The 144,179-nt window shown below is 38.4% G+C and overlaps 3 protein-coding genes across 5 annotated transcripts in view; all 3 read right to left on the reverse strand.

Moving 5' to 3' along the window:
• Positions 1-15,595: 15,595 nt before the first annotated feature.
• NIT2 (nitrilase family member 2) lies at positions 15,596-32,959 on the reverse strand. The gene is made up of 10 exons (XM_045785355.2): positions 32,832-32,959; positions 29,113-29,231; positions 27,417-27,537; positions 26,119-26,207; positions 22,540-22,633; positions 21,968-22,042; positions 20,796-20,874; positions 19,268-19,366; positions 17,656-17,711; positions 15,596-17,310 (listed from the first exon to the last, which is right to left on the reverse strand). The coding sequence occupies exons 1-10, from the start codon at positions 32,857-32,859 to the stop codon at positions 17,219-17,221; spliced, it is 852 nt and encodes a 283-aa protein (XP_045641311.1). The 5' UTR covers positions 32,860-32,959; the 3' UTR covers positions 15,596-17,218.
• A 4,828-nt stretch (positions 32,960-37,787) lies between these two features.
• On the reverse strand, positions 37,788-92,842 carry TBC1D23 (TBC1 domain family member 23). 3 transcript variants are annotated; one of them, XM_045785356.2, is made up of 19 exons: positions 92,597-92,834; positions 72,721-72,832; positions 71,268-71,373; positions 70,064-70,268; positions 65,686-65,809; positions 62,490-62,614; positions 62,352-62,398; positions 61,307-61,410; positions 60,044-60,166; positions 58,595-58,687; positions 56,221-56,391; positions 54,847-54,889; positions 53,013-53,122; positions 49,267-49,406; positions 47,791-47,835; positions 44,272-44,360; positions 41,986-42,121; positions 40,294-40,488; positions 37,788-39,461 (listed from the first exon to the last, which is right to left on the reverse strand). In XM_045785356.2, the coding sequence occupies exons 1-19, from the start codon at positions 92,647-92,649 to the stop codon at positions 39,380-39,382; spliced, it is 2,103 nt and encodes a 700-aa protein (XP_045641312.1). In that variant the 5' UTR covers positions 92,650-92,834; the 3' UTR covers positions 37,788-39,379. The 3 variants fall into 3 exon arrangements, with proteins under 3 accessions (XP_045641312.1, XP_045641313.1, XP_045641314.1); XM_045785357.2 differs by lacking the exon at positions 47,791-47,835 and having other exon boundaries at positions 92,597-92,842; XM_045785358.2 differs by lacking the exon at positions 92,597-92,834 and having other exon boundaries at positions 70,064-70,263.
• Positions 92,843-131,339: 38,497 nt separating this feature from the next.
• Positions 131,340-144,179, reverse strand: part of LOC123784114 (cell cycle control protein 50C-like) — a 23,562-nt gene continuing 10,722 nt past the window's right edge. The window contains exons 3-7 of the mRNA XM_045785359.2: positions 143,624-143,725; positions 142,519-142,606; positions 141,978-142,118; positions 136,746-136,955; positions 131,340-134,022 (exon numbers count right to left, since the gene is read on the reverse strand). Of these exons, the coding sequence (XP_045641315.1) occupies positions 133,832-134,022; positions 136,746-136,955; positions 141,978-142,118; positions 142,519-142,606; positions 143,624-143,725 (732 nt within the window). The 3' untranslated portion in view covers positions 131,340-133,831. The remainder of the gene's footprint in view (positions 134,023-136,745; positions 136,956-141,977; positions 142,119-142,518; positions 142,607-143,623; positions 143,726-144,179) is intronic.

Genomic DNA, 144,179 nt, shown 5'->3' on the forward strand with positions numbered 1-144,179 from the left:
CGAAAATGACACAAATGCAAAGATATTCCATGCTCATGACTGGAAGAACCAATCTTGTTAATATGTCCATACTACCCAAAGCAATCTACAGATTCAGTGCAATCCCTATTAAAATACCAACAGCATTTTTCACAGAACTAGAATACTAAAATTTATATGGAGCCAAAAAACACCCTGAATAGCCAAAGTAACCTTGTAAAAGAACAACAAAGCTGAAGGTATTAAAATCCCAGATCTCAAAATATATTACAAAGTTGTAGTAATCAAAACAATATGGTACTGGCACCAAAAAAGACATTGATCAATGGAACAGAACAAACATCCCAGAAATAAAACCATGCTTATATGGTCAATTAATCTATGACAAAGGAAGCAAGAATATGCAATGGAGAAAGATAGTCTCTCCAATAAATGGTGCTGGGAAAACTGGACGGCTACATGCAAAAGAATGAAACTGGACCACTTTCTTAAACCATACACAAAAGTAAAACTCAAAATGGATTAAAGTCCTAAATGTGAGACCTGAAAGCACAAAGTCCTAGAAGAAAACACTGGCAGTAATTTCTCTGACATCAGCCATAGCAACATTTTCCTAGCTGTCTCCTCAGTCAAGGGAAACAAAAGCAAAATTAAACTACTGAGACTACATCAAAGTAAAAAGCTTTTGCACAATGAAGGATACCACCACCAGAACAAAAGAACCTACTGAATGGAAGAAGATATTCACAAATGATGTATCTGATAATGGGTAATATCCAAAATATATAAAGAACTTCTACAACTCAGGGGAGGAGGGAAGATGGTGGAGGGATGGTGAAGGAGTAGGGTACCCTATTTCAACCAGTCCCCTGAATTTAGCTGGGTATCTACCAAACCATTCTGAACACCCACAAAATCAGCCTGAGATGTAAGAATATATATCTGGATCTATACAAGCAGGAAATCTTCAACAGTCTCGAGGTATGAAGGGCAGAGCCGTGATTCTGCGCACAGATATCAGAAGAGAAACAGAAGGGAGAGGGAGCTGCCATAAGCTGGCGCCAGGAAGGTGATGTAACACCAGAGAGCAAAAGCGACCCACGCTGGGGACCAGGTACAGACTCGCAGACCAGTAGTGGCAGTAAAAAGACTTCAGTCCAGCCCCCAGACAGGATCCAGGAGCTGTGGGTGCATGCACATGACCCACGGGTGGCTCGCCGTTTCAGAAGCACAAAGGGCAGACATGTGCCCGGCCCTGGGATCAACCTCTGGGAGTGTTGCTGTGGGGCGCACAACCGGGAGGCTGAGGTTTTTAGCAGCGCAGATGGAAACAGAGACTGTCATAGAGAGCTCAGTGAAGAGCAGACTGCGATTTCTCTGCTCTGGGACAGAGGTTTGGGTACAGTCACTTCTGCTCTGACTCTCGGAAGAGACTCGGAAAGCTGCCAGATAACAAAAGCTCAAAAAACCGGTTTCCACTGAGCCCACCTCTCCAACAGCGGGCAGGGCAACTCTGCCCAAGCAGGGTTGCATGAGTAACAGCATGACAGGCCCCTCCCTCAGAAGACTGCTGGAAGAACAAGAGGACGGCATTCACAGGGTTGCTATAAAACAGGTGTATCTTGCTTGGGTCGTGGTTAATACTTTGGACTCTGTACATTCCCTCAACCACCCCCCAAAAGAATGACTAAGAGGAGGAACCCTAACAAAGAAAAGAATCAGAGACTATGGCCTCTGCCACAGACCTAATGGATATGGATGTAAGCAAGATGTCAGAGACAGACTTCAGAAGAGCAATTATGAAGTCAATATCTAGGCTTGAGAAAAATATTAGCAACAATATAGAATCTCTAAGGGCAGAAATGAGATCTCGTCAGGATGAACTTAAAAATGCTATGAATAAAATGCAGTCTAAACCGGATACTCTGTCTGCTAAGGTAAACAAGGCAGAGGAACAAATTAGTGAGCTGGTAGATAAGATGACAGAAAAGAAGGAAACCGAGGAGGCCTGGTTTAAAGGCCAGGAGATCAGACTGAGAGAGATTAAAGACACCATGAAACATTCCAATGTCAGAATTACTGGATCCCTTGGCGGGGGGGGGGGGGGGCTAGAAGATATATTTGAGCAAATCGTAGCTGAGAAGTTCCCTAATCTCGGAAGGAAACAAGCATTCCCGTCCAAGAGGAAGACAGGATCCCTCCCATGATCAATGTGAACAGATCAACACCCTGACATATAATAGTACAACTCACAAATCTTAGATCCAAGAAAACAATCCTGAAAGCAGCTAGGGAGAAGAGCTTTCTTACATACAGAGGAAGGAACATCAGAGTAAAGTCAGACCTGTCCACAGAGACCTGGCAAGCCTGAAAGGGCTGGCAAGACATTTCAGGGTACTAAATGAGAACAACAGGCAGCCAGAAAGGCTGCCATTCAGAATGGATGGAGAAACAAGGAGCTTCCAAGACTGGCAGAAACTGAAAGAATATGTGACCACCAAGCCAGCCCAATAAGAAATATTAAGGGGGGGGGGGTGTTCTATAAAAGAAGAAAGACCCCAAGAGTAGTACAGACCAGAAATTTACAGAGACAATCCACAGAAACAGGGACTTCACAGGCAACATGATGGCACTAAAATCGTATCTTCGAATAGTCACTCTCAACGTGAACGGCCTATGGCACAGGGTTGCAGACTGGATAAAAAGACATGACCCATCCACATGCTGTCTACAAGAGACTCATTTTGACCCTAAAGATACATCCAGACTGAAAGTGAGGGGATGAAGAACCATTTTTCATGCCAACAGACCTCAAGAAAAAGCTGGGGTGGCAATTCTTACATCAGACAAATTAGATTTTAAGCTAAAGATTTTATTAAGAGGGGCGCCTGGGTGGCACAGTGGTTAAGCGTCTGCCTTCGGCTCAGGGCGTGATCCCAGCGTTATGGGATCGAGCCCCACATCAGGCTCCTCTGCTGTGAGCCTGCTTCTTCCTCTCCCACTCCCCCTGCTTGTGTTCCCTCTCTCGCTGGCTGTCTCTGTCTCTGTCGCATAAATAAATAAAATCTTTAAAAAAAAAAAAAAAGATTTTATTAAGAGATCCAGAGGGACACTATATCATTCTTAAAGGGTCTATCCAACAAGCAAATATAACAATTGTAAATAGCTATGCCCCCAACATGGAAGCAGCAAACTACGTAAGCCAAATATTATCCAAAATAAAGAATTCTATTGATAATACTTTAATAGGAGGAGACCTCAATACTCCACTCTCAGCAACAGACAGATCATCTAAGCAGAAGATCAACAAAGAAACAAGAGCTTTGAATGACACACTGGACCAGATGGACTTCATAGATATATACAGAACCGTCCACCCTAAAACAACAGAATACTATTCTTCTCGAACACACACAGAACTTTCCCCAGAACAGACCACAGAAAGGGTCACAAATCAGGTCTCAACTGATACCAAACGACTGAGATTATTCCCTGCATATTTTCAGACCACAATGCTTTGAAACTGAACTCAAGCATGAGAAAAAAATTTGGAAAGAATCCAAACACTTGGAAGCTAAAGACCATCCTGCTAAAGAAAGTTTGGCTCATCCAGGAAATTAAAGAACTTAAACAATTCATGGAAACCAATGAGTACGAAAACACATTGGTCCAAAACCTATGGAATACTGCAAAGGCGGTCCTAAGGGGGAAATACATAGCCACCCAAGACTCACTCAAAAAAAGTAGAAAAATCCCAAAAGCACAAGCTAGCCTTATACCTAAAGGAACTGGAGAAAGAACAGCAAATAAAACCTACACCAAGCAGGAGAATAGGAATAATAAAGATTAGGGACGCCTGGGTGGCACAGCGGTTAAGCGTCTGCCTGCGGCTCAGGGCGTGATCCCGGCGTTCTGGGATCGAGCCCCACATCAGGCTCCTCCGCTATGAGCCTGCTTCTTCCTCTCCCACTCCCCCTGCTTGTGTTCCCTCTCTCGCTGGCTGTCTCTATCTCTGTCAAATAAATAAAATAAAATCTTAAAAAAAAAAAAAAAGGAATAATAAAGATTAGAGCAGAGATCAATGATACAGAAACCAGAAAAACAGTTGAGCAGATCAACAAAACTAGAAGCTGGTTCTTTGAAAGAATTAATAAGACTGATAAACCTCTAGCCAGACTTACGCAAAAGAAAAGAGAAAGGACCCAAATTAATAAAATCATGAATGAAAGGGGAGAGATCATGACTAACACGAAGGAAATAGAAACAATTATTAGTAATTATTATCAGCAACTATATGCCAATAAATTAAGCAACCTGGAAGAAATGGATGCCTTCCTGGAAACTTATGAACTGCCAAGACTGAAACAGGAAGAAACTGACAATCTGAATAGACCAATAACCAGTAACAAAATTGAAGCAGTAATCAAAAACATCCCCAAAAATAGGAGTCCAGGGCCAGATGAATTCCCAGGGGAATTCTACCAAACATTGAAAAAAGAAATAATATCTATTCTCCTGAAGCTGTTTCAAAAAATAGAAATGGAAGGAAAACTTCCAAACTCATTCTATGAGGCCAGCATTACCCTGATCCCACAACCAGGCAAAGACCAATTACACACCAATATCCCTGATGAATATGGACGCCAAAATTCTCAACAAGATCCTTGCCAACAGAATCCAACAGTACATTAAAAGGATTATCCATCACGACCAGGTGGCATTTATTCCTGGGATGCAAGGGTGGTTCAACATTTGAAAATCAATCAAAACGTGATAGAGCACATTAATAAAAGAAAAGAACCACATGATCCTCTCAATTGATGCAGAAAAATCATTTGACAAAATACAGCATCCTTTCCTGATTAAAACTCTTCAGAGTGTAGGGATAGAGGGAACAAAATTCAATTCATAAAAACCGTCTATGAAAAGCCCACAGCAAATATCATTATCAATGGCGAAAAGCCGAGAGCTTTTCCCTTAAGATCAGGAACACGACAAGGATACCCACTCTCACCACTATTGTTCAACATAGTGCTAGAAGTCCTAGCCTCAGCAATCAGACAACAAAAAGAAATAAAAGGCATCCGAATTGGCAAAGAAGAAGTCAAACTCTCTCTCTTTGCAGATGACATGACCGTTTATGTCGAAAACCCAAAAGACTCCACCCCCAAATTACTAGAACTCATGCAGCAATTTAGCAATGTGGCAGGATACAAAATCAATGCACAGAAATCAGTTGCTTTTCTGTACACTAACAATGTAACTGTAGAAAGAGAAATTAAGGAATTGATTCCATTTACAATAGCAACTAAAACCACAAGATACCCAGGAATAAACCTAACAAAAGAGGTAAAGGATCTATACTCTAGAAACTACATAACACTTATGAAAGAAATTGAGGAAGACACAAAAAAATGGAAAAACATTCCATGCTCATGGATCGGAAGAAAAAACATTGTTAAAATGTCTATCCTGCCCAGAGCAATTTACACTTTCAATGCCATCCCGATGGAAATACCATTGGCATTTTTTAAGGAGCTGGAACAAACAACCCTAAAATTTGTATGGAACCAGAAAAGACCCAGAATCGCCAAGGGAATGATGAAAAAGAAAAAGCTGGGGGCATGACATTGCCTAACTTCAAGCTATATTACAAAGCTGTGATGACCAAGACAGCATGGTACTGGCAGAAAAACAGACACATAGATCAATGGAACAGAAAAGAGGGCCCAGAAATGGACCCTCAAATCTATGGTCAACTAACCTTCAACAAATCAGGAAAAAATATCCAATGGAAAAAAGACGGTGTCTTCAATAAATGGTGCTGGGAAAATTGGACAGCTACACACAGGAATAGATTCAGATCAGTGATTAAACCTACATGAACAGATATTTCTCCAAAGAAGACACAGAAATGGCTAACAGATACATGAAAAAATGTTCATCATTAGCCATCAGGGAAATTCAAATCAAAACCACACTGAGATACCACCTTACACCAGTTAGAATGGCTAAAATTAACAAGGCAGGAAACAACAAATGTTGGAGAGGATGTGGAGAAAGGGGAACCCTCTTACACTGGTGGTGGGAATGCAAGCTGGTACAGCCACTTTGGAAAACAGTATGGAGGTTCCTCAAGAAGTTAAAAATAGAACTACCCTATGACCCAGCAATTGTACTACTGGGTATTTACCCCAAAGATACAGATGTTGTGAAAAGAAGGGGCACATGCACCCCAATGTTCATAGCAGCAATGTCCACAATAGCCAAACTTGTGGAAGGAGCTGAGATGCCCTTCAAAACCGATGACTGGATAAAAAAGATGTGGTCCATATATACAATGGAATATTTCTCAGCCATCAGAAAGGATGAATACCTATCATTTGCATCGACATGGATGGAACAGGAGGGGATTATGCTAAGTGAAAGAAGTCAAGCAGAGAAACACAACTATCACGTGGTTTCACTCATATGTGGAACATAAGGACTAGCACGGAGGACATTAGGGGAAGGAAGGGAAAACTGAAGGGGGGCGGGAATTGAGGGGGAGATGAACCATGAGAGACTATGGACTCCAGGAAACAATCTGAGGGTTTCAGAGGGGAGGATGTTGGGGGATAGGTTAGCCCGATGATGGGTATTAAGGAGGGCACATACTGCAATGAGCGCTAGGTGTTATACGCAAACAATGAATCATGGAACACTACATCAAAAACTAATGACGTACTGTATGGTGACTAACAAAAAACAAACAAAAAAAACACCTTATATAACTCAACCCCAAAAAAACAAATAACCTAATTAAAAAATGGGCAAAGGACCTGAAGAGACACTTTTCCAAAGACAAACAGATGGCCAACAGACACATGAAAATATGTTCAACATCACTAATCATCAGGAAAATGCAAACTGAAACCACAAATGATATATTGTCTTATACCTGTCAGATTGGTAGAATTAAGAAGACAAATAACAACAAGTGTTGGTGAGGATGTGGAGAAAAAGGGACACGTGTGTGTTCTTGATGAGAATGCAAATTAGTACAGCCATTGTGAAAAACAGTACGGAGGCTCCTCAAAAAAATTAAAAATACAAAGCCCTTATAATCCAGGAATTCCACTATTGTGTACTTACCTCCCCCCCCCAAAACCATGAAAACACAAATTCAAAGTTACATGCACCTCTATGTTTACTGCAGCTTTTACAATAACCAAAACAATGGGAGCAATCCAAGTGTCCGTCCACAGAGGAATGCATAAAGATGTGACCTATATATACAACGGAACACTAGCCATAAAATGGATGAGAGCTTACCATTTGTGACAACATGGATGGACCTAGAGGGTATCATATTAAGTAAATCAGAGAAAGGCAAATACCATGTGATTTCACTTATAAATTGAGCCCAAAACACAAATGAATAAAACAAAGACAAAGCAGAAAGAAACCCATAAATACAGAGAACTGATGCTTGTGGGAGTGCGGGGGGGCAAAATGGGTGAAAGAGTAGGAGACACAGACTTGCACTTATCAAATGAGTAAATCACGAGGATGAAAGGTACGGTGTAGGGAATAGTCACTGATATTATATCAGCATTGTACAGCGACAGACGGTGGCCACACTTGTGGTGAGCACAGCACAACGTACAGACTTACTGAATCACTACGTTGTACACTTCAACTAACGTAGTATTTAGATAGACAATAATAAAAAGAAATGTGAAAAAATAGGAATATTTTACAGGATGGTATGGTTTTAAGGGAGAAACTTTGAGAATGAATCTACAGACACAACTGTACTAACACGAACACAAAGGAACACATTCATGGGGTTTTAAGTATTTCCGGAAGAGCTAGGAATCACAACACTCAGAGCATTGCTACACCTTGTCCACCATGCTCCACTCTTCCAGATTCTTGTTCACTTGGTGAATTATGAACCAGCTACGAAGTAATTACTGAACAAGAAGTAATGTCCTCGCCTGTTTGAGTTTTGGTTATTTGATGGTAGATCTGGAGCTTGAGTTGTTTGCTGTTGTTGTTGTTGTTTTAAGTAATCTCTACACCCAAAGTGGGGCTTGAACTCACAACCCCAAGATCAAGAGTTTTACATTTCACTGACCAAGCCAGCCAGGCGCCCCCAGAGCTTAACTTTTTAACTCTTGATTTTAACAAACCACTTTATTCTAAAGTGTATTCTCTCTTCCAATAACTAGCTTTTACTTATTCTTCAATCTTCGCTCAAGAAGAAATAGAGCTGAATGAAGATAATAATTTAACAAGAAATACATAACTACAACACAAAAGTGGTTGTAAGGCATAACGGAGAAAAGCCCAGATGAAACCTGCTGCACTGGCAATATGTTTGGCCAGTGCACACATCACAGAACACACAGCTTTTCCCTTGCCATCCCCTGGATTCATGACCCACTCACCATCAAAACACACCACACACCGTTTAGGAGGTGGCATAAAAGACTTAAAACTACTGCCAGTAGGGGCGCCTGGGTGGCTCAGTCGTTAAGTGTCGGCTTCGGCTCAGGGCATGATTCCAGGGTCCTGGGATCAAGCCCCACATCAGGCTCCCTGCTCTGCTGGGAGCCTGCTTCTTCCTCTCCCACTCCCCCTGCTTGTGTTTCCTCTCTCACTGGCTTTGTCTCTCTCTCTCTCAAATAAATAAATAAAATCTTAAAAAAACAAACAACAACAAAAAAAAAACCTACTGCCAGTAGAGCAGAACTTTGATCCTGAAACCTAAACTCTTGTCTAAGCCCTTTTTCACTTGGTAGACTTTGCAGAGACCTAACTTTTGGTGGCGGCAAGAAGTACTTCCTGAAACAACCACCTGATGTCACAATCTAACAGTTTAAACTCTGTAATGTTAGTAAGTTACTCATTGCAACCAGTGCAAAACCCATTATTGTCTGTTAGCTCTCAACTTTAAATAGCTAGGCCAATGATGAGTGGCACTTTCATAACTACTGGCATATCCTGACTTATTTCAACAAAGGACACCATTACTGTAAGGGAGTCACTTCAATTAGTTAAATGTGCGGCCTTATGTGAATTGCAGGAGAAAGATTGAGACATGTAATAGCAAACTTCAAAGTATTATGCAAAAAATATCACTGCCTAAGTCAACAAAACGTGAGGGATTACAGGGGAATGACCTTTAATCAAAACATTTTCATGGCCTTGAACGCAGTATTCTACTGTTACAAGTGGACCAAATCCACGGTTCACTTTGATCAGGTATCACTTCCTTAAAAGTGGAATCAGGTGGCATGTTACCACAAGCTGCATGAGAATAAAATGTTACCTACGAATGGAGATGCCTACTTCGTTCATTCATTTTACAGTCTCTGAATGCACCAGAGGCAAGACCACCCAATACAACACCAAAAGGACAAGAAGACATGCATTTAATGACAAGTTTTGGCATCCATGTGCTTATCTGTTATAGGAATGCTGCATAAAGGTAAAGTATCTTTCCTTCTACAGCAAGGATGGCTTGTCCACTGATTTTCAAGCTATTCTGAGCTGTTCTTTGAAGAAAATACTATAAAGCGTTCTCGGGGGACGAAGAGGGAATCCAAGGCAGAGGGCTCCTAGGCTTACCACACCCACATCAGTCGGATCATTCTTACAGATATAGGGTTTACTGCAAGATTATCTACCAAAAAATAGTTTCACGCTAAAATTATGAAGTTTAAATATTTATCTGTGGATCGCTTCTCGGCCTTTTGGCTAAGATCAAGGGTAAATATTTATCTGTGGGACTACTAGGATACAGAGCAATGATTCTCAAAATACAGTCCATGGTAACCTGAAAGTTCTGACATCTTTTAAAAGGATCTGTGAGGTTTAAAGTATTTTTATAAAATACTAAGAAGTCATTTGGGAACTTCCAGTTGTGGCCAAGATGGAGTTATAGGGATCAGATTTACCCTCCCATCTGAAATAACTAAAAAAGGGACCACATATGAAATAGTATTTTTCAGACATCAGACCTCAGGACAGTGATCCAAGAGAAGGTAAACAAACGAGGCGAACCCTCTAATTGCTCCAGCTTGAGTTTCCAGTTTGCAGCACAGGGAGCAGGAGCACAGCTGGAGGTTAACAGTCTCCCTGAGTTGAGGAGGCTAAGTTGGAAGCCCCGGGAAGCCAAGAAGGTAAGAGTTCACAGGGCAGAGGTATCGGAGAGGAGAGAGTTGCATACAGAGGAATCTCAAGAGATCTGCAAAGGGCGGTGCTCACATCTTCAGCTGAGTATCGATCAGCACATGGATATAAAGAAACTACCGGAATCATGGGCAGGAGCCACCTGACAGTGACAAAGAAAAGACAGCCACTGATACATCAGACAATGATAAAGAAAAAAATACACCAAATCACAGAAACTAGCCAAAAGGAAATACACAGAAGAGACATGAGGGCGGTGTGTGGGGGGGGGAGGACAACAATATCATTGTCGGGACAATTTCAAGCAGCCTGATGTACATGTAATCAGGAAAGGGTTCAAAACACTTTAAGAAATCCTAGTGGATAATGTTCTAAATTTGATGAAAATTATAAAATCAAGGATGCACAAATCACAAAGAACTCCTAAGCACAAGACACATGGGGAAAAAAATGCACTAAAGCACATCATAATCAAGTTCTATAAAATTAATGATGAAGAGAAAAATCTTAAAAGCACACAGAGCAAAAACAAACATTACAGAGAGGGACAAAGGATAATAATGACAGTACACTTTGCCTCTAGAATGCAAGCCAGAATACGGCGTAGCAACATATTTAAAGTATTCAAAGGAAAGAGGTGAATTCTATAATCAATAAAAATATATTTTAAAAAAATGAAAGTAAAATAAAAACTTTTCAGATACACAAAAACTGAAAGAATAAATCACCAGCAGACCTACACTACCTGAAATGTTAAAAGAAGTGCTTTAAACAGAAACACAAAGGATCTACTCTAATGAAGAGTACCAGAGAGGGTAAATATGTTGGTTATAAAAGATGTTGCCTTTTTTTTTTTTCACTTGTTTTTTAAGTATCTTTAAATGATTACTGGGTGTTTAAAACAAAATTAGCAATGTATTGTGGGGTTCATCCACATGCTGACGTACAGTGTATGACAATACAAAGGAAGGGATAAAATGAAGTATACCACTTTAAGATTCTTACATGTCAACGGGCATAATACTTGAAGGTTGACTGTGACGTTAAGAATATATACTATAAGCCATAAAGCAACAAGTAAAATAACACAATAAAGAATTATAATTTATAATCCAACTTAGGAGATAAAGATCACAGAACAATAATTAATCCAAGAGAAAGAATAGGAAGAAAAAGGAAACAAAGAACAAATGGGATAAATACAAAATAAAAAGATGGTAGATTTTTTTTTTTTAAGATTTTTATTTATTTATTTGACATAGAGACAGCCAGCGAGAGAGGGAACACAAGCAGGGGGAGTAGGAGAGAAAGAAGCAGGCTCCCAGCAGAGGAGCATGACCAGGGGCTCGATCCCAGAACGCTGGGATCACGCCCTGAGCCGAAGGCAGACACTTAATGACTGTGCTACCCAGGCGCCCCAAAAGATGGTAGATTTAAATCCAGCTGTATCAATAATCACAGTAAACATAAATGGCCTAAACACCCCAATTAAAAGACAGATTGTCAAACTAGATAAAAGTGCATGACCCAGCTATATGCTGCATAACAGAAACCCACTTTAAACATGAAGACACATGGGACACCTGAGTGGCTCAGTTGGTAAGCAACCAACTCTTGATTTCAGCTCAGGTCATAATCTCAGGGTTGTGCAATCAAGCCCCACACTGGGCTCTGTGCTGGGTATGGAGCCTGCTTGAGATTCTTTCTCTCCCTCTGCCCCTCCTCACCCCATTAGCTTGTTTTCTCTAAAATAAACTAATGAACCAACAAGCATGAAGACACAAAGAGGTTAAAATTAAAAGGATAAATGAAAAAAGATAAATCATGTTAATACTAATCTAAAGAAAGACTGGCATTGTTAATATCAGACAGAGTCACTTTAGGGCAATAAACAGATACTTGCTTCATAATGGAAAAAGGGTCAATTCAGGAAGATGATGTAACAGCTCTAAATATTTATGCACCTAATAAGAGAGCTTCAAAAAACATGAAGCAAAAATTAATACAAGTATAATGATAGACAAATCCAAAATCCATAATTATAATCAGAGATATCAACACCCCTGTTAATTGATCAAAAAATTAGAAAATCAATACAGATATAAAAGACTAAAAACATTATCACCCAATGTGACCTAACTGACATTTATAGAATACCTACCAGCAAAATACACATTCTTTTTTTTTTTTTTTAAAGATTTTATTTATTCATTTGACAGAGAGAGAGACAGCCAGCGAGAGAGGGAACACAAGCAGGGGGAGTGGGAGAGGAAGAAGCAGGCTCCCAGCAGAGCAGGGAGCCCGATGTGGGGCTTGATCCCAGAACGCCAGGATCACGCCCTGAGCCGAAGGCAGAGGCTTAACGACTGAGCCACCCAGGCGCCCCAAAATATACATTCTTTTCAACTGCACATGGAACATTTACTAAGACAGAGCATACTCTGGCCCATAAACAATCTCAAAAAATTCAATACGATTCAAATTATACAAGGTATGTTATTTGGCCACAGTGGAATCAAATTAGAAATCAGTAACAGAAAGATTTGGAAAATATCCAAATATTTAGAAACTAAATAACATAAATAACTCGGGTCACAGAAGATGACAAAGAGAAGTTAGGATTTTAAATTGAATGACAATGAAAACACAACACAACAAAGGCTGGGGATGCAATTAAAGCAATCCTGGGCCATTTACAGCACTAAACACCTATACTGCAAAGAAGGAAAAGTCTCCAAAGTACTCAGTACGCACCTTAAGAAACTAGAAAAAAAAAAAAAAAAAAAGCAAATGAAACCCAAATAAGCAGAAGAAAATAAATGAGCAGAAATCAATGAAATCAAATCTAAAAAAGAGATTTAAAAAAAAAAAAATCAATGGAATCAAAAAATGGTTCTATGAAAGGATCAATAAAATTGATAAACCTCCAACCAGAATAATCAAAATCAAGAGACTAGATGCAAATTACCATGCAATTCTCTCAGACCACTGAAGAGCAGGAAATACTTTCCAAGTCATTTTTTAAAAATGTTTTAAAGATTTATTTATTTATTTGAGAGAGAGTATAAGCAGAAGGGACAGAGGGAGAGGAAAAGAGAGTCCCAAGCAAACTCCCTGCCACACGTAGAGCTCCATGTGTGGCCTGATCTCCTGACCCTGAGATCACGACCTGAGCCGAAACCAAGAGTCAGACACCCAGCCAACTGCGCTACCAAGCGCCTCACTTTCCAAGTCACTTTGGGAGGCCAGCAAACCCTGATACCTAAATCAGAAAGAGGCTCTACAAGGAAAGCACAGCCCAAACTCCTTTATGAACACAGATGCAAAAATTCTTCAAATGTTAGCAAATCAAATCCGACACTAATTCATTATGGTCAAGTGAAGTTGACCCCAAGAAAGGAAGGTTGGTTTTACAACTCCAAAATCAACGTACTTCACCATATAAACAGCCTAAAGAAGAAAAAAGACATGGTTGTCTCAGTAAAGACTGAGAAGGAATCTAAAAAAAAAAATCTATTTTTATCCTATTTTATCCTGTTCTGATAAAAACTCTCACCAGACTAGGAATGAAAAGGCATTTCCCTAACCTGATAGAGGGCATCTAGGAAGGGCTAAATTCTTCTCTAAGATCAGGCCCAAGACAACTTACATCCACTCACTACTTCCATTCAACACTGTTCTGGAACTTCTAGCCAATGCCACAGGCCAAAAATGAATGAATCAATGAAACAATGAATGAATAAACAGAACCAGATTGGGAAGGAAAAAGCCTATTTATTTTACGAAATGTCTTTATTTGCAGACACGATCATCTATGTAAAAAATCATATGGAATCTACCCCAAAAAAGCTGCTAGAACAAGTGAGTTTAGTGAGGTTGCAAGATAAAAGACCAAATACAGGAATAAATGTTATTTTTACTAGCAGTGAAAAACTGGAAATTAAAGTTTACAAAACAATACTACAGCATCAAAAAATCTGTACTTTTTACAGATAAATCTGACAAAAGATATGTATTACCTTTACAGAAGCAAACAAACATTGTTAAGAGAAATTAAAGGCCTACATGACTGAGGACATATCTCGTGTTTACAGGTTTGATATTAAGATGTCAATTTTCCACCAAACTGCTCTATAGATTCAATGCAATCCCAACCAAGATCCCAGCAGGCGTTTTTTCTGTAGAAATTTACAACCTGATTCTGAAATTTATATGGAAATACAAAGGACTCTGAATAGTCAAAACAATTTTGAAAAAAGTTGGAGGACTAATACCATCAGACTTTAGTATTTGTTATAAAGCTACAATAATCAACACAGTAAGTTACTGTGTAAAAATAGATGAATAGACTGATGAAACAGGAGAACACAGAGGTAAACTGAGATATATACAGCTAATTCATTTTTCTTAAAGGTGCCAAGGCAATTCAATGGGACTAGGGTAATCTTTTCAACAAATGGTGCTGGAACAAATAGATAGCCATAGGCAAAAAAAAAAAAAAATTAATAAAAAAATAAAGAAAAGAAAAAGAAAGAAAAGAATCTCGACTTATTTTTAAGATTTTATTTATTTATTTATTTTAGAAAGAGAAAGAGACAGCATCAGTGGGAGGGGCAGAGGGAGAGAATCTCAAGCAGACTCCATGCTGAGTGCAGAGTCTGACATGGGGCTCGACCCCAGGACCCTGAGATCATGACCTGAGCCAAACCCTAGAGTTGGACCCTCAACCAACTGCGCCACCAGGTGCCCTGAAAAGCATCTTGACTCTTACCTCACACCATATTTAGAAAATTGACCATTCAAAATGGATCCAGGACCTCAATATAAGAGCTAAAACTTCCAAAAGAACACACAGGATAGTTAGTGACATCAGGTTTGGCAATTTCTTAAACACAACATAAAAAAGACAAACTTTTTAAAAGAAGATAAAGCAATTAACTGGCTTTCATGGTAATTAAAAACCACTGCTTTAAACAATATTTTTTAAAAAATGAAGACTTTTTTTTTCTCAGACTTGGAAAATTTATCCGCAACACATAGTATCTGACAGAGGATTTTTATCGTGAGTACAGAAAGAACTCTTACTAATCAATAAGAGGATAAATAACCCAACAAAAATATGGGGAAAAGACATGAAGAGACATTTCACCAAAAGGGTTACTCAGCAAAGCCATGAAAAGTTGCTCAGCGTTAGTCATTAGGGGAATACAAAGTAAAAACCACAATGAAATAACCTTACACACACATCAAAATGGCTAAACTTAAACAGTCGTCATACCAAGTACTGGTGAGGCTGTGGGGCAGCTGGGACACTGACAGACCGATGGCGATGAAGTAAAATGGCACAGTCACTTTGGAGAACAGTTTGGCAGTGAAATACACGTGGGACCCCTCCATGCCACTCCTAGATATTTACTCAAGAAAAAGGAACAACTTGTACAAAACGTTTTTAGCAGCTTTATTTCTAATCGCCAAAAACTGGAAACTCAAATGTCTATCGAATTATGGTTTATCCATACAGTGGACTGCCACTCAGCAATAAAAAGAAATGAGTGATACACACAGGGATGGGTCTCCCAATAATCATGATGAGTGGAAGAACACAAAAAAGTAGACACATGGTATGATTCCACTTTTAGGTAATCACAGAAAATTCAAACTCATCTACAGTGACAAAGCTGTTCAGCGACTGCCTGGGGATGAGAAGAGTAGACAGAGGGGACTGATTATACAAGAGCTCAAGAGAGCTGCGGGCGGTGGGGGGAAGGGGGGAGGGAGGGCTGCTCCTTATCTTGATTAGGGTGGTTTCATGGATGTATACATGAGCCAAATTTTACCAAATTGTACTCTTGATTTTAAAATGTCGTTTACCTTTTTCATTCTTATATTTCCCTGAGCATACATGCTGGTTTCCAAAGATTAAATGACACATGACGTCATCGCTCTTATAGCTAACAGAATGTGTGTGCATGCCTTGTTTTGTTTTAAAATGTTTTACTTCCCAGGATGGTAAATATATACGTAAACAGTGCTGTGCTAGAGCAGGACTGCACCAGCTCAAAGTGCCAATTGTGTTTTTATTTCCAACTCTGTGTTCAGAGGTGTCATACTGACGGTTTGAACCTTAGCCACGGTGAAAGTATTTGCACCATGGAAACTGGCAAATGCTACTGCAAAACCTGGGCTTTCTGGAGGACAGCTGGTTATTAAACGTTTACCAGCCCAACATAGAACATACATAAAAATAAAGTTCATTGGAATTCTTAATTTTTAATTGTGCAAAGGGATTCTGAAAACCACTAGGCTAAAAATTTGCCTTTATCAAGCTAGAAAATGTTACTAGGCAGAAAAACAAAAAGATTTTCAGACATTCACCCCCATCAAGAAAATCTTTTGCCGAGACTCCTCTTTAGTTGCCTTGACTAAATGCCACCACCGCCATTCTCCCACGGGACTCACTGCTGACACAGCCTCTCCCCTGAGATCAGGAGGGTCTGGGCTTGACCCCTTAGCTCCTTCTTGAATCTGAAGACTCCCCAGGCTGCTAGGAAAGACTGGGGCTGCCATCTCCTCTAGCAAACACCAGCGGTCCATCACCCTACTTCCCACAGCTACCACAGACGAAAACTCTAACATCCTGCTCGAAAAAGTGCAGCATCGGACCAAGTTGTCTACATAATGGATTCCAACTCCAGCAATGAGATAAGAGGCGTGTAGTGACACAAATCTGTACCAGGTGAATCACCCTGGATACCAAGGTCTGATACCTTCACCAACTACTATGAGGCAACTTAGCAAGGAAAGTACCTAGTCTTCCCCTCTTCCTCCTGCTCTCAATGCCAGCCTGAGTCCTTCTTAACTATTTAATAAGGTGTGAAAAATACCACCTGCTGCTTGATGCTCCATCGTCTCATTAGAGAGTTCCCAGGAAGGGAAAAAGCTGAATTGGGAAAAAAAAAAAAAAAAAAAAAAAGATCTCTTTAAAGAATTCAGCAGGGAGTAGATTACGTTGCAGAAACATATCAGGCTGTTTCATGACATGTTAGAAACATAAACCTTAGGGCTTTTTCTCCACCACTGCATAGAGATCTGATCGCTTCTGGCTAAAAATGGGGATTTGCTGGCGTATTTCAGCCAACTTCTTCAGGTCTGCAAAAACAGGAAAGTGTACCATTAATAAGATGTAACTCCTCGCTAACCAATGAGAATTTCTTCCCAAACAGGATAAAAACCACCAGAATCTCAGCAAGTAACTCGGTAATATCAGCCTTGTCCAGAGGCACAGGTGGCCTGGCACTGCCCCTGGGGTCATTTCAAACCAAACCAAGAAAACTCAAGCTGAGCTATAGCCCCCAGGGTTTGCCCAAAGAACCAAGGATAAATGAGAAGGGGGCCCAAGGGAGCCCCTCCAGGTGACAGCAGCTTCAGAGCTATGGAATCACCTCAGACCGATGGGGACACCACGGACCTAAACTGTGCCACGGCAAATCTTACCTATGTCTGAACACACGACTGTCTCTTCGGTGCCCGCTGTGGCAAGGACCTCCCCCCTGAAAGAGATTCAGGAGGGAGTGAGTGCGTTGCTCATGCTTGCGGGCATCAAGATCCCTGTTCTCTTCCCACCTCACAGGCCCCAGGGGAAGGAACCAGGGGATTAAAGACAAGGAGGGAGGGGCATGAATTCCTGCTCTACCATTTAAGCAGCCGTGTGGCCTTGTATCAAGTCACTCCTTCCTAAATCTGGGGAAAGGCTGACCTGGAAAACCTTCCAGTCCTGAGTGTCTTGGCCCAAAGCAGAACTTCAAAGACATCTAGCGAAATGAAATTTCTCCAAAGCACAAAATAATCTGACTTGACAAACAATCTGACATAGTAACTGGTTCCATTTCCCAGATGGCCAAAAACACATTTCTGGCACGGATGAGCTATAAACATCATCATTAATGCCATTTAACTGAATTCTTTTTTATTCTTTTCTATTTCCTCCCCATCTGCCCTGGTATTCAAAAATCTCTCTCTGGGGTAATCCCAGGCACCCATCCTGATGTCAATATAAGCCAGAAGGCCCCCCAAATCCACAGAATTTTGAAAAGGAAAAATAAAGATAAATCTCGTACAACTATTTCGTGTCAGAGCAGTGATCAGGAACAAAGTTCCTCGGGAGAACCAGCAGGGGAGCAGAGCTGCCCAAGAGTCCAGGAAGCCTAGCACTAATATCTGGACAGCGGAACTTGCACTAAGGTGGAGAAAATCTTCAAGCCAAGTCAATCCTTCCAGGCTGCGGGTGCCTCCCGAGTCCTAATGTGCAGGAGGCTCCCTGGGCATAACTTCCACAGCCTTCCCCTATCACACACTTTAATCTGTGGGGCCTATAAAATCAGAAGAGAGAACTGCAGGGACCCCACAGTGGTACAGAACCCTTCTCAGCCTTGTTACTGGTATATTTACCCTGAAGTTATAGAAATACACATCAGTGTGTCTATAAACTGAGCTTAATACAGGCAGTCTCTGTGAGTTCACATGGGGACCACGTGTGTGAAAGTGCTATGAAAACCACACAACTACAGACCTTAGGTGCGTACAGTAACAAATGACAGCGTGTGTAGCTGGACAGACTTTCGTGCTGGCTTCACTGGGACGATGCTTTTCACTCTCACAGAGATCAAGGTCAGAGTTTCCCTTAATTGAACTCATCCTCCCCCATCCTCTATTCACTAGGCGGGGAGCGAAATCTTCACCCTGTAACTAATCCCTGCTCTAGAACCAGTCACCCAGCCTCAATTTTAACCAAAAACCAAGAGTCTGGAAGCCCTTTTTACTAAAATCATCACTGCTGCCTTGTTTCCCCCATGTGATCCAAGTCTGACAAAAGCCACTCAGAAACCCGGAAGAGAACTAAGGCCAAACACTCCATCGGGACAGCAGGACCGTTCCTTTCTCACACGGTTTTCAAGCAGAAGCGTCTCTCGCGGACGAGGCACAGACCTGGCAGGCATGTGAGAATATGGGGGCTGGGGGCAGGGCTGGTCAGGAATCCGCAAACCCACCCACCATGTGCCCTCTCTCTCAAGCTCCTGGTGAGCCTGTCCCCACTCAGCCCACTCACCAAGGATTCACAATAGTGCTGTGTCCCCAGGCAACGTACGAGGCCTGATCGTTCCGGGCGGGAGACGCTGTGGCCACATACACCTGATTATCAACAGCCCTGTTGTCAACAGACAAAAAAGAGATAATTCATACGTTACAGATTGGCAACATTTTTCTATTCCAAATGTACAGATCCTTCGTTCGAAAACTGGCACAGGATAGGCTGGCCCAGAAGTGGAAGGAAATACCCAAAGCCATGAAACCCTCTCTTCAAAAAGTATGTTAATGCATAAACCAGTTCTCAACTGGGGGTGATTCTGCCCGGTGGGGACATCCGCCAACCTCCGAAGACACTGACTTTGACTCGGACTTTCGTGATGGGGGCTGCTGTCGGGCCCTAGTAGCCGGAGGCCAGGGCTGCTGCCGAACACCCTACAGTGTGCAGGACGCACCCGCAACAAAGAATGCTCGAGTCCGAAGTTCAGTGCCGGCGCAGCGGAGACCCTCGCCTGAGCCAACCTGTTCACCTAAAAAAGAGCAAGTCAAGACAGCCAGAGGGAAGGGCCTGGCCTTGCTGGGGCCGCACGCCTTGCGGGGCCGCATGGCACTTCCATGCCCCCGGAGGCCGAAGTCCCATCAGCCCAAATTAGGTAAGAACTTCAGGTGGCAGCCTAGGTGCATCAAGCCACCTCACCTGGGAGCTCTCCGGGCTCAATCCGCAGATCACGCCGGGCCACTCCAATGCCTCCCAAGCTTTTCCGGCGTTCTACAAAACTGCATGAATTAACATACATGGTATCGGACATCCCTACCCCACCTTCCACCAAGCAAGCAGCCGGACACCTCTGCTGCCTCCTCCAGTAAAAATCACCAGTAACTTCAGAAGTGAGAATAGCAGCTACATCTGGGCCAACAAGGAGAGGGTCGCTGGGAGGAACGAGAGAGAGCATTCTAGAGATCTGGAAGTGTTCCATGTTGACCTTGGTCGCAGGTGAATACACGTGTAAAAATTCACTGACCTACAGATTTAAAATCAGTTTACTTTTCTATCAGTATACTATACCTCAATGAACAGAATGACGAAAACCAGCATTTCTGACCCATATTTCATGGTTTTCAGCACACTTTACACAAACACACATGGTCACACTCCTCCTCCCTTCCACGTTACACCCATCTCCGCTATCTGCCCTTCACTGCTCACTCCCCAACCTTAGGGGACTCAGGACATGGCTACTGTCACATGCCAAAGACACTACGCAACACCTCGGACTTCAGATTAGAAAAACAAGAGCTTATGACAAGTGTCTAGGCAGAGTATTCCAGGACTAGCAAAATGGCGTAAAGGATGGGGTGGGAGAAGCACCCCAATCTGAACGGCACAGTCAACGGGGTGATTCATCTTTCCCGACTGCATTTGAATGTCAAGGCACACTGGGTCAGGGGCAGCATTCTGAATCAGGAAGGTCGGTACTGCCACCAAACTGGAAATCTTCGCACAAAGCTACACTGAGACACTTGAAGGTACGACTGAGGCTCTTTCTTACCGGCCTCGTTGAAGCAACTCCCAGTGGGCTGGTCCAGTGGTCATGTTAAAAGCTCCAGGATATACCAACAGCTGGCAGCCTTGGGAGAGAAAGGCCAGAGAAGAGTGGATGCAGGTTAACACCCCACCGCACTAGCTCCCCATTTTGTCCCTTACCCAGTGGGGACCAAGCATAAAAAGATGTCAGCCAAGCCGGACAGTGTCAGGAATATTAAGCTATGGCTCTGAATTCCTTCAGAGACACGCACATGCTACAGACATACAGAAACAGTGGTACTGATGACCAAAAGCACGGTATGTGACTTCACTTAAAAAAAAGATAAAATCATTCAAGTTTCTCTCAGCACCATATGGTCAGCTCCGCACCGCCAAGGACACTTTGTAATGCTTTTCAAATGAAATGGGGGGCAGAGTAGGTGTTCTAACGCTTATTGAGAGAATTCAATAGGGTCTGCCAACCCAGAGCCCCCGCACCTCCACCATTTTTGCTGAGCAGGCCGTCAAAATGTTCACACCCACTCCACTTTGTTAGGTCAGAGTCAAGTCCGGATCAGAGTAGCTTGGACAGTCTAGAAGGGATGCTCACATTTGCTGAGTACCATACGAGGAGCTAAGTTCTCCCCCCTTAATCTCCACACCATGCCTATGGAAAAACTGAGATCCACACTACTCTAAAAATTAAATAATTTACTCAAAGTATCACATCAGTTAAGGAGGAGAGCTTGAACCAGAACCCAGATCTTCTGACTTGGCTCAGTGTTCTTCCAGGGCAGTAGGACACTTCTTCTCTGGACCAAAAGGTCCAGACGACATTTCTACTGGACCCAACATCGAGGACAACTGAGTGTGAAATCCACGACAGACACCAGACACCACATCTTCATTTCTAGTGGGCTCCAAGGGAGCCTTTCCAAACATGGGGACAAGAAAGGCTCAGAGACTAGAGCCAATTTAGGGGTATGCTTCCTGCCTTAGCTGCATGGGGTGTTGAAATACAACCTCGGAAAAACCATACTGTCCACAGGCAGCAAAAGTCTTAAGCAACCAGATGGGGGTGGAGAGATTAAGACCTCTTCTCCAGTTCTTCTGCCTAAGGGCTCCCTCGACCCACAAAGACCAAGGCAGAATCAAGTCTCTAAGCACCTACGCCACACAGCCGTGGTGCTGTCTCACCTCTCTGTGCGTAGATCTGCGCGAGCTCTGCAAAGCGCATGTCGTAGCAAATGCCCAGGCCCACTCTGCAGTACGCTGTTTTTCAAACAGAAAATGCACAAATGAAAAGTTAACCTCTTGCAACGTGGTGTGGCAGAGAAAAGCCTCCAAGATCACAAAACACTGATGGCAATACATTACCCCAGGGCCATGGACGGAGAAAATGTATAAACTTAATCCTGCTTGGACTTTACCTCATAAAGACATCATTTATCGCAGATTAGAAATGAGAAATTCATTCTAACTGAACGCTTATTATCTCTGGGGGAGGTGTTCAATCACAGCCTAAGAGGTAAACTCCGGAGGCAAACATACTACTAGCATGCTGTGACCAAATGGTAGAGCAAAACCCTTCGTTCTCTATTCAGCCCGCCCTTTCTAGATCTCTGACCATTCTCTGCCCGTCTCACTTCTGGTCTTGCAGTCAGGATATATAAAGAAGTGGGGGAGGGACATAAGAAGAAAAAAAGGAAGGAATACCTGATTCTCTTCTCCTGATACTACTAAAACAGGTGAACGGGTCTGGTACTTACGAGTATCAAATGTGGAGAAACTATCACCAGGACTCAGTATTTTAGATTCTTGAAATGTGATTTTCCCAGGCACATCGATGTCAAACAAATGGAGCTGCACCACAAGTAATGAGTTGGTTACCTCTTCTCCAGCAGGGTTCATGGCAGTCATAACAAAGATCTTTCCATGGCCAGAAACGGGATGCTCTGTGATCAACTACACAAACAGCAACCCCGCCTGCCCACAACCCACCCCACACACTGACATCTTATCAAAATGAGTTCTAAGGAGCAGAACGGAAAAATCATGCTGGAGGGTTTATGACACTTCTTTCCTAGGTGGTGTGCAAGCTGATGTCTAGCTTTCTTTTGGGAAGCAATTAACATGTTATTCTTTTACTCAGTATAAATGCTAAATGAAGTCTTCACAGAATCATCATCAGCCTGACAATCTGGCACGAGAGGTGGAAAGTGGGAGAGCAATTAAAAATAGGTAAAATTTTCCAAACTAAATACAGCAGTATATAAAGAGTAACACATCACTTTGAAATTGGATTTATTCAAGGAAACCAATGTTTAACAATTGGAAATCAATCAACGTAATTTACCATGCTAACAAAATAAAGGAGAAAAGTCATATGATCATCTTAAGAGGTGCACGGTAAGCATTTGGTAAACTTCTACATTCATTCTTATTTTTTTCCTTTTTTTTTTTTTTTTAAGATTTTATTTATTTATTTGAGAGAGAGAGAGACAGCCAGCGAGAGAGGGAACACAAGCAGTGGGAGAGGAAGAAGCAGGCTCCCAGCGGAAGAGCCTGACGTGGGGCTCGATCCCAGGACCCTGGGATCACGCCCTGAGCCAAAGGCAGACGCTTAACGACTGAGCCACACAGGCGCCCCAGTTCATTCTTATTTTAAAAACAAAACAAAAAAACTCTTCAAGAAAGGAAACTCCCTTAACCTGACAGAGTATCTGTGGGGAGGTAAGGGTAAAAAGGGAAGGAACGTCATACTTAATGGTGGAATATTAACAGCCTTTTCATACTGAGATCAGGAACAAAACAAGGACACTGGGTGAGTTTCCTGTTTATACCTTTTAGTTGGAAGCAAGGTCCCAATTGTTGCTAGGAGTGGTGGTGAAAATCACCTATAATCATATTGGCCCAAGGAACCAGAGGACAGAGTTTCACAGCAGCTGGAAAGTGAGGGAGAAATCCTGAAAAGGAGAAAGCCAAAGAGGAAGAGCCCTAAATTCTACATATAAAAATCTGTCCAAGTCTCTGGCTAAGTACTGAATTAAAGATGTGTAGAGCAGACTCCAAGCAGCCCAGCTAAAGCTAAACAACTTAGAACAGAGCAGCTGGTGTTGCTGCCTGCCTCCCAAAGGAAAAAGAGTAGGGTGTTTGCGTATGACCAAGTTAACTACTTATTAAAACAAAAAAGTACAATATTTTTCAGAGTAATAGAAGCCAGAATCTCAACAACATATAATCCAATATGCAATCCAAAATTACTAGACAAAGAAAACAAGAAAATGTTACCCAACTTTAAAGAAAAGGCAATCAATGAAGCAGACTCCAGCAAAACCCAGATGTGATAATTACCAAAAAGTGGCTATTGATGGGGCGCCTGGGTGGCACAGCGGTTAAGCGTCTGCCTTCAGCTCAGGGGATGATCCCAGCGTTATGGGATCGAGCCCCGCATCAGGCTCCTCCGCTATGAGCCTGCTTCTTCCTCTCCCACTCCCCCTGCTTGTGTTCCCTCTCTCACTGGCTGTCTCTATCTGTGTTAAATAAATAAATAAAATCTTTAAAAAAAAAAAAAAGCGGCTATTGAAACTAAGCTCAAAGATCTAAAGAAAAACACACTCTTAATGAATGGACATATAGGAAATATCAGTAGAAAAATAAAAGTTTACATGAAATTTTAAAAGATTTCACTGGATTGGCATACAGGAAACTGGGGTTTACAGAAGAAAGATGCTGTGAACTTGAAAACAGATCAATGGAAAGTGTCCACACTGAAGAAGATTGAAGGAGAGAGAGAGAAAAGCTGGGAAAAACAAAAAACCAGAGTCTTGGTGACCTAGTTTGGTGGAACAGTATCAAAACTGAAGTCCAATAAGAAGAGAATGGAACGGAAAAGTATTTACCAAAGTAATGCCCCAATATAACGAAAGAGCGAAATTTACAGATTAAAGAAGCACGAAGCAAGACAAATACAAAGAAAACTGTGTCCAGGCAGGCACACCACCATCAAAACACTAAGACCTAAAGATTATGAAAAAAATTTTGAAGGCAGACAGAGAAAAACATGAATTACATACAGGAGAACAATACGAATCACCACTGACTTCTTATCAGAAAAATTTTTAAACAGAGCTAGAAGATACCTGAAAAACATCACTCAGATTGCTAGGAGACAAGAGAAAACTGTCAACCCAGAATTCTATTCCACCAAAAGTATCTTTCAAGAATGAAGACAAAACAAAGATATATTCATAAACAAAAACTAAGAGAATTCCTATCTGGCACATCCTCACTACAAAAATTCTAAAGAAGGTCTTTTTGTTTGAAGGCAAAGACACCAGATAGAACTATACTCTTTAGAAAGAAAAATACCAAAAAGGTAAACATTCCAGTAAACAAAAATGTTTTTATATTTCTTTAAAATACACACAATTACTTAAAAACTTAGTGCTTTGTGGGATTTACAACCTATATAATGCAACATGTACATCAACAGAGAAAATGGGGTGGGGAAGGAAATGACCTATACAACTGGGAAGCTCTTAAATTTCATATGAAACAGATTAATATTAATTCTAAGGAGACCGAAAAGATAGGGTGCATGTTGTAATCCCGAGGGCAACAACTTAAAAAAAAGCAAAGAGGTGCAACTAAAAGCCAATAGATAAATTAAAATGGAATTCTAAAAAATACTCAACTAAGCCAAAAGAATGCAAGGAAGGAAAAAAAAAAAAAGTCAACCCGATATCTACTGCCTAAGTCCAACCACATCAATAATTAAATATAAGTGGAGTAAGCACTGCAGCTAAAAAGGCAGAGACCGTCAGAACGAAGACGTTCACGAGACCCAACTGCACGCTACAGGAGAATCGTTTTAAAAATAAAGACACATACAGGTTGAAAATAAGGAACTAGAAAAAGATGTATCATACGACACTAAGTATAAGAAGCCTAGAGTGGCCACAGCAATATCAGAGATTAAATAAACTTTAAGACAAAGAGTATTATGAGGAAAAAAAAGGATTTCATAATGCCAAAAGGACCAATTTCTCAGGAATATTTTCAATCCTCAATGTGTACGCATTTACTACAGCAAAGATGTCAACTCTCCCCAAAGTGATCTCTCTGTATTCAATGCAATTTTAATCAAAATTCCTGTAGGTTTTTCCTTTGCTGAAATTGACAGGCTAAGTCTAAAATTTATATCAAAATGTTAACAGCCAATATTCGACAAGTTGACTGTACCAGTTAGTCTAATGCCCCGTGTGTGTACAATATGATGGAAGGGACTAGGGGGTTTTACAGCAAATTCTCAAGAGGTAATGAGACTTGCCACACACCATGCTTACCTTTCTGTACTTTACCAGTAAAGTTCCGTCAGGCCCAAACACGGTACAGGTGTTATATAATTTCCCAGCATCTTCTTCAGGAATGGAGCCTTTCATTGAGAGGAGAAACACACAAAGAAAATATTCTGAAAAAAGCATTCTTTTATGATCACTGGACAAACACGTGATAAACTGTCACTTGGGTCCAACAATAAAGTATACTGTCTTCTAAGGGTTATTAATGGTTTTCTTGTCTTCTTGAGGATGATCTTTCAGAGATAAACTCCAGAGTATAGATGAAATATAATCAAGTCAGATGCCAAAGACAGGTTTCAAAAATAACCAAACTGTTTCTGAATTCTTTGATCTGGAGCTGCACTTAATCTGTAACGTGGGGGGTCACTGTTGCTCAGCTCAAAGTCGGGAAGCCCTGCAACATAACTGTATCCAGAACGGCCTCAGGAAGGGAATGGAAGCCAGTCCTGCCGTCACGGAATGTAGTTCCTGCAATTCTCTCTTTCCTTGCTTTGTCTTTTCTTCACCTCTCATGCATTTCTAATTCTTAATATAACAGAATAATTTTGCTATATTTATTAAACAGTTTTACAGTATTTTTTCTTTAAGCAAATAGAACATTTTAAAATGTATTTCAAAACCACATTTATTTCAAAACCACATAAAGTTACCTCGATGTATATGGCCTCTTTGTGAAAAAACAAATTTCTTAACGTTGTATTAGTATAATGAAAGACACTCCCATACAGTTTTCCTTTCCACATTTCTACTTGCCCCTGTATTCCCGCTGCTTCTCCAGCGAAAATCATCATTATCAGTTCGGTGTGTCCTTACACAATATTTACTATGTGCTACATATATAAAGACAAACGAAAATACACAACCTCTTGTGTGAGGGACTAATCTGAATGGGAGTACCTGTTCATGTCATGCTGAACTTGCTTCTTCCAAGTAAGAGTGTGTCCTGAACATTTTTCCACATTATTACATAAGATCCACTTTGTTCTTTTTTCTTTTTGGCTTAAACATTTATTTATTTGAGAGAGAGAGAGAGAGACAGAGAGAGAGCAAGCAAGCAGAGAGGGAGAAGCGGACTTCCCACGGTAGCAGAGAGCCTGATGCGGGGCTCAATCCCAGGACCCCGAGATCATGACTTAAGCAGAAGGAGCCACCCAGGTGCCCCCACCTCATTCTTTTCAATCCCTAATTTACATGGCTTGTATTCCACGGTTTAAATGTAACAACAGAAATTATTCAGATGTTTTTAATGTTTAGGCCATTATACCTTGGGGGTAGGAAGTTACCTCCAATGAGATATATGCCGCACTCCTTTGCTACTTCAGAAAGCTTCTCTGTGGATTCACCAGGAATTTTCTCAGCATACTCAGGAAAATATTTTGTGCCATATGGAGAATTAAAACATTCCTAGAATAATGTTGGCAGAGAAAAGGGGGGGTAGACACGAAAATATCCAACTGATTTTAAAGTTCTGCTTTAAGAAGGCATAGCTGCCTCTCATAAGCTCCGCTCTCGAAGGGGTAAAACACAGCTGATGAGAAAAACAACAGAATCCCAGAGCTAAAGAGCCTGCAGCCATAAGAAGAACACCTGGGCTGGCTCCGGTGGCGCTAGGGGCCACGAGCCCCGTGTGCTCTCCCAGATCCTCGTCCACCCAGATCTGCCTCTTCCTCACTGTCTGCAGGAGAACTACAAGCTCCCAACCTTGGGCACCCAGGCCCCGCTACAACTCGGCTTCATCATAGGACCTTGGGTGTTAGAAATTTGGGTGTCAGGCTCAAAATTATTAACTATGGAAACCAATAAAGCCTGTACTTGAGAAAAATACAGAAGCTTCAAAAGCCACAGATGTTTCCTCATCTGTAAAATGAGCTGTTTCTAAGCTCCCTTCCAGCACTATCATTCTGATCCTGCCCAATCTCTCATTCCCCAGAATATGTCTGTCTTCCGCAGCTGTGATAGTAGAAAAGCAAAAACTAGATTTTGACTCGAATTCATTTATTTGTATCCACTGAGATTGTGCACCGGGCCCTGTGCTAGGAAACTCAAACCCGAGCACGGCCAGCTTGTACAAGCCACACGTTAGAGAGGGCACAGGCAGAATCTACGTGCTTTCACTCTGGCCCCTGGCAACGGAAATCAACAGGAGACCACGTCAGGGTACAGATACAGGTGAGCCCCATAACTGTGCTGTAAGGAAGGCTGTATTCACATTAAGACCTCGAGTTCCTCTGTTAAAGATTCCTACTCACTGGCCACATCTGTGATGGACTGGAGCCCGGAAAATTCTCTAGTCAATAGAAGCAGGGTTTACAAAGGGCTACCTCCGCCCGAGAGTGGGAGAGGGAGAGCGAAGGAAGGGGCGGTTGGAAGTAGTTCTGCTGCAGATCCCAGCGGTGCTTGGCCACAGATGCAGTACTCGCTGGTCCCAACATGTGCGAGCCCCTTGTCTGGGGCTCACCCTACATCTGCTGACAAACAAATGGGGTGCAATCTTTACCTGGCTCCGTTCTAAAAGCCATCACCTAGGAAACACACACAGAGTCCCACCAGCTTGCTACAGCCTGCCACATTTAGGAAGGTACCGCAGGCTTCCTCAAGGTCTCTAACAAGTTCCAATTTCCTAACGATGCCGGAGGCTTAGCATTAAAATCAGTCACTGTGTGACTGTGTCCCGTAAAGACTTCATTACACAAGGAAAGAAGGTAAGTATCCAAGGCACTGACCTTTAAGTAGGTCTCACAACCTACCAGGATTCTGAGCAGAGTAAACGCTGCTAACGTTAAAGACCTGTAACCATGTTGGCACATCGTATCACAAAGACCACTGCTAGGGCCACCTTCCAGACACACGCGGAACGATCCTGGGGCCCCACAGACCTGCTGGGCCCCTGGACACAGGAGGACCCCCCGCGCGAGCAGGCAGTACTCCATTCGGTCAGAGTTCCCGGACGGAGGTGGCCACCTCCGCCTCCATACTCACCGGCAGAGAAACGATTTTCGCTCCTCGTGTTGCTGCCTCCCGGACCAGGCTGCAGGCTCGAGCGAGGTTATCTGATTTGATGGAAGAAACCTGAAGCTGGATGAGGGCCAAGCGGAAAGCTGAGGATGAAGAGAAAACCGTCAGATCTGACTGCTGACGCAGAGCAATTCTCAACCACAGGGCAAGTCCGACCCCCAGGGACATGCGACAACAGAGACATTTTTGATGGTCACAACTGTTGGGGTGCTACTAGCATCTAGTGGGCGGAAGTCAGGGACGATGCTCAACGTGCTACAGGCTGCAGACAGTCCACCGTAAAGATACGTGGACTGTCTGCGTGATGTGACTGAGGCTGAGACACCCTGGCACAGAGGACCGGCCGTGCCCCCGCCGGCTCGAGCGTCTCAAGGCGGGCAGGCGGGCCAGCTTCTTATGTGCTAATGAGAACACGGCTTGAAGGAAGGAGATGGAGTCTGAACATGGAATTATCCCTTACTCTTTGATCTTGGGACTCAACCTACCCCTGATCCGGGTATTGAGCACATCTCAGTGCAGGTGAAATCGCTCGGAAATCACCCACTCCCCGTGAAGTGGGGCAGCGGGGCCACGGGAGGGGGAGATGCCTGCCTCTGCTTCCCCACCACCAGCTGGGACCTGGTGTCACGGGCCAGCTGATGGGGGTGGGGGGGGGGGTCTGGCAGCCAATGAGCTGCACCTGTGCTTAGTCACGGGCCAGAGCCCCCGGGTGCCTGCGAGATTTTGCACTCACCCCATGAATATTCCTGTGCCCCAAAGAGCACAACAGTAAGCAGCAAATAAAAAGCACCAGGGGAGCTTGAGAGAGAGACTGTGGAAGGAAAAGCTAGCAGTGCTTTTTCCTGCTACCTGAGTAAGGGGCTCCACATTTCCATCAGAGACTGAGTCCCACAGATTATGTGGCCAAGAAGAAATGCTGTCAGCCAAGGAGGTCAGGGGCTCCTCCAGGCTTCTTCCCTGCTTAACAGCTACACCCTACATGTGCTTTTCCTATATTCTTTAGAGTTCTCTTGTAGCTCTTCGAGTCATCACCTACCGGTTAATCATTCTTTATATACAATTTTCCCTGTTCCAGTGACTGGTGTGGTTTGTGTCCTGTCTGCACGCTAACTGCTGCGCAGTTTTCGCTCAGGGTGTGAGGAAGGGCACATTAAGGGATCCAAAGCACATGGTAACCCATGGAGCTCGGCAAAACTTCAGGAATTATCAGTAATAGCCTCCCCTGGCTTCCCTACCCCACCTGTGCTCTGGAAATCTGAAAAGCTCTAGAACCTGAAAACCAATAGAGACTTCTCCCCTGAGGGTCTCCTACAATGGTGCAAATGTCCCCAGAAGAAGCAACACCGACAGACCCTTACCTGTGAAGGCCTTTTTGGCTAAGTGGTAACCCTAAAAGTAGGAAAACTCAGACGTTCCATTCCTTGGTTTGTCCTAAATACAGTGAGAAGAGCTCAGTTTAACCCTGAATGCAGTTTCTTGAGTTGTTTCAGAATCTGAGTGAAGGGGGCCTGGGTGGCACAGCAGTTAAGCGTCTGCCTCCGGCTCAGGGCGTGATCCCAGCATTATGGGATCGAGCCCCACATCAGGCTCCTCCGCTATGAGCCTGCTTCTTCCTCTCCCACTCCCCCTGCTGTGTTCCCTCTCTCGCTGGCTGTCTCTCTCTCTGTCGAATAAATAAATAAAATCTTTTAAAAAAAAAAAAGAATCTGAGTGAAAATGAAGGAAACTAAAACAGGAAAAACCAAAGCTGGGATTACTCTGGAGCAAACAGATCCCTTTAGGTATCTTTTACATATACCTTTAGACCATCCCACAGACCCACTGGAAGTCACCGCTGTAACTCTGTCAGAAGCTGGGCTTCACCTCTGAGGGATTAAAAGCTGAAATTCACCACGGCTCTGCTGACGGTTTCCCCTCCCCCTCATCCTACCAGAGAGGCAGCTGTCCTGATCCAGGCTTGGGACTGCCTGACATTCTGCACGCCACCCCCTCCACAGAGGGGCTGAGGCAAGGAAAGTTTCTTGATGCTGAAAACAATACTAGTCACTTCATCTCCTCAGCTGGAAAATGAAAATACAATGACTTTGAAGGTCCCTGGCCGTTCTAATATTTACCATAATCTAATAATGAAATACTGACCAAAGGATAAAAAAATATCGTAAGTAAAGGGACCAACATGGGAAAAAGCATAAGTAATGTGCCAGGCCCTCTAGGCACCCGAGCATCTGTGAGTGTCCTTAACACTATTTGGCAGATGAGGGAACAGAATTGCAGGGGGGCACAGAATCAGTGAACAAAGTCAGTGGCACAATCCAAGCCAAAATCTGGAACTGCAAAGCAGGACGGGAACTTCATCTGTTTTTGGGTGGGCTGGGGGGAGGTCATGTAACTTGAAAACACTCCGCAAAGAAATCAGACACCACCCTCAACCCTATCAGGAATCACAGCTCTCAAGTCCACCAGCCTCTGTCATGCACTGTGTCTTCAAAGGTAGTGGTCACACCCAGCGGGAGGGGTGTACAAGGACTTCCAAACCCCGATCCTGAACATTGATTCAGCTCTGGAAGTTTAAGATGAAAAACAGCACTTCCACAAACCTTACCATCTCCTGGGAGCCTCACAAGACTCAGCAAGGGCAGTTTATGTCCATTCTACAGGTCAAGAAACTGAGGTTCAGAGAGATTAAATGACTTGTTGACATGGGCTGAGGCAAAACTGTAACAATCCAGGTCTCCGGACTATGAGTCCAGAGCACTCCAAAGCCTTCTGTAAAAGAACCTGGCAGAGGCCTGGGGGCAGAGAGAGCTAGAAACGTGCCCCTGGGGACAATCCAGGGTAGGGATGTGTAACATGTAATACCTAACTTGAAAGCTCAATGTCCAGATGCAGAAACAGTTTGTCCAGTTTTCTTGTTCAGAAGATTGCAATCTCCACTGGGTGGGGGGTGGGGTGCAACATGGGGCAAGTTAACCTGTCCCCTTATCACACAGACCAAATGAAAGAAAACAGATGCTTCATTTTCACATGACCGGGTTCCAACCACAAATAATTAGGGTTGATGCCTTTGCAAAACCCAAGTCCAAAAATCAATCTGCGGTGAAGAGAGTGAAAGCGACCCCACTGGATAGTCGCGCTTTCCAACGCAAAACCTAAGAGCCTCCAAGAATCCCACCAGGCAGAGGCTGCCACACTCGGAGAGGTAACATAATCACTGAAGGCTTTACTGAAAGTGCAGTCTTCGAGTTGGGGCAGGGGAAAGGGGGTGCGGAACTTGGATTTTAAGTGAGCACCCGGAAACCCGCCTCTTCCCGCGCAGGTGAACTTGCAGAGGGCGGCCCCCGAACGCACCGAGAAGCACGGGACGCAGGAGCCCAGCGAGGAGCAAGCCGTGGGCACTTCTGGCCGGGAGGCCCCGCGCTCCCGCGGCCGCGTCGGCCCTCCCGGAAGCCGGGAATCCCCGGGAGTGCGCCGGGCCGCGCTCCACCGCCGCACCCTGCCCACCTCCGCCGCCAAGCCGCCCGAGCCCCCAGCCCCCAGCCCCGCGAACGCCGGGCCGGGGAAGACCTGGGGCGCGGCGAGGACACGAAGCGGAGGCGACGCGCTGAGCCGGGGAGACCCGCCGCCGGTTCCGCAACCTAAGCCTCCCTTCCGTATGGCGGAGCTCGGGCCACTGCGCTACTTACTAGCCATTGCTCTCCCAGGTAGCACCATCGGCGGCGAGGCCCGAGCGGAGGTCTCTGGATCGAGAAGGGCGACTCGGCACGGGGCGGGGCAGAGCCGCGGCAGAGCCGCGCGCAGGAGGGGACGGTGCCCTAGGCTCCGCCCACACCCCGCCTCCCGGCTCCGCCCAGAGAATGTCTGCTTTCCCGCAAGCCTCAAACACCTGTTAGTCCTCCGCTGTTTGCACTAGGAATAACAACACAATCCAGAAAAAGGAATGCCTTAAAAGGCAAAGGGACCAAGGGGGGCGACCTAAATTGGGGTGGTAGTTAACAATCAGCCTCTCCGATTCTCAGCAAAAGGACTGAACCTCTTGCTGTTTAGATCACCCCTGGCCGGGATTAATACCATATATGCTGATCGCCTTCTGCTCCTTGAACAAGTCTCTGTGACGGGGATAGACTTACCTAGGTTCCTTTAGTCACTCAAGACTTATCAGTGGGCTCTGACCACAAGGCTGCTGCGTCATGGGGGAGCGGAGAAAAGAAACAGTTCAAACACAGTATCCTCAAATGTTCAGTACTCTAGAAGAGGGGAAGATAGGTTCTTGTCTCACGGAGTCGGGGAATAAATCTAGTCGACAAACGAGAGTGAGTACAGCGATGCAAGGATACAGGAAAAAAGCTTTTAGGGGTGAGAGTGGTCCCAACAGGGCTGCCAAGGAGGGCCTCCACTGACAGTCTTATTTAGAACTGACCAGGGAGCTTGTGGCCTTATCATTCTTGCGACATCTTGACTTGAGTAAGGACTGGTGGTATCTTTAATGGCTTACTTCTTTTTTAGGGTCTGGTTATTCTTTGTTGGTCACAGGTGACTATCATAAAAAAGAACTCCCACCACACGCCTAGGGCAGAGTGGTCTGGTTTGTTCCCTTATCTCTGGTTTCCTTATACTTCAGAATTTTTTGGATTCCTGTGAACCTGATAACCCCTACCTATCTCTCCCTGCATAGGCCCGCCTGTCCCTTACTCATGATTACTGAAATACACTAATATTGTTAGGACTTTTGCATTTATACTTACTAGGATTGCTTTTTGATACTTTTTAGATTTTATTATTTGAGAGAGTGAGCGCTGGGGGAAGGGGGGGGGGAAAAGCACAGGGAGAGGGAGAAGCAGACTCCTTGCTGAGCAGGATTCCTGAGATCACGACCTGAACCAAAGGCAGACACTTAATCAAGCCACCCACTCGCCCCAGATCGCTTTTTGATTTTTGTGTTTCGTGTGTTTGTGCTTTTTGTAATGTTTGGGGATCAAAAATCATAAAACGAATAAAAGCTTAGCCTTTTCTCTTCTTGCTACCTTTTCAATGCTCTGGAGTAGTTTATTGAAGTGGATCCTAGTTTTTAAAAGGATAATCTAAAAACACTTTTGGAATTGAGACATTTAAGTATGAACTGGGTATTTGATGCTTTAATGAATTTTGTGATTATGCCAATGTCTTTACTCTGAGAAGATGCATGCTGAAGTATTTAGGGGTAAAGTGTCAGAATGTCTGACTTGAAAATGGTAGGCAAAAAGGAAATATGTGCTTATAGAACAAAAGTGGCCAATTTATTAAATCTAAGAGGAGAATATATAGCTGTTCATGGTACTATTTTAAGACTCTCTAAAGGTTTTAAACTATTAAACTTCAAATTATAAAGCATTCATAATAAAAAGTTGGGGAGAAATACATAGCAATTATGGTTTTTTTGAAGGTTTAACAGATTAGCTGGACCTGGCTTTGTAGCAGGAAGATAATAACCTTTTAATTTCTGCTATGCTTATTAGCCTATTAAGGTTCCTAAGTCAGTACTGGCCACTTATAATCTGCCAAAAAAAGTCACCCAGTTCATTTAGATTTGCAAGTTCATTGGCATAAAGTTGTATCTAACAGCGGTACCACACATGGCTGGACATGTTATTAGAACATTCAGGTGGAGATGCCCACTGGGCAGCTGGTCATAAGCCTCCAACTTAGATGTTCAGGTTGGAGACTGATTTAGGAATCATCAGCAATTTAAACTAGGACAAAGTTCTGAGTATGGATGAGAACTCGCGAGTGGACTGTGAAACCCAGTAAGGAGCCACCTGAGAGGTAGGAGAACCAGGAGAGGGACGTCAAAACCAAGAGTCTGTGGGCGCTGTGTTCCCTACATTGCTTGCAGGGAAGCTAGTGACTACGGTTCTAGAGAAGGGAACAGTAAGGAATAGGAAAACTGTCTTTGAGCTTTCCTTTAGGAATTTCTGGGCATAAGGGCAAAGCTAGTCGCTGGGTTCCAGTTCTGGCTCTGCCACGGATACGATGCTAAGGCAAATCACCTCCTTCTCAGGACCTTCTCATCATCTGTTGCACAAAAGGATGGAGGGGCAAAAGGAGAGGCTGGAGGACTGAGTTTCTGCAGTCCTTCCTGTCACCTCTTCACTCCCCGTGAACCACAGCAGCTCTGCCTTCTTGCGGCCATGTTCCCTTTCATCTAACATGTGAAAAATAGCCAAAGAATCCAAGCACTACGCTAAATGGATCTCTGAAGCCCGGCTCACAATCTGGTATTGCCGATCAAGTCTCACAGCTTCAATGACCATGTCTAGGCCGGTACTGGTCAGCTTTCTATTTTTACTCCAGAGGAGCTTTGCCAGCATCCCCAGCTGCCTGTAATCATCTCTATTTACATGTCTTGACATCCGTTTTAAACTCAACCATCCAAAACTAATTTTATCATCTCTAGAAGAGCTTCTCCCAGCTTTGTTCTTACAGACAGGCACCGCACCCCCATCTGTGCTGCTTCCCAATTCTCCTAGCTCCCCATGCCCTCTCCTCAAAAATCCAAATCAGTTCATATCTTTCTTTCGTCGTACACTTCTGGGGAAGGACTGGGCCCTTCTGATTCTCCTAAAATACCCCTTGATTGCTGCCTTCTTTTCTGTCCCTGTGACCGCCATTCATGGCTAGGCTTTCCCCATTTGGGGAAGACTACTTCAGGCAACTTAACTGATCTCCTTTCCCGCAGCATCTTATCCTCCAATCACTCTTCATAGTATTAGGGAAGTTAGTCTGGGGGGACATAAAGTTCAATTTTGGGGGGTGAGGTCAATATACAAATAACTAATAGCAGTCAGAGACAAAGGGCTAAAAATCAGAATTCGAATCATCACCACCATAATAAGAACAGGAACTCTAAGAGCAGATGAGATCTTAGGAGAATGTATGATACTACAAAATGAAAGATCCAATTTGGGAATTATCATACTGGATTTAGAGCTTTGCACAAATGTCCATCAAGTGATGAATGGATAGGGGTGCCTGGGTGGCTCAGTCAGTTAAATGTCTGCCTTCACCTCAGGTCATGATCTCAGGTCCTGGGATGGAGTCCTGCATCAGGCTCCCTGCTCCGCAGGGAGTCTGCCTCTCCCTCTCCCTCTGCCCCTCCCCCGGCTCATACTCTCTCTCTCAAATAAATAAAACCCTTTTTAAAAAGTGATGAATGGATAAATAAAATGTGATATATCCATACAATGGAATATTCTTGAGACATAAAAAGGAATAAAATTCTGATACATACTACAACACAGATGAAGCTTGAAAATATTATGCTAAGTGAAAGCAGCCAGACACAAAAGACACTTACTGTATGATTCCTTTTATCATGAAATGTCCAGAATAGGCAAATCCATAGAGATAGAAAGGAAATTAGCGGCTGCCAAAGGCTAGAGGGAGAAAGGGGAAAGGGGCTAATGTGTATGGATTTTTTTTTTAAGATTTTATTTATTTGAGAGAGAGCGAGCGCATTAAAGAGCACAAGGGGGGAGGGCAGGGAAGAGGGGCAGAGCGAGAGGGAGAAGCAGACTCCCCCCCCAACCCCGACCCCACTGAGCAGGGGGCCAACGGAGGCTGGATCCCAGGACTCTGGGATCATGACCTGAGCCAAAGGCAGACACTTAACCACTTAAATGACTGAGCCACCCAGGCACCCTGGGTATGGGTCTTTTTTGAGCAATGAATGTTCTGAAATAGTTGTGATGGTTGCACAAGTCTGTGAATATACTAAAAACCACTTTGTTGACCTTCGAAAAGGTGAACCTTATGGTATGAGGATTATAGTTCAATAAAATTTTAAATTCAAAATGTTAAGGGTAAAGTTGAAACATTACTGTCAATTTAAATAGAAGTGCCAAACTATGGCTGGTTAGTTTAGTATGTTATAATATCATGCTAAGGAGTTAAAGGTCCTGTGTGAAACATACTGGCAGCAAAAATGGTTGAGGATGTATCAGCACAAATTTTATCATCCCTACTAGAAAACCTGCTTCATTAATGGTTGGCTATTAGCATCAAATCTATGTAAGAGAACTGATTTTCTACCTTAATAAGCAATAAGGATTCTCAGGGAGCAGGCAGGGAAGAGGGAATACCTTCCCTTTTCACTCACTTTATTTCTTTCAGCCTTCGTTTTCTAATCTTGAAATACAGAAAATATTAACCACCTCATAATGTTGCAAACTCTGCAATCCTTGAGAGTCCATAAGAGGTGGATATCCCAGAGTGAATTCTAGCTCTGTACTTAGTGGGCCCATTAAGGAAAGATGACCTACATAAGTGCCTAATACAATCAGTGACATGTATTTTCATTTAATATTTATGACTAGTAACTGTGGTGTTATTGCAGATGAGAAAACTAAAGTTCAGGGAAGTTAAGCAGGTCAAGGTAGAAATTTATTACACGTGGAATTTAATGTCATTAGTTTTAAACTACCTCTTCCCCCCTCCCCATACAGATGAGCAGAAATAGGAATCTAATACTTTCAATCCTAAAACCTGAACATTAAATTCCCCTGAAAGGATAGCCATCAATTTTCTAATTTTGTGTTATTGACAGAGATTTACAAATGGGGGGGGGGGGAGGAAGAGAGCAGGAGAGAGAGTCATTAAGAAAAAAATTATGAGCAAATTGTACGGGTTTATTTACAACTGTAATTTATAAACAGTAACACAAACATCTTTACATTGATATTATGAAAAAAGTCCCATGGCTGAAATGGGCAAAAAATGGAGACTTCAGGGCATTTCTAAAGGGGGAGCCAAAGAAAGAAAAAAAGAAAAATGCAATACAACCGTTGTGGGTAGAGTTATAAATATCAAGTACTGCACCAGGTGCAATTTCATGCAAATGTCTTCAACCACTCAAGTAAACGGTTTTTATTTAGATATTAGAATAAAATATCTTGAACTATGTTGCCTGTTATTCACTTGATTTCCATTAAGTAAATTAAAATAACTGGCTATAAATAGGGTACATCTAAATATTTCTCCTATCAACCCCTTAGAGATAATCCATTACATTTTAGGACACGGCAGATTGTTAGGATTTGCTAGTTCCCAAAAAGATTTTATAAGGAGTCATTCCATAGCCACAAACATGTTCCCAGATTTCTCTCACCAAATGTGTCTAATATAGACCTCAATAAATTAAATTCAGAAAGCCGCAAAATGAAGCAGATCACCTTTTAGTTTTGTCATATTAAAAGATAAAAATAGTTTCAAACCACTGGAACTTTAGCAAGAGAAGACAAAAACCAAAGAAGAGAAAGAAATTTCAGAAACAGATGATAAAACAACTGTACTTAATACAACTCTTATTATGTGGCTTTTTTTTAAGTGGCTACTAGTGTGGTCACAGACCATAATCTCAGTAAGGGTAAATCAATGCGTGTATAACACCTGTTCTGAAATATCCTAAATCAAATATTCCACTTGTAATAAAGACCAATGACATTTTTAAAGGTACACTTCTGTCCCCAAAATGTTTATTTTAATCTTAATACGCCTACCTATTTGTAATGCTTTTAACTGCTCCTTAGAAACCATTAGGATGAAGTTTAGTATGAGAAGCACCCAGCGTTCAAATCATTAGCTAATGGCACAAAAAATGATTTAGGAATTGATGCTTCAACATTTCACTAGCTGGACTGCATTTCCGGGTTAGCTAGAATCTTCATCCACTTCATTAAAAAGATCTCACATTTTTTAAAAAACAGAAACAGCAAGCTATTAATCTATGTAATACTTTCAGCTTCTGATACTGCTCAGTGGATAAAACTAAACGTAGCAATTAAAGGGGTCTCTTCAACTAATTCTATCTCTAATTTTCAGTGAAGACATTGCAAGTATATATGTGTACGGGTGTTTTTAAATCCGAAAGTGATGCATGTTCCCTTTTAAAACACAGCTCTTCAAAACAGAACTGCATTCTGCACCCTTAGTTCATAAGGGCATAGGGTCAGTTACTTCAAAGTCATTCAATAACTGACCTTTATAAATCATTTTACAAAACCAAAAACGCAAAAGAAAATTTAAGAAAAATTTTAACTGTCCAGAAATTGATTATAATAATTTACACATTCTTAAACCTGCAATTCAAGCACCCCCATGAGCAAATGAAAGGTCCTCAGTTAGTATTCAATCAGGAAAATGTGTCCATGTTTCTTTCTCTTGGTTGCCTTAATTTCTTTTGAAATAATTCTCCTTTATATTAACTTTCCAAAGCATCCAAAACTTTCATGATCTGTTGTTTTATGGCTTTGGTAGCATCTCCGGCATTCGGAATCAAATACCTGGGGGGGGAAATGCACGTATATATTAATAACAATTGCTTTCACTCCAGGACTCAGCTTAGATGTCACTTCCAGTGGGAAGCTTCCCCTAACCTATAAAGCGAGCAGACACCCTTATATTTACTCCCCATAACTTATCTCAAAACACATTCAAAAGCATATTTTGAAAGAAAGAAAATCTAAATGTAAAAGCAAGGTGAGTTTTCATACAGTGTATGTACAGCCAGATGGAATGAATCGTAGATCAGGAGTCAGAAGGGCTATATTTGGTCCAATCATAAGCTAGGTGTGAAGACCTGGAAGTCATTCAACTCTGCTGGGCTTCACATTTTTATAGGATTATAAGGATGGTTTAATTTTGAGATCATGTGGTCCTATGGCCCTTGGTGCTGTCCATGAACCGTTTGTCACTGGTCCACAATAAGACAAGGAGGAGCTTGTACCAGACTGTAAGTTAAACCTACAACTCAGCACACTGCTTACTTCACTGACACTTTTTCAAAACAAGAATTTTTTTAATGAAGGAAAACAGAAACACTGACATATTCTGAAACAAGCTTCCTATCTGATTGCAAACCAGCATTTAGTACAGCAATGGTACAGATTACTTAAAGACCCTTCTGTCAAAACGTTTATGAAATTAACTATGGCACTCACTGGAACCATGTGCTGCTAACCACATATGATGAAGCATACGGAAGAAAAAGATCAGCAAAGAATACTAATGAATAAGGCTCAAGTATCCTATTCCACCATCTATTCCCCTAAGAGAGAAAATGTGTTTAATAATGAACTAATTCATGCAGATAATATCATCCTAAGAAAATCTTACCTTTCGATTGCCAAGATTTCTATTCCTGAAGCACTGCTGTTTCCATACTTGAAGGTAATTAGCTCAGGGTGTTTTTTTTTAGATGTAATTTTAACTACAGAATTTAGTGCTTGTCGAGACTGTATATAAGCCAATCCTTTCCGTGAAAGAATCTCCCTTAAACAGTACATGTGTGTTGCAGTAACCAACAGATGACTTGAGAGGGGGAAAAAAACATTAAAAAACAAAAAAGAATTTTAAAGAAATGTCATGCAAAACAGCTGTTACCTCAACAATAAAAAATACTCAACTCCAGATGAAATTACTTTTGAATTAAAGAATACAGACAAAAGATCACCTAAAAACAAAAAAGCTAACCAATAATAGTTTATTTCCCTTTAATTGTATGCAAAATTAATACAGAAAATCCTGTAACTGTTTAAGAGCAAGTTTTATATTTTATATAATAAAAAGTACAATACAATTAAAAATCATTAAAATAATATTTTTAGAATCTACTCTGTATGATATACAGAATACAGTACTTTTCAAACTTTTCCACAGTTATCGTCTATATTCATAAACTACTCTCATTCACTATACTATAGTGTATACTTTACATTGAAGACCACTAAGCAGTAGTTGGGCTGCCTTACATATTTTATAATATCCTGTAACTGGATCTTGAACGTAGAATGGGCACAGAATTATTAACACACCTCCTCCTTGTGTCTCAGCTCACGTAATATAGGGATATACTCATACACTTTTATTTAATGCAATAAGAATAATATCAGAAAAGTCCAGAATGCAGGACATTCTTCAGAATAAATGGCCTAGTCTCAGAGGATTCATTCATCATGGAGAAAAGGGGAGATGGTGGTGAGGGCAGTGGTACTGTTGTACACTGCGTGAGACTAAATAGATTAACAGGTAAATGCATTATGTGAACTATGACTAGATCCTGGATCAGGAAGAAAAAAAAAGAGACTATAAAAGATACTTTGGGGACACTATGAAAAATCTGAGTGTGAACTGTATGTTGAATGATGTTCATTTTAAGGTTATTAAAGAGTGATAATGTTACTGAAGTTGTGTAAGAGAATGCTCATATTCTTGGGTGATTTATGCTGAAGCATTTAGGGGTAAAGTGTCATATCTGTAAGATTCCTCTGAATGGCTTGACAAAAGAGAACTGTGTATGTATGTATGTCTATATATACATACATAAATGGAGAGACAGGGCAATACAAAAAGAAATTAAAATGTGACGAACCTAAGAGAGGCTTATAAAGATGTTCAATGTACTGTTTCTTCAACTTTTCTGGTTAAATTTTTCAGAATAAAAAATTATATAAGAAATATTTTTAAAAATCAAGACATTCAGAGGCGCCTGGGTGGCTCAGTTGGTTAAGTGTCTGTCTTTGGCTCAGGTCATGATCTTGGGGTCCTGGGATCGAGCCCCGTGGTGGACTCCCTGCTCGGTGGGGAGCCTGCTTTTCCCTCTCCCTCTGCCCCCTGCTTGTGCACACACACACTCTCTCTCTCTCTCAAATAAATAAAATTAAAAAAAAGAAAAAGAAAAACATATAATACAAGTTGACAAAGTGAAATTATATCTTATACTTGAATAAAGAAAATTTCTTCTGCAGTTTTTTTTATTAATGTCCCTAAATTTAATTTTACTTCAGCAGAAGGCATTTTAAAAAGTACCTAGGAAACATGTGTCCACTTTCTTTAACTTCTTTACAAGGAAAATGATGCTTGACGTCTGGCTTGTTTATCCAAGTCTGGATGTTTACAACCTCTTTTCTGTCATCATCTGACATTGAAGAGCTGTCAATTTCATCTACGAAGCGTTGAAAGTATTAAAAGTGGGAATTATCAACTTTAAAAATGAGACATTTCTTAACAGCCTGAAAAAATTTTGAATATTTTAAACATATAGTTTGAAAAACAAATCAAAACAATTCTAATCCTGCTACTATATTTCCTTATGCCACTGGCATAATACAGAAATATTATGAAACATCAGACCACATGGTAAGAAAGTCAGGTGAAAATACTGAGAATACACTTGTAATACTGTGTGTCAACTATACTTCAGTAAAAAATAAATAATGTAAATGAATTTTTAAAAGACTGAACTATCTGAGGAATTTCAATACTTTTGCTTTCTGTCACATGACTCTAATCTATGTCTAAACTCTAGAGAGATGGCTGAATTGTCCAACAATAAACATATATCTTGAGGGCAAAAATGGCATAGTTCTTCTTCTCTTGCTGGTTTTTGATTTTAAGAAAAACAACAAAAAAAAATCCATCCTGGGATAAATGAGTAAAAATCTCTTTACTGTTTTTTCTTTTTCATGAGAGAACTGTAAGACACTCTAATTATTTTGTTTTTCTAATTTAAGAAAGGGGAATTACAGTTGCTAGGTTAGTAATTACAAATGTTCCTTCCTTTTTAAGAAATACTTCAAAATATAAAGAGACATAATAAAAAAGGAAATCTCATACATCTATACACCTTCAGCCTAAATAAAAAGTGAAACACTCGTTATATATCTCTCCCCAATCACAATCCTCTCCCTTGTCCACTAAGAAACAGTGACAATCTGTTACGGTTCCATCCTTTCCTTTAATCATATACGAATATCCCTAAACAATATACAGTAGTGTTTTGCATTTTAAGTAACATCTATATAACAGAATGTTCAATTGTATTCTTCCACAACTGCTTCTTCACTTCCAACACTGTAAAATTTATCCACGTCGATACACACAACTCTAGTTTTCTCATTTTCATTACTGTGCAATTTTCCATAATATAAATATAGGTGTAAATATATGACACGTGAAAATATACCATAATTTATTCATCCATATGCCTCTCAGAGGAATGAAAACAGTTGAAATGAAAACTGTTAACGAAAGAAGTTGAAATATTCAGGGAGAGCTAGAAACTTATAAATAACAGGAAGATAGCAACAAACAGAGAGGGGGAAGGACAAAAAGATGTAATCAGAAATAGCACACAAAAAATTTCATTTACCTCAATATAGGTTTCTGGGAAGGTGAATTTGTAATATTTATTAAACTGTCAAATGTGGTTCCCTATAATCTAACAATCTTACTGCTAAGAATATACCCTCTGTATATACTTACAAATGTTCATATAGATATGTGTAAAAATATCCATTGTCATTTGAGACAAAAAACTAAAAAACTACCAGTGTGAATTGTGAGAAAAATGATTACATAAATTATGGTATGCTTTAACGATAGAAAGAGAACAATGGTGGGATATGGGCTGAGATGGAAAATATGCAACATGTATTATAAATAGAAAAGGCAAGGTAAAATTTGGGAGGTTTTTCCCCTCTTATTTTGTACATTTATTTACTGTTTTATTTTTTCTAACCCAATATGCATATTAATTATGATTACTTAACCAAAGTAATCTCGGCAGCACCATTATGAACCAAAGTAATAAATTATTTTGAAAAATATGAAGACAACCACAGAGAATGACAAATTTCCCTGGCACAACATCCCCATCTTGTGGCCCTTCAGCATATTGCCTCCAATTCAAAAAGGCTCTTTCCAGACGTCTCCATTTTGGAATTCCCTGACTTTAGTCCCACAACTCTCAATCTTCTAGGTGGATGGATCAAGGGGATTTAAATAAAATCCCATGGACTTAAGTACGATTTCAACACCGATAATTCCCAGATCATCACCAGTTTATCAGACCTTCTCTCTTTGGCTGAAGACCCCTATAATCAACTGCCTACGCAGCATTTCTGCTTGAACTCTAATGGGCGTAACTTGAGGTGTCTAAACCCAAACCCTGAGCAGAAAAACTACAGATTCTCCAATCTACAAAATCTGTGTCTTTTTTTTTTTTTAAGCCGTTGTTGGCTAGTCCCAGAATGCTTTCTCTAATCACTGCTGGTGCCTGAGGAAAGCATCTACAGATAAATGTTATTACTACACCTGTGTCGTATTCTTCTTCATCCCCAATGCTGAAAACAGGCTTTACACCACGGTAAGGCTTGCCCACTCTGTCACTGCTGCTCACATGCCTATATTCAAAGAATTTTAGAGGGGAAATCATCACTTAGGAAGTTACCAAAGATTTTCACCAAGTATCATATGAATATTTAAACAAAATGTACATATTCTTTGTCTCTAGCCCCCATATCGCCCAGTTTAGAACAGTTATGTTAGGGAAACTGTAACAAGATAAGGAAATTATGTTAGCAAAAGTGGCATTATGTCTTGATAGGCTGAATACTTTCAATCTGTAAAAACTAAAAAAAAATTTTAGTATTTATATTAAAACCAGTGCTTAGATCTGTGTAGCCTTAGGGAGGAAGTCATTTAACCTCTGTGTGATTCTGTTTCTATATCTGTAAAACAGTAGTAACGACAATATCTACCCTTCAAGGTTACTGTGAGAATTAAATCAGTATTTTGTAAAGCTCTTAGAACAATGCCTGGCATACAGCAAGTGCTATGCATATCTGTTAGATAAAATAGATTATGGAACCAAATATTCAAATTCCAGGAGAAGTGTTAAGGCTTTCTCATATGGGAGCAAACACCTAAAGGTTTTCTCCTCCTATTTTTTTTTATCACAGTTTCAGTTGAACAACACTGTGATTCAACAATTCTATATATTATCTAATGCTCACATTATAATCCTCCCATTTTTTATTAGTTACTTTTGTTTTAATAGAAACATGCTACCTCTTTTAAATGTAAATAAATCATGAAAAATTAATCTGCCTTTCTTTTTCAAGTGGCAGAAGTATAAACAACATCAAACTCAAACTTGATTAGTTCTGTAGAAGTATGACCTCTCTCTTTTTAATATAAAAATCTATACCTTAGTACTTTTTAGGTAATCTCAAACCAAGGAGAAAAATGAAAATATTTCAACAAAATACATGTTTCTGGGGAAAAAGCACTGTATTATTTGTAAGATAAATGTTCCATCAAGATTATCTACAATGAAGAAAAACTGACCTTTTTTGGGTCATATATCAAGAGATAGTCCAATATGGAAAAAATTCAAGTTACAAGTCTTTACTTAATCTTAAAATTCAATTTTTTCCAGAATATGGAGATCAAATCTGTATTTTAAATAATTTCTTAATACATATCAATAAAAATCTTATGACCCAATTTTGTTGAAATAGGCTTAAATCTTTACTTCTCCCAAAACAACATTCCTCAACAGAAACCTCACTAGAAAAATCAATTGAGAGCTGAATGTATAACATTCTTTGGGAATTATAAATTAATCAAATATAGTATACAGTTAAAATTAAATAATAAAATCATTTGATTTTATGTTAAAACTTAATACCTAATATAAAATTATCCAATAAATTATCAAATTATACTCATTAGAGAGAAAATGAAATAAATAATTCAAACACCTATGAAACTCAGACTGAGTTTTCTTATAAAAGACAAAGATAATATAGCTTTGTCTGAAAATACTTCAGTGCCTATATGATAAAATTATATGAGATTATTGGTTTTCTCCTGAGAGTAAAGCATAATTAAACAGACATAACATAGAAACAAAGATGTTTACAGTAGATGCTTGAACCAGAAGGCAAGTATAAATAAAGCGAAAATTTAAAAAAAAAAAGGGGGGGGGAGCCTGGCTAGCCAGCTCAGTTGGTAGATGTGACTGGTTCTCAGGTTTGTGAGTTTAGGCCCTACCCTGGGAGTGCAGCCTACTTAAACTTTAAAAATATATATATTTTTAAAGCTATTCATTATTGATCTAGATTTATAATACAACGCATGCACTTTTTAAACAAGATTTCTAAAGATTACTGAAATAGTTCTTAAAACACTGGCTAAAAATTAATGAAATTCAATGGCTGGACTCTTTTTAAAAAGCAGTATATTTATATTTTTTTAGCTGAAGTAATAACAAAAACAGCTATAACATAGTTTGACCAGCTTTTAATTTATTTACCGTGCTCAGAAAGAAACCCGGTTCTTTCTAACTTTTCACTAAATTCTATTTTCAAAATAGATATTTGCCTATAGACCAAAGAAGATAATTTAAATTTTTAAAAACTTCAGAATTTGGGAGAAAACTTGGGATTTAAAATTAGACTAATTCAATGGTCCTATAACAAGAGAAGGTAGAAAGATGATTCACAAATAGATTATAATTTTAAAAGAAGCAACTACCCTTAAAATAGTCTCAGATTAAATTATAATAGAAGCTCTATAATTGGCATAGTCACAGTAAATAAAATAAAAATAAAATAAATAAATAAATAAATAAAATAAAATAAAATAAAATAAAATAAAATAAAATAAAATAAAAACTCTTACCAATAAGTTAGGGGTAAACTACTGCTTTTAAAAATGCTACTTCTAGTCACTGAAAATACTGAAATGACCAAAAAAAAGTAAACTCCATTATTCCAAAGCTTAACTTATATTTAAAATACAACTAGAGGGGTGCCTGGGTGGGCTCAGTCAGTTGGGCCGCCAACTCTTGATTTCAGCTCAGGCCATGGTCTCAGGGTCCTGGGATCGAGCCTGGGTTGGGCTCTGCGCTCAGTGGGGAGTCTGCTTGAGGATTCTCTTTCCCTCTCCCCCTTCCCCTCACTCACACGCTCTCTCTAAAATAAATAAATAAATCTTAAAATAAAACTAGAATTTCTTTTAAAATGTCCATAGATATTGCTGTAATTGATACTCTAAACTGCAGAAAAATTCTGTGCGTATAAAAACTGTAAAGCCATATAAAATTATTAAGTTAGTAAAGTTCTTCTGTGTATCCTAATTGAAGATCCAGTAGATTTTTAAACTTTAGACTTACAGAATCTAATGACAAGTACCCCATCTTACTGGGGCAGAGAAGAGATGGATTATACATTAACATGTCCCCCATGACCTAATTTCTTTCATGGAAAACCAAAGAACTGTGGTTCTTTGGAACTGATTTATATTTGTTTATTCACCAACCTAAATATGTACATCTAATTAAGAAAAATCTTTTTAAAAAGACTGTAAAATTACATAACATACTTGAATTAACAATTTTGAACCATGACGTGTGTGCCTTCTCTCAGTAATAGTCTCTAGTGTTAGGGCAGGAGATAGAAGCAAATTATCTCCAAAGCTACCACCCTGCCAACTCTGAGACTAAGTATTTTCTTTGCTTCACTTTCCTCTCTTTCAGAATAAAACCTGCAGGTTTTATGAAGTTCTTGGATTTGAATGTATTTGATTTTTATCTGAGGAATGGGACATACAAAGAAGCATGCAAGGAAAAACAATTAAAATGATCAAGCGAAAAACAAATACAGCTTAATCAGTATCACACACTTCGAAAAGCAGAATAAGAAAGGTTTAGCATCTGAAACAGCTGCATGAAGTTTTAGCTGAGACAGTGTGAGGCTTATAGAGAGCATGAGGCATGCTAAAAAGGAAAAGGATGGTCCCAGAAAGCTGCTCTCCTCATTGGCTTACCGCTCTGTACATGCTCTGTCTGGCCAAGGAAGATTGAAAGACATTCTATGGCAAATTGAGGCAGAGGACAGAACAAAATGATTATTAAAAACACAAAGGCTTTAAAACAAAAATATAGTATAATCACTTTTTCTAACCCTGAGTGTGCATTATAAAGAAAATGTTTTGATCATCCCAAGTACAAAGAAAAATGAAGAAAAACTAGTTCTGACAGATTTTTTTAAACACACACAATAGTCTTTTCAAGTTACAGTTATCACTAGTTCATTTTAAAATAAAATTTTAATAAAATTTTAAATGTTCATGCTACAAAATCTAGCAATAGTACTCTAGTTCAGAATGCACTAACTTTAAAGTAAAAAAATTATAGGTTTTTGAGAACAATTTTAATGAGCAAAAAAGACTCTCAGGCTTGATAAAATACTTTAGTATTATTTATCAGTGGACCATTTTAGACAGGCAGAATTTTTTTTGGATTTGTGAAATAACCTATTATTTACTAAATAAGGGGAAAATGTACTTTTGTATGAATATGTGCTATAATTAAAAAGTGACAAATAATAAATTTCTGACATTCAATCCTTAAAGTCAAATATTTCAACTTTCCCAGGATACTGCAAGGAAGACATGAGAGTGAAATGAAATAATGCACTTTCAAGATCAGGCTTGCTTAGCAACAAATTCTGTGTTGGAATTATTAGGTTAGCTTCAAACTGTAGGAACAAGAAAGATCAACAAGACTACTACGTGGAGGAAAAAACACTGTGGACTCTACAGTTCCAGTAAGAAACATTATTAACACAATTCCTAAACCTATCATTTGTTAGCTAAACCCTTTATTTGTAATTCATGGGAAAACAGGGGTCACTTAGATTCTGTGAACACAATTCTATGAAGAGCTAAACTCTTAAACTTAAGAAAATGGGTTTCTGGGGTGCTTGGCTGGCTCAGTTGGTGGAGCATCCGACTCTTGACATGGGCTGTTGAGTCTGAACCCCATGTTGGGTGTAGAGATTACTTAAAAAATAATTAATTAAAAAAAAGAAAGAAAGAAAATGGGTTTTTGCTTTATTTAGCATGATCAAATTTTCTAGGTTATAAATTCCTAGAGGAGAAGAGGAGGTTCCTGCTTTGTGATTACTGCATTTAATAGACAGTTCCCATCCATCTGACATGTGGGAAACCGCTACCATATGAAGTGTAATACATATAATAGCATCTTAGTATTTTTTTAATGAACCGCATAAAGAGGCAGTACCATTATTTGAGTTTTATTCTGAGCAGAAGAAAGAAATCTTTACAGTCAAATTTTATAGCAATAAAGGACATCTCTGCAATTATGATGAAAACTGAAATTACCTAATTAAAAAATGGACTTTATGATTTTTCTAGAACACATTCAATTCAACTAGCATTTACCGTAAGACACGTTTCTTTAGTTACCCATCATAAACTCATACCATATAAGCAACTCACCGGTCCACAGGAGTTGATGTATTCTCAATAAAACTGATAACTTTTTCCCTGACATTAACAGATTTCGTCTTCAAAGCAACAGTCATTTTATTTACTAGTGATTTCATTCCTCTATCATTTGAGCCATTAGAAGATTCACCCTGGGGGGAAAAAAAAAGAACTTACTGATAAATTAACTGCTCTCCTAATGATTAGCAGACACACTACTGCTAAAGGTTATCTAGATGTTATGGACTGAATTGTGTCCACATGTTAAAGTTCATTCTTCTAGTACACCTCAGAAAATGACTGTATGCAGAGATAGGGCTTTAATGAGTAAATTAAGGGTAAATGAGGTCCACACAGGTGGGCCTTAATTCAATATGACTAGAGTCCTTATAGGAAGAGGGGGAGACATCAGGGATGCACACACATAGAAAAAAAGCCACGTGCGTGTAGACAGACAAGAAGGTATATATCATGTGCAACCCAAAGAGAGGCCTGAGAAGTAATCAAACCTACCAACCCTTTGATCCCAGACCTGCAGCCTCCAAAACTCTAAGAAAATAAACTTCTGTTGTTTAAGCCAACTACTTGGTTGTATTTTGTTATGACAGCCCTAGCAGACCGAAACACTAGGTAAAACCATTTTAGGGATGGGAATTAGAAATGAAAAATGACGCTATCTGTTGCATATATAAATGTATAAAGTCTGAAACTACCTTCTTTATTTGATAAGAAATAAAGTTATTGACCTTTTCTTAACTTCAATTACTCCATAAAAATAATCATAAGTATCAGAATATCGTTCATGTGGCCAAATTTTTAAGCATTTATTCCTCATAAATTTTTGCTGTTTAAATATTTTCACTTAGGCTTTTAATTTCTCAAGAAAAATTATTTTTTTTTTATTTTTTTTTTAAAGATTTTTTTTTTATTTATTTATGTGACAGAGAGACAGCCAGCGAGAGAGGGAACACAGCAGGGGGAGTGGGAGAGGAAGAAGCAGGCTCACAGCGGAAGAGCCTGACGTGGGGCTCGATCCCAGAATGCCGGGATCACGCCCTGAGCCAAAGGCAGACGCTTAACCGCTGTGCCACCCAGGCGCCCCAAGAAAAATTATTTTTATGTACCTAATGTAATAGGTGTGAGTATAATTCTTAAACTGTTTCACGAAATTGCGCCATATTCCCTAAAAGGCAAGTTGGCAAGAGGTGTCAGAAGTTTAAAAGTGTGCCCATCTTTTGCCCATTAATTCCTCTTTAGAACTTAAGAGAAGGAAATAATTAGAAAGTGCCCTAGGATTCAGGTATTATTAGATGGAAAATTATAAAGATTTTAAAAAAAAAGAAATGCTTTTAAATAAGCACTTTGTTTTTTTAAAATTTTTGTTTTAATTACAGTTAGTTAACATATAGTATAACATAAGATTCTGGTGGTGGGATGCCTGGGCAGCAGAGTCCGTTACGTGTCTGCCTTCAGCTCAGGTCATGATCCCAGCGTCCTGGGATGAGCCCTGAGTCATCAGGCTCCCTGCTGAGCAAGGAGCCTGTTTCTACCTCTCCTCTGCCCTTCCCATCCTTCTCTAAATTTTATATTTATATGTGTGTGTGTGTATATATATATATAATATATTTGAAGGAAATATTTCAAAATATGAAAATATGAATAGCAGTTATTTTTCTTTATATTTTTCACATTTATGTATGTTGCTAAAATGAACATGTGTCATTTTTAAAGAGAAATAAGTTATTAAATAACACAAAACCATATTTCTATTTCCATATCCAAATTTGAAACCAAATTATATTAACTATGGAAATTAAATCCTTTGGTACTTTTTAATATAATATATAACACATCTTTAAGACAGTTTCTTTAAAGGCCTCACTCATTATTTTTCAAATCTGAAGATAGGAACTTGAACAGAATTACTATCCAACACTGTGGGTGGCAATATAAATTAGAATAATGTTTTTTTAGGATAATGCCTTAGCCAATTAAGTGTTTGCCTTCAGCTCAGGTTGTGATCTCGGGGTCCTGGGATCCAGCCCCGAATTGGGCTCCCTGCTCAGAGGGGAGTCTGCGTCTCCCTCTCCCTCTGCCCCTCCCCCCACTTGTGCTAGTGCTCACTCTCTCTCAAATAACTAGATAAAATCTTCAAAAAAAAATGTTTTTTAAAGGCCAGTTTGATGATACTGTAGAATTCTAAGAATTCTGATATGCAATCTTTTGATCAAGTTATTCTCCTAGCGCTAAATAATCATGGCATATGTAAATATATTACTACAAAAATTAATTATAGTAGTGCTTATAACACGAAAAGACTAAAAGCAATATAAATATTCAAAAATTGGGGCTAACAATAAATTATAATATATCCATACAGTGGAATACTACTTAGTCATTCAAAATAAAAACAGCAAATGTTTATTAAATAAATGGTGATCTCACATGAAGAGTTTTTTTTTTTAAAGATTTTATTTATTTATTTGACAGAGAGCACAGCAGGGGGGCAGCAGGCATATTGAGAGGGAGAAACAGGCTCACAGAGCAGAGAGCCCAATATGGGGCTCAATCCCAGGACCGTGGGATCATGACCCAAGCCGAAGGCAGATGCCTAACTACTGAGCCACCCAGACACCCCTCACATGAAGAGCTCTTAGATACCTAGAAGATTAAGTTGAAAACAAATTCCAGAGGTTTATCTCCTGATAATTTGACAATAATATGATCTGACTTATATGGCTGAAGATAAACAGTAATTAATCATCCAGTGAGTTATAATTTTGTAATAACTGCTATCAAATATGTGACACGTACAACACTATACATACACTTGCACATTTAATCCTCACATCACCATGAAGAAAGTTCTGTTATTATAATCTCAATTGCCCAGGTGGAAAACCAGAGCTGAAAAGATCCTGCTGGAGATCATGAAGAATATAAATTGTGGAGATAAAACCCGAACATCAAGGTAAGTCAGACTGGTAAACCTAAGCTAGTAATAACCATGATCCGTATTGCAGTTTCCTTCTATTTCTGTTTTAAAGAATGATCATTAGGTAGGTGTGAACTACTACTTGTTAAGAAAATGACTTAATGACACCTAATTCAACTGACGTAAAATATTTTTGAAAGAGCACAAAAGACTTATTGCCCAAATATTTCCAAAGAAGCACAGGAAAGTGAAAAGTAAATTTACCCACTATAGCAAAACCCTGCAGTAGTAACATACAGCTCTATAACTAAAAATCAAATATAATGGTATTGACAATCAGTTCCTGTCTTCTTCTGCCTAGCCCATTCTCAAATATGGGTGGACTGAAGTTATAATCATGTAAATTTGTGGTGGGGAGAGGTACAGACATGGTCTGCAGGAAATGTGATCACAAGTCTCACTATTCTTTTGGTTCGTACTAATTGGGAGATTTCTAGAACCAGATCACTTGGGAATCCCAGCTAGTCATAGGGCTCAGTATTATCTCCACTGATATTTAAGCTGAAGCAAAAAATTGTCACTAGATGATACCAAACTGCAGCTGGACAGGGAGAAATCTGAATTCAGCAGGTGGCTCTCCAGAACTCCTGGCTAGTATAGATGTGCAGGCCTATTCCATCATTACATTAACCTTGCAATAATATGACTCCTCACTATCAGTGTTTGAAATATTCTGGCTCCATTTCTGTTACGGTGAGGGTTTAACAGTCACCTTTTCTGGGCATTTATCCAAATCTGGTGACGTACTGACACATACACTTACATCAACAGAAGAATTGATACTGCTCCTTGAGCCTGAGGTACTAGCAATCCAATGGCCATATCCATTTTCTGGTCCATCCACATTAATGTCTGCCAGGTGCTGCTGCAGCGCTTAAGATAAACAAGAAGGAAAAAAAACAACAGTTCACATACCAACCCCCTTTGGAAAGATTTGTTACCAGAGAAATGTAATAAACATGTCCTAGCTGAATGAAAAGAGTATCTGAAGATGATTACTGTTATTTTTTTCTGTACCTCTGTAAAGGAATGAAGGACTGTAAGCTACAGAAAGCCTTCCTCTTCTCCTTCTTCTAAAACCCTCTGTACAACTACAATTTTCCATAACTGACCTTAAAGACGACAATAACTATATGTAGGCTTGATTTTTTTCCTCTTTGAAAGGGAATCTTTGAAGTATTAAGAGATAATCTCAGCAACATTTTTATGACATAAAAGATGAAAAGAAAACCTATGGTGACTTTTTTTTTACCACACACATCTAATTAATCTTCCCCATAGTAAAGGAGGTATTAACTGCTATGGAGAGATTATTCTTGAAAAAGAAATAATCCATAATTAGAAAAAAGCTTCTAAAACCCAGACTATAAAAGACTGTTTTTCAGATACTTTTGATAATAAGCTTAATAACCAAGTTCTGTATCATGCTGTCAAAATTCCTAATAAATCACACTGGGGCTTAAGGCTTAATACTACTTACTAAAATAACCCCTTTTGTAGATATCTCTGGGTATGAGCCCCAAAGGTTGTTAGTTATCAGGCCATGATATGTAGGAAATCATCATAATCCTTGCTAATATCAACAGAGACCAAGAGGAAATGGATCCTAATCTATCAAAAATTCTAAGTTATAACACAAGATTATATTAGGTCAGAACTTAATCTTTATGAGACTCCCATGATTCAGACTCATGATTCTACTACTCAACAAATATTAATTTAATTTTACTATTTCTTAATTGAAATATATTTGACCTATAACACTGTATAAATTTAAGGCATACAACATGTTTGGTTCATATATTGTAATATGATTTCCAATTCAGCAACAGTACCTCTATCACATCACATAATTACCATTTCTTTTTTATGGTGGCAATAATTAAGATTTAGTCTCTTCGCAAGTTTGACTATTATAATACAATATTGTTATCTATGTTCACTATACTTACAGTACTCCAGGACTTATTTATCTACTAGTCACAAGTTTGTACCCTTAATAACATCATGCGTAAAAAAGACAGGCTCTTTTTAATCTTTTTACCCTGACCTAATCCTTCATAAATTCTCAAATCTCTGCCTGCAGAGATTTTGGCAATTGTTTTACTATCCTCGATTACCAAATATTAGTTTGAAGATTTGAAAACATCAGCTTATTTGTTTTATTCCATTCCATCCCACATTTTTTTAGCAGCTAATACTTTCAAGTAGCTCAAAAATAAAATAAAAACATAACAAAAAAGGAAAGAGTATGAAAAGTATTCCTCCTACCCTTGTTTCCAGTCCTATCTATTCCACCTTCTCCATAAAAACAAATCTTGTACACAGTTTTTCATGCATCTTCATAAAACGACTTTTTACAAATATAAGCTCATTAAACATATCTACTAAAATAATCTTCCATCAAATATTTGCTCATTTCAATTGTCTATTATGTTTGTTATCTATATGTCCTGCTTGCCCTGCCTTTTCTGAAAATATAGAATGACTGAAGAGGGTGTTTATCCATTAACTAATTTGGTCACTCCAAATCAGGTCTGATGATATAATTTCCTCTGAAAAGTAGAGGCAAAGCAATTAATAAATTAAAACGTTACCCATAAATCCTCCACTGGCAATGCTCACATATTCTTTGTTTTTCTGTAACAAAAAACAGAATTTAAATTATTCCAAAATGTAATTTAATTAAAACCTCTCATAGTTCTATAAACATTGACAAATGTAATATAAAGTTATACATTAGATTTCTGGACCTTTTCTTTTCTTTGACATTTTGGAAGCTGACAAAAAGATATACATATATTTACCTTGTATATTGTAAGGCCTGGTGTTTGTGTGGAAAGAAGGGGACAACTTCATAGCTACTAACAAGACTATGATTTTATTTGTATTATAGTTCCAATAATGTAATAAAGAGTCAAGCCAAAACCAGTTAAATTATACTTTTGGATATAATTAGAGTGGTTTTTAAAAGCTTTCAAAATATGTTGTGTCCTTCATAAAAAAGAAATATAAAAACAAATATTAGAGCTAATTATGAATAAGAAATAACAGAATGTTACCATTTTACAAACTATTATAAAAATTAATAGATCTAATAAACAATGGCAAAGAAAGAATGAGATATAAAGAAGAGAGATATCAGGGCATCTGGATGGCTGAGTTAGTTAAGCGTCTGCCTTCGGCTCAGGTCACGATCCCAGGGTCCTGGGATAGAGCCCCATATGTCAGGCTCCCCGCTCAGCAGGGAGTCGGCTTCTCGCTCTCTCTCTGCTCTTCCCCCTGCTGGTGCTCTCTCTCAAATAAATAAGATCTTAAAAAAGAGAGAGAGAGATCTGGGCAATATGTACTTCCTGATGAAAGCTCACAACACCCAGGACTTCCTGTCCCCCACCAAGTCTCTAGATCTAAATATCAATTTAGAGGAAATACCAGGGACAGAACCTGATAAACAACACCATGTGAATGCAATCAGCAAAATCTACAACATGGGAAACTCTCTATAAGACAAAGTAACCAGTTTTTTCCAACTAATTTGCAAGGAAAAAATTAGGAAAGGGATACTATAAACTAAAAGAGACTTAAAAGATGTCAACCAAATGCAACATCTTGTTTTGGGTCCTGGGAACATCAGGGAAACCTGAAAATGGTTAGATTTTTTATAATAAAGTTTAATAATGATAATGTGGTTATGTCATTATAAAGAGTTTTCAGGGTTCAATTCTACCTACTTTTGTATTTGTTTAAAATTTTCCATGATAAAAGTTAGGGAAAACATTTCTAAAACCTCACCAAGAACTTGAGTTATAAAAAAGAAGTTCACAGTATTTCAAATTCTTGCCATGTGATGGCCTTACAATATATAGTTTATACCAGAGCATTTTTTAAGTAGGCCAATTAAATTTATTAACTTCTTAAAGGTGATAGCAATAAATTATTTCAGCAATAGCTGAAATAATTTGTCAGCATACCTGTAAAAAGTGTGCCAGGACCATGTTCATGTACATGTCTTCTTCCTCTCTACCGCTGCCCATAAAACAGAGGTGCTCCCCACCAGCGATGGAGCCGGACTCGATGGACTGCTTTTGTGCTTCCAGCAAAGATTTTACTGACTGTGCGAACTCAGATGGATTCTGGAGCATCTAGACAATTTTTTAAAAACTAAAAATGTGGCAAAATGGTATCTGACATACATTTCCAAATTTGAAATATTCTCCCACGGAAAAAAAAATTTAAATAGCTACCATAAGAACAAAGGAATAAAGGCTCTTATAAATAAAATTTCTGGGATAAGAGAAAAGAAATGTATATAAATGTACCTATAATACACTAGAACAAAAGTTGAAGATTCACAGAAAGATTAAATATGCAAAGAAAATATTCTAAGAGAAAAATGTCTTTTGTTGTTTTTTAAACGAGCTATGGTGTCATTAGGTATCATGACAAGAAAAGTTCAACACTGAGTGGAAGGGTCCATAACTAAAAACAATACATTAAAACATGGTATATTTTTTTAGTTTCCACTTATATGGCAAATGATATATTTCTTAGAAGACAGAAATAGAAGCCATTTTTTATCAGCACTACTCTAGGTACTAGAGATAAAAGGATGAAAAATGTTAATTTCTTTCCCTCAATGAAAGATATGCCAATAACTACAAAAATCTGTTAAAACTGTTTAATAGGGCTACATAAAAAGCACAGTGAAAATCCAACAGAAAAATGGATAAACCAAAGAAAAGCAATTTGTAAAACAAAATACAAATAACAGATGCTCAGTATCACTTACAATTACCACTGTTTTTCACCCATCATTCTTGTAAAATAAAAAACAATTGGTAATATTCTACAATGTAATGGTATGAAAATTACTCACATCTATAGCTATAAAGTGTAAGCTGGTTCAGTCTCTTTAAATAGTGATAAGGCATTTCTAGTAATGTTTTACATACTCACACCCCTCAAACCAATGGTTCTACTTTCAGAAGCCTATTTTACAGAAATATTTGTGCAAGTTCAAAAACATGTATAAGGCTCAACTGCAGCATTGTTTACTACAAGAAAACTGAAAATAACCCAAATGTACATCAACTGGGCAATAAATTACAGTATATCTGTACCATGGTTCACAATATAGTCATTAAAAAGAATGTACTTAGGGTGTAACTCTTGATCGTGGGGTCATGAGTTTGAGCTCCATGTTGGCCGTAGAACTTACTTAAAGATAAGTAAATAAATACATAGATAAAATGTGGGGATATTAAAAAAAAAGAATGTACTTAAGTGGAAAAATCTCTAAGAAACAGTTTGCTGAAAAAGCAAGTGAACGGTTAAGTGAATAAAGTAAACAAGAAATATATAAATACACATTAAAAGGTCTGGAAGATTAAACAAGTTGGTAATAATTAACTATGGAGATATTCTTTTGAGTTTTTGAAGAAAGAAATCAAATATTCATGAATCACTTGAGCAAATTTTTAAATAAGCATAAAAGAAGAACCATCTAACCCCTCCTAGGCAAATCAAGGATGAGAAAGGCTCAGGGTTCACTTTCAGGATGCAAACAAGTTTGATCACCTTCCTTACTTAAAGCACGCAAAACCGTCCGATTTGTTTTATCTCTATTTTCCATTAAGCTTCCTCTCAACACCACCTAAACCTCTCACTGTCACCTTTTCAGGCCTCAGCATCACCTTTTTCAGATGAGATGGGAAGAAGGGCAGATTGCATAGTCAGCAAAAAGGGTTACCTTTGTCTTCCCCATCCCTGAGGCTCTTATAACCCAAAATGGTTTATATGATGACTATCCCACTCTAAATATTTCTGACAATATTTCATTATTTACTTCACATCTACTCTTTTAATTAAAGTGACTCCTGGATAGCAATTTTAACAAGCAAGCACTACTTGTGTTGTGACAGATACTACTTACTAAATATTAGTTTATTATATGCATAAGTGCTCATGATGGAAAAAAAGGCTTATACTAAAAAGTTTTAAAACAATTACCCAATTATAATAAGAGCTTATATTTATAGAGTACTTACCAGATGCAAGGCACTATGCTAAGTGCTACATCAGACAACTCACAGTAAGTAGCTTAGAATTTACTGACATAACAATGGTAGGCAATAGTAAGCCACAGTTAACTGTTTGCATCTATCCTTTATCATACCCAAAGAGTGTCCTGGTGAAAAGGAAACCTGTTTTAAGTTCAGAGACCCCTCCTTAAGCAGAAAGAAAATGTCCCCAGTCTAGTACATGTATATTTATTTATGAACTAAAGAAAAAAAAACCATTTATTCTCTTACTTTATAAAAAATTTTAACTAGCATTTATACTAACCAGATCTGAATCTAAGTGGAAAGCAGTTGATAAATGCCCAGCATTATACTGTTCCGCAGGACGGCAATCCACCACAAAGAACCGGACTCCTTCCTAAGAGGAAAACAACATTTGACTTACTGGAATTTGCCGTGAGGGTCACATTTTACACAATATAATGTTACAATTAGCCAAAGGAGAGGGAACAGATCTATTAAAAACAAAACTAAACTAAACTAAACACGGCTCTCACAGAATTACGAGGACCCAATTAGAAGAGACCAAGAAAATCTCAAAATTTCAAATAACTATATTCATTTTCAACAGTTGAAACACTTTATATATACTGTTCTTGACTAGAAAGTCCTAAAATATGTAGCAGCAGAATATCAGTTTGGGCTATAAAACTGTATTAGAATTTAAAATTTTCATGTGTATCATGTTAAATATATATTTAAAAACTACATAGTTATAAACACAGATCCAGATACAGTTACTATTTCTGCAAATAGGTGCCCAAGTTGCTAGCAATTCAATTCACGTAAGAACTAAACATCTTGGGGATGAGAGGAAGTTCTGCAATGCTAGTTTGAATTGAAGAAATTCACAAGAGGTCTTTAAACTGGATTACAGGTCATTTGTTTTTTAATACTAGTTCTAATAAGGGGCACCTGGGTGGCTCAGTCAGTTAAGCGTCTGCCTTCAGTACAGGTCAAGATCTTGGGGTTCTGGGATTGGGCTCCATATCAGGCTCCTTGCTCAGCGGGGGGAGTCTGATTCTCCCTCTCTCCCTCCCCCGCTTGGGCTCCCTCTCCCTCTCTCTCAAATAAATAAATAAAATCTTTAAAAAAAAATACTAGTTCTAATAAGAAAAACATGAGAAATGTTTGTTTTAAAAAGATCTATTATAAAACTCCTGTCTTTCCATGCCCATTCTTCTTCCTTCCATCTTGGAAATATACCCAACCTTCCAAATACACATACCCATGGTTAACTGTTGCACTACCAACAATTAAGAACATATACTGAAAAAAACTGGCTCGTTAGACTTTTTATGAAGATAGCAGTAGACAGAAAATTATGGTGTATCCTCAATTCTCCTTTGTTATATGCTCCATGGCATTAGACCATGTAATTCAATTAGCTGTCTAATTACCCAGAACTTAACTATTAAATGCCAAATTCACCTTTTTAAGTACTTTATACAATACTGAGTTGCTTTGTTAAAATATAAAAAAAGATTTGGCAATTTAAAAAAATAATCATCAAGAATAATTATTGACAAACACACAAGCTGGCAGTTTAAAAATGAGCACATAGATTAAACACATTAATCATTCAAAAAAAGCAAAACAGCTACATTGTTGCAGGAAATTAATTTTGTGGGAACTGACAAACAAGGAGGACATGTCGGTTCCCTGCATTTAAAAGGGACATTCCTCTGACAAACTGTGGGCTTTCTTTATTTACCCCTTGAAGCTGATTTGCTTGAAGGATCTCTGACACCGAGATAGCCAGGCAAAGAGCCTGACTCAGATCTGCATCATCATCCTTAATTCCCAACAAAGTACTACCAAATAGATGGTGATTATCCTGTTTGAAAAGAAATTTTTAAAACACCACAAAGAAAAACAAAATTAATCTTTCTTCCAAAAAATATTCTTAATAAACCATGATGAAAGGTAAAATGGTTACAACTTTTCACATTTTAACATTATATAATAAAAACAAAAATAAGGCAAAAATTATGTTATACACTGATCTACAGCCTGATTTAATTAGCAACTGCTAGTGCATATTATTTACTATGTCTGAAGAATAAAACTGTTCCTCTTAAAAGACTGAAAAGAATATGACTTCTTTTTCATCCAGCATCCTAAACCACTACCCATCATCTGACTTGTTTGACATTGTTAGGAACTGAGATGGTCTACATAAGGCAATTATTAAGATAGCTAAAATGAATCCCTAGAAACAAATCTCTTTTTTAATTAATTAGTTTCAGGGGAAATGTTTTTAAAAGGTTTCTCTTGTCTCTCTTCTGAAACGTCTTACACTGAACATAATTTAACCTCATCTTGATATTTCAGTGACATGACAACCAAATAGCAATCATTATTGTAGAATGCCTAAAAAAAAGAAAGAAAAGACAATAATGCTCTCACAAGCACCTGAGGTCACAGATGAACCCATTTACTTTATAAATGGTACTTCTGTGCCTCCTCCACTATTAACTTTTTGCTCTTGGAGTTTTACTTTCTAGGAGCTCACAGCACTCATGTTTCTAATCTGGTGTCCTTCACTTGAAAGCACCTAAGAAAGGTTCTAAGTCTCTATGCAGCTCAGGGACCCTTTTTCGTTCATGAGACAGCTCTGCACCATTAAAACTGCACAAAGCTGAACTCCAGATAAAGGAGGCATAATTATACATCCTCCATCAGATTTTTGAAACTTTTAAAGAAAGCACTAACTTAAGAAATATCTCAATTTTCTCATGATCAAAAGTAACCAATAATCAGAGTAGAAATGAAATAATTCCTAGCGTATCTGTATACTATCTTTTTAAATTTGTTCCTCTACTATGGAGAGTATTTACAGTGAAAAATCACACAAAACTGCAACACATGAAAAGAGTGACAACCTAGAGCATTTTAACTAAAGTGGACACAACATAAACAATAAAACAATGTACAAAATGTGAAATACTGAAGCTGGCAATTTCTTGTCTTCTACCTTCCTAAAAGAAGCTGGTGTTTTACTGCAATAATACTGAGCCAGAGAGAAAAGATCTTCTATATCTTCTAGATTCAAACTGGATGGAGTATTTTCCAAGAACTCTGAAAAAGGATTACAGATAACGAGAACATTTAAAAAATTGTGATGAATACAATCATGAACATTTACGTATCAAAGAGAGACTATCTTCAACATAATAAAAACTACATAAATGGAATCTTAACAGCAATGCTTTGAAACTGTTTGAAAAGAGGGCAACCCTCTTGGATCCCCCCCCTCCTTGGGAACTTTGTACTATGACTTTGGTATTGCTCAATAAACCTTGCTTTGCTGTCCCCCCCCCCCAAAAAAAAACCTGAGGAGAAGCAGAGCTCCTTCAAAGAGCTGAAACTATTAATGTAATTCTGCTGTTAGTGAAAGATCGGCTCAGGTAATCCAATCAAATTCATTAGCCTTGATGGCAGTACTGTGATTTATTTAACAAACACATGCTAAGTGCCAGGGCCCCTGGAAACAAAAAATGACTAGGAAATAGTTCCTGATCTAAGGAACTCTGTTTTATGTGAGAAATGTAAAAATAAATCATTATAATGTAGCAAGATAAACACTATAATATAAAAAGTACAAAGTGGCAGGCAATATAGAGAGGAAGCAACTTAATCTGTGTGAGTGCTAGAATGGGGAGAACCCCAAAGAACCAAATTTCCACAATGGAAATAATTATGAAATCTCAGTACTCAAAGGTAAATTAAGGAAGAAGGAAGGGAAGAGGGGAGAGAGAGGAGGGAATGTGATATGAACAATGACACCAAAGTAACAGTATATGAAAAGGAATTGAAAGAGTGAAAAAACATGGAAGAAATGAATGAGGATGGCAAAACTGAAGGAAAACAGTCCTTAAGGTTTGCACCTGCAGAGTGTGTCTGAGTTGAATGAAACCTCAGAGTTCTATAGACTAATCTCTTAAATTTATAGATGAAGAACATGAGTTTTAGAAAATAAAGTGACTTGAAATATTTTCTCTACAGTAAGTGATACTTACGGATAACTTCTTCTTTGCTGTCTGACTCCTGTGCTAAAATAACTTCTCTGTAAAAGAGAAACACATGAATTTGAGTTAAATATTAACAAAGCATCCTGAGAATACAAAGGCAAAGAATCTAAGCAACTTGATACTTACTTTGCATTAACAAGGATTATTAACATTAAGAAATAAATAAAAAATGGATCTGCTTGTTGTAGATATCCATCCCACATTGCCTGAGTGACTTCAATGGAACAGTAACATGCAAAAAGGCTTCCAAGCTGTAATCAGGAAATGAAATGAGACATAAACCACTGGAAATGACCTGTTCTTTTAAAAGTATGAAAGCATATGTGTAAGTAACATTACATCAAATTATCTGCACCTGATACCTAATGTGTAGCTTAATTTTACTGCATGTAATGCAAAGGCAGAATACATGGATTCAAGGCACAATGAAGCCACTTATTCGCTGTGTGACTTAAGGCAGATTACTTAACCTCTAAAGTTCCAGTTCTACTTCTTAAAAAAAAAAAAAAAAGGAATACTGCTACCCTTCTTCTACCATTGTTGGGAAGAGAGAGAGAATTAACCTAGAGTATCTAAAGTAACTAGCACTTATCTGCCATAGCATAATAACCAGCATAACTACCACTAAAAGGGTAACTAGCATAATTATTATGGTACTTATAAGGTAACTATAAAGGATCAAACATGGTAATTTAAGAACACAGAGAAAAGTTTTAATGACAGTATAATGGTGAACTGCTGCCAAAGCTTACTTGTCCATCATTTGAAATAGATGAGACAAATTTATATCCCTCAATGTTTCAGGAGCCCTATGGTTTTCTATTTCAAATAAAAGAGTTGTTTAAGCTTCTCTAGAGCCTGTGTTTTAAATTGCATAAACGCAGTGATATTTTTGAAGTATTCAATTTTCATTAGATACAGAAACAATTCCATCTAGAGGTTTAAATTTAAAACATTTTTAAAGGCTAATGGAAACATATACATTAGTGCACATTTCAATACTAAACTACTGTCTCATATTCTTTATTAGCTATCACTTATTTTAAATATTCTCATAACAGGTCTTCAAAGTTGACATTTTTCTCCCCAGTTTATAGGTGAGGAAACAGACTGGTATTAAATAATCTTCCCAAGCTCACAGAGATGGTGAGTGGTGGTATTTGCACTAGAAAAATGACCTGATATTATTCCACAGCCAGCTAACTGCCGTTACACTTGACCACAAAGTTTTTAAAGTATATAACCGTACTAATGTTTTTTATTGTTTTTAAAATTACTATTACAAATAAGAATACCATTACAAATACCAAAGATGTAAATACAAACAGAATCACAATATATGGTCCTCATTAAACTCGTGTAGCCAAACTACAACTATCACTGCATTGCTCACAGTTACAGGTTCTCAAGGTTCAGGAATTAGCTTTAACTGCTTCATCTCATGATTTAAAAAAAAAAAAAAAAGACTCCATTCCATAGACAAGATACTAGTAGCAAGAACAAACTATTTGGGGCACTGAAGACAGAACAGTTGTTTTAGTACTTAGTTAAAATCTGCTACCAGCACTGAGGACTGAATCAGAGATCTGGCAACAGAAATGGCAGAAGTGACAGGAGAGACCTCCATTAGATATCAGAATGCATAAAAGAAATAGTTTTTTACTTTAACACAAATAAGTACATTGAATGGCAACATATGTATCTCAGAGAAACCATAATTTTACAGGTAGGGGCTCCTAGGTGGCTTAGTCGGTTCAGTGTCTGACTCTTGATTTAAGCTCAAGTCATGATCTAAGGATTGTGAGATTGAGCCAGCCCCACATTGGGCTCCAAACTGGGCACAGAGCCTGCTTAAGATTCTCTCCTTGTCCCTCTGCCTTTCCTGCCCCTGCCGGCACACACACAAGCCCACTAACTCTCTCTTAAAAAAAAAAAAGAGAGAGCAAGAGATAAGTATAATTTTACAGGTATTTTATTATTTTAATTCAAAGTGACAAGATTGTGGCTGAGAACTAAAAAGTAGGCTACTCCAGTTTGAGATTTAATATGCCAGAGCCGAAACCAGTTAGAATTCTCTAAGTACCATTTCTTGATTGTTTACTTATCCCATCACCCTCTGAGATAGGTATTATTATTATTATTATTCCCATTTTACAGATAAAGAAATTGATGCTCAGTGGCTAAGTGTCTTAAATCACATAGTTAATAAGTGGCAGAAAGGAATCCTTTCTGAAGAAAATTTCGGTTAAGACATGATCAAGGAAAATGTTTAATTTCTGAATATACATTCTTCTAGCACCCAATCACTGTTTTAGAAAAATCTTCAAGTTAATCTAGAAGAGAAGTTCTCAAAGCGTAGTCTAAGGAGCCCTAGAAGTCCCCAAGAGTATTTACAGGGGAGTCCATGAGGTCAAAACTATTTTCATAATGATATGTAAACTTTAATTGCCTTTTTCATACTCATTCTCTCACAAATGAACAGTACTTTCCCAAAGGCTACATGAACTGTAGTATCATAACAGACTAAATAAAGAAGCAGATATGAGAATCCACCTATCTGTGATCTAGCCAAATAGATTCACAAAAATATAAAACAATGTCACTATTCTCTAATTTTCTTTTGGAAAATAGTTATTTTGCATTAGAAAAATAAGGTATTTAAATGAATTGGGCTGTGCATTAGAAAAATAGGCTTCTAAATGAATTATTAAATTTCTTAGTTTCAATTTCTAACCAACATAATCCATATAAACTGTGGATCCTCAATAGATACTGAGTATAAGAGGTCCTGACACCAAAAGGTCTGAAAACCACCGACCTAGAATAATAAAACTTTCCACTGAAAATATAAATATAGAATAACAGAGCTGAGATGTACTTTATATTCTTTTCTACTGATCATTTGACAATCTTGAGATGTTCTCCTTATGATTAGATATCAATTCTTATACACACCATCAACAATTTAATCAAAGTTTTAAAGTGAACCGATACATATCACGTATTTACATATATTACATGCATATATTTGCACATATTATATACAGATATCTCACATATATTATATATATAGCACATACATATGTAATATATATGAGATATATATAAAACAACAAATGTCTAAACTTCATTTTAAATAATGTGAACAGTCAAGAGCTAAAAAACCAATTTTTGAAGTTCCCCAAATTTTATTCCTTTGGTTTAAGTAGTAATGGTCTATAATTTAGTACTTTTCTTTCTCTTCCTTGGGAAAAGAAAAAACCTAACTAAAGTTTTATAGAAAGCTATTTTTCATTAAGTGTTCCTACTTTCACTTTATTACCCAGTTGAGTGCATAGGAGTCTGGAGTAATTTTCTTTGTATCAAGAAAAGAACAAAGCTCAGGCTCATGGTATTGGATGAGTAATCGGAAAAGATGAAATGGTCTTCCCTTCAGAGAACAATCCCTAAAAGACAAGAGAAGCAAGGTTTTTGCATTAATGGGTCAGAAATGGTCATATTAGTAACCAGTCCCCCTGGAATACTTACCTTCCCCCGCCACAAAACACCTGAACACCACAGCATTCATAACAAGCCTATCTGATACAACCAGGTTCACAACACCTAATACACCTGTCTGACAAAAAGTTTGTAGAAAACAGCAGGTCTACAGCCAACTCTAGGGAGATTCTCTCCAGGTAAACCCAGGTAGCACTCAAATGAAAGGACTGCAGGGACCACTGAAAACAGCAGGACCATTTAGGTTACTGACAAGTTCTGGATCCCAAAAGGATATCTATAGAGTTCCAAAGAAGTCCAGCCCTCTTTTTCCCTACCAAATAAGAAGAAACTCCTAGAAAGGCTTCAGGTTAGCTCCACAGTTAACATACTCAAGTAGGGATGTCCTTTAACAAAGGTAAAAGTGTGAAAGGGCCACAGATGAACAAAATACTGGACCAGAGCCTTAGAAGCTGTTGAAGTGGCCTGGGAACTAGTGCTCAGAATGAACTCCAAGAGGTACAAAACACTTTATGGAGCAAGTGTACTACTTCTTTCCTTCTTCCCTTGTGTCTCAATGACTCAATAAAAATGTAAACAGCTCAAAGTACAGGCAGTACTCAATAAAAGTCAGTATTTATTGAGAAAATATCATGTGCCAAACACTGTAACAGGCACTCTACAAAGTTACCTAATTTTATCTTTACAAGCAACCCTATGAAATAGTTACTATTTTTTCCCTCATTTTACGGATGAGAAAACTGAGGCTTAGTTGTGGGCAAGTAGCTCACCCAAGGTCACATAGCTAAGAAGTCAGCTAAGACCTCTACGCAGAAACTGTATTAAACTATCATGCCACACTCTTCACTATATATAATTTGGTATTTCAACAAGCAGTATTTTGGTATGGATACAGTCTCTAAAAAAACAAACTGTAAAGAAATTGAAATAAAGTAAAAGGCTTCATGTGAAAAAGCTAATGATCGGGGCGCCTGGGTGGGTCAGTCGTTAAGCATCTGCCTTCGGCTCAGGGCGTGATCCCAGGGTCCTAGGATCGAGCCCCACATCAGGCTCCTCCGCTGGGAGCCTGCTTCTTCCTCTCCCACTTCACCTGCTTGTGTTCCCTCTCTCGCTGGCTGTCTCTCTCTGTGTCAAATAAATAAATAAAATCTATTAAAAAAAAAGAGAAATGAATGTCACAGTTTTGACATAAAAGCACTCTGATAAAGAATGCTGTCAAATGCTATTTAAGTGGAAATACTGAAAAATAATTTCTACAAAACCAAGATCTGAGATGAATGCCAGGATTTGGTACGAACCTCTATCTACCATTTTTTGATAAGGTAAGTGACAGGGAACTTTTGTAGAGAAAGCCCTAGGTTGTTAATTCAGATGCCCAGAGACAGAACTGGATTCAAAATGGCAAGACTACCTCCTCCTTTGTCTGAATATTCTCCCCATTCTATAAATGCAAGGCAACTGACTGCTAAGGCAAAACACAGAAACAAACAGTAAATTGTGCAGGGACATAAAAATGTAGAAACAATTGCCTAGTTTGTGTCCCTAACAGGACCTCTCAGGGAGTCAGCCACTGCAACAGCATCTATTCATTTAATAGCTGTATACTATTACTGCAAGGCACTGTGCTTGATAGGATTCTACCCAACTTATATTAACTCTGTAATAAGAAGATACATTACAGTGGAGTTCTAGCAGCATTTTGTGGGCTGTGTTCTATCCAGGGGCATTAACACTGACACTTGCTGGAGTGCTATATTACAGGTGAAATTCATAGAAAGTAACTGGAGGAACCTAACAAGACCCTGTGTTACACAGTTGAATGTAAATTCCTCTCCCCCACTACTACTACCTACCACCACCAATGTCCTTTAGAGAAAAAGTTGAACATCATGTTCCTTGCTATCACTAGCTCTGTTACACTGAATGGTGGTAAATACATAAGCTAAAATATAAGCAGCTGAGACTCAGTATGACTCACAAATATAAATTCCAATCTCAGCTCTACCATGACCATAGTAGGCCTGTCTCTTGGCATCTCTGGGTCTGTTTTACTTACATGAAGCACCATGGCTTCAAGGTAGCACAGAGGTTCTCTACCTTGCTTCATGAGAACACCTGGGGAGTTTTTAAAAAATATGCCTAGGCTCTATCTCGTCTATTCATAGTTGATACTTCAAGGACCCACATGTTTTAAATGTTCTTCGGCTAAACAGACAGACATTTCCCGAAAGAAGATATACAAACTGCCAATGAGTGCATGAAAGGTGCTAAACATCACTGTCAGGGAAATGCAAAGCAGAACCATAAAGAGATACCAATTCACACTCATTAGTTTAGCTACAATAATTTTTTTTAAATGTTGACAGGATGTGGAAAAACTGGGATCTTCATTCACTACTGGTGGGAATGTAAAATGATACAGTTGTGGAAAAGACTGGCAATTCCTCGAACGGCTGAACGAACATACAGTCACCATATAATTCAGCAATTCCACTTCTCCGTACATACCAAGAGAAATGAAATACATGTCCACACAAAAACTTGTACACAAAAGTTCACAGCAGCATTATTCATAAGAGCCAAAAAGTGAAAATAATCCAAATGTCCATTAACTGCTGAGTAAGTAAATAAAATGTGGTGCATGCAGGCAATGCACGCAAATCCAGAGACAGAAAGATTAGTGGTTGCCTAGGGAACCACTAGTTGGGGGAAAATGGAGAGCTGACTGCTAACGGGGACAGGATTCCTTTTTGGAGTGATGAAAATGTTCTAAAAACTATTGTGGTTATGGTGGCACAACTCTGTGACTATACTAAAAACCAATGAATCGTACACACTAAACGTACACACTAATAATATCTTGAACTATTAAAGAAAAAGTTCTTCAGCTGATTCTAACAAGCAGCTAGGGTGAAGAACTGCATTCGTTAAAGCACAGGTGTCCATCTAAACTTAGGTTCAAATCTTGACTCAAACATACACCAGAAGCGTAATCCTCAGTAGGTCTTTAATCTCTCTTTCCTTGCCTCAGTTTTTGTAGTTGTAAATCAGGGATATCTACCCTTTAGTGGCTATTGTTGAAATGAGAAAACAAAGCACCTGCACTTAGTATAATGTGTATTACAGGAAGCAGTAAAAAATGGTAGTCATTTAACCACTAAGCTCCAGAACAGATCTCTACTTTGGCTACATACTGTAGTCAACTGAAAAGCTCTGAAAAAACAATGATGCCTGGGTGCCCTCCTAAGAGATCTGATAATCAGGTACACAAACAAGCATCAGGACTCTTCAGAGCTCCCTCAATGATTCCAATGCGCATCCAAGGTTCACTGTGTAGCCAATCCACTGGTCTAGATCATGTCAAAAGTTCCTTTTGGCTCTGAAATCCTGACTACCTCACCCATACCACTGGGAAGTACAAGAATTCTTTCTGGCCTCATGAATGCAGCTCCTGTACTCCCTCCCCACCCTCCCTGCCCTCACCACCACTACTACAACCATGTAAACATCTACCTATCTATTCTCAGCATAAGTGTCACTTGCCCAGGAAAGCCATCTCTGACCTCCAGAGCAAGTCAGGTCACCCTCATCAAATATTCCCATAGCATTCTAGGGGCACCTGGGTGGCCCAGTCAGTTAAGTGCCCACCTCTTGAATTCAGCTCACGTCATAATCTCAGGGTTGTTGAGATCAAGCCCTGTGTCGGGCTCCACACTGGGCATGGAGCCTGCTTAAGATTCTCTCCCTCTTCCTCTGCCCCTCCCACTGAAAAAAAAAATTCCCATAGCATTCTATATTTCACCTTCCTAACACACAGCACACTTCTAATTACTCATTCAACACCTGCATATCTAAGATTACATTCCAAGCTGTAATGCCAGCACCTCACTTAAGGAAGCACTCCAAAAATTTTACTTTCCATGTAGACATTATAATGCTATTTTTATTTTATAAGGAAAGAAATTAAAATAGGGATACTATGAAAAAATTGGCATAAACTCTATAAGCATAAATTCTTAACTGAAGAATCCTTTAAAATCTATAACCACAAAAATAAAGTCAAATAACCATTAAGACTCAAACAATCCTAAAAATTATTTTAGCCTCTTACTTTACCACCAAAGTAAATCTAACAACTATAGTTCAAAGCAAACTAGACCTTTATTCATTCTTAAAACTATAATAACTAAACCATATTTTACCTGGGAATGTACTTATTCATGATAGCATAAAAGCAGTTGTATAAATCGCTGCGTGGCAGTTGAAGATGCACCAATGGCTTCAGTAGATGTATCCAGCTAAGGGACGTGCTGTATTTAATATTACGTGATTTACAGTAAAAGGTAATTACAGATTCAATATCCAAAAGGAATTCTGTTGCCTTCTCTTCTGGCACTGAAAGCTGTTCTAGAAAATAAGTGTCAAAATTAAGTTACCAAGGGTCTGTTAGAGACTCCATTATTGCACATAACACTTGTTTACAAACATATGATACTATCTTAGTGTATCTGGAGCATGAAAAGGACAAAATAAAACTACATGAAAGCACACGTTTCCTTTTACTTATCCAGTATTTACTAAATATTCAATATTTATTAACTCAACGTAATAATATTTGACCTATATATATGTTAAACGTTAAGAATGGATAATCTGAAGTAGAGAGGTAGGAAACATAGGCTTAACCCATATCCCTCAAAAGCAAAAAGGTTTTTTCTAAACAACAGATTATCATCTACCCCATGAGGGACAGCTGCCTCTACAGCTCTGTCAGGGACGGTGATTCATTCTCTACCACCAACTTCCCTTTCCTTTGCACACACCAGCAATAATGTTACTGCTGTGGTTAGTACACAAAAGCTTATCTAATCACAACTTAACTAAAATGTGATGAAAAGAGAAACAGAAAGACACCAAAGACTGTAGATGAATTTAAAAATATAAACTAAATTCATTTAATGTTGAAAAAGACCTTGTGGAGTCATTAGAAACCTTTCACCCATGACTTACAATAGTTTTTTTATAGCAGATCATTACCAATGATAGATAAACTTTTGGAACACAGACCTTTTTAATGTGGAGATGATATACAATCATACAGATCTTTACCCAAAAAACTGTAAAGAACTGAACATATAATTAAAAAAAAACCCACTAAAAGAATTTTAAAACTGTAAAGAACTGAACATATAATTAAAAAAAAACCCACTAAAAATTGGACTCTCTTAAAAATACTAGACATTACTTCATAAGAATTTCAAAAGAGAAGTTCTAAAACTATTTACTAGCCCTTCACAAACACAACATATCCCAAATTATAACAGGATGATTCTAAGAGAGTAATTCCTCTACCTCAAAATATTATTTTCAAAATTTTCACTGTTTGAAAACAATTATTAAACTTACCAATAAACTCAAGACAATCTTTGTGAATAGCATTCTGTTCTGGCAAGTCTAAAATACCATCCCATGATGCCAAACTGTCGCCTTTTCCTGCAACATTTAGAGCAATCTGCAAGAAAGATAAAAGCAACTAGCTTCACATGTCATTTCTCATTCTTGGGGAAAAAAATGCTGTAATTATGGAAAGTCCTGAATTTAGAAATAATAATGCATACGTCTAAGATTACAAAGTAATAAATTTATGCTCCACCAATTGCTGATCATATCTTAATGAACACAATTATTTTAAATCTTCCTACATTAAATTTTACTACTTCATATCAATCCAGTGAATAGCATATTTAAATTTATTTCAAGCAAACATCATCAATGCTATCGACTGAATGTTTGTGTCACCCCACAAAATTCATATGTTGAAACATCTCCAATATGATGCTATTTAGAGGTGAGGCCTTTGGGAGGTGATTAGGTCACGAGGGTGGAGCCCTCATAATGGAATTAGTGTCCTTATACAAAAGAGTCCAGAAGGAGCCCCTGGCCCTTCAGACATGTGAGGACACAATAAGGATTCACTTTTTTTTCAGTTTAATGGTATTACAGTTGTTTTAAAAGTTTTTATCTTTTAGACTTTCATACTAAAGTATTTTGGTGTGCTACCAAGGATTTGCTTTAGAATAATCCAGTGTGTGGAGTGGGGAGGAAAAGATGGAGATACTAATTAATCAAGATTGGCCAAACAGTTAAAGCTAAGTGATGGGTCATGGGGGTTCATTATACAAGTATCTACTTTTGTATGTGTTTTAAATTTCTATAATAAAACATTCAGAATTCTACATACAGTTATAATTCCATTTCTGTTACATACATATGCGCAGAGAAGAAAAAAATAAAAAGATACATACTAAGACATATGTTTTACCCACAGGTGATAGACAACAGATGATTTTTACCTTATTCTATGCTTATATGTTTTAACAAAGATGAGTATTTCTTTTGCAATCATAACAAAATCTTAATTTAAAATTAAAAAAAATGATAATACACATGCACTGGAGAACAGTTGAAGAGGAAAATAAAGCAAAGTAAATTATCCTGTAATTCCAACACCCAGAGAGACCTATGTCCCTTCCCCACCTCGTCTTTAACATAGCTGAGGTAATTCCTGCTCCAATTATAAATCCTATTTTATTCATTGGTTGCATTTTCTCATTTCATTAAACTATCTTCATAAACATCATTTCTAATAACTACAGAAGAAACACTGCCTTTCAAAACCTAAATTATTAAACAACCAAACATGACAGAAACACACATTTTTAGTAAGTTGCTCTGTTTGATAAATTCTCTAGATGCAGCACGCTCATAAGATAAAGTTTTCTGCAACTTAAACAGCTGAACATAAAAATTCTCAAATGTTATTCTTAAGTGAACATATTTTGTTTTAGTTTCCAGTTACCTTCCAAACCTTGGCCCTCAGATCAGCAGGCAGTGGTCTCCCTTGAATTATATTTCTCAAAGTTTCAAGATCACAACCTCCTGCTTCCAGAGCTTCTTCAAGATCTTTTTCCCTAAAAAACAAGTCCTTAATAGATCAATTTTACTTATGTTTTCTTATTCGAGATTCATTTATCAGCACGGCCAATTAAAGGTCGTGTCTATGAAAAGAAGGTTCTCAGCAGCCAAAACGTAATGCCAAGGCATACACGGCATTTTATTTGCTTGAAAGGGAATCTCAGGTTTCACGCAGTTTACTCTTACTTTGCATTTAGTTCTAACAAGCTGAGTTATGTTTTCTAAGATACGAAACTTAAAAAGAGAAGACAGGGCATGCAAGCTGACGGCACTGAAAAGTCATAGTAACAGTACTATTCATGGTAGTAGTAATGACTAACACTTTATATCGCACTATCTTTGTGCCAGGCACCTTTCCAAACACTGTGCCTGTGTTTTTTCAATTCTCACAACAACCCTATGAAGTAACCACAATCATCACTGGCCCCAGTTTACATATGCAAAAGTTGAGGCAAAGAGGAATTATATAGCTTATGATCACTTATCAAGTAAGTACTAGAGCCAAGATTCAAACTTTAACAGTTAGGCTCCAGAATTTATGTTCCTAATATTATGCTAAATAGTGGCAAAGAGGAGAAATCATAAAATTCAGCCAAGAATTCAAAGCACTGCAGTATGGGAATACTTAGTACATTACTTATACAGATATCATGCCTAGAGCAGTGCCTGGCTTACAGTGTCCAATTAATGTTAGAGGAACAAAAAAGCTCTAATGGCACCACTGTATTATATAGTAAAGCAAAACAAGACAACATCACCAAGTAAATCATCAGGCAATTATGCTCAGTCTACCATGTTTAAAGAGAAAATTAAACATGAAATAAATTTTGTTTGTATATACTTAAAAAGAATACATTAAAAAAAACTTTCACAAATGTTATGAATTTTTAACCATGAAATAACACTTAAAATAATTAATTCCCCAGAATTCTCAAAAGCTAAAGTTTCACTCTTTGTAATTTTAATATGCAATACAAAAAAAAAATCTACACAAATAAAAATCCACAACTCAGCCAATTTCTAAAATTCTTTGAAGCAGACCAAAAGGCAGTCTCCCATTACAATCAGGAAACGAAGATTTTGTCACATTTTTGTGTGTATAGGTGGTTTTGAGAAAAATAATTTACTTCCATTCTATATTCTCTCAATAAGACAATTTAAATCTCCCCTATTGATAGGATTCCAAAAATATTAGTTTAAATGTATAACTTTTTGAAAGATTTTATTTATGTATTTGACAGAGACAATGTAAGCAAGGGGAGCAGCAGGCAGAGGGAGAGGGAGAAGCAGACTCCCCACTGAGCAGGGAGCCCGATGCAGAACTCCATCCCACGACCCTGAGATCGATCATGTCTTGAGCTGAAGGCAGCCACTTAACCAACTGAGCCACTCAAGTGCCCCTAAATGTATAAATTTACTAAAGTGTTCCCTTCTTAAGAGGAATTAAATGAAAATATAATCACTTGGGATCATATTCAATAGAAATGTAGTGATCAAATTTGAGAGATTTCTTAACAAAGCTACTGTAAATTCATAAGAACAAGAAGATAACAGTAATGACACAAGAAACATTTTGTTCTTTTGCTATATGGTCACCAAAGTGCTGGAGGAGAAAGTGAGGGAAAGAGATTTCAAGTCTTCTGCTGAGAAATGGTTCAGGCCTGTAGCTGATAAAGAATGGGGTTTAATCTATTATATTCTGGACGAAATGTAAGAGAGATCCTGTTAGAATTTGAAAGATTGTTTGTAACCATGAAACAAAGAAAATTTAATGTGATCTTTGATGAATAAATACCATATTTTTAATGATTAAGTATGTAAACGAACTGAAGACACCACTGCATGAGATGGAATTCTTCTACCAAATAAATGAAGAACCAGAATTTTTCTATTTTTCAATGCAAAAATCTTTCGTTTCTTTTTGAAGTAACTTTGCCAAATCCCTTAGTATTCCAGACACCAAAGTCAGTATTTTGGGGCAAAAGGCCCAACCCTCAACATACTTTTTAGATCATAATAATGTACAAGCACATCCCTACTGATACAGCTGCTGTTGGATTTTTTGATGCTGCCCCCAGGGAACCACAAGCGTGGTGTCCAGCAGAGCAGTCATAAGCAAGAAACCAGCAAATGCTCCAACTTAAGTAGTAAAAGGAATTTCTCACAAACGGAACAATTAAAAGTAACGTTATTTTCTGAACAAGGTACTCAAAAGTTCAGTTATCAGACCTTCAACATTATAAATGCACTTGTGAAAGGAGGGAAGAGTTGAAAATAGTGAAGTTAAATAATTCATGTAAGGCTCAAGTTCCTATCAAGAGATAGGAACTCTATGGCACTTAGCTCTCAAACAGAATTTTCCTTCCCCTAAACCAAGTTTCCCCCTACTTTTGAATAAGCAATACCTAACATTCGAAAGCAAGACCCACGTCTGATGGAGTATGATTGGGCAGACTATGGTTTTTTAAATCTTCTTTGATGATGGTGGTTTCTTACAGGATAAAGGTTGGTAGAAATGTACTGCACACTCAGGCAGGTCCTAAAATAGAAAAGCACAGGCCTTATCCATTAATTCTAGTTAAGTCCGAAAAATTATTGTCTACTTTGCTCAGAAAGTTCATGGCAGAGCAAATTTAAAACATTGGGGTTGCAAATTAACAGAAATGCATCTCTTCCCGGTTCTGTGACACTGAAACTGTATTTGTTAGTATAATACTATAAGTTACTGCTGATGATCTAGCAATGACTTATTTTCAAAACCTAAATAAAACATAACAGAATATTCCCTCACTTGATGTTCTGTGGCAAAATCACCTAATCTAAGCATTGTAACCCAAGTTGTTTTAGAATTATGGCAAGGCAAACAATCTGACTACATTCATATGAAGTTAGTTTAATGCTTACTCAAGCTAGCAACAGAGTAAGATTAAGACTTTTATTCGTCAACCAAATGGTGAGTAACTTCTGGCACATGGAAGCATTTGCACAAAGCAATTTAAGAGGGCATGGTTAGAGAGGGGAACATGAATTTTCAAGCGCTACCAAATTAAATATGGATTTCTAAATGCTTCTAGGATTAATAAATTCAATTCGAAATTTTGTACATAATTATTTTATGAATAAGCCATAAAATGAATCCATTTGAAATTATAATTTTTAAAAGCAACTAGATTATATAAGTTGTGTTCCTAGAAGTTAAAAAGTCATAGAAAATCTGCCACGGGGTGGGGGGGAAGGGACGACTGTATATTACACTTTTTTTAAAGATTTCATTTATTTATTTGAGAGAGAGACAGAGAGAGAGAGCACAAGCAGGAGGAGGGGCAGAAGGAGAGGGAGAAGGAGGCTCCCTGCTTAGTGGGGCTTGATCCCAGGATCCTGAAATCTTGGCCTGCAGCCACTTAACTAACTAAGCCACCCAGGGCCCCTACACTATCTTCTAAATTGTTTTTCCCCTAACCATGTTCTAAAAACTTCTTTTCCCTATAATTTCAAAAATTGATGAAAACTTTAATTGTACATACTCCAAACAGGAGATGAAAACAAGACTTAGTTCATCTGTGTCTTCTTTTTTTAACATGTATCTTTCTGCACTTAACTCCATATCCATTATCAGCCATTCTCCACTCCTCCCCACCCTGCTCCCAGCCTCTGACCACCACTGATTTACTTTCTGTCTCTATACATTTACCTATTCTGGACATTATATTTTATTTTTTAAAGTTTATTCATTTTTTAAGTAATCTCTACACCCAACATGGGGCTCGAATTCATGACCCCAAGATCAAGAGTTGCATGCAAATAAGTGTTGGCGAGGATGTGGAGAAACTGGAACCCTGTGCACCATCGGTGTGACTATAAAATGGTGTAGCCACTATGGAAAATGGTATGGCTATTCTTCAAAAAATTAAAATGCAGAATTACCATACGATCCAGCAATTCCACTTCTGATTCTATACCCAAAAGAAGTGAAAGCAGGAACCTGAATAGATATTTGTACACCCATGTTCATAACAGCAATATTCCCAATAGCCAAAGGTGGAAGCAACACAAATATCCTTCAGTGGATAAATGGATAAATGAAATAGGGTATACACATACAAAATGGAATATCATTCATCCTTACAAAGGAAAAAAATTGAGACATCTACAACATGAATGGATCTTGAGGACATTATGCTAAGCGAAATAAGCCAATCACAAAAAGACAAATACTGTACAACTGTACTTATTTGAGGTACCTAGAACAGTCAAATTCACAGACAGAAAGAAAATAGTAGTTGCTAGGGACTGGAAGTAGGTCAGAGGTATGTCAGTATCCATTAGAACAAAAACCAAAATTGTGAAAGGTAGCTACTTCAGAGAAATGAGATGGGAAGGACAATTACTTTGCACATAGCATTAGTCAGTAAAGCTTGAGTATATTTATGTCGTATATTTGTATGTACTGCTTGAATAATTTAAATATTTGTGGATTCCTTTTTAACATTAATACTCTTTCAGTCAGCATAATTGAGAATGAGTAAAATGATTCAGCTAAAAGCATGTTCAAAGTAGTGCTTATTATGACTATGAAAATTACAATGTAGCTGTCTTAAAATGAGGAACTGATTTAAATTAGTAGAGGGAATATGAGGCAACAATTTAAAATGCTGAAAAACAAAAAATGACACAGAAAATGTTTATCATATTAATGACATATAGCAAGTTTTTAAAAACGGGCAGTTTTAAAGCTAACATACAGCATATATGTGCTAAAGAAATAGTATACTATCCCCACTTCCCATCCACTCTTTCCCACACACACTGGGAAGCTATGAAAAAATGTTTATTTCAAGTAGAGTGCTTATAGGACAGTTTTAATGTGTCCTTTTTTTTTTTTTTTTGAAGGGGGTATTATTGTAGTCTAAAATGAACAAATATTTGTGAGGAGAAAGAAACAAGAATGATGCCTCACTTCTTGTCTTCCGTCTTAAGTAAGACCACCCCCCATGGCCCCCTGACTTGTCCCCATGGCCTAAGTAAGACCTTAAGCGCTAAATGTCACTCCTTTGTCCTCCTGCATCATTCAGAAAGCTACATATTCTCAGCATTGGGTTAATCTAACCAATTCTGTCTTTTGTTCCTACACTCCGCTCAATAAAGACTTCGTGGGAAAATAAATTAAGACAACTTTATGATGCTATCATAAATTCACCATCTTCTCTATCCGCTTGGCATCAATGCTGGCTGAAAATTTCCTATTCACCACTTTCTTCAGAACCCCTATACAGCTACTTTACCTCATCTGACTTGAAAGAAAAAATAGAGGCCAGCAGGCTTCTCTTCCCTTTGATCTCAGCTCCTCTCCAAAAACAAACACAAGCAACTTACCATCATCTCCAGACAGCGTTTCCGTCTTTCTTCTGTGAACAGACATCTATGTATCCTTTCTCTAGTCTTAACACTGGTAATTTCACCGGGGTCTTCTCTCTTCCCCTGAACTCTTCTGAAACCATGTGCCACCAATTATCCCCTCTCTCCTATCTTCCACTTTCTCTTTTTCCAGTATGCTTTATATCAGCATTAGAAACAACATCAACAACACCACAAAAGTTCCTCCAAACTTTCCTTTCCATCTAGTTACCAAACTCTCGGTTGTTCCTTTCACAACAAAGAATTCTCAACAATATATGTCACTATTTCTCCCTCATCTTCCTCTCAATTCCCCCTCTTTTACTCCCCATCATTTTTCCTCCCTCTTTCACCCCCACCACTCCATAGGGACCACTCTCCTTATGCTCCCCACTTCCTGCCTAATATCCAAATCTTTACCTTAATGCAACTTTTCCAAGGCATCTGACAACTCTTCTTTCTTCAAAAAGATATACAAATGACCAATAAGTACATGAAAAGACATTCAACACCATTTGCCACTAGGGAAATTCAAATAAAAACCACAATGAGATACCATTTTACATTCGCAAGAATAGCTAATATCAAAAAGACACACTACATTTCACACCCATTAGGATGGCTAGTATCAAAAAAAGGAAAAGAACATGGAGATATTACAATCCTTGTGCACTGCTGGTGGGAATGTAAAATGGTAAAGCCACTGTGGAAAAGTTTGGCAGTTACTTAAAAAGTTACAGAGAATTACCATATAATCTAGCAATTCCAGTTCTGGGTATATATGTCCAAAATAATTAAAAACAAGGACTCAAATAGTTATTTCTACAACCACATTCATAGCATTATTCACAATAGCCAAAAAGGGGAAACAACCCAAATATCTATCAATGGATGGGTAAACAAAATGTGGTACACACATACAATGAAATATTACTCAGCCTTAAAAAGGAAGGAAATTCTGACAGATGGTACAACATGGATGAACTCTGAAGACACGTGATACATGAAATAAACCAGTCACAAAAGAGTAAATACTGTATGATTACACTTATATTAGGTACCCAAAATAGTCAAATTCATAGAGATAGAAAATGTAAGTTACCAGGGGATAGAGGTAGAAGAAGTGAATGGGAAGTTACTGTTTATTAGTTATAAAGCATCTGTTTGGGATGACGAAAAATTCTGGAAATGGACAGTGGTGAGTGATGGTTGTACATAACTGAATGTACTTAATGTCACTGAACTGTACATGTTAAAATGGTAAAACTTAGATGTTATATATATTATACCTCATAAAAAAAACAAAAACTTGTACATCAGTGCTTATGATGGTATTATTTATAATAGCCAAAAAGTAGAAGGAATCCAAAAGTCCACCACCTGATGAATAAATAAAATGTAACATATTCATACAATGGAATATTACTCAGAAATAAAAAGGAATGAACTATTGATACATGTAACACCTTGATAAACCCTGAAAACATTATGCTAAGTGAAAGAAACCAGACACAAAGGCCACGTATTGTATGATTCCACTCACATGAAACATCTAAAGTAGGCAAATGTATGGAGACAAAAAGTAGATCAGTGGTTGTCAGGGGGTCTAGGGTGACAAGGAATGAGAGAGACTGTTAATGGGTAGGAGGTTTCTTCTGGGGAAAATGAAAATAGGATAAACTTATATCACAATGATGACTGCCTGACACTTCAAATACACTAAAACCATTGAACTGTATATGTACACTTCAAATGGGTGAATTTTATGGTACATAAATTATACATCAATAAAAATGTTACAAAAGAAGTACCTGTATCAGAAAAAGTTTAGGGATGCTTTAATTTAGGGCTTTCAAATAAAGCTACTGTGTCAAACCCTCATTTACCATTTCAATAAAAGAGTGTATCATACGAAAGGTTCAAGCCACACCTCAGGTTAAAGGGTAAGAGCTTGCCTTGCCTCTTTAATTCCCTGACTTGAGAGCAGCACATTTAACTACCACTGTGGGAAAGGAACTAACTCCTGAACAGTTGATATGGCAGCTCAATAGCAAGACCACCAAGAAACTGAGGATATAAAGGCTTTGAGGCGACATATTACAGAGAAAATAACATAAAATTTAAAATCAGAAAATGTGACATCACACCTATACACTTAACAGCCATGTGACCTAGAATACAAACTTATTCTTCACCTATAAAATGGGGTGATTCATTGATACCAATGAATCAAGAGGTGGGAAGTATTCATATGGCATATGAATATCTTCTGTTCTACCACAATATCCCTCCCACTCCTCTTTCCATTTCATCTTAATGCCTAAAGCTTGCCTGAATCTGTCCTTTTCAACCCTCTCTTTCTGGATAGTATCCATTGGCACTGAAGCCTTCACTGTAGCTGTCAGAGAGTAAGCTGTTCACCTAACCATTTATGGGTACATGTGACACAAATCCTGAGACAAATGGAATAATAATAAAACACGGAAAAGAGAAAATATGTATGCAGGAACACTAAGCCACTCCTTATTTAGTTAAGAATAAATATTTAAAGGCAAAATTAGCACTCAATAAAAGTTTTTTAAAGAAAAAGCATTCATACAAAATAATGAAAAAGTCCTAGAATTAAGCAATTAGTAATCATTCCCAGCAACTTATTAGATAGTCTGTATGATTTCTCATAGCCTATTCAACTTCAGAGTAACACTCTTGTCACCTGAGCATATTGAGATAAATTTCTAAGTTTAGATACGATGTTCTCTGAATGGAAAAAAAATTTTTTTTAATTCATGAAGCCTCTCAGTCTACCAAGTACACCAAATCAACTTCACCAGTTTTCCAAATTCTTGAAATCTAATCCTTTTTAAAGACCTAAATGTGAGATAGGAATCCATCAAAATCCTACAGGAGAATACAGGCAGCAACCTCTTCGACCTCAGCCACAATAACTACTTGCTAGACAAGTCTCCAAAGCAAAGGGAAACAAAAGCAAAAATGAACTATTGGGATTTAATCAAGATAAAAAGCTTCTGTACAGCAAGGGAAACAATCAACAAAACTAAAAGGCAACCTACAGAATGGGAGAAGATATCTGCAAAAGACATATCAGATAAAGGGCTAGTATCCAAGATCTATAAAGAACTTAACAAACTCAACACCCAAAAGACAAAGAATCCAGTCAAGAAATGGGCAGAAGACATGAACAAACATCTCTCCAAAGAAGACATACAATGGCCAACAGACACATGAAAAAAATGCTCTATATCACTTGGCATCAAGGAAATACAAATCAAAACCACAATGAGATACCACCTCACACCAGTCAGAATGGTTAAAATTAACAAGACAGGAAACAACAGATGTTGGAGAGGGTGTGGAGAAAGGGGAACTCTCTACACTACTGGTTGGAAAGCAAGCTGGTGCAGCCACTCTGGAAAACAGTATGGAGGTTCCTCAAGAAGTTTTAAAAATAGAGCTACCCTATGACCCGGCAATTGCACTACCAGGTATTTACCCCAAAGATACAAATATAGTGATCCAAAGGGGCACCTTCACCTCAATGTTCATAGCAGCAATGTCCACAATAGCCAAACTGTGGAAAGAGCCCAGATGTCCATCAGCAGATGAATAAAGATGATGTATGACATATATACAATGGAATATTACTCAGCCATCAGAAAGGATGGATACTTACCATTTACATCAACGTGGATGGAACTGAAGGGTATTACGCTCAGTGAAATAAGTCAATCAGAGAAAGACAACTGTGGTTGTCAGAGAAAGACCACATATGGTTCCACTCATATGTGGAATATAAGAAACGGCGCAGAGGATCATAGGGGAAGGGAGGGAAAACTAAATGGGAAGAAATCAGAGAGAGAGAAAAACCATGAGAGACTCTATAGGAAACAAACTGAGGGTTGCTGGAGGGGTGGTGGGTGGGGGGATGGGGTAATTGGATGATGGGCAGTAAGGAAGGCACATGATGTGATGAGCACTGAGTGTTACATGCAACTGCTGAATTACTGAACACTACATCTGAAACTAATGATGTACTATTGTTGGCTAGCTGAATTTAAATTTAAAAAAATCTAATCCACTACAAAAAAAAAAAAGACCACATGGGACCTAGAATATATGTTAATCACCTAAACTTCAAAGAGTACAAAGAAACTATAGAGAAAAAACAATCACCAAATTTTTTCCAATCTTTAAAAATTAATTTTGTATCTTCAACTGGTTGGGGTCTAAGATATATTATTTTTGATAAAAATAAAAATTTAGAAGCTGCACTAATAAGGAAATCAATAAAAGCCAAAGTGTGCTACATAAACATCTTAAACATGTTATTTCTACTGCAAAGGATATTACTCAAACTTCTGAGTCTGCTAGCAGTATTAAACAGAGCCAAGAGATAAAATGGACTCATAACTTAGAGCATTCAAAAATATAAAGAACAATATAGTCTGTGATTATTGTTTCCTCAAATATTTCCACATCTGCTTATTCAACAGGTCCTATACATGACCCACTCCCTTTCAAAGTCCTCTCTCCCCCTCCTTTTCCAGTTCAACTCCCTGAAAACAGTAGTCACCACTCATTTCTACTTAACTCTCTCCTCATTCACTCAAATCCTCCACCCTTTTCCTGAAACTGCTCCAAAAAATCATTGATTATCTCTCTCAGTCCTTGTCCTCTTTGCATACTCTGCAAAGCTGGATTCTCTCCTTAAATCACTCTCCTTAAGTTTCCATTACTTTCCTATACCTCTAACCCTGCCTCTGAATTTTCCTTCCCTGTCAAAAGTACACTTTTATTCAAACCTTCAATAAATACATGTTGAGCACCACTACCTGCTAGTCACTGTGTGAGGTACTGGAGATCTAGCAGTGAACAAAAAGTCAGGCTCTCATGTAGCCTACATTCGAGCTGGCGATTCCAAGTTTGTTTGTTTTTTTTAATGTTTTTTTTTTTTATTATATTATGTTAGTCACCATACAGTACATCCCTGGTTTTTGATGTAAAGTTCCATGATTCATTAGTTTTATCTTAAATCCTATTACCTGAAACCCACGCAAAAAAGGTGGGAGCAGGTCCTTCTGAAGTGCAGTCTGTTTGTATTTGTCTGGAATGTAAATCACTATGAGCACAAATTAAAACATGACAGGCCAGCTTGCCCATATATATATATATTGCATCCAGGCACAAGCCTCTGATCAATTACTTAAAAACTCAAAAACGACCAGCTAACTAGTTGTAAGAACCAGCGGATTGTGTAAGTGTCAAGTTGCACAAGTGAAGTTGTGGTTTCATGACTACCTTGTGCCACCTTATTTCTGTTTATTTCTTAATGCCCAGGTCCCGACACATCAGCATCAAAAGCTTTGCTTGAACTTATTTTGCTACCATTGTTAGCAAACTGGTTACAAATTACTACCACACCCATACTCCTTAATTAGTTCCTGAATGTTTTGTGTGATATCTGTTAGAAATCGAAATAAGACAACTTTGTTACACATTCACTCCTACAGTAGATATGGATGAAGCTCAATGACCATTATATGTACTGTGTAACTTATTTATTTTATTTATTTATATATTTTTTAAGTACGCTCTATGTGGGCCTTGAACATGACCCCAAGATCATGAGTCCCAAGCTCTACCAACTGAGCCAGCTAGGTGTCCCATGTGTAACTTATTTTTAAATACCAATCTCAAACCATTAAAACTTTTTTTTTTAAAGAAAGGTTTTTTATTTCTTTTTTTTTTTTGAGAGAGAGAGAGTGCATGCAAGGTGGCGAGTGGGGCGGGGTGGGGGAGGCAGAGGAAGAGGGAGAGAGAGAATCTCAAGCAGGCTCCACACCCAATGTGGAGCCTGACGTGGGGCTCCATCTCAAGTCCCTGAGATCATGACCTGAGCTGAAATCAAGAATCAGATGCTTAACCGACTGAGTCACCCAGGTGCCCTCCAAACCATCAAAACTTTCTAACAACAAACAGTATGAGACACATTAAGAAATGACCATGATACTTTACAGTCAATGAAAGCACAATATGGTAATTGTGAAATCTTGATGTTATCTAGATTTCTGTCAGAATCAGACACACTTATTATAGCACTTTAACAAGTTGTATATTTGAATGCCAAGAAAAAAAAATCCCATTCACCAGCTTTAAAAAAAATTAGTGAAACTTTGTATCAGGATCAGATCCACAAAAGCAGCTTTGGGAGATTCCCCTACCAAATCATACAATCCTCTCCAGAATTTATGCTTAAGCAGGATCTTGTGCCAAGTAAAGAAGGTGTAAATCTAGTCCTCTGTGCTTGACAAGCCAAACAAACATGGTATCTACAGTATTTCAGCACTGTGCAAAGGCAAAGGAGTCAGAGATCATACAACGCTGCTCTGTAAACTACTAAAATTAACTAACTACAAATAGAACAGATGCTTTAAATCTTCAGACTTATTTTTGATCCATAATCTAAGTAGATCAAATTGCACCAATGGTATCAATGGGGTGTGCCCCTTCTAAGAAAAAACTCAGGAATTTTTGCCTTAGCAAAAGGGGGAAAAAAGCAGCTATAGCAGCTCCTCATAATTTCTACTGTATATATAATGTTGCAATGCATTTGCTGTAAGACTTTGCTTGCAAAATGGAAGAGTATCTTCTTTACTAATGGGAAGCTGACTTTAGAGAGTGCTCCAAATCCTTTCCTCTTTCATGCTTCCTCAAAATGAAAAGTCCCTAACAGCATATACTGTGCTTTTCTATAGATAAGAGGTGACCTTTCCAGCACTTTTTTAAAAAGATTTATTTATTTATTTTTGAGAGAGAGAGAGAGAGACTGTAGGCATATGTAGGGGGGCGGGGGGGGGGGGTGGAAACAGACTCACTGATGAGTCCAGAACCCGATGGATGTGGGGCTCCATCTTAGGAACCTGAGATCATGACCTGAGCTGAAATCAAGAGCCAGGCACTCAACCAACTGAGCAACCCAGGCATCCCGACTTTTCAGCACTTTCAAAGCACAAAGAAATGCACCAGGTATCCCCCACCCCACCAAAGCAGTAGTTTATTTGGAAAAAGAGTATGTCCTTTGCCCAAGAGAAAGAATGGGATAAAAACAACACAAGTCAACACAGAACAGCACATTACTTATTTCTATCGCAAATTTCCAATTTATCTAAAATGTGATGAGAAAAGAAACACTACCAATATCCCACCATCATTTTAGAAAATAAAGGAACACTACTACAAATGAGGTGACAGCACTGCACGTCTTTCCAAGGGTACTTTACCAATGGAGATTAGCTTGGCAAAGAAATTACACAATAGATTTTTTTTAACTTGCATTGCAATCATCAATGATAATTTATTTGATTAAAGAGAATCTCATTTACTTTCATGTCAGTGGTTAAATCTAAACAGAATCTACAAAATAAAGCTCAAGGATTGCTGGTATTTAATTACACAGCTATATGAGATAAATACATATCTTCTATGAGATAAATACATTCTATATGAGATAAATATGTTACTTTTATACTTCAAAACAAAGGCTAGAAACTCCTGAAAGGGGAAAGTAACCACAAGAGAATTATTTTAAAACCAAGTTTCTTGGGGGAGGTAGGGTCGTCTGCTTCTCCCTCTCCTTCTACTCCTCCTCGTGCTCTCTCTCAAATAAATAAATAAAATCTTTAAAAATAAAAAACAAAAAACCAAGCTTCTTGTTTCTTCAATATCCCTGAATAAAACTACAGAAAAATTACTGAGCTGATAAAGTTACTAAACTGTATAATTACTTATATTTTCTAATTAAATATCAGTACTATGTCCTCACAGACTGTAAATAATAATTCCATTTTATATATAATATAGGTACATGTAATATATTACTTATATAACATATATTTAACATAATTATACAAATACATTTAAATATATAACATATATAAGATAAGTACATATTATCTAAATGTGATACATAAGCATAATATCTCAAGATCAAAATCTAATCTATTTATTTTTGGCAAGGGTATGAGAATACATTATGAAAACTAAAGAGGTATATAGTATAGAATGCTCTTTATCACATCCCACCATATCAATTATGAATTGTCCCTTTTTGTGTATATAAGACAGACAATGTGGTACACAGCTTATGCATACCCTTACAGCTTTATGGGTGCCTCTGATATCAAATACATATGTTCAACAACGCACATCTTAGAACACTGTGTTTTCAAAACACAAGACTGAGCATAGGACTGGCAAATTTAAATTTTTTTTTTTAAAGTAGGCTCCACATCCAGCGTAGAGCCCAACACAGGGCTTGAACTCACAACCCTGAGATCAAGACCTGAGCTCATATCAAGAGTCAGATGCTTAACCGACAGAGCCACACAGGCCCCAGGACTAGCATATTTTTAATTGGGTTCTCTCTAGGTGTCTGTCCAAGTACATGTGAAATACATAATATATATGCAATCAACTTTAGAAAGGGCACAAGGCTAAAGGAGAAGTTTAAGTCCTAGATTTTCCACTAACTGGGTTTGTCATCTGACCATCCTAAGCCTCTCTTATCTCTAACAAGAAAACTACAATAACTCATAACATCTCCTTCTCATAGAATTGTTGTAAAAGCCAAATGAGATAGTATATACAGGCATTACATAAGAGATAAAGCCCTATGCAAACACATAGTATTTTCTTATATCTTGCTAAAATTATTAAATATCACCATAGCAACCAGTTTTATGTAACAACTGCTTTAAAGCAAGAAAAGCACACAATACAGCATTCCTACCTAACTATGAAATGCTACGTCAGCTTAAGGATAAGAAAAAACTCCTTTAATCCTCAAGAAAAAGAGAGGAAACTTAAAACAAATGATTTAATGATTTAATTACTGATCATTTTCTCAGTTCAGGTCAAAGGTTAGACAGACTCTTAAAAACAAATATACATGAAATTTCAGGAAATAGGTTTTTTTCAAATTGGCTCTTAACTTACTGCTCTTGCATTTCCACAAGAAACAATTTGCTCTTGTAAGCCTAACATAAGAGACTGATTTCTTTTCCATTTATAATTCTCCATATCTAAATAAGTTACTTCAAGCAATGTCCCTTTTCCCTTTCAAGCTACATGCTATTCAAGCAATTCAGAACAATGCAACTTCTGGTTTCAAATATGTCTCAAATTTTTTCTAAAACACCACAGAGCAGCTTGAATATAACCAGTCTTCAGTTAATGTCTGCTGAATGCTTTGCTAAACTGTTTCGCTTTTTTGATACATGAGAGAAGCCACTGTTTTTAGTTTATACCAAGTAGAATCCACATTTTAGCATAAGCAGCAGAAATGATTTGCCACACAGTTCTGTTCAGAATCAATTCTGTTCAGAAGTCAATTCTGTTCAGAAGACACCAACTCTAAGGTGGCTGTGTATTCCAGCACACTTAACGGCTGCTCCAGAATTACCTGACTTGCCTCTAAGATAGGGAATGCACCTGTACTCTCTACAGTAAGTACACATAAAGGAAAATAAATTAATTGAATACTTTTTTTGGCATGCAAAAACCAATTACTAACATCCACAGGAGCAAAATCCTAGAAGTGAATTATTATTTAGGAATTACCTTTAAAAACAGTAAAATCTGAATTATAAGAAAAACATTAATGTAAATAGTATAAACAAAATAAGTCTTCTTAATTTCTTTTTAAGTCTTAATTTCTTTTTTTTGTGAGTTCATGAAAAGCTAAAGGTGAATCTTGGTATTTATTTATTTATTTTAATAATATTTTTTTATTATGTTATGTTAGTCACCATACAGTACATCATTAGTTTTTGATGTACTGTTCCATGATTCATTGTTTGCATATAACACCCAGTGCTCCATGCAATACGTGCCCTCCTTAATACCTATCACCGGCCCAGCCCAATCCCCCACCTGCCTCCCCTCTGAAGTCCTCGGTTTGTTTCCCAGAGTCCGTAAGTCTTCTTAATTTCTAACCATTGTTGGCATTCTACTTATAGTTTACAAAATCAAACAGATGTCACTTAAAAACCCCTAATTCAAAACAATAAGGTTTATTTTCTCTTCATTTTCTGTAGGATAGTATCTAGTCTGCCCAGAACCACAAGCTGTCAATATTCCTCTTAAATAATAAGTTCCATTCTCTTTCATATTAAATGTATTTCTTAATTGATTACATCATATCTGAAATTGCAATCACCTACTCCTTAAATCTCTCCTCATATTTGAAAGCTTATGAAATGGGAAGCATTGAGAATACTATTTACAAAGTGCACAGAACTTTGAAAAAGACCCTATTATTCCCAAAACAATTCTATTCACATTTAAAATGAACAATTAAAGTTTCTTTATGAACTGCTACTTTTACAATTTTAAGAAAAGGATAGCAACAATTTAAGAAGAGTTTAGCAATAAATTAAAATCATGACTTTAAAGTGAATATTGTGCAAAAATTTTAAACTAAACTCAGAATACCAACAACCGTTGGTGAAATTATTTATCTATACAAAAAATATTTTTAAAATTATGACTTTAGATCTTTAGGCATGTCAGGAAGAAAGCCTCAGAAAATGAGAAACTTCTGTACAAATACCGAGAAGAGTAATTATCCATCTTTGAACTATAAAAATTTAACATGTGTTTGATTTTTACAAACCAGTAGGTTGTTTAAATTTAAATAATTTCAAGCTTGCAGGCACCTGGCTGGCTCAGTCAGCAGAGCATGAGACTCTTAATGTCAGGGTCATGGCTCAAGACCCACATTGGGAGTAGAGTTTACTTAGTAAAAAAAAAAAAAAAATTTTAATAATTTCAAACTCACTATAAACATTTTTAAAGAATTTCTCCACACCCTCTGAGCTTACATGGCTGCAGTTTCAGAAAGTTACAGAGCTATTTTCTGATATCCTTGGTTTTTCATAAAAGGTGAGCATACAAGCAAACAATTACACAGTTCACAAAAACAATGGAGTCAGAAAATGTGTATGAAATGACAGCTTGGTATGTTATTGCACGTGATTTTACAAAAGTCATTCAGACAATAAACATCTACTGAGCCACCTGCTATCAGCCTCTGCTCTTGAGAAGTTCACTAGGTAAACAACAAATGATAAATCATGTAATCAAATATATTACAGCATAATGTGTTAGGTGAAAAATATAACATAATATATAGAAATAAATTCCTCTGGCCAACTCATTTTGAGATATACATCATCTAGAACCTTGCTAAGGAGTATGGTCCATGAACCAGCAGAATTGTCATCACCTAGAAGCTACTCAGGCAGAAATACAGAATCTCAGGTCCCAAGCAAATCTAGTGAAGCTACATTTTAACAAGATCCCCAGGTAATTCTAATGCACATTTAAATTTTGTGAAGGACCGGCCTGGAACATAACTGAAAATATGTAAGTGTCGTCTTGTACTTTTAAGAACTTTGGGCCTCATCCTGAGCCTTTTTACAAAAGTATACACAATTTTAAATGGTCAGCTACCTAGTTTCACAGATTAAGAACAAAGAGGGAAATACCACTGACCACAAAGTAAGAAAACAAAAAAACTAACAAAAAGCAATCTCAAAAAGAGATGGTCACATGGGGCCATTTAACATAGCAACAATCCACCCTTTCAATAGGTGTCACCATATTACAGAAGTATAATAGTAATCGATATTCTTAAATGTGCCTCCTCTAACTGGATCACAAATTCCTTGAGGACAGGGACCTAGTTTTATTCTTACACACTTACATTTGTAAACTGAATGACCCTAAGTCACTGAGTTAAGTTCAGGTTAGGCAATGAGATACATAACACATTTCAGAAAAACTTACATCTGAAAAAGTTACAATAAAAATGTGACTTGGTAGCTCAGTCGGTTAAGCATCTGACTCATGGTTTCAGCCCAGGTCATTATGTCAGGGTCATAAGATTGAGCCCAGCGTGGAGACTGCTTAAGATTCTCTCTCTCCCTCTACTTCTCCACCACCCCCCACACACACGCACTCTCCCTCCTTCTCTCAAAAAAAAAAAAAAAAGCAACTTTTTTTTTGGAAAGAGTAAACCCTCCCCATTCTGTAACAACCCATTCACCAGTCTAAGTACAGAGGCTTTACCAAATCTGTAGCTCCAAATCCAAATGTCCTCTCTGACTGTATTCAAACTCACTCCTAGGGGACACCCCTGAGCGGAGTAAGCAGAGAAAAAAGAGAAAGATTACATAAGAATGGAAGGAGAGCAGAAATCAGAGAATACCTCAGAGTTCCTCCACTCATGAAAATAAAAACAACAAAAATTGAAACCCACACAACCTTAGAAGAGAACAAATGCTACCTTTAACATACCATTAATTCTATGCTCCTTGCCTCTGTGAATCAGACTCATATTCACAGTCCTCCTAAGAACTTCTCAAAGATACTTTAGAAACATTTCTCATGGCCTCCAATAAGCTTAACAGATCCAGTTTGTGATACAAAAATTCACACTTCCAAGACAGCAAATTTCATGAAGTTCTAGTCCTCACTCTCCAAATAATTAGTTTTCTTGCCTATGCCCATGCTCACACTATTGCTCCTTTCAGAGGCCTTTCCCATCTGTTAATCCAATGTTAGCCACTAGCCATGAGGGCTATTTAACATTTGAAATGTGGCTAGATCCAATTGAGATGTAGGGTAAAGGTAAAATACACGTTGAATTTTGAAGGCTTGTTACCAAAAAAGATGTAAAATTATCTAATTGGTTTCTTTTAACAATGATATGTTGAAATAATATTTTGGATATAAATGTAATAATTTCAACTGTTTTTTGTTTTTTTATTAATGTGGCTACTAGAAAATTTTAAATTACAGGGGCACCTGGCTGGCTCAGTCAGTGGAACATGTGACTTTTGATCTCAGGGTTGTGAGTTCAAGCCCCAGTTTGGGTGTTGAGATTACTTTAAAAAAATTTTTTTAATCTTTAAGAAAAAGAAAGAAAATTTTTAAGTGGCGTATGTGGCTCATATTATACTTCTACTGGACATCACTAGTCTAAATCCTGTTGACTCTTCAAGGCCTAATTCAAACACCTTTGCCTCCATGAAGCTTCCCCCAATAACTGCAAATGGAAGTGGCTTCTGCCCCCCCCTCCCGGAAATCCCATTAACACTTTCACTCACATTCCCGAAGAGCTGGATTAATTTTACCTTGTTACTGATCGTAACTTGTCACAGCTCTAACACAAGCAAATTGAGAAAAGGAACTACATGTAGGTCACAGGTAAGTTTTCCTCCTACACCTTGGAGAGAGTACATACATGCACTAAGGTGATACTGGATGTCTGCTAATTGAGAGTTGAATTTCTCAGTTACTATATTATCTATCCCTTTCAATGATTTCCATTTCTTTCTCAAGGATTAAAGTCCATGTCTAAAATGTCCTGCATAATTTTTAGGCAAACAGATTACATGAGCTGTATACATGTCATATGATGAAAAAGCAAACCTAAAACTAATGCATGTGGTCAATATACTTAAATATAAAAATTCAAACAGTATCTAAAGGTTTCATCTTTCTTTATGACATCGTCCCTAAAAATGTATTGTAAAGATCAACTATTTCAAAAGTAGGTGCCTTTCTCAAAGATTAACGACCCTGCATGACTGAAGTCTACCAAAAAATTATTGGAGGTCCCTCCCCCCAAAACCTCGAGTATAAGGTAAGCATGCAAAGTCTTGGGAGCAGCAAAATCAATGTCCACAAAGCATCCAAAGCTGTAAAGATTGAGCTGTGAGAAAAGTGGTCGGGGGGGAAAAAAAAAGATCACTTGTATGAGACGAACAGTGGGAACTGTTGAAACGCAAAACAAGAAACAAAAACTAGAATAAAAAATATATCAACTCTGTGAGAGGGATCCTCCCTGGGTGTATCTCTCAACCTCTCAGGCAAAGGTTGCGGTGGTAATTTTAAGTATCTTGTCTTCAAATGGTATTCTAGTGCCTCAGATCTGTATCCCCGAAACTTCCTTCCGAACTAACCTACTCTAACTCCCAGGGCCACGAATTCCGGCCAAACCCAGCCCTCTCAAGCACGTTTTGGAAACCGGTGAACGAAACAGGAGGACCGAACTGAGGATCAGTATACCTGGGCGACACCCCTCTCCCTAGGAGTCCGGCCTTAGCCCCTCTGGCTTGACGGAATTCGCTGAAAGGACCCGGCCGGCAGAGGGGGCGGGGCAGGGCAGTGGACTTTGTCCAGGACGGGTCTTCCCGTTCCATGCTGGCGCCTGCTGGTGCTTCAGGGACCGGCAGGATGGTGAGAAGGAAGAATACAGGGGTAATAAGAATAAGCCCACTCACCAAGCGTCACCGCTCGACGTTGGCGGTGGCAGGACCTCTTCTCCTTCCGCCATTGCTGTTGACGTCCACGTCACTTTGCCGAAAAGTGGACCCGGCGCCGGGACAGACTCGGAGACCCAATGTCGTAAAAGATTCTCGGAAGTCTGGGACTGAGCTCCTGGAGAGGAAAAGAAAGAGGGAGGAGGCAAGAGACGAGAGGAACGCAACGTCACGACATCCCCACTGCGAAAGGCAGCTTGGGGGAGGAGACTTGGTCAAAGCTGTTACCCTTTCAAAGACTACGTGTCCCAGGATGCCCCGGGGACCCGGACGGAATGAGTGAGCAGGGGGAGTGGGCGGAGCTTGATGAGGGAACGTGACCTGGTAAAAGGACGCTGTGAGCGTCGCTTTTTAGCGTCCATTTGGCTTCTTCATTATATCTTGGCGTCCTACTTAACAAAATCAGAATTGGGAGTCCCAACCAGTGGAGAGAATAGGAAAGGGGAGAATGCCACAGGGAAGGTGGAAGGTAGGAGGATAGACACATTTCAGTCATTTCCTACTGTTAACAGCTGGGTTTGCGGAAAGAGTTGGGTGTAAGGAAAGGTCACGCCCACCCCTATTTGTGGGGCGCGGTCAAAAGTACAAATGGAAGCCACATACTTTTTGCGTGGATACTTGAAAGTTGTTTGAAAGCAAGCGCTAAAAATAAAGGAAATATGCTCCAACCTCCCGCCTTTATATATATATCATCCTAATAATCTGGAAGGTCAAATCCAAATCTAGATTTCTAGAACTCCTGGAGTTCCAGAAAGAGCTGCCACGTTTCTTCTCTTCCCACCCTTCTTCCATTCCTGCTCACTCCACAGGTATGGGCACCTTGGCCTCCACATCCAAGCTCGGTCCACACCACCACCATCAAAGCACTAGTCTTTTGTCTCCCCTTGACCATTCCTGGTGGGCACAAGCTCAGGAGGATGGACCTAGGGAAATGCTTTTGCAAGCCCTGGAACCAACACAGATGAAGTAGAGATGCATGTAGCAATATGAATAAATCTGAAAAATACAATGTTAAATGGACAAAACAGATTGCAGAAGGTTAGGTAAGGTATGGTGTCATTTATAGTTGGTGTTAAAAATAGGCAATACAATATGTTTATGAATAGATACTTATGTGATTTTTAAAATGAAGGGGACGGATAGAAAAACGGGAATGCTATTTCTCATACAGCCAGACATTAGTTATAGCAGTGAAAACAGAGTTTATTCAGAAACTACTGACAGTAGGGGAAAGAGCTGTGCTCCATTCCAATTGGTGCAGAGGTGAATAGAGGTTTTAAAGGGAGAATGAGGGAGTAGAGAGAGTGGGGGCTCATTAGAGTCAGAGAAGTGAAAAATTACAAAGAGCCTGTGTGATTGTGATTAGGCCCGCTGTGTCTGCTAGCTGGCAATTTTTGAAGTTAGGATTCTATCCTCCCACAGAGGCTGGGAGACAGTGGCCCTATCATTCCTGATGATTACATTTCAAAGAAATGACTCTCAGGTCCTTGAGAAGTTAAGTTGTAAGAGAAACATATTCACAGTTGTAAGCCCTTTCTAATAAATGCATCAAGAAAGAGAGGTCAGGAACCTGTTATTGGGATTGGCTAGAACGAAAAGTGAATTCTCCTGGCAGTTGAACTTTTTCAATCAGGCATTTTAATGAGGTGCTGGATCTCCATGGGGGGCTAGAGTCCTCCTAGGGACATGGTGTTAAGTTGCTAGAAACCATGCTAGAGTTTGGTCAAGTCTCTTAGTGCAGAGGTTTGGATGAGTTGTTATCTGCGGAAAGTTCTGCAGTTCTCAGAATTACATTTGGGGAAAGGGGTAGAAATGGCTTCAGTTATATTTTTAATATTTTGTTTCTTAAGAGCTGAGAAGTGTAGTACAGTAGGTGTCCAATATTTTTCATAGAGTCTGTATTTTGGTATACAGAATTTTTCATAATTTTAAAACTATTTGACTAAAGTAAGCAAGCAGAAAGCATAGTCCAGCCATTTCATTAACAACCAAAAACATGTTTACTCTCTTCCCAAAAGGGGGATGATGCAGAGCCACATGTTATTACACCCACTTCCAAGCCCAGGATCTTTGCATGATGTTCAATCCTTCTTTGGGGAAAATTTCTTTTAACATGGAATGAGGGGGGTACCTGGGTGGCTCAGTCGTTAAGCCTCTGCCTTCGGCTCAGGGCGTGATCCCAGAGTCCGGGGATCGAGCCCCACATGAGGCTCCTCTGCTGGGAGCCTGCTTCCTCTCCCACTCCCCCTGCCTGTGTTCCATTTCTCGCTGGCTGTGTCTCTCTGTCAAATAAATAAATAAAATATTTTTAAAAAATGTAATGAGGGTTTTGATGACAACCATCAAAAAGAATAAAAGGCATGAATCTAGGTCAATTTACCATCCTAACTTCAAGACCTCCACTGTGTCCCTTCAATTGTTGGTGGGTTTTCAGAAGCTTTTCTAAAAATGGTTTTAAAAACTATTATGTTGGGGGGCGCCTGGGTGGCACAGCAGTTAAGCGTCTGCCTTCGGCTCAGGGCGTGATCCTGGCGTTATGGGATCGAGCCCCACATCAGGCTCCTCTGCTATGAGCCTGCTTCTTCCTCTCCCACTCCCCCTGCTTGTGTTCCCTCTCTCGCTGGCTGTCTCTATCTCTGTCAAATAAATAAATAAAATCTTTAAAAAAAAAAAACTATTATGTTGGGGCACCTGGGTGGCTCAGTCAGTTAAGTGTCTGCCTTTAGCTCAGGTCCTGATGCCGGGGTCCTGGGATCCAGCGTCTCCCCACCCCCGCACCAAGTGAGGATCTCCCTCTGCCACTCCCCCCACTTGTGCTCTCACTCTCTCTCTCTGTCAAATAAATAAATAAAATCTTTTTTTAAAAGTGTCAACATAAAAAAAAACTATTTTATCAGTGACTTGACAAGCAGTTGTTTACTGGTTAAGATGTTTCTAATCCTCAATTGTAATTCATGTTTAGTATAATTAAATCAGTGATCGCTTTATACTCTGTATGGTAAAAATATTATTTCATTAAAAATATGTCACTTGACATTTCAAGCAGTTCTTCACTTTGTAGAAGTAAATTCAAAACTTCTGACTTCCACTCTTTTTAATAGGGCCAGGGTCAGCTTCATGAGCTTGCAACCTGGGCAACAGCACGAGACCCGGTGCTTAGAAGGGCCCTGCACTTGGTTTAGTGCTCTGCTATTGCTATCTTGAAATTCCTAATGATTTTGGAACAAGGAGGTCTCTTGTTTTCTTTTTGTATATGACCCCTCACAAATTCTGTAGCCAGTCCCAGATAGGGTCAACATGATATTAATATATAACCCATTGGGGACAAGATCTCACTTGAAATTGGTTAATGATAATATTTTCTGGAGTTATATCATTTGTTCTTTACTCATCAAGCTGTTCTGTGTTCTGCTGAGTTCACTCTGAGTTCATGATACTCACCAAGATGAGGCCCTCTTCCTCCAGTGGTAACTCTAGGAATCTGTTGGTGAAGCCCTTGAAACTTGCTATGCCTTTAGTTCCTCTTTCTTGAACAGGTTCTACTGGTTTACTTTCCACAGTGTATAGTGTTTGCTCATGTTCTGCTTGTTAATATCCAAGCTGCAGTTACCACAGATCTCAGTGGTAGTGAGTCCTCTGCCCACAAGCCCTTTCTCCTCTTTTCTTGCTCTGGGTCAGGGTTATCTACACTTTACCCTCACCTTGTCTCATCTTCTGGAAGGACAAACACCACACTGGGTTGTTGAACTCCAGGCTGCTGAGTTAGTACTGACCCCCTTGCTGATGGGTTTGTTATCATAAGCTCTTCTTCTTGCTCTGAATCTCGTTTGTCCACATTTTCCCCAACACACCTCACTTCCTGAAATGACAAGGACCATGCTATGGCCACAGAACATTTTCTAGCAGGCTGCAAATTTTTATGGGTGTAACTTCCGAGTATTTTATGCTTAAAAAAATCTCATAGTCCTGTCATTTACCCCAATTGTTATGTGCTTTTAAAAAAATAGCCTGGAACTACAAGTAGAATTTTTTAAATTCTAGTAGTGGATCTCTGCCCTGAAAAAAAAAAAAAAGCCCTTTCAAGAGATAAAGAAGAAATCATCTGTCTGTATTTTCTTACATTTCTCTTTCTTCCTAATTTTAAGAAGATTTCATCAATAATACTAGGAACTCTTTCTGTTCTTGTACTTCTCTATATCCCTCTGGAGCAGAGGGAGTTAGAATCTCTTTTTTTATAGACCCAGTGCTGGGCTAAGGTGATGCCGATAGTGGTGACCGTCTGGAATAGTGGATTGTGCAGCCATTCCAAGATGCGTGTCCAAAAAAGGCACACCCAGTCATCCACATAGAGTATGTTACCTGCCTGCATTTGTGCAACTAATTGTATCCCCATACCCAAATAAGAAGGTGTAGAATTATGCCATATTATCCTTGGACAAAATCAAGTTGCAATTTTTATAAAGGAAAAATTTAAGTCTCTTGGTTTTAAATGAAACTATAAAAAAACAAAAATATTTTTCATCTATTACTTGCTATTCTATGCCATATAATTATGTAATTTATATTTTATGTGTACTTAATTCATATTTTGACACATAGTTTATTCTCAATAAATATTTGTTAAATGAACTAAGGTTTTTTTTTTTTTGAAGTATTTTTGAATGGATAAAGTCATTCACCTATACAGCTGGTTGGGATTGAGGCAGGTAGGTATTGTGAACTCATTTGTGTGGTCAATTGTTATGTTAGTGTAGTAGAGTTTATTTCACTTTTCATTATAATATTATTATAACATTTCTTTTAATGAGAGAAATGATGCTAGCTCTCGTTCCCTTATTCATGTTTCAGCAATCTCCTCTTGATTTTCATGCATTCCTAGGTGAAGATGAAGACCTGTTAAATTGTATTAATCTATTGCTACATTAAAAATCACCCCAAAACTCTATGTCCTAGAACATTCATTATCTCACAATTTCTGTGGGTCAGGAATTTAGAAGCAGGTAAGTGGATGTTCTGGGTCATGGTCTCTTGAGGTTAGTCCAGATATTGGCCAGGTTTGTAGTTATATAGTCATCTGAAGGCTTCACTGGGGCTGGAGGATTTACGTCTGTGGTGCCTCACGCATGTGCCTGGCAAGTTGGTGCTGACTATTGGCGGGAGGCCCAGGGTCCTCTCCAAATAAGTCTTTCCGTGGGCTGCTTGAATGTCCTCTCAACATGGAGCCTGGCTTCCCCTAGAGTGAGAGTTTAATAGAGACCAAGACTGAAGCCACAGTATTTTTTAATGACCTAGCCTCAAAAGTCACACACCCATCTTTTCTGCAGTATCCTATTGGTTATAGAGGTCAGCTCTGTTCAACCAATATCCTATTGGTTAAACAGGTCAGCTACAAAAAAGCTTGAATACCCAAAGGCAAGACTTGCTGAGAGCCCTCTTATAACCTCTCATTTGAGGTAATATTAAATCCTGTACATCCATCGTTGTCCAGCCAACTTGCCCCTGAGGTCCCTGCCCATATCATCTCAGTTCTCCTTGAGCTATTCCTCCTTTGTACTTGTGAAGGACTATTAACAGGCCCCCTCATGTGGGTCCTGGGTCATACAGCATCTTGTACTCTTTCACTCTGAGAATGATAACCACTTTGAAGTTCTTTTGTAGCCTCCATTACACCAAATGTAGGGGTGAAAGTATAGGTGGTATCTAGAATTTCTTGTTGAATATTAAAATATTGATATCTGTTTCAAAATACTGATTTTTGAGTTTCAGAATTCCAAACTTGCCCAGGAATTTTTCTTTTTATCTTACAAGGATAAAAGTCTTCACAATTATAAAAATTATCTCAGTTATTTGTAACTTTAAAATCCCATTAGGACCTGCATTCCATGATTCCTTAAACTAGTGAAGCCTAACATTTAATTTAATGATGAACAAAACCAAGTTAATTTCCATTCACAAATGACAAGTCAACAGTTGGCAACAATTTCAACATCTGCTTTTAATTCACTTAAAAGTGTTAAGCAAACAGTGATTTTTAAAAAGACCTGGAAACTATAGTATTTCTTCATTATCCTTCTGGTAGTTGTCTTTGCTAAACAAAGTTGATTCTTAATAGGTTACGTAGATCGACCCAAAGTAAACATTTTGGTGGGGATTGACCCATTCCTGAGTCTGGGATTGTTATGTTTTAATGTGGGAGCCTGTTTCACCCTTTCCTCATTCCAGGTTTGTTCTCAAATATTCCAGACAAAGGGCTCTTATTAGGGTTGAGTCACTGCTGGTTGGAAATAGGGATAGTAAACAATTTGTTAGCTGGAACTAGCCTAAATTTTAAAAACTTACTACTTTTGGTGAGTTCACACACACAATCTATAAACAGTATTCTTAGACAATGGCTGTGCTATTTTTTATGTCTGATCTGTCTCCATTCACCTCATACCCTTTTTAGGTGTATGTCTTGCCAAATAAAATAGTTAGCAAAGAACCATCTAAGGTAATTGAATGTAGTTACATGATAAATGCTTTTAACAATATGTGTAAGAAATACAGGTATGTTACATTTTCTATGACCGTGTTATTTCCAGGCTGGTTTCTCCAGTACCCATGCTGAGTTGCACATATTATCACTGTCATTTCTACATGCCAAATTCATTTAAGAAGAATACAAAGTTGGGATGCCTGGGTGGCTCAATCAGTTCAGTGTCTGCCTTCGGCTCAGGTCATGATCCCAGGGTCCTGGGATTGAGCCCCACTTTGGGCTCCCTGCTCAGCGGGAGCCTGCTTCTCCCTCTCCTTCCCACTTGTGCTCTCTCTCGCTATCTCCATCACTATCTCTCTCTCAAATAAATAAAATCTTAAAAAAAAGAATAATACAAAATTAAATAAAAAGAATTCTTAGGATATAATGAATATGAAAGTGACCACAGATACAAAAGCATTTTTTAAATTTAGATTAAAAAATTTCTTCTGTATAATTTTTCTCACACTTTTATTCTGTACGATATCAACTACATCTCTGTTGTTAATTCCTACGTATAACCTGATAACTCCCATATCTGTATTTTTAGCCCTAGCCTTTCTTTTGTACTTTCGATCTGTAAATCTAGCCATCTACTGGAAGCTTACACGTGAATGACCCACAAACACTCCAAACTCAACATTTCTAAAACCAACTCATCATGTCTACCTGCTTCCCAGTCCTCATCATTTCTGTTTTATCATATTTCCAGTCATCTAAGCCAGAAACTTGAAAATTATTCTAGCTTCTTTCCTTCTTCCTTTCCATAGGTCATCAGGGTCTATGGATTTTTTTCTTCCCTAAACATAGTTCGGTCGGGTCCTCCTTCTTCACCCCTGCAGCTTTTCTCTTGCTTTTGTTCCTTGTTATGTTTTATATGAAGGGATTCTTTAATTAGTCTCTACCTTCTTCCACTTTTCCCCAAACAGTCAAAAGCCTCTACACCAGGAGTTCAGACTGGATTTACTTAGCAGCTTTTATTTTGTTGTTATTTTTAATTTTAATTATAATTTTTTAAAGATTTTATTGTTAAGTAATCTCCAAACTCAGTGTGGGGATGAACTCACAACCCTGAGATCCAGGGTCCCATGCTCTACGGACTGAGCCAGCCAAGTGCCCCTGTTGTTATCTTTAATCACTTGAATGTCTTTATACACTTTTCGGTTCCCCCATTGCTCCCCCATCACTTTAGACCATACCCCAATTTACACATTTGTTTTTGTTTTTTCAATTTACACATTTGTTAATTGCTTGGTCCTCACAGGTATTTGAATTTGTGCCTCTTGCTGCATATTTTCTAAAATGGGAATCTACCTCAAATCCTTTAGTTGCTCTGCATTCTCTACAAAAAATGTTCAAATTCTTTATCAGTGATACAATCCTGTCGTAATCGCAAATACTTTACTTTCTTCCCTTATAACATGTACCTCAGCGACTCCATAAGGCCTCAGATATACCCTGGTGCTCTGTGACTTTATGTCTGTTAAAAGCTTATTTCCTCTTGTCACTTTCTACTAACTTCTCTTAACTGGTTACTCCTAGCCTTAGCACTTGAGCGGCATTTTCTCTGCAACTTTCTCTCAAGCAAAATTATTCGTTTCTGCCTTTTGCTACCACTTCCCCGTAAATACACCTCAATCACTGCATTTATCACACTTTAATTATGTGTTTATATATTTGTTTTCTCCAGTAGCGATGAGATTCCTGCAAACAGCTTAATATGTTTACATTTCCAGTGCCTGGCATAATACTGGATATATCGCTGTAATTTGCTGTATGATTAAGTGAATGAATGTAGAATATATATACATATAAAATTATTACTGCAAACACTTATAGGGCATTTACACTGTGCCAAGTATTGTTCTTTTTTTATTATAATAACATTTTTTATTATATTATGTTAGTCACCATACAGTACATCCCTGGTTTTTGATGTAAAGTTCGATGATTCATTAGTTGCGTATAACATCCAGTGCACCATGCAATACGTGCCCTCCTTACTACCCATCACCAGTCTATCCCATTCCCCCACCCCCCTCCCCTCTGAAACCCTCAGTTTGTTTCCCAGAGTCCACAGTCTCTCATGGTTCATTTCCCCTTCTGTTTAACCCCCCTTTCTTTATCCCTTTCTTCCTGTACCGATCTTCCTAGTTCTTATGTTCCATAGATGAGAGAAACCATATGATAATTGTCTTTCTATCCTTGACTTATTTCACTTAGCATTATCTCCTCCAGTCCCATCCATGTTGCAGCAAATGTTGAGAAATCGTTCTTTTTGATAGCTGAGTAATATTCCATTGTATATATGGACCAGATCTTCTTAATCCAGTCATCTGTTGAAGGGCATCTTGGCTCCTTCCATGATTTAGCTATTGTGGACAATGCTGCTATGAACATTGGGGTGCATATGGCCCTTCTCTTCACTACGTCTGTATCTTTGGGGTAAATACCCAGTAGTGAAATGGCTGGATCATAGGGTAGCTCAATTTTTAACTTTTAAGGGACCTCCACACTGTTTTCCAGAGTGGCTGTACCAACTTGCATTCCCGCCAACAATGTAGGATGGATCCCCTTTCTCCCATCCTCTCCAACAATTGCTGTTTCTTGCCTTGTCAATTTTTGCCATTCTAACTGGCATAAGGTGGTATCTTAGTGTGGTTTTGATTTGAATTTCCCTGATGGCTAATGATTTTGAACATTTTTTCATGTGTCTGTTAGCCATTTGTATGTCTTCATTGGAAAAGTGTCAGTTCATATCTTCTGCCCATTTTTTGATTTGATTATTTGTTTGATTTGTTTATTTGTATTGAGTTTGAGAAGTTCTTTGTAGATCTTGAATACAAGTCTTTTATCTGTAGTGTCATTTACATATATATTCTCCTATTCCGTGGGCTGCCTCTTAGTTTTTTTGACTGTTTCCTTGGCTGTGCAGAAGCTTTTTATCTTGATGAAGTCCCACAAGTTCATTTTATCTTTTGTTTCTCTTGCCTTTGGAGATGTGTCATGAAAAAAGTTGCTGTGGCCGATGTCGTAGAGGTTGCTGCCTATGTTCTCCTCTAGGATTTTGATGGATTCCTGTCTCACATTGAGGTCTTTCATCCATTTGGAGTTTATCTTTGTGTATGGTGTGAGAGAGTGGTCAAGTTTCATTCTTTTGCATGTAGCTGTCCAATTTTCCCAGCACCATTTATTGAAGAGACTGTCTTTTTTCCACTGGATGTTTTTTCCTGCTTTATCAAAGATTAGTTGCCCAAAGAACCAAGGGTCCATTTCTGGGTTCTCTATTCTGTTCTATTGGTCTATGTGTCTGTTTTTGTGCCGGTACCATACTTTCTTTGTGATCACAGCTTTATAGTACAGCTCAAAATCGGGAATTGTGATGCCCCCAGCTTTGTTTTTCCTTTTCAACAATTCCTTGGCTATTCGTGGCCTTTTCTGGTTCCATACAAATTGAAGGACTATTTGTTCCAGTTCTTTGAAAAATGTCATTGGTATTTTGATCAGGATGGCATTGAAAGTGTAGATTGCTCTGGGTAGCATGGACATTTTAACTATGTTAATTCTTCCAATCCATGAGCATGGAATATTTTTCCATCTTTTTGTGTCTTCCTCAATGTCTTTCAAGAGTGATTTATAGTTTCTAGAATATAGGTCCTTTACGTCTCTGGTTAAGTTAATTCCAAGGCAACGTATGGTTTTTGGTGCTATTGTAAATGGGATGGATTCCCTAATTTCTCTTTCTTCAGTCTCATTGTTCGTGTATAGATATGCAACTGATTTCTGAGCACTGATATGGTATTCCGCCACATTACTGAATTGCTCTATAACTTCTAGTAGTTTGGGGGTGGATTCTTTTGGGTTTTCCATATACAGTATCATGTCATCTGTGAAGACAGACAGTTTGACTTCTTCTTTGCTGATTTGGATACCTTTTATCCCTTTTTGTTGTCTGATTGCTGTTTCAAGGACCTCTGGTACTATGTTGAATAATAATGGCGAGAGTGGGCATCCTTGTCATGTTCCTGATCTTAAGGGAAAGGCTTCCAGCTTTTCCCATTGAGAATGATATTTGCTGTAGGCTTTTCATAGATGGTTTTTATGAGATTGAAGAATGTACCCTCTATCCCTACACTCTGAAGGGTTTTAATCAGGAAAGGATGCTGTATTTTGTCAAATGCTTTTTCTGCATCTATTTAGAGGATCATATGGTTCTTGACTCTTTTCTTGTTGATATGATCTATCACACTAATAGATTTGTGAATGTTGAACCACCCTTGCATCCCAGGGATGAATCCCACTTGGTTATGATGGATAATCCTTTTAATGTACTATTGGATCCTATTAGCTAGGATCTCGTTGAGAATTTTGGCGTCCATATTCTGAGGGATATCGGTCTGTAATTCTCCTTTTTGATGGGGTGTTTGCCTGGTTTGGGGATCAAGGTAATATTGGCCTCATAGAATGAATTTGGTAGTTTTCCTTCTGTTTCTATTTTTTTAAACAGCTTCAGGAGAATAGGTACTATTTCTTCTTTGAATGTGTGGTAGAATTCCCCGGGGAATCCATCAGGCCCTGGAGTCTTGTTTTTCAGAAGGTTTTTAATCACTGCTTCATTCTCTTCATAATTAATTGGTCTGTTTAAAAAATCAATTTCTTCCTGTTTCAGTCTTGGTAGTTTATAGGTTTCCAGGAAGGCATCCATCTCTTCCAGGTTGTTTAATTTATTGGCATAAAGCTGTTGATAAAAGTTTCTAATGATCCTTCCTATTTCATTGGTGTTGGTTGTGACCTCTCCCTTTTCATTCATAATTTTAATAATTTGGGTCCTTTCTCTATTTTTTGGGTAAGTCTTAACAGTAGCTTATCTATCTTATTTATTCTTTCAAAGAACCAGCTTCTAGTTCTATTGATCTGCTCTACTGTGCTCCTGGTTTCTAATTCATTGATCTCTGCTCTAATCTTGATCAACTGCTTTCTCGTGCGTGGATTAGGCCTGTTCTTCTGTTGCTGTTCTAGCTTCTTGAGGTGAGAATATAAAAACTGCATTTTAGATTTTTCTATTCTTTTGAGTGAGGCTTGGATGGCTATGTATTTTCCCCTTAGGACTGCCTTTGCAGTGTCCCATCGGTTTTGGACCGTTGTGTTTTCATTCTCATTGGCCTCCATAAATTGTTTAAATTGATTTTTGATTTCCTGGTGTATCGAATCATTATTGAGCAGGATGGTTCTTATTTTCCAAGTGTTTGAGTTTCTTCCAAATTTTTCCTTATGGTTGAGTTCCAATTTCAAAGCATTGTGGTCTGAGAATATGCGGGGAATAATTTCATAATACTTTTGGTATCGGTTGAGACCTGTTTTGTGACCCAGAGCATGGTCTATTCTTGAGAATGTTCCATGGGCATTAGAATAGAATGAGTATTCTTTGGTTCTGGGGTGTAGTGTTCTATATATATCTATGAGGTACAACTCATCTAGTATGGCATTCAAAGCTCTTGTTTCTTTGTTGATTTTCTGCTTAGGTGTTCTATCTATTGCTGATAGTGGAGTGTTGAGGTCCCCTACTATTAACATATTTTTATCTATATGTCTCTTTATTCTGGTTAAGAGTTGGCTTGTGTATCTTGCTGCTCCCCTGTGGGGGCATATATATTTATAATTGTCATATCCACTTGTTGGATACATCCTTTAAGAATAATATAGTGCCCTTCTGTATCTCTAACCATAGTCTTTAGTTTAAAATCCAATCTGTCTGATATGAGAATTGCTACCCCAGCTTTCTTTTGAGGTCCATTGACATGAAAGATTGTATTCCATTCCTTTACCTTTAGTCTGGATGTATCTTTAGGTTCAAAATGAGTCTCTTGTAGACAGCAAATGGATGGGTCATGTCTTTTTATCCAATCTGCAACCCTGTGGCATCTTATGGGAGCATTTAGGCCATTCACATTAAGAGTGATTATTGAGAGATATGATTTTAATGATGCCATGTTGCCTGTAAAGTCTTTGTTTCTATAGATTGTGACACTCTGTTCTGTATCACTCTTGGAGCCTTTTTACTTTTATAGAACCCCCCTTAATATCTCCTGTAAGGCTGGTTTCATGGTTACGAAATTGGTCAGTGACTGGCAATCCTGGAAGGTCTTTATCTCTCCATCAATTCTGAATGACAGCCTTGCTGGATAAAGGATCCCTGGCTGCATGTTTTTCTCTGAAAGAGCTTTAAAAATGCCCCCCCAACCCTTTCTCTCATTCCAGGTCTGTGTAGACAGGTCTGACGTAATTCTGACACCTTTGCCTTGGTACGTGAGAAATTTCTTTGCCCTGGCCGCTTTCAATACTGTATCCTTGGATCTAATATTTGCAAATTGCTCTATGATGTGACGTGGCATCAGTTTGTCATGGTTGAGCTTGGGAGGGGTCCTCTCTGCCTCTTGGACACGAAAGCTTGTTTCCTTTGCTAGATTAGGGAAGTTTTCAGCTACAATTTGTTCAAATATCTCTTCTAGACCTCTGTTTTTCTCCACCCCCTTGGGGATGCTGATGATTTTGATATTGGAACATTTCATTGAGTCAATAATCTCCCGTAACCTACATTCCTGTGCATGAATTTTTTTGAGTCCAGATTCTATTTTAGCTTTTTCTTCTACTAACCCATCCTCCAATTCGCCGATACGTTCTTCTGCCTCATTCACCCTGGCTGTCAGAGCCTCTAGTTTTGACTACATTTGATTCATAGTATTTTTAATTTCTGCCAGATTCGCTCTCATTTCCGCCCTTAGAGATTCTATATTCTCGTTAGTATTTTCGTTAATATTTTTTTCAAGTCTACACATCATCTTGACCATTGTTACTCTGAACTCCATTTCTGATAATTTGGTTATATCCATATCCATTAGTTCTGTGGCAGAGGCCACAGACTCATTGTCTTTTCTTTGCTGGGGGGGATTTGTCCTTCTCGTCATTCTGATGAGGAGAGGTTGCGGGGTTGTCCAGAGCCCAAATTATTGACCGGGACCCAGGCCATGTGCCCTTGTTTTATAGGGACCTTAGGGATGTGGGCTTCTTGATTTTTCAGCCTGCCTTCTGGGGGAGGGGCCTGCCACGCCGATACTCAGGCAACCCTGTTTGGGTAGAGTCTCCATGTCCCCTGCAAGGGAGGATGAGGATGGGCACACTGTGAGCCGGTATTTCCAGGCTTTTGTTCTCCAGCGGCTTTCCCTGGTGGTTTGCTGTGCCTCTTCTGAGACTCAGAGCAGCAGTGGCCGAATCCCAGCCTCTGTCTCAGAACAGAGGGATCGTGGACCATTCTCCACTGATGTTCTGGCCACTTTAACTCTGTTTCTGTTGGTGCTGCTCAACCCTGCAGCATCCCAGGATGTGCACCCCACACCCGGTGTCCCAGTTGTCACTTCCAGGGCTGGCGTGTCTCTGTCCTTTGTGTTTCTAACACTGCCAGCCGCCAGCTGCCCCCGCGCGCTCCCGGAGCTCCGTTTCAGTGTGGTTCGCGCACCCTCCGGAGCTCCGGTTTTCGGACTGGTCGCGCGCTCCCGGGCTCACGGTCTCAGTCCGCTCTCTCGTGGGTGCTGGTCCGCGAGTCCCCCCCCCCCCCCCCCGCAGGTGGCAACCGCTTCCCGGCACCCAAACACGGTGGCTCCCTCCCCCTTATGTTTATCTTCCAGGATCTGTGCGTGGATTCATGGCTCCCCACTTCGTACCTCAATACTCAGCGCTGGAGATGTTCATTTGTAGAGATCCAGATGTATCTTCCTGAGTCTCAGGCTTATTCCGTGGATGTTCAGGCTGGTCTGGTACCTATCCAGCTTGACTCAGGGGACCAGCTGAAAAAGGGGACCCCTACTCCTCTGCCATCTTAACTCCTACCCCAAGTATTGTTCTAAGCACTTCCATTAATTAATTCATTTCATCCTCCCAACAACCCTATGAATTAGAATTGAATGAATATGAAATCTGAATTTAAGGTAAATTAAATAGGCAAGTGGTTTTCTATCATCATGATTTAAGAAGCACTTTAGAAGTAGAAATGATTGTCATATTTGTATTAAATGGGAAAATAAGTTAATGAAGACACACAAAAGATGAAGAAGAGGGAGACATTACTTTAAGGTCTTCATTATATATCACAATTAGGTGTGATTGGATGTTTCTGCTTCAGCTTAATGAAATTCTCCCAGAGTGAGGCAAAATCTTATGCCATCATTTTTAGCCTGAAGCAAAGAATTTCTTTCTGCTATAAAAACATTATTATCTTAAAAATCATGGACTTGTACAAAGTATTTTATGATAATTTGTCAGCAGAGGCAAAGCCTATATTCCTATATAAGGTTGATGCTTAAATTTTGCCTAGTCATAGGACACTTTACAGTGCCCAATGAGGCTCTATATAATCTGCAACCCTAACATTCCCTTTATCTGGAAAGCTCTTTCCCCAGATATCTTTGTGGTTCACCTGGATAGATAGTGTTCAGGTAGGCCAAGATATGGAAACACTCTAGGGAGGGAGTGATTTTGATCAAATGCAAAAAAGCACCAGTCATATTGGTGGTTGGAAGAGCAGGCCAGTGATAGGACAGACAGCTCAGTCAGGATTTGGTAGAGAATGAAGAGCCACTGAACGTTCTCAAATAAGAGAAAATCTCAGAGAGGACTCTGAGGAGAGAGTTTCACAAAGGTGAATGTAGACATGAGTTCAGGTTGGACTGAAGGTGGACCGGATTGAAGATAGGTCAGGCAAGAGGCAGTAAGAACCTAAATGGGGATATTAGCCACAGAGCTGGAAGAAAAGTAATGCAAATGAGAAAGTTTATGGGAAAAGAGAGATTATGAGAGACAAGAAAGGGAGGGGGGATGGTGCAGATGATAGATGATGGTCACAGCAGAAACAGAGCTCTCAGGAGGAGGATCTGTTTGAGATAGAGGTTGGTTGGAAATGGGGTACATTGGCAGTTGTAAACTGGGCCATGGCCCAAAAAATTGTATTGAATTTGGTAAAATTCTGATTCTTGTTCTTTCTATAAGATAAGAGGTAGCAGATCAGGAGACAGAGAAGGGCAACGAGCACTCTCATGCCACCATGAGAGGTGAATTCGTGTAACATTTTTGGATGGGAATTTGGAAATACTCATCATCCAAAATATGTATATCCTTTGGAATTTATCTTACAGAGATATTTGAACAATTGAGCAAAAGTATATACAAGGATGCTCACTGATGTGTTGTTTGGCTTGTAATGGCAAAAAATTGGAGTCAACCTAATTGTCCATCATTGAATGGTACATCTATTTGATGAAATAACATGTCACTGCTAAAACAGAATGAGGTAAAGCTATGTATACTGACAAAGTAAGATGTCTATCATAAAAACAAATTGTCGGATGTGCCAACTAGATGTGAGGAATCCTTTTATTATATATATATATATATATATATCAAATTATCACCATGTATACTTTAAATAACTTCTAAATTTTATTTGTGAATTATACCTCAATAATGCTGAAAAAAATTTAATAAAAAATAAAACTCTTAAACATTTCCTCCCAACCACTAGCAATATTCCATTGATGTATGTTCTGGTTCGACATAGCCTGAAAAAGCTGGGTCAAATGGCAAGTCACTTCTACTCCCTGGGAATTGTGTTAAACATTTCATTTTTTAATTTTTATTATTTTTTTAAGATTTTATTTATTTGAGAGAGAGAGAGGAGAGAAAGAGTGAGAGAGAGCACAAGAGTGGGATGAGGGGCAGAGGGAGAAACAGACTCCCTGCTGAGCAGGGAACCCGATGCAGGGCTTGATCCCAGGACCCTGAGACCATGACCTGAGCTGAAGGCAGACCTTTCACTGAGCCACCCAGGCAAAAATTATTGAGCGATAGTAAAGTGATAGTACAAAGCTCCCAAAGGGGGGGGGGTGGACCTGAGAAGGTTACCCTAAACAAATTTGTAGAATTATTAACCATGATAGTTTTTGGTGGGTAGGACTTGGGGGAACGTTCACTTTATGTGTGTATTATGTTTAATAAGAATAAAGGTTTTGAATTTTAGAAAAGCCACTTATAGATTTTCTTAAGGAGGTCAGCAGTTCTTAAGGAGTAACAGTCACTGATACTGAAGGTGAGGTCATAAAAGTAGATCAAAGCAGGGGCGCCTGGGTGGTGCAGTGGGTTAAGCATGCAACTCTTGGTTTCAGCTCAGGTGAAACCTGACCTCAGGGTCATGAGATCGAGCCCGCATTGGGTTCTGCGGTCAGTGTGGAGTCTGCTTGGGTTTCTCTCTCCTTCTCTGCCCCTCCTCCTCACTCTCGTGCGCTCTCTCTCTCTCTCTTTCAAATAAATAAATAAATCTTAAAATAAAAAAAAAGAAAAATAGATCAACGCAAGCAGGAAAAAATGCAATGGACTTAATGCATGAGAGAAAATGGTACCTTATATGAAAACTAATGGGCAAGGCTCTGCCTGGTTTGGCATCTCCAGAACGTTCTAGTCTCTTTCATACCCTCCCCCTCACACTGGTTTCTTCTGTGTTCCTTTAATAAGCCTTCAACATATGGCCTTTGCTCATGCTGTCTCTGCCCTGAAAAATCCCCTCACCCTTACACACACTCAGATCCCAACATACATGCAACCTACTCTTACTTCGCATCTCAGTTCAAATGTCACTGCTCAGAGAAGTAATAGGGCAGCGTTTTGGAATGTGGCAGGCCCTGGCCCTTTAATTCTATGTGTCATTAGATACACTATATGTGATTTGAAAAGGAGAATTAAGAAATTAAAAATGGGACAAGGGAAGGAAAGCAGAGGGTGAGATATATTTCAATAATATTCATGTTTTGAAACATTTCTTCCTGCTCTATATTGGCTTGTCTACCTGCTTCTCTTACTGTTAAGTTTACTTGTGGTTCTTCGCATATGTTTCCTATGCAGGGAGGTAAGAGAATCCAGACGTGAGTAGACAGTGAACACCTTCGGTATTATTATATCATTTCCTTTGGACAAGTGCCTTTCTATAGTCCTTTACTGAGCCTTTAGTATATACCCAGTTCTGTTCGAGACCCTGGGTGGAATGAGCTTATCTAACTCCCACCGTTCCTACTTTTAGCTTCTATTCTCTTATTTAGCGCAAGCTCAGCCAATCCCCGTGATTTTCAATCTTCTGAACATTGGAATAACCCAGGTAGTTTAACAAAAACCACACACAACAATGTGGGAACTTCACCCCCAGGATTCTGACTCTGCTGGTCTAGGGTCATACCCAAGAACAGTGGTACCCTAAAAGTCCCTTGGGTGATGCTAATGTGCAGGCAGCAGTAAGAACCACCCGCCGAGGGCCGCCTGGGTGGCTCAGTCGTTAAGCATCTGCCTTCAGCTCAGGTCATGATCCCAAAGTCCTGGGATCGAGCCCCGCATCAGGCTCCCTGCTCAGCGGGGAATCTGCTTCTTCCTCTTCCACTCCCCCTGCTTGTGTTCCCTTTCACACTGTGTCTCTCTCTGTCCAATAAATGAATAAAATCTTAAAAAAAAAAAAAAAAGAACCACTGGCCTAGATTACTCTTGAAACAGCTCTACTTGGAGAACTGGAAAACACCTGACTTCTGGAGATCAATGCCTGAATGGGTCCAATGGCACTGGTCTCAGATGGTGTCACCTCCTTCATTTGAAAAGCTGGAGGCTGAAGGCAGAAAGCCTAAAAGGCGATAGCGGAGGCATCTTCCCTGGATTAAGGCTGATGACTTTAGGCCAGAGCACTTGCTTGTAGGAAATAATTTAATTACTTGACACCTGGATTAAGGTCAGTTGGTTATGGAGGAGTGGAGCTGATGAAATGCCTATGCTAATTTTCAGATTCTGCTCTCTGTCACTCATGTGTCTCAGACTTTAAGAACAAGGAAATATTATTTTAGGAGTTTAATGTACGGGGCACCTGAGGCCCTGGAAGATTATGCTTTATTCTTTGGCACAGTCCAGCTACCAGAACTCCTGACTCCCAAACTCCAGAGGTTACCACCAGTTGAAACTGTAAAACAAGACAACCAAATCCCAGGCCTGGCTCAGCCTCTAATCGGATGGATGCAGCCTGCTGAAATCACCTCTGTGCTCAGGACTTTGCTTTCCTCAGATCAGGTAAATTGAAGGTCTATCTAAGAGATCCATCTAAGCCCATTTCAGCTTTAACAAGTGACACTAGGTGGCACTCATGTAACTTCAATGGGGACCGGCTGGTGCAACTTGGCTGCCAGGCTCCCTTAAAAGACCCAGAGACTTGCGAGGTGCAACCTGGGAAGTGATGCAGTTTGAGGAAGACCGCTTGGGCCTTCTTTCGTGGAGAAGAGCTTTTGATTCGGTGTGTGCCTGTCATATTTTACCAGCTTCTTTCCCTAACTCTGTACTTCTGATTTCATATTCTTTTTTTTTAATCATCTCAAATTTTGAAATGTTGTATAGAAAACTACTTCTGTGACTTAGCTACGTTCGTCACATTGTCCAGACGCACAGGCTGGTGTGACATAAAAGCCAGTGGTATCACCTTAGCAAGTACCTCGTTCTCCCAGTCACGTGCCACCGCACAAGTCACTTCTAGGACAGAGATCCTCTATCCCAACACTGAACTTCAAGCAAATGGGAATCTTACCTGCGATGAGTCACCACTGGACAGGGTCACCTAGACATGGTTCTTGTTCAAAACCTTGCCCCCCACAGCTGATTTGTCCTGGTGTTTCCAGGAGGTTCGTTCCAGTCCAGGTCCACTTCAAGAATCCAGTCTGGTTCGACTTGGCTTCAGAGCTTGACCTCAAAGGTGGGGGAGTCAGGAGCCTCCATGATCAGGATACTATCTAAAAGGTGAAACTTTCTTCATTGGCAAAGGCCATCCAAGTCACCTTTCAGATGCTTTCCCTTCAATCAAGGACCACAGTGGTAGCATCCAAGGATTTAACACAAAAAATAAACATAGAGGAACTGAGTTTGGGGTCTAATTCTGCGAGATCTGAAATTTAAGAAGTTACATATTGTTAATTCATTTGTGAATAAGAGGCGGATTTCAGTGACTTCATCACCTGTCAATATAAAGGATCTTGGAATTGTATGAACTTTCTGGGTTGAAGTATAGTCACGACCTCCAGGGTGTCATGTGTTGTTAAGGTTAGGGTAAGGGAATGAATGTACATATGTGAACAGACTGGTAGAAGACAAAAAAGGTCTAAAGCCAAAATACAGCAGTGGCATTATGGGTGACCTTTATTTCCAGCTGTATACTATATTTCTCAAATTTCATTTTAATGATCATGAATTTGTTTTGTGTTTTATTATTTCAAAATTCAAAAGAAAGAAGAAAAAAATAAATGATCAGATTTCAACAAAGGAACGGTTATTTGTAAATTACTTTGTTTATAGTTAAATAGCTAGTGTGAGTTCAAAAGGGTATTGTACTACTTCCTTTGGACATGGAAATTACCAGACTCTGGTCTGATGCACTGATGGCAAAGGAACCCCTGAAAGACTCTTAAGAAGATCCTCATAAATATACAGAAAAGCAACCCTTAAAATGAGAGTAGGATAGAAATAAATTTTTTAAATAATTTTTAATTCTCCTCTTCTTTAGTCAAAATGTACTACTATAAGTATGGGATTGTTTTTCCCTACAATGATGTTTTACATTTCAACCTCATGCTAATTCTACAAAGTTTGGCAGAGACTCAGTTGGGGCTTCCTTTAGCATTTTTTATTGCCACTCATTATTCTTAATATCTCCAAGGTAAAGAGCACTAGCCTTGGAAAAGATTCGGAGGAAATTTTGGCACACTTTGGCACACCCTAACAGTGTAAACACAAGTTATTTCAGCGTTCTGGGTTTCCGTTTTTCCATTTGTAAGTAAGAGCGTGGGTGCTCTTACTACCTCTACCACCTTGGTCACTATGAGGATAAAATAAGAATATATGTGACAAGACTTAAAAGTTTATAGATGGGTTCTTTTGGCAACAGATGGTAAGATGGAGTTAAGGGTACAAAAGGTTTTCTTGGGGAGTAACACCTGTAAAACGAAAGGGGAGTAAGCAGGATTCGGGTCAGACTGCAATGCTTCCTCTGCTATTCCAAGGGAGCAGCAGAGTGATGGTGGGCAGTTCAAGGAGTGTGTGTTGGATGGGAATGGCTAGTTCCTTGTACCACTGCCTTGATCAGTCATTGTTTGGGGGCCACCCAATGGAAGAGTATGAACTCAGGTCCAACGCAGAGCTGATCCTGAAGGAGCTAACAGCCTCCTGCACTTCTTGAAGCTCAGTACCAGATTCTTTCTTGAAAAGGAAGACCTGAATAGCGTATCTGATGTCTGTCACAACTGGCCCCTAATATGACTCTACCTGGGACCACCACTTGAGACAGAGAACGGGTTACACCTTGAGGTTACGAGTTCCATTTCTCTGACCACAAAGTTCTGTCCTTTGGTCCTGTCCGCTTTCTCTCTGGGCGCCGAGCATGCTCCTCTCAGCCTCCCTTACCTCTACTCCTCTATCCCCTCCTGTCTTGATAGTAGCCTCTTCCCGATCTCTCTTGTCTCAGTAGCAAAATTCATCAGCTTGGACTCAAGATCTGGCATTTTAATGTTGCCTTCCCCAATGCTTGTCCGATTGATTTCTAATTTTGAGTCACCCCACAGTCTACTTTCCTCCAAAGCCTGAGTGATAAGTCTTATTGGAGAAATGCTTGTAAATCTCCTGAATGGTAAACTACACTTCCATGACAGCCAATTTAATCAAGGCATTTACTGAAGCAATACTTTTATCCAATTCTTATTGTCTCCCTTTGCACTTACCTAACTTGTAGGAGATAACTGACATTTATCCAATGCTTCCTTGTGCCAGAGATATCTATGTAGTTGAAACACTGGCTTCCACTCTTCTCCCTCCAAGTTTTATATGGCTCGGTGATACTACCCTGACTCTTGTTCAATACCCAGAACAGTGCCATAAACTTATTTGGCACTAAAAAATTGTCAAATGAATAAGTAATTGAATGAGTAAAAACTAAACTTGTTATATGCCTATCGCATGCTAGGGCCAGTATCAGATATTTTATGTATGTCGTCTCATTTAATCCTCACAGCATTCCCATTTTGTAGGTTTTAATAGTCTTGTTTTGTAGATTTATCTGTTGCCTATTTCTTGCCACTAAATATAAGTCCTTGAGGGCAAATATCATGTCTGATTAATTTCTGTAGCTTTGTAGTTTCACTTCCCAAGCAATGCCTGATACATAGATGATGCTCAGTACAGGTTAGATAAGGGATGAGATAAGTGACAGAACCAACAAGTGAAAGGTCAGTGTCAAGGCTCAAACCCAAGTCTGTTCAACTCTAAGCCTGTACACTTTGTGGCTACGTCATGTGGCTCTGTCTGTATTAAGTGTTGTCAACTGCTCAAGGCCTCACAACAATTGTAAGAATAAAATTTGAATTAGAAGAAAATGATCCTCCACACCATACTTCAATCAAAACCACGAACAGTAACTATCGTTGTCACTTGCTTTATTTACTTCTAAAGAATGTAGCTAATATTATAGGAGGATAATTGGCTAGTTCATGAATTTTCTGCTTCCTCTTCAAACATCTCTTATAATTGTCTTCTTACCTTAAAGTGAGGTCATCTGTGGTTCAACAAAAGGTATTGTGTTTGAGCATCATTTGGGTGTCAGCTGAATTCCATAAGCCTTCTATTTCTTACCATGAGAAAGATATTTGCATATGCTAAAAGTGGAGACAAAATTATAAAGCATGAGTTAAACAAATGACATTTAGCAGAAAATGATAATTAAGCTCTTAATTTTCCTTTCTGCTAGAATTGGCTTTTAGTCAACGAATAGCATTTCATAGTAGTGTACACTATATGGCAAGCCCCAGAAAGAAGCTTCTGGACAGCTTTGTAGTTCCCACTTGTATGCAAATCTTTAAACCGTATATTGAAATTGAACGACAGAGTTGAGATTCTAGATTTCCATTCCCACAACTACTTATAACGGAACCAAACAACTGTGAATGCATTTTAGAGATTAATGAGACCTTCATTCACAAGACATTTTATGAACGTTTCAGTGTAAATGCCAACTATTTTTAAATCTTGTGATTCCATAATGAAAATGTTTTCCTAAACAATTTGGACTGCTTTGTAATAATTCTAATGGTTTCCTTATTTAAGTACCTTTCAAAAATAGCCACAACATGTCTTTTAGAAATAGATGAGTAAAAAAAAAAAAAAAGATGGGTATTAACCAAAGAAAAGCATATATTGAAAGTTTCTGCTAAAGCAATGAAACCAAAATAATCTGTAAAGTGAGGCAGTCGAACTAAATGATCTCTAAGGCTGCTTTCAGTCATAGGGGACAAAAAACCTATGGCTCTAACTCTGAAAAAGCTTAGCCAATGCTAAAACCTGAATACAATTCACATGTCTTGTTTTTCATGTCTTACATGATAAATTCTTGCTCATTAATATAACTCATATCTGGAGGGAAGTTAGCAACCTATGTGACTTTATCCACTTGTTTTTATTAACTTATCATTTCATCTACATGTTTAATAAAATGGTCATAATGTAACAAGAACTTCTAGTTAAAGGGAGAGGCATTTTCAGAAATGCATTTTCCTTATGTTTTTTTTTTGCAAAAGTGGTGACAGAATTTCAAAACCCAGTTTTATATTCCACAGTTATAATTTTATGCTGTATTTATATGAAAAAAAAGCTGCTATTGAAGCACCCTCCCAATCATAATAATATCTTACATTCCTATGATGCTTTACAGTTTAACACACTTATTTTTTCGGTTTTTAAATTTCCTATCACATTCACCCCATTGCCTCCTCAAAACCTTCTCATCACTTCTTGAGCACCTTGTCTCCTGGTCCCCTCGTCCTCCATCTTTGATCACCTCAGTGGCCCTGAGGAGAGAGTTTGGCAGATAGTCTCATTCAGAGATGAGCAAAGCGAAACTCAGGGAAATGAAGTAACCAGCTGGTGGGTGATGAGGCCTCAGATTACAATTATATTATGTCTGTAAAGTTAATTTGAATAAAGTTTTTGAATGAAAAGGAATCATTTTGGTAACTGAAAATGGATATATGGCCTGGCACATAGCTAAACAAGTATTTGTTGAACTAATAAATGGACTTTAAATTTTTAATAGGACCGCATTTTTTAGAAGCGATTTCTTTGGTACAATTCTTTTGCAAAAAAATAAGGCAACATATAGCGAGAACTATAGGAATGTCTGTTAGATACTCTTTGATCCAGGAATTACACTTCAAATACCTTTTCATAAAGAAAAAAGTCCTATAGAAGTAAGATCCTTGAACATGTTCTCAAGGTTATCAATACCAAACAAAATACTGAACCTGAAAGCCCAGAATTTAGTATCTGTGAAAGGTATTATTTATGGCTGCCAGGCTGATTGCTCCCCTAATCACTTCCTTTATCTCTCCTAAACCTAATGGTAGGCACATGACCCAAGGCAACCAATCAGATTACCCATCACAGCCCACAGTGATTGGTTTAGGGATGAGCCAGTAAAAGTCCTTTCCTATGACTTTTCCTTTAGAATGAGTCAGGCAGGTCTCTTCTTGCCTCTATGGTCAAGGACCAGACAAATAAAACCCTAGCATCGTCAGCCACATAGAGAAAGCCCAGCTAAGACCAACTAAGGCCAATACACGAGCAGAGGCAAGAGATGAAGAGACAGAGCTGGCACATTCCTGAAAACATTGTTTGAGCCCTGGCTCCAGTCACACCTAACATCTCTCCCACCCATGCCCACACCAGTTACTCAAGCCATTAAGTCTCTGTTTTTTTAAGCTAGCTCAAGTTGGGTTTCTGATATAATTAAGAGCCCTGATTACTACATGCACAGAAAGGAATGCTATGTAGCCTTAAAATAGCAATTATGGGGGCATCTTGGTGGCTCAGCCAGTTAAGCATCTGACTCCTGATTTCCGCTCAGGTCATAATCTCAGGATTGTGAGATTGAGCCTCCACAGGACTCCATACTAGACATGGAGCCTGCTTGAGATTCTCCCTCTCCCTCTCCCTCTTCCTTTCCCCCTCCCCACCTCTAAAAAATAATAAAAAATAAAATAAAATAGCAATTATGCAGAAACATTGGAAAATGTTTACCACAAAATGTTAAGTGGTAGCGACAAGAGAAAAAATAGTAGGTGTGTATGTATAAGTGTATAAGGAAAAAAGTGGATGTATTTAACAGTGCTTACTTCTGAGTGGGAGTGGAGAGGTACACTTTTCCTTTTCCTTTATATACTTCTATTACTTGAAAATATTTCAGGGAGCATGTATAATCTTGGCATTGTCATTTAAAAAGAAATATTACCCAAAAAATACATACCTTAGGATTACTGTAATATAAATACAATACACTTAGTCGCCTGGAAGATAATATGAAAGTAGTTATTGTGCTAAATGTTGTGATTTTAGTTGTTTAAAATTTTTCAAAAATAACTTGAGATGATTATAATTATTGGCTTTTCAGCAAGAAAAAATATTTTATTTTATTATTTTTTTAATAATAAATAAGTAAATATTTATTTATTTATTTTTACTCCTTTTAAGTTTTTATTTTCATTCCAGCTGTTAACATAGTGTTATATTAGTCCCCTTTAATTAATTAATTAAAATTCAATTAGCCAACATATAGATAGATCATCATTAGTTTCAGATGTAGAGTTCAGTAATTCATCAGTTGCATATAATACCCAGTGCTCATCCCATCACGTGCTCTCCTTAATGCCCATCATCCAATTACCCCATTCCCCACCCACCTCCCCTCCAGAAACCCTCAGTTTGTCTCCTATAGTTAAGAGTCTCTCATGGTTTTTCTCCCTCTCTGATTGCTTCCCATTCAGTTTTCCCCTCCCTTCCCCTAGGATTCTCTGCACTGTTTCTTATATTCCACATATGAGTGAAACCACATGAAAATTGTCTTTCTCTGATTGACTTATTTCACTCAGCATAACACCTTCCAGTTCCATCCATGTCAATGTAAATGGTAAGTATCCATCCTTTCTGGTGGCTGAGTAATATTCCATTGTATATATACCACATCTTCTTTATCCATTCATCTGCCGATGGACATCTTGGCTCTATCCATAGTTCTTTCCATAGTTTGGCTATTGTGGACATTGCTGCTATGAACATTGGTTTATAGTTTGGATCCTTTGGATAACTACATTTGTATTCTTGGGGCCGGGTCATAGGGTAGCTCTATTTTTAACTTCTTGAGGAACCTCCATAGTATTTCCCAGAGTGGCTGTACCAGCTTGCATTCCCACCAACAGCGTAGGAGGGTTCCCCTTTTTCCTCATCCTTGCCAACATTTGTTGTTTCCTGTCCTGTTAATTTTAACCATTCTGACTGGTGTGAGGTGGTATCTCATGGTGTTTTGATTTGTATTTCCCAAAGTGATGTGGATCATTTCTTCATGTGTCTGTTGGCCATTTGTATGTCTTCTTTGGAGAAATGTCTGTTCGTGTCTTCTGCCCATTACTTGATTGGATTATTTGTTCTTTGGGTGTTGAGTTTGATAAATTCTTTATAGATCTTGGATACACCCTACATATTGGGGTGTATGAGATATGTAGGGTGTATCCAAGATCTATAAAGAATTTATCAAACTCAACATATTGGGGTGTATGAGATGTTGGTATAATTAGTAACTTACTATTATAAAGCACTACTTCCTACGAAGAGGGGAAAAAATCACAGCTAACACAAAGCACAGCATTTCTTCACCTTCAATACAATAAAGCACTGTTTTGGCTCTGGCTAACAAAGTGAAAAGTAACTTAAGTACTTGGAAAATGTCATTTGTTTTCTCTTTACCTCATTTATTTTTTCGTTTATAAAGTAAAGACATGATAATGCTTGACAACTTCCTAGGATTTGGTGATCAATTGAGATTAAAAACAAAATCTTATTGGAGTCTACTATAGAGAAAAGTGCACGTAGTAAGTGTATATATCTTCGTGAATCTTTACGAACTGGACATGCTCATGTAATAAACATACAAGAGAAGAGGCAGATGTCACCATACCTTAGAAACAGCCTTCATATCCCTTCAAGTCACTGCTCCTCTGCCAAAAGAGTATTCACTATCCTGACCTCTAATACTACAGATTTTGCCTGTGCTTGAACTTTCTACAAAAGGGCTCACACTATGCGCTCCTTTATGCCTGAGTTGTTTCACTCAACAGTATATTAATGAGATTCATCCATATAGTGTGCAGTTATGGATCATTCCTTTTCCTTGCTGTATGGTATTCAGTTTTATGAAAATATTGCAATTTATTTCTATATTTTCTGTTGATGGACATTTGGGTGTGAGGTGGTATCATTTGGGTAGTTTTCACTTCTGGCTTTATGAGTTGGAAAAGAAATCTATTCATTTTTGTTGGGTATACACCTAGAATTGGGATTGCTTGGTCATAGCTTATATGTATGCTTGGTTTTAATAGATTAGCCAAACAATTATTCAAAAATAGTTGATCCAGTTAACAAGTAATTTATGAGACATCTGATTGTGACACATCTTTGCCAACACTTGGTATTTTCTCTTTTGAGGTTTAATTTACATAAAATAATTTCATAAAGCATAAATCTCCTCCAAATGCAAGATGTTTCCCAATTTTATTTTACTAGTCTGCCTTGTTCCAAAGTAATTTAAGGTGACTCGAATGTAACACTGTGAAGATCACTTCATTACTTACAGCTCCTCGCTGGACTGTTACTGCTCTCTGGAGCAGCGTTAATTAAGCTTTGCCTTTGTTAGGCCAAACAAAAGTAAGCTCAATAACCAAACTGTATCAAACTTCCTTAATTTTACTTGAGTGTTTCTCAGGAATGCTAATTATACCCCTTAATTCCACCGACAACAGACTAATTTCTCCCAATTTGGAAAACATGGAGAAGCTAAACTTTGTACCACAGGCCAGGAAAATTTAGCACACAGCAAATACCTGAAATGCAAATTTAATTTCCCATGCAAAGTCAGTAACTCAAACACTAAGAACAGAATTCATCTGATTTCTTTTATGTTCACTGTCTGACTTCTCCCCTTCTCTACACCTGACTTTGTGGGCATTTTGAGTAGTTCTACTAAAGGTGTTTTTGTTTTTATTTTTGTGAGAACAGGAGCAATGTTGGATAGAGGAGAGGAAGGGAAAAGCCTAATCTTAGCAATGGCTGTGGTTACCGGCAGAGGAAGTACAACTGTGGGTCTATTCTGTGATCTGACCAAAATGCTCAAACTCTGGGAACATTGGCGACCAAGTGCCATCTTCCTCCTCAATTTTTGCAGGTGCTGGCCCTAATCTTCCTACTACCTCAGTTTCCCCCTCCACTTGCTTTAAATCAATGAGGTTTTACTCAGTTACTCTCATTTATACAACCCCACTTTTAATGAAGTATTTGTAAAATACCTTCTGTGCGTCTGACACTGAGAGCCCATAGGTAAATAAGAGCCTTTAAATAGTTCACAGCCTAGTGAAGGAGTCAGGTACACATCTGGCTGTAAGTGCTAAAATAGCAATAATGAAGCGAATGTAAACATAAAAGGACCTTACTTTGTTACACAAGTGGATGGAGGTCAAATGAGCAAGACAGTTTATTCTCCCTCCGATTGCACTTTCATTTACAGTGTTACCTCAGTCTTAGGTTACAATTATAGTAATTTATTCAAGTGGAAAGAAAATCACAATGTGGCAAATACAATTGAGCCTTGAACAACGTGGGTTTAAGTGCATGCATCCACTTACAATGCAGATTTTTTTTACAGTATGGTACTCTGAATGTAATTTCTCTTCCTTCTTAACATTTTCTTTTCTCTAGCTTACTTTATTGAAAGAATACAGTATATAATACATATACAAAATATGTGTTAATCGACTATTTTATTGGTAAGGCTTTTAACAAACAGTAGGCTATTAGTAATTACGTTTTCAGGTTGTCAAAAGTTATACGCAGGTTTTTGACTGTGTGGGGTGAGGGAAGTTTGTCTCTCATAATCCTCCACATTGTTCAAGGGTCAAATATATATGAATGTAACATTTGTGATGGAAAATACTCATCTTTCATATTCTTGTTTCTTTGTCTGGGTTTTTGTTTTGGTTTAGGGTTTTTGCGGGGGGAGAACGGGGGGCTAGTGTGTTTTCACAGTTATTCCTGGAAATCACTTGACTCAAAGTTCATGAGCTGTCTTTCACTGGGTCATTTCTAATTGAGGCAGGCTGAGAATCTTCTCCAAACACCTTGTTCATCAGCCTCATTTTGTGTCCATCCCAGTCTTCCCATCTCCATCCCCCTTATTCATAGGCTTGTTACAGATATTTGATAAGAATTTAATGGACATTTTCTCTTTATTACTCCATATGTGCAAAAAAGAAAAAAAAGGATACCAATGATTAAACAATCAGGAGATTGGTACAGTGTACACTAATGGGTTCCAAACCTTAAAGTGCATAGGTATCCTGGAATATTCTAAATGCAGTTTTCCAGGTCTGACTTCAAGAGACTTTGATTCAATAGTCTGGTCCAGGGCCCAGGAATCTGCATTTAACCTACTGATCTGATGGAGATGGCTCTTGGACCTTATTTTGAGAAACCTCACTTTGGTTCCCATTTAACAATGATGCAAATGCTTTCCATGACTGAGAGGATGCCAATCTGTCTGGCCCTGTCTTCATGCAGATAGCTGTTGCTACCCCTTTCATCAGCAGCTCTCTCTCATTTTTAACAGACTTTGTTTTTTAGAGAAATTTTAGACTTACAGAAAAATTAAGCAGAAAGTATAGAAAGTTCCCATAGGCTTCCTAAAAATCCTCTGTGCTCTATCCATTCATCTTACCTTTCTCAAACCCTTGGCAATCACTGATTTTTAAATTTTTATTTTATTTTATTATTATTTTTTTTACCTTCAGCATTTGATATTGTCAGTGTTTGGATTTTAGCCATCGAAGAGGTGTGTAGTGGCATCTCATCATTGTTTTAACTTGCAATTCCCTAATGACGTATCAATATTGAGCATCCTTTCGTATGCTTACTTGCCATCTGTATATGTAATAACTAATATCATCTACTCCCAGTCTGTATAAATATCTCCATTGGGCTGATGTCTCTTAATACCAATCCCAGGTTGCTGTTGGCTTCAGGCTGTCCCCAGGAGACATCTTGTTCCTTATATTCTCTTTATTCCTATACTTCATTAGAACTGAGGGCCCTGGATTTTTCAAACAACATACCAATTCCTCTAGAGGCTTTGACTTGGGCTGCTGACAAAGAAATTTTTATTAAATCCTTGAAAATGATATTATTCAAGAGACACACAAGGGAAGTAAGTGATGAGAAGAGGAGTTACTATTATGAAAGTGGCCCCAGGACATTAGGTTTATCACAAAATCCTTTCCATGAGTCAGTCCATCTTTTCCATTTTAGTTTCAGGAAGGATATTTGACCCCATGGAATTAGGAATCCTTTCCTACTTTTGCCAAACTGCTAACACCAATGAATATTCAAGTGAAACCTTATCCAAATTTGGGGCTCTGCTGACCACAGAGGACCCTCTGCCTGAGTTATTGCTCCTGAAATTTTCACACAGCTGTCTCTGGAGAGAACAGAATGGAGGCCAAGTTTCTTGGATGAGCTGCAGTCAGTTTTCCAAGGATGTGGTTGATCCCAGAAAGTGCACAGCTAATTTATAAGAGCCCAGGAAAAAGGCAGCTGCCTTGAGAATAACATATTGAGGATTCTGGAGATCAAGAATTGACCTCTGTCCATATGGGAAACTTTCACTAGTGTGAACTGAAGAAGCTTGCATGAATCTATAGGCCATCTAAAACCTGACAAGGCTGTTTTATGTTTTAGAACGAGGTCAAAGATGAAAATCTTGAAATACAGACTTTGTCTCTGCATTGGCTGGGAGACTGATGGTATCTGAGCTGCTGGAAGGAGGCTGGGGAGTCAGAAACTCCTTCTTTATGCTGGTGTAGTCCTGATCCTCGGATTTAACTATTATTTTCTGTTTAACAGAGTCCAATAGGTCTATATATTCTAATCCTATAGGAAAATTTTTCCACAGTCTTTGAGTCTCTAGAAGCCAATAAATCACATTAGAAGAGGCCCAGAATATCTGTCTTCCTTCTTCTTAGTGCCTCTGCAAGATCATGCATTGTCTCATAGGACTGGTATGTGACAGATTCTATTTTAGGTCTTCCGATGATTTCTTCAGTCTTTCTTGAGAACCAGAGTTCAAAAGAATCTGTGCAACTGGAAGTCACCCCCAGACCCCTGAATCTCGCAGTCCTAGTTTCAAAGAGGTCAGTGTCTTCCTAAGGGCCATGTGGAGGCTCCAGTGTATTCCCAGGAGAATGCATTCCTTGTATTAAAAGTTATCTACAGAGCATCTTAAGAGTTCTATTCGGTGATGTAGTGACATAAAATGTCTGTGGCTGAAGGACTTTCTGAGTGGTTAAATAATGGGACTGTTTCAGTGAACCCAGTAAACCCTGGTTAATAAAATTCCCTATTGATGTGGCGACTGTTCATTTCCAATGAAACTAGCAAGATAGGAATCTCACACAACAAGCAGCTGTCCTAACTTGTTGCAAGATACTGCAGCTGAAAGCTACAGCCATCATCACTCCATCTCTTTGTGATATTTGGCTTGTTCAAATGCTTAGCACACATGTAAAAGCCACTCAAAACGGGTTTTCAGGATCTGTCATTCTAAATTCCAAGCACGGCACACTGACCCTGAGACTTTGTGATTGTGGTGGTAAAATATATACAACATAAAATTCACCTTTTTAACCATTTTTAAGTGTATAGTTCAGTGCCATTAAGTACATTCATACTGTTGTGCAACTATCTCCACCTTCCATCTCCAGAACTCCCCCCTGCCCCCAGCCCCGGTTACTATTCTACTTTCTATCTCTGAGTTTGATGACTCCAGGTATCTCCTATAAGTGGAATCATACAATATTTGTCCTTTTGTGACTGGATTATTTGAGGTAGCATAATGTCTTCTAGGTTTATCCATATTGTAGCATGTGTTAGAATTACAATAATTATATAATAAGGCTGTTATAATACATATAATTATGTACTACGGTGTATATTATAGTGTACTATAGTGTATTATTATGGTCTCTGTGTGTGTGTGTGTGTGTGTATTATTGCTGGATCATATTGTAATTCTACTTCTATTTTCTTGAAAAATCACCATACCATTTTCCATAGTAGCTGCACCATTTTACATTTCCACCAGCAATGAGTTCTACTTTTTTCACATCCTTGCCAACAGTTATTGTTTTGTTTTTGTTTGTTTGTTCTTGGATAATAGCCATCCTAACGGGTACGAAGTGATCTCTCACTGTGGTTATGATTTGAATTTCCCTGATGACTAGATATCAAGCATCTTTTCCCGTGCTTAGTGGTCATTTGTATATCTTCTTTGGAGATGTCTATTGAAGTGCTTTGCCCATTTTAAATTGGATTTTTTATTGTTGAGATGTAACATTTAAAAATATATTATGGATATTAATCCCTTATCAGATACATAATTTGTGAATATTTTCTCCCATTCTGGGGGTTATCTTTTCAATCTGTTGATAGTCTTTTTATGCAAAAAAGCTCTTAATTTTGGTAAAGTCCAATTTATCTATTTTTTTCTTGCCTGTGCTTTTGGTGTCATATCCAAGAAATCATTGTCAAATCCAATGTCATGAAGTTTTTCTCCAATGTTTTCTTCCAAGAGTTTTATAGTTTTAGCTCTCACACGTAGGTCTTTGATCCATTTTTTAATATAATTTTTGTATGTGGTGGAAGGTGTGTGTGTGTGTGTGTGTGTGTGACAAGATTTCCTACATAAAAGATCTTGTCACTTGTGAACAGGGATAATTTTATTTCTTCCTTTCCAATTTGTATGCCATTTATTTATTTTCTTTTTCTTGCCTAATTGCTCTGGCTAGAACTTCCAGTACTGCATTGAATAGAAGTGAATTTCGTAGTGGACATCCTTATCTTGTCCCTGATCTTAGAGGAAAAGATTTCATTTTTTCACCATTGAGTATGATGTTAGCTGTGGGATTTTCATATATGGCTTTCATTACATTGAGGTAATTTTTATCTATTCCTAGTGTGTTGAGCATTTTATTATGAAAGGTGTTAAATTTTGTCAAATGTTTTTCATGCATCGATTGAGATCATGGACCCTGAGATTTTGTAACCTGGGAAATGGTTCTGATTCTCAGCCCAAAAGATACCGGGAGAGGCCTCAGCAATTAAAATTACAGTTTTATTTCGTAGATTGTTCTCTTGCATACTTCTTAGGAAAGCGAATCACTGTTTTTAGTTGCATCAGTCAGATAGAGATATTCCCCTTCCATCACCTGGCTACTATTTCTTAAGCCCAGAAATAACTAACTATAGCATCCCTTCTTTCTTGCTAACAGTTAGAAGACAAAATAAACCAATTTAGACTTATCTATGACTGTCTAGAAACCATTTTTGGGGGATGGATTTAATTTCTAAATTATCATACAGTAAAATTAACTTTTTTAGTAGTGTACAGTTCTATGAATAAACACATGTACAGATTCATGTGACTACCACCATGATCAGGATATGGAAGAGTTCCATTACCTTTTGAATTCTATCCCTTTATTGTCACATCCTCCCCCTATCTTGAATTCCTGGTAATCGTTAATCTTCGTTATTACTATAATTTTGTCTTTTTGAGAATGTCATACAGTGTGTAACATGTTAGATCTGTGAGCAGAAGCTTAAGTGTGACTGATGACTTTGTTAGCCATCATTTTCAACAGCAGAATCATCTTAAACCATGAGCCTAGTATCGTCATCATGGTAGGAGACCGTTATCATAGACTCAGTATGTTGTATCAGCCTCAGAGCATCAGTCTCCGAACTTCTATCAGTCTGCTGAGAAGAATGTTAGCCAAATTATAAGAGTAATGGTTGAGGACTGGGACCAATCTTTTAGTGACTGGGTCACAAGAAATAATAGGAAGCAAGGTTACGATCTGTGTGGTACATGGTCATTTAATGGACTACTACATGCTATCATCCACACATGAAGGACAGCGAGGAGAAAATATATTAAGCTGAAAATGGCATGACTGTGCAAGAGATGATTTCCAGCAGATTATAAAGCAATTATGCTTTGTTTCCACTGTGATGGCCAGTGAGTTAATATTTGGTCTGTTAGATGAAACACATCTAGTAGAGTAAAATGGAAATGGTCATATTTTATCCATTAGCATCCAGCTAAAAGTGGCTGAAATAATAAGGGGCTTTCTTATCTCACATAGAAAGTTCTCTAGAGGCAAGTGGTTCCAAGTCACTGAATCAGTGGTCTCAACAATGTCATGAAGAATTCAGTTCTTTCCATCCTTCATTCTACTATCCTCAGTATGAAAAAATGAAAAAATTTTGGCTCTCAAGAGTTTTTTCCTCTTGGTTGTAAGATGGCATCATGTCCTCCTAAAACTGCATTCATAAGTAGGAAGCAAGGGGAAGGGAAGGTGACAAATCTTTTCTCAGGTATCCTTCTTTTTTTGTTTTGGAGGAAAATCTTTTCCCGAATTCCCCTAACAGCTTTCTCTTAAGTCCTTTAGTCAGAACTGGGTCCCTTGGTTATTCCTACTTGAAGTTAAAATATGTATTAGCATTTTTATATTTATCACGTGAAATGGGCTTTGACAGGGGGAAGAAGGGTAAGGGAAATAACTTCTGGGAGGGTAACAGATCTGCCTCATCCCATTGTTGTAGAGATGAAATGCAGTAATGTGGGTAAGGCTCATCTAACTGGACCGGGCACATAAAGGGCTCCATCCTCATTTCTTTGTTTTGTTTCACCCTTTCTCCCCCCTCAGGTTTCCTTCCTCACTCTCCAGCTTTAAAAGAAAGGTGGAAATCCAGAAACTTTATTCACCTTTCCTAAACAAAAGCACTGCTTGTCTCTTTCACCCTAACCTACTTTTTGGAATTCTGCAGTTCTAGTTTCCACAAACTTTTTGACCTCTCAAGAAAGTTCCCGACCTCAGACTGAAGAATACATTTTTATGGCCAGCCCATGGATGTTGATTATAAAAAAGAAACTGAAATGTCAACTACATTTCAATTAAAAAAATAAACTGAGAAATCTTTATAGAACAAAAAAGAAAATCACAACAGAGTATAAGTTATTTCTACAATGTTAGTCTGCACTAAAAATCATCTGTTACAGTGCCGTGAAACTCATTGCATCAAAAAAGGAGCTAAAGGCACCGCCGTGCCTATCTGTGCCAAACGCTGGCTCTGTGAGCACCATAAGATGTTTCTTGCCATCAGAGCAATGACTTCAGTTTTTCCATTCCAACGATGGTGAAAATGAATAAGAAAACTGTATCCTGCCTCTGGAAGCAGGAGACAGGCTCCACACTAATCAAAAAAGGAAGATGCATTATAAAACATTATTTTACTATCCAGGTTCTGAATCATTTCATGGACTGCCACAGGATTAGAATGGGGATACTGTACAAGTCCAAACCTTTGGAGGAAAGTTTTTTTCCTAAATGAGCTCCTCTTGCTGCTGATTCACTGTAATCCAAATCTCACAATTTCACCTCTTTCTCTTTTAATCATATTCCCAGATAGCTATTTTAAGGGGGCACGGTGGGGGGTTGCAGATAAAACAGGGGCCGGGGCTCATCTGAAAATGCATGAACTGAGAAGTGACAATGAAATACTGGCACTGTAAACAGGTAAAAGGGGAGTAAAGGTTTTAGAAACCCGGTTAGTAGCAATAAAGACTTAAAAGGGCTATGCTCTATTTGCCAAACCAAGGTTGATTTAGCAATGGACTCGTGAACCAGTCCTAACGAGAGGCACTCTGAGCTGAGCACCTGAGTGACTCCCCTGGCTCCAAGAAGGGAGAATGGGTTTCCCTGTGTTGTACCCATTGGCGAAGCCAGGTGAAATCTGCTCTGCAGTGCTATCATTGATGAACATTCATAGACAAAAAATGTTGACAGCCACAGACCATGCTGCTGTGGGATTCTGCTGGATACACTGCAAAGGAAAACCACCAGCAGCTATCTGAAGCTGGGTTTCTTTTATTAACATTTGGTTAATAGAGCCTTTACCATTAAACAGACCAGATGAAAAACCAGCCTTCATTAGGAAGGCCTTAGTGCAGGCTGGGACAGATTATGTTGTTGTGACCAAGTCAGGAGGTTTTCATTAACTTACACACTGTTCTGTGCCCATGATGGACTTAGGTGTTCTGGGATCACATAGAGGGAGTTGGAAGCTGGGTCCGCCTTGGGGGAGCATGATCCCTCTTCCTTCTGGGAGAGGGAGGCACACTGACATTCAAGAAACTGAAAGAAACCTATGGAGGTCAGTGTGGGATTCAAGCTCAATTGCGTGGGACAAGCATGAGTAGGTTCAAAAGGACACAAAAATCCATGTGAGTTGAGTCCCTTGAGAACAAGAGCCCCAACTGACTCATTTTGGTATCTTCAGCATTGTGAATTTGTCACACAAGGTAGGGGTTTAATTGGTAAATTTCAAATAAAGTTCAACTCTATATTTTTATATACCCATAATTTCAATCCTACCCAATTTTATACCTGCTGTCTTTGCCTATGCACTTAGAATATACACATAAATTAAAGCACCTCAAAACACCAATAAAGTTTCTAAATAGTCACACTCTAACACATGCATGAACACACACACTCACTCACAAGCTCTCACTGATTCTCATTTTTATTCTTGTCTCTCTTGATCTCGTGCTCACTTTTTCTCATTCCAGAATTGTTTCCAGGAGTTGGAGAAAGAGTAGAGTACCACCTAGTTTTTCCAAGCCTTCACCTACTCACAAAAACAAAAGATGAAGAATTAGAAAAGTAGAGGAAGAAGACAAGAGCACGATGATGGGGGAGAGAAGAGAAAATCAGAGAAATCAAGTTTCCCATTGTGAGTAGGGAGTAAATTGTAAACAATGATACTTTTACCCTAACAAGGAGGAGGAAGATGGCTCCCAGATTTTATAGCAGGGTGAATGTCTTGCAAAGACTAACTGGTTGGGCTTGTTGACTTGTGGTGAAGCAGAAAAAAGGAATACGCTCACATCTCCATTCTGTCATAAATTCCAGTGACTCATAGTTCTTAAATAGTTTAGTTTCTTGTAGATAGACTTAGGTTTTGTATAGGTTTTTTCCATTGAGCCAACTCCTGTATAAAATGAAATGAGTAGTACTTTTTTGGGAAAAGACTTGATTACTTAGTGAATGCAGATGCCTTCTGTGGTGATTAATTTTATGTATCAAGTTAATTGGGCTATGGTGTATTTGGTCAAACATTATTCTGGATGTTTCTGGAAGGGCGTTTTGGGATGAGACTTAACATTTAAATTGGTAGATCGACAAGTAATCTGTGACAAAGGAGGCAGGAGTATATAACAAAGAAAAAAGAGTCTCTTCAATAAATGATGTTGGGAAAACTGGACAGCTACATGCAAAGAAATGAAACTGGATCACTTTCTAACACCTTACATATGCATGCAGACACATACACACACACATACACGCATTAACTTAACATGGATTAAAGACCTAAATGTGAGGCCTGAAACCATAAAATCCCCAGAAGAGAACACAGGCAGTAGTTTCTTTGACATCAGCTGTAGCAACATTTTTCTAGATATGTCTTTTAAGGCAAGGGAAACAAAAGCAAAAATAAACTACTGGGATTATATCAAATAAAAAGCTTTTACACAGCAAAGGAAACCATCAACAAGACAAAAAGGAAACTGTCAACAAGACAAAAAAGGCAACCTACTGAATGAGAGAAGAGACTTGCAAATGATATATCCATAAAGGGGTTAATATTCAAAATATATAAAGAACTTATTCAACTCAACACCAAAAAACAATCACGCTAAAAAATGGGCTGCAAATGACATATCGGATAAAGGGTTAGTATTCGAAACCTATAAAGAACTTATACTATATGGTGACTAACATAATATAATAAAAAATATTATTATAATAAAAAAAAAGAATTTATCAAGTTAATCTATCCAAGAAATAATCCAGTTAAGAAATGGGCCAAAGATATGATTAGACATTTTTCCAAAGAAGACATACAGATAGCTAGCAGACACATGAAAAGATGTTCAGAATCACTCATCATCAGAGCAATACAAAGCAAAATCATGATAAGATCCCACCTCAGACTTATCAGAATGGCTAAAATTAACAAGTCAGGAAATGACAAATGTTGGTGAGGCTGCATAAATACCATATAATCCAGTAATCCTACTACTGGGTATTTACCCAAAGAAAACAAAAACACTAATTTGAAAGATATCTGCACCCCTATGTTTATTGCAGCATTATTTATAATAGCCAAGATATGGATGCAACCTAAATGCCCACTGATTGATGAATGGATAAAAAAGATGTGTATATATTCCTCCTCAGCCATAAAAAAAAGAATGAGATCTTGCCATTTACAACAACATGGATGGACTTAAAGGACATTATGCTAAGTGAAATAAGTCAGACTGCAAAAGACAAATTCCATATGATTTCACTCATATGCAGCACCTAAAAAACAAAACAAATGAATAAACAAACAAAGAGCAGAATCAGACCTATAAATACAGAGAACAAACTGATGGTTGCCAGAGGGAAGTGCAGCGGGTGGATGGACAAAACAGATGAAGGGAGTGGGAGATACAGGTTTCCAGTTATGGAACAAACAAGTCACAGAAATAAAAGGCACAGCACAGGGAATACAGTCAGTGATATTGCAATAGTGCTGTATGGTGACAGATGGTAGCTACACTTGCGGTGAGCATAGTATAACATATGGAGATGCTGAATCACTCTGTTGTACACCTGAAACTTGTGTAAGTACTACTGTGCGTCAACTATACTGAAACAAAAAAAAATTTTTAAATGACACTAATGGACAATAAAATTTAAATAGAACACATATAATACTTTTTGTTTATGTATTTTTGAATATATTCACCTAATATCTGTTTTAATATAAAACAATGATATTTCCCCAAAACATTTTTTTAAAAGATTTTTTATTTTTCAGTAATCTGTACACCCAGCGTGGGGCTTGAACTCACAACCCCGAGATAAAGAGTTGCACGTTCCACTCACGTGCCAGCCAGGCTCACCAACCGCCTCAAAATTAAAAAAAAATTGATAGACTGAGTAAAGCAGACTGCCCTCTATAATGTGAGTGGTTTCATCCAATCAGTTGAAAGTCTGAAGACAAAAAAAAGTTAACCTCTCCTGAGCAAAAAGGAATTCTCCGGCACACAGACTTCAGGATTCATCTGCAACACTGACTCTTTTCTGGTTTCTCCAGCAGACTGTCTTTTGGCTTGAACTGTAACTCTTTGCTGAACCTCCAGCCTGCCAACCTCCTGCATCAGATTTTGCATTTGTCAAGTGTGCGCATGCACACGGTCCTGTTTCTCTGGAGAACCTTAACAAATACAGCAGTCTATATGCCGACAAACAAAACTGAGACGCAGCAAACGTGTTCATGCCTTTTTCCAATCAGCACCATAACTGAGGAGTGTGGACTAGAAGGTGAGAGTCCAAGATCTGAGGTCAATAGCCTCATTCAGGTGTGAGCTCTGTTCTCTCTTAGCCCTCTGCCCTGGGTAGTTCACCTAAACTTGAGAAACAATTGCCCAGGAGACATGAACAGTGCCAGCCCCTAGTATATTAGTTTTCTATGACTGCTATAACAAATTACCACACACTCAGTGCTTAAAACAACATAAATTCATTCTCTTACAGTTCTGGGGGTCAGAAGTCTCAAATCAAGATGTCAGCAGGACTTCTGAAGGCTTCAGGGGAGTTTCCTGCTTTTTTCAGCTTCTAGACGCTGCTTACATTCTTTGGATCATAGTTCCTTCCTTGTATCACTTCAGTCTCTTGTTTCCATTGCCACATTCCTGCTACTCTTCTGATCTCTTGCTTCTTATAAGGACCCACACAGTTACATTGGGCCCACCCAGGTAATCCAGGATAATCTCCCCATACAATATCCTTAATTTAATCACATCTGCAAAGTCTCTTTTGACATCTAAAGTAACATTCACTGGTTCTGGGATTAGGCCGTAGCTATCTTTGGGGTGGGAGGTAAGGCATTATTTGGCCCCACCACATTTGGATACCAGAGGTCACTGGTTACAGATGGAAGGTGAGAAAGGGGAGGGATTCTGGGATTTCAGCATTGGAACTTGAAATTTGGTCTTTTTGAGAAAGTACTCAACTGTGTGGTAAATGCAGAAAGTTGCAACAAAGAAATGCCCTCTTGGCTGCTAAAGAGACAAATATGTGTTGGTACTGTATTTTTCTTTAACAAATGAAAATTCTCCTAGAGACATCACAGAGTAAAGATTCTTCCAACTTAAAAAAGAAATATAAACATGTTTCTTAAAGTATAGTATTCAGATCTATGTACACAAATCTGTGGGGACTCTTCCCCTGGCAGCTTTACCAAGTACTTTGTTCAGTCTCCTTTAAGGTACCTTTGGAATTCAAACATTTTTTTAAATAAAGACTTTATTTGTCAGAGAGAGAGAGCAAGAGAGAGAGGGAGCACCCAGGTGACCGGAGGGAGGGGCAGAGGGAGAAGCAGGCTCCCCGCTGAGCAAAGAACCTGATGTGGAACTCGAACCCTAGACCCTGGGATCATGACCGGAACTGAAGGCAGATGCAACCCAGGCACCCCAGGAATTCAAACATTTTCACATGGACCCTGAAAAGCTCCCTCAACACATGTATTTCAAGTATCATAAATACATGTCATCATTTGCATTCCAGAATATGTCATCCCAATAAGTTTGAAAATTGTTTTGTGCCCTTAAATGCTGAATACAACTTTTGAGAGAATCAGTAACTTTCAGTGCTTTCCTCTTGGCTACATGAATAACTTCAGGGAACCCTCTGGCCTTTCTTTTTGGTGTATTGCTGTATTGTGGGTGTTCAGGGCACTCCACAATCTTTGCTTGGTATTTTCTTAGCAGAGAAAACTTAGTTTTGAATCCATAGAGAAAAGGGAACACTGAATAAATAAGTTTTCAAAAATCATCCTGATTGCTCAATTACATGCTTAACAATTGTTAGAAAGTCTAAAACTTCGACCAAGCAATGAAGACTCATGGTCTGAGCCTGATAGAGGTTAAAAGAATTCACCTAATCTTGGGGACCCCAGGCTTACTTACTCTTGTCTAATGATGGCACTCTCTCCTAGGCATTCACTGACCTTTAGGCACAAGGGCTTCAAATAAATACCCGAGACCTGGTTTAGAACTCAAAGATGATTTATCTTCCCCATTCCAAGGACATCTCACTATATATAACGATGCCTTTTCCTCCTCCTCCTCTTCCTCCCTGTCTTCCTCCTCTTCTTCACTCTGAATCTCTCGTTATTTATTTATTTGGGATTGTACTTGGTCAGTCAATCCAGTTCCCCTTGATGAAATATCCCAGTCATTTCTTGTCAGAAATCTTTGGCTCTGTTACTTCATTGTCCATTTCTGTGGTTTCTGCTCTTCTTCTTAAAACTTGACTTTACTGCTGGATGAAGAGCACTTTCCTGTCTTTCAGCGTCAAGTGAACTGCCATCATGGAAAAAGAGGCCAACCATGTCACCGCTCCTGTCACCGTGTAGACGAGACCTAAGAAAAGACTACTGCCTCCACTCCATGTCAGGGTGGAAAGAACAACTGATTTTTCTCCTTTGAACCTTGTTACTGGAAAATCTAAGACAAGAAGACCTGTTAAGGATCTGTTTCAACACTTGTCAGCTCTACCACTGTGTATCCTAAATACATTAGACTAAACCATATAAAATTGTTGTTTGTAGGTTAAAAAAAATGGTTGAATGTTCAACTTCATATTGTCTAATCTTTACCAATGTTGTATCTTGCTGGAATGAAATTAAGTAAAAATAAGCCTTCTGACACAAATAGATCAGACTGACTTACAGACAACTAAAAAAATGGACAAATATATTTCATTTTTTTGGCAGACCCAAGGAAATGAAAAGAATACAGATGTGCTCTACGGCAAACCTAAAATTTTGTGCATCAGGAGACCCAGGGTAGGCTAAAGTCTTTCATAGACTAAGGTTTGAATTTGTACCTTAGAGAAAATTCTTTAAGACGAGTGAAGAAGAAAAAATAATGAGATATATGGCAAAACATTTTTGGTGGGAAAGCTAAAGGTGGTGCATTCATTTGGGTTTTGAAAAGGCAAACATCCCTCACTGCTGGGGAGAGAGAATATGTTTGAAGTGGGTTTGCTATCATTAGCATTTTAATGATGTCATTTTGATTGTGCATGTGGCCTGAGGTTTTTAAACATCTGGTGCCTTTTGTAAACCAAACTAATAAACAAATAAAGACTTCTCATAGCAACGGCACAGGACAGCGGCATTTCCCAGCAAAGCTCTTAAAAGGCCTCGAGTCACTTGGCAACATGTGATTTAAAGGCACAGAGAAACTGGTTAGGAATCAAGTTTTCTCTTTTCCATCAAAATTCCTCACTGTCGCCAGGTCTCTGCGTGCCACCTTGACCCAGCTGCCTGTTTTCTCTTTCCTCAGTTCCATTAAGAAGGTCTTTTCCTCATACACAGAACATCTTTTTCCCCTTAGGAGTGGTAGGTGTTTGCTGCAGCTCAGATTTAGTCCTTCTGCTTGCGTGGCAGCCAGGCCATGAAGCAGGCTGGGTACTACTCACACCAGGGCTTAGCTCCAGTAGTGCAAGTGTAGGACGGAAGCTAAGGATCTAGGTTCTGCCTGCGAGATTAGACTTGAGAGTCACCAGCATTAAAATACGACTGAATGAAGTCACCCAAGGGGAGCTTGACCCCAGAGGAGAAACAGTGTCTCCTTTGTTTGGAACATGGACTCTCTTATGCTTCCCTCAACGCAAACTCCCTGTCATGCATTGTGAAGGCAGCAGTATTTGATAGGTTTTTTCTTCCTGTTTTGTGATTGCAACTCTAACTGCTCTACTGATAAGGGATTCATAGACGAAGTTGGAATCAGAAGGCCTAATTTGCACGGAGCACTGGTGTTACACGCAATGAATCATGGAACGCTACATCAAAAACTAAGGATGTACTGTATGGTGACTAACATAACATAACAAACAATTATTTAAAAAAAGAAAAAAAAGAAGTTCTAATTTGGGAGACCACTGTCAAGCAACTTTCAATCTCAAATTTTGGGGGGGGGGCTTGCTGAAATCCTCTTAAAAAGGTAATATTCTATGGTTTACTCTTTGATCTGTATGTATGATGCTGCATAAGAAAAACAAGTCTGTGGCTTTCATTTTTATTTAGGGAGAAATGAAAATGAATGAACTGAAGGCAAACCGTACTCCTGATCAGTGAACAAAAAGGTGGCAACAAGCTGAGAAATAGAGATGGTGTCACATCAATGGGGGCATCTCTGACTGAGGAATGTTCCCCTCCCCTGTCAGAATGGAGATGTCCACACTCTGGGGTAGAAAAGAAAAGATGGAGCAAGGAACTGGAGCACATACAGTCATTCACTTATTCCAAAGTATTTCTCATTCAAGCTCCCTGAGACATAAAGGAACTAAGGAGGTAGACAGTTTTGTGGTTAGATACTCTGGCCTGCTGGGGGTCCCACGAACACCTCCTAGTCAGTAGCCCTGAGACTGTGTATAAATATATAATTTTTTAAAGATAGTGTCTGGTGTTATTTTGAAGTTAAATCTTTTTTTTAAGTCAAGAGTTACATTTCTATTTTTGAATTAAGTGAAAAAATTCAGAATCTCACATTAAAACATGTGACTCCTGACTTGGACCCTATGTCCATAACCAAGGCACTGACTCCTACTAGCTGGCTTGTTATCAAAGAGACGGAAGAACACAGCGTTTCAGAGCAGAGCTTATAACGTGCCTCACGTGGGTTGGATGGACTGCACCTGTGTCTTGAGTCCAAGGCTCCCTTGGTCTACACTTTTGTTTAGAATAAAAGTTTCTACAGTGTCTCTCAGTTTTTATTATTTTTAGCACATATTCTAAATTTACTACTTATCAAATCACTCTCTCTTATATCCCTGGTCCTCTACCTCATCCCATCCCACATAATAGCCTTCCTCTTTCTGTTATACATTTCTAGGCCCACTGGTATTTACTCTTTCTTGGGGGATAGAAATAGTCCTCCCTTATTTATCCATCCCTACTTACCTGACACTGCTATTAACTGTTATTCCTAAAAAGAAAGAAAGAAAGAAAGAAAAGCACTCATTTGATTATATAAAGTGGAGACAAACAGCTCTATGGTAACAAGTGACGTATTACCTGTAAAAGAACTATATATTTCTACTTTATATATACAGATTAGATTGTAGAGTAGAAGAGTACAAAATGAAATAATTCAACAACTAGTAGCCAGATGGATGCTGATTTTCCTTCACCCTCAGGAAGAAGAGTGGTATAAAAGGATACTATAGGTAATGTTGAAACTATAGTTACCAGCAGGCAAGCCTTCAATAAAGTACTGTATCCGATTGAGTCGACGGTAGAGTTTTTTGAAAGTGGGAAATGCGGCTGTCCGCATCCACACAATGAAGTCATCATTGAGGAAGCCATTGTTTCCTGGGTCCTCTCCATCCAGTTCATAGACAGGCTTAGCCCAGCATGGGGGCTTTGTGGTCCCTGTGGGAGGAAAATCATTGACACGGTTGAGAAAAATCATCTACACCCTTCAGTTTTCCTTAGAATAGAGAGAATGAAATAACTTTTGCATTCTTGAGTAAAGAGAAATAAAAATTAAGACTTTAAAAAAAGTGCGTGTGTATAAGCTACCTAAGTATGCAACCATTAAAAATAATGGATTATAAAAATTCTAAGGAAATGTGCGGGAAATAATGATGACTTGACATAGGGTTAAAAAAGAACAGAATATCAAATTATATGTATATTATGTGTTCAATTATATTAAATGCATAAAAAGCACTGAAAAAATAGAGCAAAAGGATAATAGTGGTTGGATTCAGGGATAGCATCATAGGGACTGTCTTCATTTGCTTCACTAATAATTTAAAGACAGGAAATTAAAACAAGATATGATCATTTCACCTAAAACTTGGGTAACAGGTAAAGAAAAGAGTGAAACAATTGATGATGCAGTGGAAACAGGAACTCTTGTACGGAGCAGATAGATGTGTGGATTAATAACATCACCGGCAATCTAGGAGCATGCATCAAAAGCTTTAATATATTTTACATATATTTTGGCCTAGAAATTCTACTTCCAGAAATTTATTCTAAGGAAATAATCATGTATGTGCATGAAGACTGTGTTAAATAAATATTCTCTGCAACAATGTGCCTAAGAGCTCAAAGTTGGAAGAAAGGAGGAGGAATTGGAAAGGGGAGAGGCAGAGAGCAAAGGTGTTACAAGCCTGTTCTAAAGCCAGGAGGCCTAGTAGGTTTTGGTGTTGTAGGAACGTTGGAAGCAAGGGGGGAGGGCCAGTGTCAGGAAATGAGTCTGTTGAATTTACTCTCATTCTCATACTTCCCACTTTAGCATGGTGGGCTTGTCTGTCTTTTCCACTATACAAGAGACTCTTCAATACAGTGTCTTTTTTTCACTGGCATTTAGTCTAGTGCCTGGCACATAGCAGGCATTCAAATAAATGCTTGCTAAAGGAATGAGTGATTCCAATGAAAAGTGACAGAAGATAATAAAATCCATACTGAATTTTAAAGAACTAGTCAATAAGAGAAAATTGTTTAATGAACTTTTTCATTCTAGACAGTTGGTTCTAGTATTTGTAGAATCCAAATGCAAAAGATGAAACCACTCTTTCTCAACTCAATTGACTAAACTATTTTCTTTTAAAAGAAACCCATCCTGTTTTCTAAGCATGGTACTTGTAAAAGCAAGTGCTAAGTTTGGTTGGATTAATCTGTTGAAGTATGTTTGTACACTTAAACTTCCTTTGGAAAAAAATCCTTTGCTGAAGAAACTTCCTCAGCAAATATCATGGAGCTCACCTATTTTGGCCTTCCCAAAATTTCAATCACTGTTGCTAGAAGAATTTTAATGAAAATTGGAATTGCCTTTGGTACCTCCACTATGGACCTCACCCTCTCATGAGCTCATGCCCCAAGGCAACATGTCCTATAGGACACTGACATCCTAATCACCCAGGGAGCTTGTTAAAAATGTAAGTTCAAGCATGCCTTTCCCTACCAACCCCTGATCCCACTTCATGCCATTTCCAGAGAGTATGTGAAGTGTGTTCTAAGAGGCACCATCTTTCTCCCTTTTCCAAGTTGGGTCATTTGTATTTATCCATTCATTCAACAATAAGCATTTCATAATTCCTCACTATGTATCAAGCACCGGGGATACAAAACTTCCTACTCTCCTCAAGGAATTCACAGACTGAAGTGGGGATGACAAGTATTCAAATAGATAATTATAGGATAATGTGGTAGCTCTTACAGTAAAGGTAAGAACAAAGTGTAGCAGGAGATAAGAGAACACCAAGGACCCTTTGTGTTGTAGGTCTGAGGTTATGTGGCAAGACAAAACAATAGAATGTTGCCAACTTCCTTTCAAAAACTAGGGATTCAAACATAGGTACAGTGACCATATATGCCAGTTTGTCTAAGATAGTCCCAGCTTATGTCTGTTGTCTGTTATCCCATCTGACTTAGCATTTATCCCAAACAAATAATGTATGTATAATTTCATCCTTCCACCTTCCAGCCATGGTCTTAGCTAGTAGTATGTGAAATACCCATGTGCAGTGAATGGAATGCTTACTTTAACATGTGATTAATGAAGGATAACCAGAGATCCTTTCAATTAAAACATAAAATTCCTGTGACCCCTACCAGCTGTTTGACACTCCAGCAAGTTAGGTCATGGCCTCTGTGTTGGCCTGTGAGATGCACGAAGCTGCCAGCCTACAAGTCAGTGGGATCAGTGGGAAATGAAGGAAATTAAAGGTTATGTTACACATACATGACACGGTGTAGGAAACAGATGCGGAACGGTCTTGCTGAGCATAGGTTTGAAGTCTGTTTCAACTGTGGTTTTACTATTTATTATATGGTACAAATATATAACTTTTATTGTTTGATATCAGTTTTTATTTGCTAGTAAGTCTTTAACCTGTAAAGAGCTAAAAAATAGAACATGTATGTTTAATGTAAAATTAAGTACAGTTTCTTGAGAGAGTTGATGAATGTGAAACTTGCAGTGTTGGTTGACATTTACTGCACAAGGGAACCATTGTGATGTGAAAGACCCAGGGAAAATTAAAAGACATAAATCTGCTGAAGAACATCAGAATCTACTTCAGAAGTTTGTGGTTATTTTTAAGAATACATCCAAAGACAATGCTTTACCTCAGGTAGCTACAGAAGGTCCATTTATATGTCATTATGTGAGCATGACTTTTCATTTAGATCAAGTAAGCTTCCTTCTAGTTTCAATTTTTTATTAGATTTTTTTTTTTGGTAAACAAAGGAAAGCTTTAATGTGTTGCCTCCATTAGTACAAAAAGAACTTTGCATACAGTTAAATGAGGCCAGTTTCACATTAGTGTCTTCAAATGCTTCAAAATAGAAAATCAGTTAATTATAATAATGGTTTGAATTTTTTGGTTTGACTTTTCACGGAATCAAAGCAAAGTTTTTTGATGTTCAATCTTGAAAGATGAAAACTCTAACATTATAATAAATATTACTATAAATTCAGCTAAAAAAATCTAAAATCAAGTTAAGTTTTTTGGTTTTGTAATGATAACATGAATACAAATTTGGTGGAACACATCAGAATAAAGATAATGTTCTTGATAAATCAATAAATGTACAGATCAATGTACTTCAAATTGGCTGTGGTACCTACATAATTTGTAATTACAACCAAACAAGCTACAATTTTTTACTAATCAAAAGAAGAGCTGTAGTTATGCAAATTAAAATATTTTTGTATTATCACAGTTAGAGAAACTGAACTGTAAAATTTTTACAATAATATGGCTGATAAATAAAAGCAATACTTCAGGATGGTAGTATATGTGGTCTGTCTTTGCTATGCATCATCAACCAGAATTTTAGAAATGTTTGAGCCTGTGAAGAACTATGATGATCCCAATGATCCAAACATTTTGGTAAACGAGTCTCTAACTTTTGGTTGAACTTTAGTCAAAATAGTTTAACAATTTTAAACAAAGTATCCAAAATATGGAATGCCGAAAAACTTTAGTTTTTGATTTAGTGAGTTGTAATTATTGAAAGCCAATCTTGCAAACAAGAAGATATTAAAATTTACCCCTATGAAAACATGGGAATAACTGAATATATTATATAATGAGAGTTCAAAATGTGGACGAATTTAATTTTTAAATTCTACAATTGTACTTCAGAATATTTCAACTTAGGTAAGAACTCTTTTGATGGAGCTCCTGTTTTCAACTGAATAAAATCTTTTCTCTAGGGTGCCTGGGTGGCTCAGTTGGTGCTTGCCTTCGGCTCAGGTCATGATCCCACGGTCCTGGAATTGAGTCCCACATCAGGCTCCCTGCTCAGTGGGGAGTCTGCTTCTCCCTCTCCCTCTGTCCTTCATCCCTGCTCATGCTTTCTCTCCTTCTCTCTCTCAGTCTCTCTCAAATAAATAAATAAAATCTTAAAAAAATTTTTTTCTCTACCAAAATTAAATGATATCAAGAAGGTTTAAGATTTTGTAGCATCTAAATTTAGGAATACACTTAGAAGGAACAGAGATAGAAAAAAATGTGAAGTAAAAAGACAGTGTTTATGAAAATATTTAGGTTATAATACTAGCGTATTTCAATACAAAAAAATTGAAAATGGAAATATCCTCCATTTAGTAAAATTGGCTATGAGCATGATCGGTACCTCAGCACCTATAGATATCTTCTCAATTAAAAAAAAATATTAGGGTTAAAAGAGGAGAATCAATTAAAGGTGCCAACAGCGTCAAACTGATTAACCATAAAGTTCAACTTCAAAAAAGACTGCAGATAATTTTGTGAAAAAATTAAAAATAATATTTTAATAAAATATTTTAAAAAATAATAAAAAGAACAAATTCATTGGAAAAATACAGGGGCATGTAATGAAGACAGATAAGGCCAAGAAACTGATTAAAATATGTGACTATATATAACTAGAATAATTATTCTGCTTATGTTATCTTTTAATTTTTAAATAATAAAGTAGTTTTTTTAGTTGGTTTAATATACACAGATATGTTATTTTAATTTTTGAGAGAGTTGCTTTTTAAAATAGTTTGTAATGGAATTATTTTATAGGTCCACCAATATAGTAATGTCAATTTATTGATCAATAAATACAAATTTCAAATAAATATATAACTTTAGTTATTCTAGTGCCCCCTTTCACTCTCAAAAGTGCACCAGTTTGGACCATAAATTACACGGTCATCCTAATTATAAATGAAGAAACAACTTTCTTAAAACATTGCCTTTTTCCTAACGTAAACTGAAAGGAACCAGGGCACCAATCATTTCATGTTTCTGATAGGTATGTGATGAGGATGTCCACAGGTAGGGAAAGTCAGAGCAATAGGGAGGTCAGCAAATAAGTAAAGAAGGAGGTATCATAAACATTTCCTCACACATAAAAAAGTTTTTATAAAAAGATAAGAATATTTAGCTAATATATGGGTCTTACCTGCAAATGCGCTAGAAAGATTAATGGAACTTGGATTCTGAAACTTGACATACTTATCTGTCCACCATGTAATTCCACTTCTTAGCATTGGGACTTTGATAGGTATAGATGAATTAAGTTTGTATGAAAGAATAATGGTATCTGCAAGGAAATTAAAAATTGTGCTAGAGACACAAGCAAGCATTTTTGCCCCACTTCAAAGCACAAAACCAGACACAGTTGAAAAATAAACTAGGGTTTTAGCAGACTCTCAACATGCCTACATATAATAGATCTTGGAATTAGAAAACTATTCTTTTTCTTGCCAAGGCCCCAATTATTGGAAAATACTCTCAAGCTCCATTTAGCTCATGTTCCCTAACTACTTCAAATCTCTGGTAAGGGAGAAGTTATTTGCAAATGAAATACTGTAAGTCAGTGGATAATGTATACACAATTTTTTTTTTGAACTGCTACTCAGTTGCAGAGGTGATCTTCTGGACATGTAGGTTATTACACGCTTATGAAAAGGCACACCATGGAGAGAGGAAAAGTCACCTACCGTTGAATATGCTGTTGGCAATAGCACCACAAGGAGCAATGGGAGTCCCATCGTGGGACTTGCTAAATGGAGCACAGTTTCCAACATCCTGGATGCAAGATGATACAGTAAAAAGAAATGCTTTGGTAAACTCTCTGAATGTTAAAAGTGACAACACTGGCAATGTAAATCAACCCACACTAATTTATTGACACATAACAAGATTATGGACTGCTACCTGTTTTTCCCAGACTTCTGGCTCACTTAGACTAGGAAATTTTTGTGTTTTGGAGATTGCATGTGTGTGCGTGTGTGTGTGTGTGTGTGTGTGTGTGTGTGTGTAGTTTTTTTTACTTATTAACAATATATAACATACTAAATATGTCTGCAGGAAAGAACTTAATTTGTGGGCTCTGCTAAATATCACACTAAACTTACACCAGAAAACATCAAACCTTCTTTTTTTGGAGTGTAATTCATATTCTGAAAATGATGCAAATGGTAGTGAGTCTATATACTAGATGACTTGTCATAGGGAATCCATCCGCCTAACTACCAGAATATATTTTTAAAAGAGTGTTTGCTAAAAAATCATTTGATTATCACTTTCATATAACAATCTCAGTATGGAAAAGGTTTCCTTCTAGTTTTTTGTTTTTTTTTTTTTTGCTAGTTTGGTCAGTATCATCTATCAAGAGTAAAATTTTATAATCCTAGGAGTGAAAGGGTATTTAATTAAACCAAAGGCTTTTAGTCAATCAAGTAGGGCTCAATTTCCTTATACTTGGCTGGAGTGAAGTCCTGAATTATAGGAAGGACAATGGTAGATATACAGGGAACTGGACTGAGACCAACCACTCAAGGTTACTATCAAAATGGTTGATGCATGAAAGGATAACCATTTAATTGGACAAGATTCATATTACTGTTCTGAAGAGGGAAACCTCTCCTCTCAATAGCAGATACATTGATTACCCAGCCCCTTCATTTTACGCAAGAATGAAATGAGCATTCCTGTCTTATAAAACTTTAGGTTTTTAGTTTACTTTCCCATAACCTCTTTTAGACTTAAAGATCTACTTGGTTAAAAAAAAAGAGTATTATACCAAATTAAATAAAGCCTTACCTTTAAGTCTGTACCCACAAGTTGGCTATTACTTCTGGATAGAATATATCGATAGAGATTCTGATAGAAGCCATACAATTTGTAGTACATATAAACATTACCCTGTAAAAGGAGAAAACCAAGAAGAATTAACTGGAATATTAATAAACATGGACACGATTTTTATAGTAAAAAGTACCTCAGAAAGAATTGATAGGAACTGAAAGTTTCTTTCTATCAAGCAGAAACCCAAGAAATCATTTTAAAAAATCAGTATTGGAAAATCCTCATCTACACAGAATTATTAAAATCACCAAATAACATATTTTGAATGTTTTTGTAAGGGTTACTTATGCTCCTGCCATGAAAAAATTTTAAAACCAGGTTTTGTATTCTCAGTATATAAAATTGATGCTGCAAATATCGTTATTCCCTAGCAATAGCAGGAAAAATGCTTGCCTAGGGGTTGTGGTAGGCATCAAAGTCAATGATTTCAAACCAAGCCCTTGAACATATTTGAAGCTGGAGCCATCTGGGTGCATGTGAAAGATATGAGGTTAGCTCCTTGTGGTCTGGC

This window comes from Ursus americanus, chromosome 4 (genome assembly GCF_024610735.1).
Source record: "Ursus americanus isolate L20-20 chromosome 4, mUrsAme1.1.p, whole genome shotgun sequence".
NCBI classification, from domain to species: Eukaryota; Metazoa; Chordata; class Mammalia; order Carnivora; family Ursidae; genus Ursus; species Ursus americanus.

Coding starts and splice junctions, on each gene's coding strand:
- NIT2 (XM_045785355.2), bottom strand. CDS start 32,859: ATGGTGCTACCTGGGAGAGCAATGGCTA. Junction 22,043..22,539: donor TTTCTCCACATTTGATACTC/GTAAGTACCAGA, acceptor TTTGAAAAACAG/CGTACTGCAGAGTGGGCCTG. Junction 19,367..20,795: donor GAGTTGCTTCAACGAGGCCG/GTAAGAAAGAGC, acceptor TGTTGACAACAG/GGCTGTTGATAATCAGGTGT.
- TBC1D23 (XM_045785356.2), bottom strand. CDS start 92,649: ATGGCGGAAGGAGAAGAGGTCCTGCCACCGCCAACGTCGAGCGGTGAC. Junction 62,615..65,685: donor ACTCCTATGCACTCAACTGG/GTAATAAAGTGA, acceptor TCCTGATTACAG/CTTGGAAGCCTTTTTGCATG. Junction 42,122..44,271: donor TGAAGAAGAATACGACACAG/GTGTAGTAATAA, acceptor AACGCTTCGTAG/ATGAAATTGACAGCTCTTCA.